Raw genomic sequence first — 142,778 nt, 5'->3', positions numbered from 1 at the left:
ACCCCAGTATATCACATTATTCCAGATTACCACAGTATATCACATTATTCCAGAGTACCCCAGTATATCACATTATTCCGGAGTACCCCAGTATATCACATTATTCCGGAGTACCCCAGTATATCACATTATTCCGGAGTACCCCAGTATATCACATTATTCCGGAGTACCCCAGTATATCACATTATTCCAGAGTACCCCAGTATATCACATTATTCCGGAGTACCCCAGTATATCACATTATTCCAGAGTACCACAGTATATCACATTATTCCAGAGTACCCCAGTATATCACATTATTCCAGAGTACCACAGTATATCACATTATTCCAGAGTACCCCAGTATATCACATTATTCCGGAGTACCCCAGTATATCACATTATTCCGGAGTACCCCAGTATATCACATTATTCCGGAGTACCCCAGTATATCACATTATTCCGGAGTACCCCAGTATATCACATTATTCCAGAGTACCCCAGTATATCACATTATTCCGGAGTACCCCAGTATATCACATTATTCCAGAGTACCACAGTATATCACATTATTCCAGAGTACCCCAGTATATCACATTATTCCAGAGTACCACAGTATATCACATTATTCCAGAGTACCCCAGTATATCACATTATTCCGGAGTACCCCAGTATATCACATTATTCCAGAGTACCCCAGTATATCACATTATTCCGGAGTACCCCAGTATATCACATTATTCCAGAGTACCCCAGTATATCACATTATTCCAGAGTACCCCAGTATATCACATTATTCCGGAGTACCCCAGTATATCACATTATTCCAGAGTACCCCAGTATATCACATTATTCCAGAGTACCCCAGTATATCACATTATTCCGGAGTACCCCAGTATATCACATTATTCCAGAGTACCCCAGTATATCACATTATTCCGGAGTACCCCAGTATATCACATTATTCCAGAGTACCCCAGTATATCACATTATTCCGGAGTACCCCAGTATATCACATTATTCCAGAGTACCCCAGTATATCACATTATTCCGGAGTACCCCAGTATATCACATTATTCCAGAGTACCCCAGTATATCACATTATTCCAGAGTACCCCAGCATATCACATTATTCCAGAGTACCCCAGTATATCACATTATTCCAGAGTACCACAGTATATCACATTATTCCAGAGTACCCCAGTATATCACATTATTCCAGAGTACCACAGTATATCACATTATTCCAGAGTACCCCAGTATATCACATTATTCCGGAGTACCCCAGTATATCACATTATTCCGGAGTACCCCAGTATATCACATTATTCCGGAGTACCCCAGTATATCACATTATTCCAGAGTACCCCAGTATATCACATTATTCCAGAGTACCCCAGTATATCACATTATTCCGGAGTACCCCAGTATATCACATTATTCCAGAGTACCCCAGTATATCACATTATTCCAGAGTACCCCAGTATATCACATTATTCCGGAGTACCCCAGTATATCACATTATTCCAGAGTACCCCAGTATATCACATTATTCCGGAGTACCCCAGTATATCACATTATTCCAGAGTACCCCAGTATATCACATTATTCCGGAGTACCCCAGTATATCACATTATTCCAGAGTACCCCAGTATATCACATTATTCCAGAGTACCCCAGCATATCACATTATTCCAGAGTACCCCAGTATATCACATTATTCCAGAGTACCACAGTATATCACATTATTCCAGAGTACCCCAGTATATCACATTATTCCAGAGTACCACAGTATATCACATTATTCCAGAGTACCCCAGTATATCACATTATTCCGGAGTACCCCAGTATATCACATTATTCCGGAGTACCCCAGTATATCACATTATTCCGGAGTACCCCAGTATATCACATTATTCCAGAGTACCCCAGTATATCACATTATTCCAGAGTACCCCAGTATATCACATTATTCCGGAGTACCCCAGTATATCACATTATTCCAGAGTACCCCAGTATATCACATTATTCCAGAGTACCCCAGTATATCACATTATTCCGGAGTACCCCAGTATATCACATTATTCCGGAGTACCCCAGTATATCACATTATTCCAGAGTACCCCAGTATATCACATTATTCCAGAGTACCCCAGTATATCACATTATTCCAGAGTACCCCAGTATATCACATTATTCCAGAGTACCCCAGTATATCACATTATTCCAGAGTACCCCAGTATATCACATTATTCCAGAGTACCCCAGTATATCACATTATTCCGGAGTACCCCAGTATATCACATTATTCCGGAGTACCCCAGTATATCACATTATTCCAGAGTACCCCAGTATATCACATTATTCCAGAGTACCCCAGTATATCACATTATTCCGGAGTACCCCAGTATATCACATTATTCCGGAGTACCCCAGTATATCACATTATTCCAGAGTACCCCAGTATATCACATTATTCCGGAGTACCCCAGTATATCACATTATTCCGGAGTACCCCAGTATATCACATTATTCCAGAGTACCCCAGTATATCACATTATTCCAGAGTACCACAGTATATCACATTATTCCGGAGTACCCCAGTATATCACATTATTCCGGAGTACCCCAGTATATCACATTATTCCGGAGTACCCCAGTATATCACATTATTCCGGAGTACCCCAGTATATCACATTATTCCGGAGTACCCCAGTATATCACATTATTCCGGAGTACCCCAGTATATCACATTATTTCGGAGTACCCCAGTATATCACATTATTCCGGAGTACCCCAGTATATCACATTATTCCAGAGTACCCCAGTATATCACATTATTCCAGAGTACCCCAGTATATCACATTATTCCAGAGTACCCCAGTATATCACATTATTCCAGAGTACCCCAGTATATCACATTATTCCAGAGTACCGCAGTATATCACATTATTCCAGAGTACCCCAGTATATCACATTATTCCAGAGTACCCCAGTATATCACATTATTCCGGAGTATCCCAGTATATCACATTATTTCAGATTACCACAGTATATCACATTATTCCGGAGTACCCCAGTATATCACATTATTCCAGAGTACCCCAGTATATCACATTATTCCGGAGTACCCCAGTATATCACATTATTTCAGATTACCACAGTATATCACATTATTCCGGAGTACCCCAGTATATCACATTATTCCAGAGTACCCCAGTATATCACATTATTCCAGAGTACCCCAGTATATCACATTATTCCAGAGTACCCCAGTATATCACATTATTCCAGAGTACCCCAGTATATCACATTATTTCTTTAATAAATGTATTAGAAAATGTTTGTAGTCACTCTTGTCTTGAGTCTTAATCATTTAAAATGTGGAAGAGGGTTCTTCAGCTTTACTATTTGGCGAAGTAAGGAAAGCTTGAAGCTGGTTATAAAAAAAAAAGGCTTTCCACAAAGTCAAAATTGGATACGAAATGTTGCTTCTTGGTCTTAATTTAAGGTTAAGGTTAGTAGTGTGGTTATGGTTAGGCATAAGGTTAGCAGTGTGGTTATGGTTAGGCATAAGGTTAGCAGTGTGGTTAGGGTTAGGCATAAGGTTAGCAGTGTGGTTAAGGTTAGGCATAAGGTTAGCAGTGTGGTTAAGTTTAGCAGTGTGGTTGTGGTTAGGGTTAGGCATAAGGTTAGCGGTGTGGTTAAGGTTAGCAGTGTGGTTAAGGTTAGGCATAAGGTTAGCAGTGTGGTTAGGGTTAGGCATAAGGTTAGGGTTAAGCATAAGGTTAGCAGTGTGGTTAAGGTTAGGCATAAGGTTAGCAGTGTGGTTAGGGTTAGGCATAAGGTAAGCAGCGTGGTTAAGGTTAGGCACAAGGTTAGCAGTGTGGTTAGGGTTAGGCATAAGGTTAGCAGTGTGGTTAGGGTTAGGCATAAGGTTAGCAGTGTGGTTAAGGTTAGGCATACGGTTAGCAGTGTGGTTAGGGTTAGCAGTGTGGTTGTGGTTAGGGTTAGGCATAAGGTAAGCAGTGTGGTTAGGGTTAGGCAGAAGGTTAGCAGTGTGGTTAAGGTTAGGCATAAAGTTAGGGTTAGGCATAAGGTTAGCAGTGTGGTTAGAGTTAGGCATAAGGTTAGCAGTGTGGTTATGGTTAGGCATAAGTTTAGCAGTGTGGTTAGGGTTAGGCATAAGGTTAGCGGTGTGGTTAAGGTTAGGCATAAGGTTAGCAGTGTGGTTAGGGTTAGCAGTGTGGTTATGGTTAGGGTTAGGCATAAGGTTAGCAGTGTGGTTAAGGTTAGGCATAAGGTTAGCAGTGTGGTTAAGGTTAGGCATAAGGTTAGCAGTGTGGTTAGGGTTAAGGTTAGGCATAAGGTTAGCAGTGTGGTTAGGGTTAAGGTTAGGCATAAGGTTAGCAGTGTGGTTAAGGTTAGGCATAAGGTTAGCAGTGTGGTTAGGGTTAAAATCTAAATGTAAGAAGATCAATTGTAGAAATTTGCAGGGTTTATTAATTTGTGAGTATAAAGAAGCTAGTGACGACCTAAAATCTTAAGGCTATCCAGAATGTTTGGGACATCTCTACCCTAACCCCTAACCCTAACTCCTAACCTTAACCCTTACCCTAACCCCTAACCTTAACCCTTACCCTAACCCTAACCCTTAACCCTTACAGTTTTTAACGTAATCTTCGATGCGGTGACGTCAGAGTTGGGATGTCCCAAGGATCCCATTTAGACTTTTCCAATCCTAAAAGGAGAACACCAGGAACGGGAAGTTACTTGTAGGTTTTCTTATTGTTTGTTTCGTTAATCATTTAGGCCTTTGATCAATTACATTTCATCACCTCCTGCATCCTCTCTCCTCGGTCCTCTCTTGCCTTCTTTTCAAAAAAGGTCAAAGGTAATCAAGGAGAGTCTGCAAGGTGAATGAATGTGAACCTTCTTCTCCTTCCGTGGGGTTTATCGGCTGTTGGCATCTAACGTTCTGGTGTATTACCACCAACTCTTGTACTGGAGTGAGGGCCAGAGACAGGAAGGAACTAAATCCTACCTGCCAGCCCTGTTTCTCTTGAAAAAGAAAATATCTGTGACTGTATCGAACAATGTTCTACCCAGTATGCTCTTTAAACTCATCCCCTTTCTCCCTCATACTGGATCTCAGCCTCTCTCTTTCCCTCTCACACTGCCCACGCTGCATCAGGACATGCTGCACTGTCTCTGTTTCCCTCTCACACTGTCCACACTGCATGAGGACATGCTGCACTGTCTCTGTTTCCTGGCAGTATTCAGAACTTCCTGTTGGATGCTTTCCTATCACATTTAATTACATATATTCAATCGGCTGTGTCCCACCCTTAGCCTTGTAAAGATGGCATCCTCTCTTTGGTCTCTTCCTACCGTCCTTCCCTCCCTGACTTTACTCTGCATCTAGAAGAGATGCCTGTCTTTAGTGTCGCTGTTCCACTGCTCCTACCATCTCCTACCATCTCCGCTACTGTCCATATCATTCCCTTAGCCTCTGATTTGCTCATTGGCACCTCCACCTCCTCTCTCCTAAGGGTCTATTTAGCTAGCATATCTACTTCCTCATTCCTTTCCACCTCACACATGGGCTAGGAGGACCCAAGCGAAACTTATCTGGACACCCATCTGTCTCACCTGGGCATACATTTGGAGTGTCTCATATAACTTGACTGCAATGTGAGCTAAATGTTTGCAGACTCACCAACACAGCACGTGAGTCCGAGCATATAACCAGTGGTGGAAAAAGTACCCAATTGCCATACTTGAGTAAAAGTAAAGATACCTAAATAGAAAATGACTCAAGTAAAAGTCACTTCCTCCAGCCACTGCAGGGCCAACAGTACGGCCCTCAGCTCTGCCGTGTCTACAGTCAGGTGGTCTGTCATACGTTTCCTGTCTGCCACCCCACTTTCCTGTACAACGGAGGCTGACCCAGTCTGACCTGTTCGTGAGTGTATAAAACATTAAGAACACTTTCCTAATATTGAGTTGCACCCTCCACCTCCATTTGCCCTCAGAACAGCCTCAATTCGTCAGGGGTAAAGACTCTAGAAGGTGTCAAAAGCATACCACGGGGATGCTGGCCCATGTTGACTCTACAAGGTGTCAAAAGCATTCCACAGGGGATGCTGGCCCATGTTGACTCTACAAGGTGTCAAAAGCATTCCACAGGGGATGCTGGCCCATGTTGACTCTAGAAGGTGTCAAAAGCATTCCACAGGGGATGCTGGCCCATGTTGACTCTACAAGGTTTCAAAAGCATTCCACAGGGATGATGGCCCATGTTGACTCTAGAAGGTGTCAAAAGCATTCCACAGGGGATGCTGGCCCATGTTGACTCTACAAGGTGTCAAAAGCATTCCACGGGGATGCTGGCCCATGTTGACTCTAGAAGGTGTCAAAAGCATTCCGCAGGGGATGCTGGCCCATGTTGACTCTAGAAGGTGTCAAAAGCATTCCACAGGGATTCTGGACCATGTTGACTCTAGAAGGTGTCAAAAGCATTCCACTGGGATGATGGCCCATGTTGACTCCAATGCTTCCCACCACTGGATGTCATTTGGGTGGTGGAACATTCTTCATACACACCGGAAACTGCCGAGCGTGAAAAATCCAGCAGCGTTGCAGTTCTTGACACAAAGTGGTGCACCTGGCACCTACTATCATACCTTGTTCAAAGGCACTTGAATATTTTGTCTTGCCCATTCACCCTCTGAATGGCACACACACACATACGATCCATGTTTCAATTGTCTGAAGGCTTAAAAATCCTTCTTTAACCCGTCTCCTCGCCTTCATCTACACGGATTCAAGTGGATTTAACAAGTGACATCAATAAGGGATCATAGCTTTCACCTGCATTTACCTGGTCAGTCTATGTCATGGAAAGACCAAGTGTTATTAATATTTTGTACACTCAGTGTATATATGGGCATAAAATCCTGATATACAGTATCCAGTTGTCTTTTAAAATAACTTGGATGGATCAACTCCCTCCCTGTCTTTCCGTACTCTCTCCAACACTTGTAAATTAAGTACTGTAGGTGGGTGTAGCCATGGTGGACTCACAGGGATAGGTACCGTGGGGTTAAACTCTCTGCCATACAATCCCATTTTCCTCTCCTGGTTATAACCCACACATCCAAAGCTTTAATTCTGTCAACGTTGCCAACATGCCTCGTGGGGTGAGACCTGTATGTTATTGCCAGCTGTTTCCTTCTGTAATGGATAACATCTCCCCATCTCCACCTGTAGAGCTGACACTGGAGATGTCTGAAAGGCCCCACTACATCAACATGCATGATGGATGCGTCTTCCTGTCAGGAATGCCATACTTCGGTTGCCCTTAGTTTTGATGATGTAATCCGGAGACAGGTGTTTTCTCCATCTCTCTAGCTCTCTAGCTATCATAATTCCACTGATTTTAAAACGTGATCCTCCAGAAAGTGGAGAGCAACACTTACAGTATACAGCTCCATTACACAATACATGTAGAAAATTATACAAGTGGTTGAAATTCGTGTCATAATGTAAAAAACGTTAGCAGACCAATTATTTGGTTTAACAATATGAAAAAAGGGAAAAAGTGAATGACCTTCATAGCACAAATAATATAACGGTGACGTTATTGTTAACTGCATTAAGTAATGATTACTAGATAGTTATCATGGTAACAACAGTAATAAAAATATAAAAACATTATTTTTAATGCTACTATTAATATTATTAACAATAATAATCATATTATTATAATAATCAACTTAAAAATTAAAAATACAACTTTTAAATCCCATTATTCAGCCCATTCCCATTATTCAGCCCATTCCCATTATTCAGCCCATTCGTATTGCCCTCTGCAAGGGCCGTGGCTTTTGTGGAGCGATGGGTAACGATGCTTCGTGGGTGACTGTTGTCTGTGTGCAGAGCGTCCCTGGTTCGCGCCCAGGTCGGGGCGAGGGGACGGACGTAAAGTCTATACTGTTACATAGGCACCCCCATTTTAATCCGTTTGATCACTGTAAAAGTCCAGCAACACTTCCTATGACCTAGATTGTTCAAGCTGATCTGTTTTGTACAGATAACTGTGTACTGTGATATATGTAAGTCCAATATGAAAATCAGATTGTATTTAAGCTGGAAACGCCACTCTTTAAGGGCCTCAGATGATGGTCCTCTGCGTATAAACTCTGTGAATGTGGAAACTATAGGGGCTCAAGAGTAAAATGGACCCCCATTTTACATCCGACACAAAGTACAGAAAATTGTGTACAGTGCAGTAAATGATGAGTACACACACACCAAAAATATTGTTGACCATTTTGGCGTGAACACATTTAAAATAAAACAATCACATAATATGTCACATATTATTAAATTGTGATTTGTATAATAGATAGTATACAATATATCGATAATTGTGCAAAGTTTCCGTCATTTTCACCCTAATTATTGATTTTAAAGGTAAACCAAATGGAACTCTTATTCTGAAGGATTGCAAAAATACTTGACCCGGAATTACAAAATTATTCTTGCCTGCCTCACAGCGGTGCACTGGTGACCCTTATTCTGAAGGATTGCAAAAATACTTGATCCGGAAGTACTACGTTTTTCTGCACTGGCAACACGTGTGTAGGTTTTTTTCCCCCACTTGCAACGTAGCACGCTGCAAACTAACTAAAACGGTAAGTAACTTCTGCGTTATCTCTCAGAAACATGACCAAGGTAAAGAAGGAAAAAGGCACTAAGGAGGAAGAGGCTGGAGCGACGGAGACTGTAGGGACAGAGAAGTCGTATCAAGAGTTGATTGCAAACATCAACCCAATTGCTAATCCACTGGCCACTAAGAAGCTAAGCAAGAAGCTCTACAAATGTGTCAAAAAAGGTAAACTATACATTATATTTTCATATTGACAAATAAATGCCAAGAATATGGTCGACATTTTCAAATAGTATCCAGCAAGGTAACGTTAGTCAGCCTGTTAATATTAGCTTGGTGAACTGTTAGTTAACTAGGACATTTGCCAACGTTAGTAGTTGACAAGTGAGCTGAGTGGTGTTAGCTACTTCAGCTAACTTTCCGTCTTTATTTACATGCAACTCTGTCCTTTTCAGCATCTAAGCTCAAACAAATTCGCCGTGGAGTGAAAGAAGTTCAGAAGTTCATTAACAAAGGAGAAACTGGGTAAGTTTGTTAACTAGTTAATTAATTTAGCCTGTACTGTTTGAATATTTTGCTAACGTTCTGCAAATGGTTATGAGATCATACGCATGCTTCTCTATCTATATACAATTATATATTTTTTGCAGGATTGTGGTGTTGGCTGGAGATACTCTTCCAATCGATGTTTACTGCCATCTACCCGTCATGTGTGAGGACAGGAGTCTGCCATATGCCTATATTCCCTCAAAAGTGGTGAGTTCTCCAAACCAAAAGGCCTAACTGCGGAAGTGCATAGAAATGTCGGAATTCGTATATCACGTCATTGTCCACAGAGTTATGAAACTACAGAGCGCTACATGGTTCAAAGCACCTAACATCACAATTAAGCTTTTCATATCGCCACCATCTTGGAGCTGAAATTGATCATGTGTACTGTACTAAAAATACAAAAAGAGGAATGCACAATAATGACAAACCTCTGGCTTTCCTTATCAATTAGTTTTGCGAAGGATGTGACGAGTAAGCAATTGAGGTTCTCCCATGAAATCAATGAGGCGAATACCTTTTAAAGTAACCCTGCCATGTCTATCTCCTCAGGACCTTGGTTCGTCTGCAGGCTCAAAGCGGCCCACCTGCGTCATCATGATCAAATCTCACGAGGACTATAAGGAGGCCTATGATGAGTGTTTCGAGGAGGTCTCTGCCCTCCCCAAACCCCTCTGAACCTGTTTTCTGGCTATCAGACTCAAATTGTATCTTGAGAAATGTCTGGCTGTAGGCAGAATCAATTGGGGGGGTGAAATGAACTGACACTACTAGAGCCAAGCTGCAGCGTGGTGTGATATTTCAGTCTCAGTATACATCGATACCCCAGCAGCCCCCCCCCCCCCCCCCCCATCTTTGTTTGTTTTGGTTATTAAATTTGGTTGACAGCATTCTTTGGTGTTTTAAATAGGTGCTGACTTGAAACAGGACTTTATTTTCCTCGTTTTGGTGGCATCCATGTGTTGTCTACAGCCAGATATGAATATGTCTACCAAGTACATTCAGTTTTTACATTGTATTTAGGTGCTTTCGTAACTTGTGTTATTTCAATGTCACACCTGCTATCGGTTGCACTGCTATGTAACATACATTTTGGTATGAATAATACATCTGCATGCTGATTTTGAGTTGATGAGCCTTGTGTTTGAAGGGTCAGGACTTGGGTTAGGTAACAGAGCATGTGCTTAGCGTATCTTGTTTGTTTTTGTTGGCCGGTTCTAATTGAGGGACCATAGGGGACTACATGACTCCTGCGCAATTAAACAATAAATCATTTTCTGCAATCTCATTCTGATGGGTTTGATCATTGCAATTGTAAACGAATGTATCACATATGTGGCGGAAGCTAGCCTAGTGGTTAGAGCGTTGGACTAGTAACCGAAAGGTTGCAAGATCAAATCCCTGAGCTGACAAGGTACAAATCTGTCATTCTGCCCCTGAACAAGGCAGTTAACCCCACTGTTCCTAGGATGACATTGAAAATAAGATTTTGTTCTTAACTGACTTGCCTTGTTAAATAAAGGTTAAATTTAAAAATGTAGCCCATACATTTACATTTAGCAGGTAAATCCCCCCCCCCCCCCGATTCATCGTTTTGTCTTAGTTCTATCTTTTCTCATTTATTTTGTCACAGGCATATTGACATTCCACTTTGCATAGGTTCTTCACACTCTGTTGCTTTGAGGAAGGTGTGTTGCCAGGTGATACGATGCTGTATTGATGCAATAAATGCACCTGTTTTTTTTTATTTTTTTAAGGTACATCTCAACACAACGTCTGCTTCTTTACATTAGGAGAGGGGAGATACATTTACATCATGAAGGCACAAAATGGACGTCCTTATAGTTGGTTTTGTAAAAGCCTGGGTGGGCGTTGGAGATCATTATTACGAATGTGAACATTATGGTGGAAACATTAACTTAGCAGGCCATGCTTGGAAGCAGCAAACTGAGCAGGCGTTCACCTTTATACAGATACACTTTTGATGCATTTTACAAACTAATTTCTTAACAAATGACACACCTGCTATCGGTTGCACTGAAAGAACAAGTTGAGCTGAATATTATTTTTTTTGTATGTGTAAAGCACTTGCTCTTGGAGCAGGTTTTGGCCAAGATTATCCTATGAAACTGAGTAGCATTTCGCTACACTTGCAATAACATCGGCTAAAGCGTGTGTTATGTGACCAATAGGATTTGATTTTTACTAACAACCACAAGGTGTCAGTAGTGTCACGTTTTAATGTAGACCAGGGATGGGCAACTGGTGCACCCTCTTGTGTGGGCCTGCAGATAAATCAATCCCCCCATCTCAACATTAGGGGGCTCAACCTAATGTTGAGAGTTAAAAGAGCAGATTACACAAGATGAAACTTGCAGCTTTTCTGTTCGGTCACTCACTGGCAGTCACTCAATTAGCCCATGTCAGCAAAAAAAACAAGTTCTGTTAAATTAGTCTAGCCAGCTAAACTTGTAATCATGGTCAAATTATAGACCACAGGGCCCCCATTGATTTTGTTAGTCACTCTCACTCAGAGATATTAAAATTGAAATTTTCTCTGCCCCATGGGATAATTTGTATGATTGTTTGAAATTAGTTACACAATTGCAAAATCTTATCTCCGCCCCATGGCAAAATGGGTAGGAATGCAGCAAATGAACTCCCTTAACTTCAATTTATTCTCTCCACTGTCAAGAGGGGGGCTGCTAAAATATTTTGCTTGCAAGGTACGGGCGCCTCCCAACAAAATGTAACTTAGGCTAGGTCCGGCTCACTGCATATATGGGTACACAGACCCATGAGCCACTGCGGCCCCTCATAGTGAGTTCTGATTTTATTGTGACCCCCACCCCTATCAAAGTTGCCATTCCCTGATGTAGAAATATCCCTCCACTAGGTGTGAACGTTGTCCTGTTGGTAGCCTCTCTAGACATTGAGTCAAGACTTTCACCTGCTCTTATTCCGGCTTTATTTTAAAACCCATTATTAAACAGTCTGACCTTCAACAGAACATTTCACAAAATATTATGGCCACTTTCCCTCACACATTTATCCCACCATTCTGCGTGCACTGAATAGGGTGAATCAAATGACATTTTATTGGTCACATGCGCCGAAAACAAAAGGTGTAGACTACCTGAAATACTTACTTACGAGCCCTTTCCCAATGATGCGGGGATTAAAAAAAATGATAATCAGGGTAGTGCTGCTCTTTATTTGGTGAGGAAACACCTGGCGTGTTGGCTGTTGAAACAGTCTGTGAACCCCTCTCTCCCCTCAGTCCCCACCAGGCCAACATTTATGTTGCTGTTTTTTCCTGTGTTGACATTTCAAATATTTCTCCCCCCAAAAAAGCCACCAATACTGTGTTTGTTGTGTTTAGCTCTATTTTCCCCAAAATCCTACAAAAGCAGAAGAGCCATGTCTCAGTCCATCAGAGCACAATGGTTTTAACAGGGGAACATCCAAGAAGGAACTTTACCAGAAGATAATCTTTACTACTTTCCAGATATATTTCCTGGAATTATTAACCTCGATGTCTTCATACAAGGATGGAGATAATCCTGACCATTTTTGGATCCTCTCTTCCCCAGTCTGGTGGATATCCACGGATATTACTTTGAATTCATATATATTTTATTTGTGACCAAGGTATTTATTTGAGATGACCTGAAATAGTGTCTGAACAAACAGCTTCAATGATAGGGAGTTGATTAGATATTTACCATTAACGAGATATTTTACCATTGTAAATGACTTAACGTCCTCTAATAATAGTAGTGGTCAAGATTTCTATCTGTGTTATTACTTATTTAAAGATAAATATACTCTCACCTTGGTGCCTGAAACATCTCTGTAGTTTTGGAGGGGTCATTTGGTTTTAGAAAACACTTGATTTTGTATTTACATTTTTGTTTTAATAAACATTGTTGACAGTATTCTTTAAGAGACTAGAGGAGAACTTACTGCAGATTGTTTAATTTTCTATTGGATAGAGAGTAGTTAGAGAACAGAACAATGTTGTGCAGTTGGAGCGATGGAGGCAACAACAAACCAAGGACGTGTGGATGTCCTTGCCTGTGTGACACGTGGCTGGCTGCTGGGGGCCCTGTTTCCACAACAGCACGCCTCGGGGGCAGAGAAGGAGGAGAAGGATGGTGGCACGGGTGGCCTGTGTTCCGGAGCAAGGTGACAGGCACAGAACTGTGTGCTGCTCTCTCTGTTTACCAAACAAGCCTCATAGGTCAGCTCTGTTTTAGTAAACAGCATGGTGGGTGGATGGAGTTGGACCCTCAGGTTTGGCATGAGGGCTGCTCTCTGATACAACCTGTCTTCTTCAGAATGACCTTCATTCTGTGTGTGTGTATTAAGAAATCCAGACATTTTTTTTCTTCATATTTGTCCGTTTGTCCCATCTGTCCTCCACACATCCCTCATAGCCCTCCCTTCCCAGTCATGACCAGCCTAGCTGAACCTCTGTGGCACGTTACAACCGTAGTTGGTTGGACAAAGACTCAAGAGTATTTGACATGACCGTTGTCTTGTTTTGCACACTTTGTACAAAATAATACAATGCAGTACTACAGGATATTTCTTAACGTAGCTCTTTATTAGCTAGCTATAACTGGCATGTTCACGTATCGCCAACCAGGATCAAACTGCCGATCACCTAACCATTTGGGTGGTCTCAACCAATCATAGCACAGTATGATATGGCGGTAAAATTCCTCCAATTACAATTCAGTATGTTTACACATATGAATATTACAATCGTGTCTTAAATAACAGTCATAATTTGCTTACATTTGTCCTGTTACACACTTGTACAAGTGTCCAATGGAAATGTGTTTCTGCATATCCCAACTCCCACTGAGACACCCGCAGGGACTGGGGTCACGGCCAGGGTCACCATATCCCAACTCCCACTGAGACACCCGCAGGGACTGGGGTCACGGCCAGGGTCACCATATCCCAACTCCCACTGAGACACCCGCAGGGACTGGGGTCACGGCCAGGGTCACCATATCCCAACTGCCACTGAGACACCCGCAGGGACTGGGGTCACGACCAGGGTCACCATATCCCAACTCCCACTGAGACACCCACAGGGACTGGGGTCACGGCCAGGGTCACCATATCCCAACTCCCACTGAGACACCCGCAGGGACTGGGGTCACGACCAGGGTCACCATATCCCAACTCCCACTGAGACACCCGCAGGGAGTTGGGTCCTGCCCAGGGTCACCATATCCCAACTCCCACTGAGACACCCACAGGGAGTTGGGTCCTTCCCAGGGTCACCATATCCCAACTCCCACTGAGACACCCACAGGGAGTGGGGTCACGACCAGGGTCCTGTCTGGTTGTGACGGTGATGCGGATTAGGATGTTGTTGTCCAAAACAAGACAGACGAACCCAAAGTAGTGACACAATGTACCTGTAGGTCTACAGTTAATGGGTAAATTGTGACTGACTGACTGATCAACAAATAGTGATGATTCGTTGTTTATGATGCAAGGTTCTTTGTAGATCAGTTGGTCAGCAATCGCTCGTACTGTCGGCTGTACTGTCGGCTGTACTGTCGCTCTTACTGTCGGCTGTACTGTCGGCTGTACTGTCGCTCGTACTGTCGGCTGTACTGTCGGCTGTACTGTCGCTCTTACTGTCGGCTGTACTGTCGGCTGTACTGTCTCTCGTACTGTCACTCGTACTGTCGGCTGTACTGTCGGCTGTACTGTCGCTCGTACTGTCGCTCGTACTGTCGGCTGTACTGTCGGCTGTACTGTCGCTCGTACTGTCGCTCGTACTGTCGGCTGTACTGTCGCTCGTACTGTCGGCTGTACTGTCGCTCGTACTGTCGGCTGTACTGTCGCTCGTACTGTCGGCTGTACTGTCGCTCGTACTGTCGGCTGTACTGTCGGCTGTACTGTCACTCTTACTGTCGCTCGTACTGTCGGCTGTACTGTCGCTCGTACTGTCGGCTGTACTGTCGGCTGTACTGTCGGCTGTACTGTCGCTCGTACTGTCGGCTGTACTGTCGGCTGTACTGTCGCTCTTACTGTCGCTCGTACTGTCGGCTGTACTGTCGGCTGTACTGTCGCTCTTACTGTCGCTCGTACTGTCGCTCGTACTGTCGGCTGTACTGTCGCTCGTACTGTCGGCTGTACTGTCGCTCATACTGTCGCTCGTACTGTCGCTCATACTGTCGGCTGTACTGTCGCTCTTACTGTCGGCTGTACTGTCGGCTGTACTGTCGGCTGTGCTGTCGGCTGTACTGTCGGCTGTACTGTCGGCTGTACTGTCGCTCTTACTGTCGCTCGTACTGTCGCTCGTACTGTCGGCTGTACTGTCGGCTGTACTGTCGGCTGTAATGTCGCTCGTACTGTCGGCTGTACTGTCGGCTGTACTGTCGCTCGTACTGTCGCTCGTACTGTCGCTCGTACTGTCGGCTGTACTGTCGGCTGTACTGTCGGCTGTACTGTCGCTCGTACTGTCGCTCGTACTGTCGCTCGTACTGTCGGCTGTACTGTCGCTCATACTGTCGCTCGTACTGTCGCTCTTACTGTCGGCTGTACTGTCGCTCGTACTGTCGCTCGTACTGTCGGCTGTACTGTCACTCGTACTGTCGCTCGTACTGTCGACTGTACTGTCGGCTGTACTGTCGGCTGTACTGTTGCTCTTACTGTCGACTGTACTGTCGCTCGTACTGTCGGCTGTACTGTCGGCTGTACTGTCGGCTGTACTGTCGGCTGTACTGTCGCTCTTACTGTCGGCTGTACTGTCGCTCTTACTGTCGGCTGTACTGTCGGCTGTACTGTCGCTCGTACTGTCGGCTGTACTGTCGGCTGTACTGTCGGCTGTACTGTCGGCTGTACTGTCGCTCTTACTGTCGACTGTACTGTCGCTCGTACTGTCGGCTGTACTGTCGGCTGTACTGTCGGCTGTACTGTCGCTCGTACTGTCGGCTGTACTGTCGCTCGTACTGTCGGCTGTACTGTCGGCTGTACTGTCGGCTGTACTGTCGGCTGTACTGTCGGCTGTACTGTCGGCTGTACTGTCGCTCGTACTGTCGGCTGTACTGTCGCTCGTACTGTCGGCTGTACTGTCGCTCGTACTGTCGGCTGTACTGTCGGATGTACTGTCGGCTGTACTGTCGGCTGTACTGCCGGCTGTACTGTTGCTCGTACTGTCGGCTGTACTGTCGGCTGTACTGTCGGCTGTAGTGTCGGCTGTACTGTCGGCTGTACTGTCGCTCTTACTGTCGACTGTACTGTCGCTCGTACTGTCGGCTGTACTGTCGCTCGTACTGTCGGCTGTACTGTCGGCTGTACTGTCGGCTGTACTGTCGGCTGTACTGTCGCTCGTACTGTCGGCTGTACTGTCGCTCGTACTGTCGGCTGTACTGTCGCTCGTACTGTCGCTCGTACTGTCGCTCGTACTGTCGGCTGTACTGTCGGCTGTACTGTCGCTCTTACTGTCGGCTGTACTGTCGCTCGTACTGTCGGCTGTACTGTCGCTCGTACTGTCGGCTGTACTGTCGCTCGTATTTTCGGCTGTACTGTCGGCTGTACTGTCGCTCGTACTGTCGGCTGTACTGTCGCTCGTACTGTCGGCTGTACTGTCGGCTGTACTGTCGCTCTTACTGTCGGCTGTACTGTCGGCTGTACTGTCGCTCGTACTGTCGGCTGTACTGTCGGCTGTACTGTCGGCTGTACTGTCGCTCGTACTGTCGGCTGTACTGTCGCTCGTACTGTCGGCTGTACTGTCGCTCGTACTGTCGCTCGTACTGTCGCTCGTACTGTCGGCTGTACTGTCGGCTGTACTGTCGCTCTTACTGTCGGCTGTACTGTCGCTCGTACTGTCGGCTGTACTGTCGCTCGTACTGTCGGCTGTACTGTCGGCTGTACTGTCGCTCGTACTGTCGGCTGTACTGTCGCTCGTACTGTCGGCTGTACTGTCGCTCGTACTGTCGCTCGTACTGTCGGCTGCCATGTCGAACTAGCTGCTTGACTCTCTCTTTCTCTGTCATTTCTTATCGCTCTTTATCTCATCCTATTTCCTCTCCCTGTTCCTCTCTGTCCTTTTCTCTCTAACAGTGCTTTATTGACATGTTTAACGTCTAAGCGGGCTGTCAGAGGGATGAACAGCTGAGATGGAAAGACAAAGAGAGGGAAGGCAGGCAGGCAGCGGCACCAAAGGCCACCTCCTCCTGTGGCATGCCTTATGAAACAAATGCAACTGTGTCATTCCCCTGGCCCTCTCCCTCTCCTCCCTGTGCTGCGAGCTGGATGACTAATTTGGCTTTGTCCGTGTGTATGTTTATTGTGTCAACAGTGCACCTGCTGCCTGCCTCCTCCTCCCTAATTCACCGTAGCACGCGCCATAACCTAACACGTGCCGTTTCCTCTAATCTCCTCACTTACTGAGAGTACAACTTTGCCCCAGGTCACACTGCTGGGCACCCCGACATCAACCAACATGTTAACTCTCTGTTTACCACCCGACTCCACACGCCCCCATCTAGCTGACAACCGTTTTTTTACTGATTGATATGACTTTGTTATTGTGTATTTTAAACCTTTTGCTCAAGATGGGGGATCAAGTTTTATATCATTGATCTAGTCTCTTTTCCCCTTTCTAAATCCGTTTCTCTCTCTCGCCATCTCTCTCGATGTCTCTCTCTCTTTGTTTCTCTCCGTCTCTCTCTCTCCAACTCTCTCTCTATATTTCTCTCACTCTCTCTACATATTTATCTCCATCTCTGTCTCACTCTCTCTATATATATTCATCTCCATCTCTCCCTCTCTCCCTGCAGTACAGTCATTTTATCAGGCAGGTGTGTGGATGTCTGCAGTGAGCGATGGAGCAGGTGTAGTGGGAGATTTATTGATTTGAATCACATTCTGTTGAGCAATAGTTCCCAGCCCCAGGCGTAAGGCAGGCATGTCCTCAGACCGCCGGTTCCCATATGAATAAAGGGCGATGGGCAGGCAGGCATAGCACCTCTCTCACTGTCCACAAAGACACAGGATCAGGGGGAGTGTGTGGTTTAATGGAAGGGATCCTGTAAACGACTTAGGTCTTGATTCAATCCGTATCGCTGGAGATCTGTGTCAAAATGTAAAGGGCATTTTCGATTGAGCCGGCAACGTTTACAGTGAATTCAGTCTCCACGAATGCAATCGAGCTACAACGGAAATGGTGTGCGATATGGATTGAATTCAATCCATAGCCCTTTCCTGCAGTCAATTGACTTAGTGGTGGTTTCATGGGTGGAATATTAATATGTTTCATAATTAATACAATTTTATATTTTGCAGAAAATCTGTTGTTTCTATGTCAAAAGGTTTTTGTTAGATTTCCGTCTTCTGTGACGTATATAAAGTGTAATATTGGGATGCAAATTCAAAATGTAATATATTTCAACTCTATATCTGACATGGTACAGGTGTCTTATTTTTTAAACCCTTGTCCATGTGTGTGAGGTCTATACTTTTGTTTTAATGTCAGTCTAAACTGGTTAAACTGTTTTCTTAAACTGCCTCCTGTGCTGTCAGTCATATATTTCAGTCAAATACTAAATCAATTGCATTAGAATTAGCCATTTTTTTCTGTACTTGTGTGCACTTGTGTTCTTGTGCACCTGTGTAGGTGTGTGTACAAGCAGGTTATAGGGGTGTCGGTGTGCCAACAGAACAGCCTTGAGGCGACCTGTTCTTACTATCTCTGGGGGCTTGTGGGGGCTTGTTCTCAGATCCCTCACCGTTCATAAACTCCTGTCAGCTCCAACAGTTGACACCTGAGTGCACCGAAAATGTCCAATCTTGACTTGCGATCTGATAAAAATCTTCTGTTTCAGCAACGGACATGACCACAGAAAGCTAGCGACCAATAAAATGCCAGCCACTGATTGTCTCTGTTTGATGCTTCCTTTACGCCAAATATCCATCAGTCTCAGAGAGAGAAAGAGACAAAAGGTTACAGTTTGACAGTTTGTCTGAGAAATGTAAAAGGTGAAAGGTCAATGGAATCTACAGGTCTTATCTACACCGACCCCCTCTCTATCTACTGGACCTAAGAGCCCAGTAGTGGTTGAGGGGGTTACGTGTGTGTGTGTGTGTGTGTGTGTGTGTGTGTGTGTGTGTGTGTGTGTGTGTGTGTGTGTGTGTGCGTGTGCGTGCGTGCGTGCGTGCGTGCGTGCGTGCGTGTGTGTGCGTGTGTGTAAATAAAATAAAAAAATCAATATATATACCTGGCAGTGTGGCTTACAGTGGGTATGGGTTTTACTCCTACACTTTGTTTGGTTTAACCCACACAGGGCCTGTGTGTTCCCCCTTCCTGGCTCTGAGGCTCGCTCGGTGGGTTTGAGATGTAATGTGATGTAATGTATCATCAACCTTTAGCTCATCTCGTTGTGTGTCACTTCAAGACTGTTTCACAAAGCAGAGCCCCCACTGCACTCAGCGTCTGTATAAACCATGGCAGTTGTAATGGAGGGAGGCTAGCTTTCCTTCATATAAGAGATGATGCCAATGTATTCCCCACATGTCTGGAAACCATAATATTTCCTTCGTCATTGCGGCATGCCACTGACTTAGAGATGTACACATACAGTCTCAGTGGAGTGGAATACCAGTCCTGTTCATCCAAGCTTCACTGGCTGTTAAGCACCTGCATCTACACCTGTCTGCACCTGCAGAACTGTCGTACACCTGCTCTCCCCGTGCTCCTAAATGATAGCACATATTCTCATTAACATTATGCCTCTCTTATTGATTCCACTACAGTAGTACATAATTCAAAAGGCCTCTTTTCGGTAAAATAATTTGTACCATCATTTGTACAATAATTTGTATAGCTGACAATGGTGAGATGCTGAGATGTGTCTGAGCGTTGGAAGACCCAGACTCACTGGATTATTTAAGGCTTTTAGGCACTGGGCAGCAGGGCTAGTAGACTGCAATTTTTACTAGCCCTGGTCCAAAACTGCACTAGCCGGCCGGGCTAGTTGGACACATTTTCTACTAGCGCGGTCTGAAAAGTACTGGCCACGGGTTAGCTTCATTTCCATCCCTGATTGTTATCATATAAATATAATCACTACAGTCATCCTCAGACCGCAGCAATTTGGTTCTAGTAATCATTTTTCTATGGTTTTAACTTAATGACCTTATAGCAGCATTTTCCGAACTTGGTCCTCTGTACCCGAAGGAGTGCACGTTTTGGTTGATGAACTAGCACTACACAGCTGATTCAAATAATGAACTAATCATCAAGCTTTGAATCAGCTGTGTAGTGCTAGGGGGGAACAACCAAAAACGCGGACCACTTGGGGTCCCCAGGACCGGGTTTGGGAAACGCTGTCTTATATTATGTTGAGGTGTATCTGTCAGGAGGTCAAATCCTCTGTGGTTTGATATGGTGGATGACTGTGTTGATGTGTTTGGGTGCGATGGAAGATGTGAGAGACAGTGGGTATCAATGGATCTGAGCGTCGTCACACAGTCTGTCAGCAGAGACTCTCATCAGACACCTAATCCTCTCCTCAGACGGCTGGACGAAAGTCGCCGACCTCTCTGTTTCTCTGTGTGCTAATGTCTGTGTTTGTTTGCTCCCTGTGGGCGCCCATCCCATTGAATGAAACCCGTGGGACGGGTGGAGGGGTATAGGGGCGAGGAAGTTCATATAGGGGCTCACAGAGCGGCCCGCCAGGATGACAAATGATGCAGGCTGGAACAGGACCACAGGCAGACATACCATATTTTGAAGAAGAAAAAAACCCACCAGGATATATCTTAGATGGAAACTCGACAGAAGTGTCTCTAATGCTAATGAAAGCGTTCCTATCATCATGTCATCTGTTCTTTCAAGTTCTACATCAGTGCCTTCTTGCAATATCTTCAGGTGATCTGCCAAATAGAAATTTGATGGTATGCATAAGCTGACAAGCATGGTTGCTCAGGGATGTCCTCAGGTTTGCACCATTCAAATACCATCCATCTATGTTTTGTGATCCATTACCTTCCTCTAAGTCATGTTTTCAGACACTATTTGACCTAATGCCAATTTACAGTTTATAACTTGACCCCAAAAACGTCACTATGAGTGGGGATATACGGCACATGACCAGAATATTGGAAATAAAATCGTTGTAAACAATTCCAAAGTATTGTCTTTGGATGTGTTGTGTTTGAAATGGTTCAGCATGGACAGAGTTCAAGAGCCTTGAGTGACAAGAGGTGGTACATGCCAGTGTTCAAGAGATTATTGTCATGTAATCTGGACGTGTGAAGTGGGCCATAGAAACCCACAGAGCCCTCTGGTTTAATCAGAGGCTACACCGTAGAATAAGGCTTCTGGGGAAGTGGAGATGAACCGTTGTGAACCCCAAATAAATGCACCCTTTTAACTAAGTTAATGAAGTTCAGTTAAATCAGTAGTCAGTGGAGGAAAAAGTACCCAATTGTCATACTTGAGTAAATGTAAAGATTCCTTCATAGAAAATGACTCAAATAAAAGTGAGTCACCCAGAAAAATAATACTTGAGTAAAAGTCTAAAAGTATTTGGTTTTAAATATACTTAAGTATCAAAAAGAAATGTAATTGCAAAAATATACTTAAAAAGTATAAATCATTTTAAATGGCTTATAATAAGCAAATCGGACAGCACTATTTTTTAAATTTTTATTATTATTTTTTTTACAGATAGCCAGGCACTCTACAACACACAGACAGCATTTACAAACGAAGCATTTGTGTTTAGTGAGTCCTCCAGATCAGAGGCAGTAGGGATGTTCTCTATTTAATGAGTCCTCCAGATCAGAGGCAGTAGGGATGACCAGGGATGTTCTTTGTTCAGTGAGTCCACCAGATCAGAGGCTGTAGGGATGACCAGGGATGTTCTCTGTTCAGTGAGTCCACCAGATCAGAGGCAGTAGGGATGACCAGGTATGTTCTCTGTTTAGTGAGTCCACCAGATCAGAGGCTGTAGGGATGACCAGGTATGTTCTCTGTTTAGTGAGTCCTCCAGATCAGAGGCAGTAGGGATGACCAGGGATGTTCTCTGTTTAGTGAGTCCTCCAGATCAGAGGCAGTAGGGAGGACCAGTGATGTTCTCTGTTTAGTGAGTCCTCCAGATCAGAGACAGTAGGGATGACCAGGGATGTTCTCTGTTTAGTGAGTCCTCCAGATCAGAGACAGTAGGGATGACCAGGGATGTTCTCTGTTTAGTGAGTCCACCAGATCAGAGGCAGTAGGGATGACCAGGGATGTTCTCTGTTTAGTGAGTCCTCCAGATCAGAGGCAGTAGGGATGACCAGGGATGTTCTCTGTTTAGTGAGTCCTCCAGATCAGAGGCAGTAGGGATGACCAGGGATGTTCTCTGTTTAATGAGTCCTCCAGATCAGAGGCTGTAGGGATGACCAGGGATGTTCTCTGTTCAGTGAGTCCACCAGATCAGAGGCAGTAGGGATGACCAGGGATGTTCTCTGTTTAGTGAGTCCTCCAGATCAGAGGCAGTAGAGATGACCAGGGATGTTCTCTGTTCAGTGAGTCCTCCAGATCAGAGGCAGTAGGGATGACCAGGGATGTTTTCTGTTTAGTGAGTCCACCAGATCAGAGGCAGTATGGATGACCAGGGATGTTTTCTGTTTAGTGAGTCCACCAGATCAGAGGCAGTATGGATGACCAGGGATGTTCTCTGTTCAGTGAGTCCACCAGGTCAGAGGCAGTAGGGATGACCAGGGATGTTTTCTGTTCAGTGAGTCCTCCAGATCAGAGGCAGTATGGATGACCAGGGATGTTTTCTGTTTAGTGAGTCCACCAGATCAGAGGCAGTATGGATGACCAGGGATGTTCTCTGTTCAGTGAGTCCACCAGATCAGATGCAGTAGGGATGACCAGGGATGTTCTCTGTTTAGTGAGTCCACCAGATCAGGGGCAGTAGGGATGACCAGGGATGTTCTCTGTTTAGTGAGTCCACCAGATCAGAGGCAGTATGGATGACCAGGGATGTTGTCTGTTTAGTGAGTCCTCCAGATCAGAGGCAGTAGGGATGAGCAGGGATGTTCTCTGTTTAGTGAGTCCTCCAGATCAGAGGCAGTAGGGATGACCAGGGATGTTCTCTGTTTAGTGAGTCCACCAGATCAGAGGCAGTAGGGATGACCAGGGATGTTCTCTGTTTAGTGAGTCCTCCAGGTCAGATGCAGTATGGATGACCAGGGATGTTCTCTTAATATGTGAGTGAATTGGACAATCTTCCTTTAAAGAGTTACTTTTTAGTGTCAGGGAAAATGTATGGAGTTAAAAGTATTTTCTTCAGGAATGTACTGAAGTAAAAGTAAAAGTAGTCCAAAATGTAAATAATCAAGTAAAGTACAGATACCTAAAGAAACTACTTAAGTAGTACTTTAAAGTATTTTTACTTAGGTACTTTACACCACTGGCAGTAAGACAACATTTTTGGTAGTTAACATAACATCTGTAAACCCAGACAGGAAACTGAGGTCAGGTTTTCTCAATCCAAGTATCACTCTGGTAATGTACTGTACCACCCATATTCCTAAGCAAATTGTCTGGAGCTATAACTGTAGGGACAGCAACAATGGGAACTGGACCAAATTGTCTGGAGCTATAAATGTAGGAATAGCAACAACGGGAACTGGACCAAATTGTCTGGAGCTATAACTGTAGGGACAGCAACAATGGGAACTGGACCAAATTGTCTGGAGCTATAACTGTAGGAATAGCAACAATGGGAACTGGACCAAATTGATCAAGGATTACAGTGCCTTCCAAAACTATTCACCCTCCTTGGTGTTTTTCTCATTTTGTTGCATTACAACCTGTAATTTAAATAGATTTTTATCTGGATTTCATGTACTGGACAAACACAAAATAGTCCAAATCAGTGAAGTGAAAAAAAAAAAAAAAAAACTTGTTTAAAAAAATTCTAAAAGATAAAAAAACAGAAGAGTGGTTTGTGCATATGTCTTCACCCCCTTTACATATGTCTTCACCTCCTTTACATATGTATTCACCTCCTTTACATATGTATTCGCCTCCTTTACATATGTATTCACCCCCTTTACATATGTATTCACCCCCTTTACATATGTATTCACCCCCTTTACATATGTATTCACCCCCTTTACATATGTATTCACCTCCTTTACATATGTATTCACCTCCTTTACATATGTATTCACCCCCTTTACATATGTATTCACCTCCTTTACATATGTATTCACCTCCTTTACATATGTATTCACCTCCTTTACATATGTATTCACCCCCTTTACATATGTCTTCACCCCCTTTACATATGTATTCACCTCCTTTACATATGTATTCACCCCCTTTACATATGTATTCACCTCCTTTACATATGTATTCACCCCCTTTACATATGTATTCACCTCCTTTACATATGTATTCACCTCCTTTACATATGTATTCACCTCCTTTACATATGTATTCACCCCCTTTACATATGTCTTCACCCCCTTTACATATGTATTCACCTCCTTTACATATGTATTCACCCCCTTTACATATGTATTCACCCCCTTTACATATGTATTCACCTCCTTTACATATGTATTCACCTCCTTTACATATGTATTCACCCCCTTTACATATGTATTCACCTCCTTTACATATGTATTCACCCCCTTTACATATGTATTCACCCCCTTTACATATGTATTCACCTCCTTTACATATGTATTCACCTCCTTTACATATGTATTCACCTCCTTTACATATGTATTCACCTCCTTTACATATGTATTCACCTCCTTTACAAATGTATTCACCTCCTTTACATATGTATTCACCTCCTTTACATATGTATTCACCTCCTTTACATATGTCTTCACCTCCTTTACATATGTATTCACCTCCTTTACATATGTATTCACCCCCTTTACATATGTATTCACCTCCTTTACATATGTATTCACCCCCTTTGCATATGTATTCACCCCCTTTACATATGTATTCACCTCCTTTACATATGTATTCACCTCCTTTACATATGTATTCACCCCCTTTACATATGTATTCACCTCCTTTACATATGTATTCACCCCCTTTACATATGTATTCACCCCCTTTACATATGTATTCACCCCCTTTACATATGTATTCACCTCCTTTACATATGTATTCACCTCCTTTACATATGTATTCACCCCCTTTACATATGTATTCACCTCCTTTACATATGTATTCACCCCCTTTACATATGTATTCACCCCCTTTACATATGTATTCACCTCCTTTACATATGTATTCACCTCCTTTACATATGTATTCACCCCCTTTACATATGTATTCACCCCCTTTACATATGTATTCACCTCCTTTACATATGTATTCACCTCCTTTACATATGTATTCACCCCCTTTACATATGTATTCACCCCCTTTACATATGTATTCACCCCCTTTACATATGTATTCACCTCCTTTACATATGTATTCACCCCCTTTACATATGTATTCACCTCCTTTACATATGTATTCACCTCCTTTACATATGTATTCACCCCCTTTACATATGTATTCACCCCCTTTACATATGTATTCACCTCCTTTACATATGTATTCACCCCCTTTACATATGTATTCACCCCCTTTACATATGTATTCACCTCCTTTACATATGTATTCACCCCCTTTACATATGTATTCACCTCCTTTACATATGTATTCACCCCCTTTACATATGTATTCACCTCCTTTACATATGTATTCACCTCCTTTACATATGTATTCACCTCCTTTACATATGTATTCACCTCCTTTACATATGTATTCACCCCCTTTACATATGTATTCACCCCCTTTGCTATGAAGCCCCTAAATAAGATATGGTGCAACCAATTATCTTAGGAAGTCACATAATTAGTTAAATAAAGTCCACCTGTGTGCAATCTAAGTGTCACATGATCTGTCACATGATCTCAGTATATATACACCTGTTCTGAAAGGCCGCAGAGTCTGCAACACCACTAAGCAAAGGGCACCACTATGTAAGCGGCACTATGAAGACCAAGGAGCTCTCCAAACAGGTCAGGGACAAAGTTGTGGAGAAGTACAGATCAGGGTAGGGTTATGAAACTTTGAACATCCCACAAAGCACCATTAAATCAATGATTTAAATATTGAAAGAATATGGCACCACAACAAACCTGCTAAGAGAGGGCCGCCCAGGACCAGGCAATGAGGGCATTAATCAGAGAGGCAACAAAGAGACCAAAGATAACCCTGAAGGAGCTGCAAAGCTCCACAGCGGAGATTGGAGTATCTGTTCATAGGACCACTTTAAGCCGTACACTCCACAGAGCTGGGCTTTATAGAAGAGTGTCCAGAAAAAATAAGCAAACACGTTTGGTGTTCGTCAAAAGGCATGTGGGAGACTCCCCAAGGTACTCCGTTCAGATGAGCCTAAAATGTAGCTTTTTGGCCATCAAGGAAAACGCTATATCTGGCGCAAACCCAACACCTCTCATCACGCTGAGAACACCATCCCGACAGTGAAGGACGGTGGTGGCAGCATCATGCTGTGGGGATGTTTTTCATCAGCAGGGACTGGGAAACTTGTCAGAATTGAAGGAATGATGGATGGCGCTAAATACAGGGAAATTCTTGAGGGAAACCTGTTTCAGTCTTCCAGAGATTTGAGACTGGGACAGAGGTTCACCTTCCAGCAGGACAATGACACTAAGCTTACTGCTAAAGCAGCACTTGAGTGGTTTAAGGGGAAACTTTTAAATGCCTTGGAATGGCCTAGTCAAAGCCCAGACCTCAATCCAATTGAGAATCTGTGGTATGACTTAAAGATTGCTGTACACAAGCGGAACCCATCCAACTTGAAGGAGCTGGAGCAGTTTTGCCTTGAAGAATTGGCAAAAATCCCAGTGGCTAGATGTGCCAAGTTTATAGAAACATACCCCAAGAGACTTGCAGCTGTTGCATCAAAAGGTGGCTCCACAAAGTATTGACTTTTTTTTGGGGGGGGGGGGGGGGGGGGGTGAATAGTCATGCATGCTCAAGTTTTCTGTTTTCGTGGTCTTGTTTGTTTCACAATAAAAAAAAATTGCATCTTCAAAGTGGTAGGCATGTTGTGGAAATCAAATGATGCAAACCCCCCCAAAATCCATTTTAAATCCAGGTTGTAAGGCAACAAAATAGGAAACATGCCAAGTGGGGTGAATACTTTCGCAAGTCACTGTATGTCTGTGTTAAAGAGGAATAGTACCAACAACCCCATTTAAGATCATATTTCCCCAGGCAAACCTGGATTATGTTCTGACATATATCGTATAAACAAACATGTCATTCATTTTGCAATATTTTAGAGACATACAGTGCCTTTGGAAAAGATTCAGACCCCTTGACTTTTTCCACATTTTGTTACGTTACAGTCTTATTCTAAAATGGATTTTAAAAATTAAATTATCAATCTACTCACAATGCCCCATAATGACAAAGCGAAAACAGGTTTTAGAAATGTTTGTACATTTATTCAAAATCAAAAACAGCAATACCTTATTTACATAAATGTTCAGACCCTTTGCTATGAGACTCAAAATTGAGTCGGGCTCTAACCAGAATAGAAAGAGGAGTGGGAAGCCCCGGTGCACAACTGAGCAAGAGGACAAGTACATTAGAGTGTCTAATTTGAGAAACAGAAGCCTCACAAGTCCTCCACTGGCAGCGTCATTAAATAGTATTTGCAAAACACTTTACGTCTCAACATAAAGGGTGAAGAGGCGACTCTGGGATGGTGGCCTTCTAGGCAGAGCTTCAAAGAAAAGGCTGTATCTGAAACTGGCCAATAAAAAGAAAAGATTAAGATGGGCAAAAGAACACAAACACTGGACAGAGAAACTCTGCCTAGAAGGCCAGCCTCCCAGAGTTGCCTCTTCACCCTTTACGTTGAGACTACTATTTAATGACGCTGCCCGTTGAGGACTTCTGAGGCATCTGTTTCTCAAACTAGACTCTCTAATGTACTTGTCCTCTTGCTCAGTTGTGCACCGGGGCCTCCCACTCCTCTTTCTATTCTGGTTAGAGCCAGTTTGCGCTGTTCTGTGAAGGGAGTAGTACACAGCATTGCACGAGATCTTCAGTTTCTTGGCAATCTCTCGCATGGAATAGCCTTCATTTCTCAGAACTCGAATAGACTGATGAGTTTCAGAAGAAAGTCTTTGTTTATGGCCATTTTGAGCCTGTAATCAAACCCACAAATGCTGATGCTTCAGACACTCAACTAGTCTAAAATAGGCCATTTTTATTGCTTCTTTAGCAGCACAACAGTCTTCAGCTGTGCTAACATAATTGCAAAAGGGGTTTCTAATGATCAATTAGTCTTTTAAAATGATAAACTCGGATTAGCTCCTGGAACACAGGAGTGATGGTTGCTGATAATGGGCCTATGTAGATATTCCATAAAATATCAGCCGTTTCCAGCTACAATAGTAATTTACAACATTAACAATGTCTACACTGTATTTCTGATCAAATGTATGTTATTTTAATGGACGAAAAAATTTGCTTTTCTTTCAAAACAAGGACATTTCTAAGTGACCCCAAACGTTTGAACGGTAGTGTGTATAAAGTGTAATATTGGGATGCAAACTCAAAATTGAATACAAATCTGACATGGTACAGGTATATATTTTTTAATAAAGCCCATAAACATGTGTGAGGTGTATACATTTGTTTTTTTAAAGACTACCAAGAAAACACCGATTTCGCCCCAATTAGGCCTTTGTTCTTCTGAGATACCTACAATGTGAGAACACTATCTGGGCCAAAGTCACGATCAATCAACTATCTCAAATGTCTCAATATGTCATTAATATTTTTGACACTCTTACTCAACTCTGATTCATATTTTTGAACTGTGCCAAACAAATAAAAACACAATTTTTTTGTTGGTCGCATGTTTCATGAGCTGAAAAGCTTATTTATCTCAAATTTTGTGCACCAATGTGTTTACATATCTGTTAGTGAGCATTTCTCATTTGCCAAGATAATCCATCCACCTGACAGGTGTGGAATATCAAGAAGCAAATTAAACAGCACGATCCGTACACAGGTGCACCTTGTGCTGGGCACAATAAAATTACACTTTAAAATGTGCAGTTTTGGCACACAACACAACGCCACAGATCTCTCAAGTTTTGAGGGAGGCATGCTGACTGCAGGAATGTCCATTACTCTGTATTACTCTTCCACTTTCTTTGCATTGATCCATCAATTTGTTTCATACCTTTCTGAATGAGCACAAGGGCATAGCGAGGCGCATAGGTGTTCACATCTCTGCCCCCATCAGCACTAGTGTTTACCAAAAATACAGACTTATTGATGCGGAATGCCACAGCAAACATTATTACGTTGTCACGACCTAGTGAGAACGTAACTCTTCGTACCGCTTACTGTACGTAGCTATCTCACGTCACTAGAACCGGAATAGGGACGGACCTATTTTGGTTGGTCGTTACGACGTAATTTACAAACCTTGTCGTTACGCAGTAAAAATCACCAGTCAAGAAATGTTGTCTTCAAGTTTCAAGTTTTAATGTCACATGCAGTGAAATGCCTTTCTAATCCCAGCAATGCAGTAATCCAAATAACAATATAATACTAAACATAACAAGGTAGAACAAAAAAACTAATTATATAAAAATGGTCATATATTTTAAAATATATTATGTTTGAATAACTGCATAAGGCATATACTACTACCATATATTACTTGTTTCTATGGGCTGTTGTAGGAAATTGTCATTTAAAATATTTGACACAGGTCCTCAGATCCTCAAAAAGTTCTACAGCTGCACCATTGAGAGCATCTTGACTGGCTGCATCCCTGCTTGGTACGGCAACTGCTTGACATCCGACCGCAAGGGGCTACAGATGGTAGTGCGGACGGCCCAGTACATCACTGGGGCCGAGCTTCCTGCCATCCAGGGCCTCTATACCAGGCGGTGTCAGAGGAAGGCCCTAAAAATGGTCAAAGACTGCAGTTACCCAAGTCATAGACTGTTCTCTCTGCTACCACACGGCAAGTGGTACCGGAGCGACTATTCTAAGTCTAAAATACTTCTTAACAGCTTCTACCCCCAAGCCATAAGACTCCTGAACAGATAAATAAAGGCCTAATTAGACCCCTCTTTTACGCTGCTGCTACTCTCTGTTTAAAATCTATGCATAGTCACTTAAACTCTACCTACATGTATATATTACCTCAATTACCTCGACTAACCGGCATTGACTCTGTACCGGTACCCCCTGTATATAGCCTCCACATTGACTCTGTACCGGTACCCCCTGTATATAGCCTCCACATTGACTCTGTACCGGTACCCCCTGTATATAGCCTCCACATTGACTCTGTACCGGTACCCCCTGTATATAGCCTCCACATTGACTCTGTACCGGTACCCCCTGTATATAGCCTCCACATTGACTCTGTACCGTAATACCCTGTATATAGCCTCCACATTGACTCTGTACCGTAATACCCTGTATATAGCCTCCACATTGACTCTGTACCGGTACCCCCTGTATATAGCCTCCACATTGACTCTGTACCGGTACCCCCTGTATATAGTCTCCACATTGACTCTGTACCGGTACCCCCTGTATATAGCCTCCACATTGACTCTGTACCGGTACCCCCTGTATATAGCCTCGCTATTGTTATTTTACTGCTGCTGTTTAATTATTTGTTTCCTTTATTTTCCATTTTTATTATTATTTTATTATTTTATTTCACCTTTATTCAACCAGCTAGGCCAGTTGAGAACAAGTTCTCATTTACAACTGAGACCTGGCCAAGATAAAGCAAAGCAATGAAACAAAAACAACACAGAGTTAGACATGGGATAGACAAACGTACAGTCAATAACAAAATAGAAAATGTATATGTACAGTGTGTGCAAAGGTAGTACGATTGTAAGGCAATAAATAGGCCGTAGTGGCGAAATAATTACAATTTAGCAATTAACACTGGAGTGATAGACATGCAGATGATGATGTGCAAATAGAGATACTGGGGTGCAAAAGAGCAACAAAAAATAATAATAGTATGGGGATGAGGTAGTTTGGTGTGCTATTTATAGATGGGCTGTGTACAGGTACAGTGATCGGTAAGCTGCTCTGACAGCTGATGTTTAAAGTTAGTGAGGGAGATATAAGTCTCCAGCTTCAGTGATTTTTGCAATTCCTTCCAGTCATTGGCAGCAGAGAACTGGAAGGAAAGGCGGCCAAAGGAGGTGTTGGCTTTGGGGATGACCAGTGAAATATACCTGCTGCAGGGCGTGCTATGGGTGGGGGTTGCTATGGTGACCAGTGAGCTGAGATAAGACGGGACTTTACCTAGCAAAGACTTGATGACCTGGAGCCAGTGGGTTTGTAGCGAGGGTCAGCCAACGAGAGAATACAGGTCGCAGTGGTGGGTAGTCTATGGGGCTTTGGGGACAAAACGGATGGCACTGTGATAGACTACATCCAATTTGCTGGATGTACAGAAGGTTGGAACCATACAACAGGTTGGAACCATACAACAGGTTGGAACCATACAGAAGGTTGGAACCATACAGCAGGTTGGAACCATACAGCAGACTGGAACCATACAGAAGGTTGGAACCATACAACATGTTGGAACCATACAGCACATGCAGCAGGTTGGAACGATACAGCAGACTGGAACCATACAGAAGGTTGGAACCATACAGCAGGTTGGAACCATACAGCAGGTTGGAACCATACAGCAGGAAACCTGTCAGCAGCAAACCTGTCTCTGTGTCAAAATGGGTTTATTGGTGGTGCCACTGGTTTGGATTGAAAGTGCTCACATGATGAATGGTACCATTACCAATACCATTACTGGTAATTACCATTACCAGTATGTGGGGTATTACAGTACTATACTTCAATTATTACACAGGAACAACTTTCTAACATTATGATTGCACAGAAATTAGGTAGTCATTCAAAAATCATGTTAAACACTATTATTGCATACAGAGTGAGTCCATGGAACTTGTTATGTAACATGTTAAGCACATTTTTATCCTGAACTTATTTAGGCTTGCCCTAACAAAGGGGTTGAATACTTATTATTCAGCGTTTGTTTTTAAAATTAATTTGTAAATATTTCGGAAAACATTTTTCCACTTTGACATTATGGACTTGTATGTAGGCCAGTAACAAACAAAAAGATCGCAATTTTATCAATTTTTAATTTAGGCTGTAACACAACAAAATGTGGAACAAAATCAAGGGGTGTGAATTACTTTCTGAAGTTAGTTCGTTATTTTTCCTAATCTCTCCTCATTTGTCTTTCAAGCATCCACGTGGGTTTGTGTCTTCCTGATATCCAATAAGAAGGGGAGTTGCAGCGTGTCGACCATCTAAATAGAACCAAGTTGTATTTTAGCGCCTGACCGCCCAGACGCTCATTCCCACGAGCGAGCGGTATGAGTAAAATGATTGAATGAATTCATGTCTACATTGCAACGCTCGCGCGGTGAGTTATAAAATAGGGAATCAGGAGAGACGCATTTGAACAGGTAGAGCTGTTTCATCAATTCAGTTTCATCAATACACTATAGACATGACTGAACTTGTGGATAAGCAGAGAGATGTTAACAGCAGGTCGAGGGGGCAGGGTTATTTAAGAAGCTGTTTTGCCCGTTTGGCCTCAGACCAGCCTGGTCTCATAGACTAGACCGGCCAGCCCAGCTTCAGACAGGCCCACACACCTGTGAACTAGAGAAGAACCTCAGGTATATTCTACATGTCACACAGAACAGATTAAAGTCCTCATTTGTACCCATCTGGCAGCTGTTTATCTATTTGACTTGTTAGAGACATTCATTTACATAATTCATTTTACTTAAAAAATGGGTGTAAAATCCTGGAAAATTGGCCTGGTAAAAATTGTATTCATATTTATTGTATTTACCTTAATTAAATTGGCCTGGCTAAGATTTTGATAGGGGGTCTGAGTTGGTTAGAGTAGACAGTATGTGGCATGAGATGAGAGCGGCAGGTAGCCTAGCTGGGCCATTAACCGAGAAGTTGTTGGTTTATGGAATGCTCTGAAGTGACATGGTTTAAAATCTATCAAAGTGTCCTTGAGCATGGCGCTCTACCCTAATTGCTCCTGTAAGTTGCTCTGGATAACAATGTTTGTTAAATGGCAAAAAAAAATGTAAAGGGGGAAAAATTTTTTTAACTACTGTCATGCAGAAAGCTAAAGGCGAAATCTCTAGATTTCCTCATAAGCAACACTGACAGGTACAGTTAAAGAGGCACAAGACCATAAACACAGGGCACACCTACGCTGTCGTTGGTCACCTATCAATCACCTCGACATCTGAAGGGGATGGGCCGTCTCATCATGTCAAGATAGTGGATCCCAGTATTGTGTCAATAAACACATGAGGATGGGGGCCCTGGAGCATGTGGGCGGGGTGGTGGAAGGAATGGGGCTATAGTTCCACATGTGTTGACTGGGTAATGACCTGCTGTGTTCATCCACTGACAGAGGGACTGGACACTTGCCTCTCTGAGGGTTCACTAGGCTAATGAGGCAAGTTGGAGTAATTACTGAATATCACATGACTCCTCCTTACCTTAGGCTATCAAATTGAAATCTATGACTGGACTTTAACTGGACTCACTCTTATATCTTACATTTGAGATACTGCAGAAGTGTGGATTTTGCTCAGCACAAGTTAGAGCAAGGACACATATTTGATGTTTGACACAATTTGGTGTCAAAATCAACCAGTCACAATCACACTCCTTCTCAGAATCAACCAGTCACAATCACACTCCTTCTCAGAATCAACCAGTTACAATCACACTCCTTCTCAAAACTAACCAGTCACAATCACACTCCTTCTCAAAATCAACCAGTCACAATCACACTCTTTCTCAGAATCCACCAGTCACAATCACACTCCTTCTCAGAATCAACCAGTCACAATCACACTCCTTCTCAGAATCAACCAGTCACAATCACACTCCTTCTCAGAATCAACCAGTCACAATCACACTCCTTCTCAAAACTAACCAGTCACAATCACACTCCTTCTCAAAATCAACCAGTCACAATCACACTCTTTCTCAGAATCCACCAGTCACAATCACACTCCTTCTCAGAATCAACCAGTCACAATCACACTCCTTCTCAGAATCAACCAGTCACAATCACACTCCTTCTCAAAACTAACCAGTCACAATCACACTCCTTCTCAAAATCAACCAGTCACAAGCACACTCTTTCTCAGAATCAGTCTTTACTCCTCCCTCTCCCTCCATGTTAGGGGAACAGTCTTTACTCCTCCCTCTCCCTCCATGTTAGGGGATCAGTCTTTACCCCTCCCTCCATGTTAGGGGATCAGTCTTTACCCCTCCCTCCATGTTAGAGGATCAGTCTTTACCCCTCCCTCTCCCTCCATGTTAGAGGATCAGTCTTTACCCCTCCCTCTCCCTCCATGTTAGGGGATCAGTCTTTACCCCTCCCCCTCCCTCCATGTTAGAGGATCAGTCTTTACCCCTCCCTCCATGTTAGAGGATCAGTCTTTACCCCTCCCTCCATGCTATCAGGATATAATATTGATTAAAAAAATCCACACTTTTACAGTGTCAGTTTTATCAGCTGCTGTACAATATGATACAAAACACAGGAAATACATTTTTGACTACACTGGGCCTTTAAAGATTGTATTTGCCAATATGAGAAAAATAACACAATTACAAATAGCCGTCTGTTCATATAGTGTAAAAGGAAATAAATGTGTTAAATAGGTTATTAGGTCTCCAAAAGCATGGCAGACTGATGTTGAGAGGCATGGGCTTGTACCCTGAACACAAGAGGGGCACATAAAGGGAGACAGGTGTGAGGAGAGGGCGCTGTGGCAGTAAGTGGGAGCAAAGGGGAACCTTGAGGAACAAGTTCTGTTGCATTTATCTTTTAGTTCACTGGCTGTCAAACCTGTCTTTTTCCCCCCCTGTTCAGCGTTGTTTAACGGTTTCTTTATCTCCCTCATTTCACAACCTGTCTCTGTGATGTGGATCATTGACTTTAATGGGAGCTTGACTTGTCTTCTCAACCAAAAGCACTGGCAATCACAAATCTTGATCAAACTGTGTTTAAGCACCATGCTAAATAGGAATTTCTGAATTAATCACAACCCAAATAACGTTTTGGGGTTTAAAGTGTGACCATACCCTGTATTTCTCTCTTTTATTCAGTTTTAAATAAATACTCCCAGAAAAATAGCAGTGAGAATGTCTTGTTTATGCTGTTTTTTATTTTACCAATATGAAAAAGCATGAGGACATGACATTTATGTACAGCTCATACACAACCCACACGTTTTCACTAAAGTCAAGAATCCCTCAATAATCATTTGACAGATAGTTCAGTTGATATTATGAAGACAATACGTGGAACCGCAAACAATATACATATGTACAATCAATTAAGAGAGAGAAAAAAAACATTGTAAATCACCCACTGTTTAGTATGAGTTCAGTGCACTTTCATTCTCTGCTGGGGAAGACATTCCAGTGAGTTTGTCGAAGACAAGCTGCCCTACGGTCTACACTACACCGTACGGGTTGTTCCACAAAATGAGTGCCTTTTTTTTGATACTTTAAGTAGAAATTGTGCGCAAATATTTAAAAGCCTGTTATATTAAATGAAGTGCATGGGAAATTCAATACATCTGAATTATAATACGAATAAAGATTTGCTAAAGTGCCAAACTTCAGCATTTTGACAGGTCCCTCTGTGACTTCTAGGAAGATTTTAACCCACTTAACCCCAACATTTCTCCAGGTTTTCACCATCATTGTAAAGCCCTGGTTATTATGTTACTTTGGCAAAGTCATTTCTAAAGATGATTATTTATTTACTGTTATTAGTGATTTATTTTAAGGTCAATCCTGTTATGTGAACTGAAATTAAATTTTAAATATGGTGAAGCTATTCCTTTTAAAATCTTTTTTTCAGAAGACACATTGAACATTTAACAGTCAAATCATAGCGTGAAAGCAGGTGAGCTGGCTCTACAATCTGTTTTGTGGTGGAAAACTAAGCGGGTCGAGCATAATACCTCAATCCTGTTACCCATAGATAGACAGGCTAGAATTATTTTTTTTATCAATAGACACTAATTTGTGAAGCTTTGCTTTCAATTGCCCCTCCCTGTTGCACACAACACGCTTCCATTCCCCCTGTCACAAGGGGATTTATGGCTCATTTAAGATGGTCAACCCTGTTACTTGGCACTTATTATTATTTTTTTTTTAAACATTTTTTTTTAACCTTTATTTAACTAGGCAAGTCAGTTAAGAACAAATTCTTATTTACAATGACGGCCTAGGAACAGTGGGTTAACTGCCTATTCAGATGGGAAAGGGTGTTTTTCATTAAGTTGAACCAGTGCTCTTTATGACAGAATGTTAAAAGTAGGTGAATTTTTTTGTTTTTAAATCTGGCAAATTAAAGTACTCGAAGGCACCTAATTGGTGGAACGACCCAGTAGATGTATCAGTTGTGCTTTACACCTCTGTGCCTTCCCGTGGGTAAAGCATTGAGGCAGAGTCCAGGGCTGGGTATAGTTGGCTGCTGAGCTGGGTGAGGACAGAGTCACTGTAGCCCGCAGGGTAGAGGGGAGGAGAGGAGGAAATGGTAGGCTGCTGTGGATGGGACATACAGACCTCCCACTGAGGCGTCGGAGCATTGGGGGAGTAGGAGCCGTATCTCTGGGCCGGAGAGACCCGTTGGGACAGCTCTGTAGCCAGGCTAGGTCTGTGGAGGGTATCTGACACTACTGTGTTTGATACCGTCCCCACTTCAGCCATCTGAGACAGGAAGCTGTTCAGGCAGAGGGAGGGGGCTGAGGAGATGGGGGAGGGGCCGCGCTCGGAGGAGCTGGAAACGTCATTCATGTTGTTGTGGTGTTTGGGGCTGGACTCTAACGACTCAGAACCTGAGGAGCCCCCCTCACCAGGCAGGGAGTCCGACTTCCTCTTCCTCTTGCGACGGAAGTTGCCGTTGTCAAACATCTTCTCACAGTTGGGATCCAGGGTCCAGTAGTTACCCTTGCCTATAAGGAGACACATAAGTCATTTTTGTTAAGGAGTTGCTCTCACATAGTTAGGCAAGAGTTAATATTTGTCTTTTTTTCAAGGTTATACTGTACGTGTATACACTTCCCAAACATTGAGTAGGCATGGAACACCTTGAAATTAAAAGATACATTTTAAAAACCAAGTTCCAAACGTTCTTACCTGGATCATCCTCATCTCGGGGCACCTTCTTGAAGCAGTCGTTGAGGGAGAGGTTGTGGCGGATAGAGTTCTGCCACCCGGCCTTGCTCTTGTTGTAGAAGGGGAAGTTGTCTGCAACATATTGGTAGATCTGGCTCAGGGTGAGCCGTCTGTCTTGGCCCCCGTGGATCGCCATGGCAATAAGGGCAGAGTAGGAGTAAGGTGGCCTGGCTAGCTTCATCAGCTCCTCCTGAGAGGGCATGGAGAACCAGCTCAGGTCCCCTACACCACCCCTCGGCGCGCCAGCACCCAGATAGGGCCTCTGCATGTTGTAGAGTTGGGGCACATAGGGCCCACAGACTGGCCCTGTGGGCCCACCTAGGTAGGGAACACTGTTGAGCTCTGGGCCGTTGAACCACAAGTAAGGGTTGGAAGGAGGGCTGGTGTAGTCTCCCAGGTCGTAGGAAGTAGGGGTGGCCTGCTGCGGGCTAGGCAGGGTTGGAGTGCTGTAGAAGTTGTTGCTGTACAGGCTGAACTCTGGAGGCTCCTGTTCGAGGCTAGGGTACTGGGTTCCACAAGGAGGTGGGGAGAGGCCCTGTGGCACAAACGACATCATGCTCACCCACAGACTGATCCTTGGATTGGCAGCTGGTCTCTTCAGTCTAATAAATGGCTCTGGTAAAAAATAAATAAATCTGGATCTCGCTTTTCTTCAGTATTATTTGTTCCTCTGTTTCCAGCTGAGAGGTATTTTCCTTTCACTCTGTATTTAGTGTCCAGTGCAGGTGCATCACAACCTGACACCTGTCTCACCTGATCAATTTATAGTACTACAGCAACACCCATGTCTGCTCTCATTGGGTGTTTCTGTGACTATGTCATTTGAGTGAGTTTAGGCGTGGAGAATTCCCTTTGAATAGGAGGTGAAATTCCACCAGTTCTCCACCAGAAGTTAGTCTAAACTCTGTGAAATGTTTAGCTATTTTAATTTGACATCCAACCATTTACTTAAGAACATTTTAAAGTTGGTTATTTTACAGCAGAACGGGATAATGAGTGCAACATTTACAAATGTTACAGTAATTTAATGTATAACAATTTCAAGACTCAAATATAATATATAAATATAACGTAATATGAAAGGATAATTGAATGTCAGTTGAATTTGAAGTTTGTACATTTATTTGTTTTTCCTCTAACATAGTTGTATGTGCAATATGCGACACTGTTTTATTAAAACGATAGGCTCAACATTCCAAGGGGAAACTGCATTTAGGCTTCTTCCTATACATCATTGTATTGCTTGTGAATTATATATTTGTTCTATCCCAAAACTTTTTTCCCCCCTTGTCCATTTCTGAGATGTCACAAACATTTTAGACATCATGCTTGTTGAAATGTAGATTTTTATTCAGAAACAGGTGTTATAAATCCTACAACGAATTGGGTTGGGTGTGAAGCCATTAACACCTTCATCGTCAAAACAGATATGATTGTTAAAACTATTTGTATTATGTATTATTCTCCATCCCGCCATGGATGATTTTAATATAATTTATTTACCCCGCCAAATAATGATTTTAAGAATGCCCTATTCTCCATATTACATTACTGTAAAACATACAATTGTGTTATTTCTCTGCGCATGGACATTTAAAGCTCACAAAATTGACATATCATTAGCAGTTCTGAAATGTCTCTGTTTTGTTTTTCTCGCATAGGAAGCTATACTCGTAGTTGAATTGATAAATGGCCGTGGCCAGGACGCCAGGAATGAATATGCTTCCATTGTAGCGTGCTCTGCAATGCCCATAATAGGATACACAAGAGCGGAGCGCGCTCGGAGATATTTGGTAGTCTGCACACATTGTGCGCGGATTGGTTACCATGGCTTCTTTTTCATGCAGAATAATTCGTTTTTACTGGGGAAGGTAGTATGTACCGCAATGGAATTTTTCGGGGTGGGTGGAAACACAAATATGAGATGAGTGATTCAGGAACGTTATGATTACATGCCTCAGTTCAGTGATCCATGCAGGCTTAGAAGAGTTGATGTACTTTTTTTTTATTTTTTACTGCAAACATTTCTGCACAGTCATGTGTCCTGTAATCCAAGCCTGAATATGGGCAGAGACATGATGGCAGTTTGATTGTTTCTGCTTTTCATCATTTGTGAACTTGGAAGTTCCTTCCAAAGATATATCCTACTTTGTCAGCTTAGAGATGGTGTCTCTCTCAAATTGCCTGCAAGGACTGGGCTAAGTGTTCCATGATTCCTTTCAAAGAAACAAATCTCGGAGGTTACCAAGGATGGCAGTTAGTGTGATTATAGTAATCCTCTTCAGTGGTGCTGACACAGACATAACGGCACATCTGTCCCCCCTGGGGGTTTATATTGTCTGTCTGCTGTTGTATTTTACATACTGGATGCTTAAGATCTTCACACTCCAAATGACAAGGCTTGTGTAAATTACAACAGACAAATAAGAGAGATTAGGGACATAAATCTTGTATACGGTCTGATTTCAATACCGATACCGACGGTGAGGCATTGTATTTTACAACAGGTTAGTAGTGCAGATCCGACACGCTTTCGTATTCACTTGCCTAATATTACAGCGCCAGATCAGCAGTAAGGAGCCTTTGGTAATCGTCCATGCTTCAGAGAAGTTAGAGAAACAATGGACGTCGATGATATAAAGTTGAATGAAAAAAAGAACAGAGGTCAGAGGTTGGAACAGAGGTCAGAGGTTGGAACAGAGGTCAGAGGTTGGAACAGAGGTCAGAGGTTGGAACAGAGGTCAGAGGTTGGAACAGAGGTCAGGGAAGTTTTTCCTAGTGTGACCAATGATTTGTAGAATTTCTGCCACAAGTTTCCAATTTAAAAAAAAAAATGCAAACGTTTATTTGAAACATTGATAATAGCTATGTTATAGAACATACAGTGTGAGAGATTAAAGAATATAGTTTTCATTTAACCAGTAAACAATGCAGGAAATTGAAACAAAATCCATATAATAAAAGCTCAGCAGTTGTGACTCGACCACCCCACCACCCCACTATTTCCTTACTTGGATAATGTATGCTTCTTCTGATTTATTGCAGAGCTAGCTGCTATTCTAGACCTTTCCATTGCACGTAACAGGGAAATAACAGAGAGCAAACACAAGCATTTACGTAACTACTCACATGGACATGTTCAGCGTCTGTGCTTTCAATACACATTGAGACAAAAACTAGGAATATTATTGTGTATATGGACTTCTTTCTGAGGCCCATACAGTGAACAGTTGACAGAGATGTACCGTACCTACCATCTCAATCCAAGAGTCACTTGTCTTTATATGAAATTACCTTACATGTAAAAGACTATGAACTGCAATTCAAAGGTTGCATAAGTCCTTCCACCCATAATGTGAGTGGCAGTCCTTTAAAACCACTGTGAATCTTGACTATTGCTCCATGTTATTGTTATCACTCCCCCAGCTGTCTGTTAAAAGGACGGGTAGAGACTTGCTAGTGCTCCGCCTGCTGGGTAGATCAGGGGACACTGGCTCTGCTGTCTGTTAAAAGGACGGGTAGAGACTTGCTAGTGCTCCACCTGCTGGGTAGATCAGGGGACACTGGCTCTGCTGTCCTGATCCACGGTTCTTAGCATCAATCAGCAGAAGAGGTGACTGTCTGTAATGAGCAATGATGTGTGCCACCATCGGATAGGTCTGGAAGATAAAACATGAACCAATACATTAACAGGGCATCATTGAGCTGTGTCATAACAGAAGTTGAAACATAAAATGTAAGATGGCTTGCTGTACATCTAATTGAATCTCGTAGTTGATGTTTTGGCAAAAAAAAAAATGGCTATATAACAAACTTTCAGATGACAGATTCATGGATCTAATTCACAAAGCTCACTGCTTCATCCTCAGAGTGATTGATAATATGATATAAAATTACACATATTACTCTGACTGGTCATACTTAGGGATATGAGTTCATTCCTGACCATGTGACCTGGTCAGGAACAATTCTTGGCCATAGTCAGAATTGAATGAGGCAGATATTGTGTACCTCTGAGACCTTCAGACCAGTCCCCAGCAGAAACTCATTCTGTTCACAGCGGATCTGGATGTTGTAAACTTTGTCCTGATAGAGTACCATGAGTGTATAGGGCTGAATGGACGACCGTTTCGAGCTGTCCCGTACCAGAAATGCACCGTCCTAAACAGGTAATGAAACAGAAAAACATTGTACATTATAGTGGTGTTTGTGTTGTATTCTATCACCAAAGAGCACTGGTGAACTATCCACATAAAAAAAATATTTTATACTGTATATTGTCATTTTGGACAGTGAATTCGGAAAGTATTCAGACCCCTTGACTTTTTCCACATTTTGTTACATTACAGCCTTATTCTAAAATTGATTAAATAGTTCCCCCCCCTCATCAATCTACACACAATACCCCATAATGACAAAGCAAAAACAGTTTTTTTTTTTCATTTTTTTTTAAACATTTTTTTTTATTTTTACAAAGAATACCAAAATACAAACTGAAATATCACCATTACAGAAGTATTCAGACCCTTTACTCAGGACTGAGTTGAAGCACCTTTGGCAGCGATTACAGCTTAGAGTCTTCTTGGGTATGACACTACAAGCTTGGCACAACTGTATTTGTGGAGTTTCTCCCATTCTTCTCTGCAGATCCTTTCAAGCTCTGTCAGGTTGGATGGAGAGAGTTGCTGCACAGCTATTTCTCCAGAGATGATCAATCGGGTTCAAGTCCGGGCTCTGGCTGGGCCACTCAATGATATTCAGAGATTTGTCCCGAAGCCATTCCTGTCTTGTCTTGGCTGTGTGTGTAACCGATGTGAAATGGCTAGCTAGTTAGCGGTGGTTAGAGTCACTTGCTCTAAGACCGTGAAGTAGTTGTTCCCCTTGCTCTGCAAGGGCCGCGGCTTTTGTGGCGCGATGGGTAACGATGCTTCAAGGGTGGCTGCAGAGGGTTCGGGGCGAGGGATGGAAGCTATACTGTTACATGTGCTTGGGGTGGCTGTCCTGTTGGAAGGTGAACCTTTGCCCCAGTCTGACGTCCTGAGCACTCTGTAGCAGGTTTTCATAAAGTATCTCTCTGTACTTCATCAAGTATTGCTCCGTTCATCTTTCCCTCAATCCTGACTAGTCTTCCAGTCCCTGCAGCTGAAAAACATTTTTGGTACCCTGCCCCAGATCTGTGCCTCAACCCAATACTGTCTCGGAGCTCTACGGACAATTCCTTTGACCCCATGGCTTGGTTTTTGCTCTGATATGCACTGTCAACTGTGGGACCTTATATAGACAGGTGTGTGTGCCTTTCCAAATCATGTCCAATCAATTGAATTGACCACAGGTGGACTCTGATCAAGTTGTAGAAACATCTCAAGGATTATCAATGGAAACAGGATGCACCTGAGCTCATTTTCAAGTATAATAGCAAAGGATCTGAATACTTATGTAAATAAGGTATTTCTGTTTAAAACGTTTGAAACATTTCTAACAATTTCTAAAAACCTGTTTTCGCTTTGTCATTATGGTGTATTGTGATGTCATTATGGTGTATTGTGATGTCATTATGGTGTATTGTGATGTCATTATGGTGTATTGTGATGTCATTATGGTGTATTGCGTGTAGATTGATGAGGACAAATTTATATTTAATCCATTTTAGAATAAGGCTGTAACATACAATTTTGAAAAAGTCAACGGCTCTGAATGCTTTCCAAATGCACTGTATGTGATATTGCATTGTCCCTTCAAAAACCATTGTCACGATTCTTCTGTGAGAACAGAGTGTGAATGTCAGTTTGCCTGTTATTACAGTTAACCAGGTGTGTGAGTGATATTGACAGCAGAAGATGTCTCACCATGTTGACCTGTCTGAGACAGCCCTCCGCTTGACCCCGTGTCACCTGACCAACGTACCACTGAGGGTTCAGGTCCTACATATTCACACAGGAACACAATCACACATCAATCAGATGGGATTTGTGACTTTGTGACCTGTTACTAATTTCTGTGATAGGCTTCAGACCAAAAAAAACACATTAACAAAAATCCTTGAGTTTGCAACATGTTTCCACATTGTTCAATAGAAGTGAGTTGTTAAATGCTCCAAATGACCATTACTTGCACATACTGTACTATATGAGGACCTAGGGAAATATTTGATCTATTCAATAAGAGCTGACTAGTTTTAGAGACAAAGGGCTCTGCTCAACACAGCTGTTGAGATTAGTGGTTGGCAGCCTGAACGTACAATGCTCCCTTAGAATAACAATGCAATGGCGCCACCTACTGAGCTATGCAAGTCATTGCATCACTAGACCACATCCAACATTCATGTACGGTCATATTTGAGAATCAATCTATCTATCTGTCTGTCTGTCTGTCTGTCTGTCTGTCTGTCTGTCTGTCTGTCTGTCTGTCTGTCTGTCTGTCTGCCTGCCTGCCTGCCTGCCTGCCTGCCTGCCTGCCTGCCTGCCTGCCTGCCTGCCTGCCTGCCTGTCTGTCTGTCTGTCTGTCTGTCTGTCTGTCTGTCTGTCTGTCTGTCTGTCTGGTCTGTCTGTCTGTCTGTCTGTCTGTCTGTCTGTCTGTGTGTGTGTGTGTGTTGTGGGGATCACCTGTTCATCCTCTAGGTCTGCCGGTGGGGGGATAGAAGCTTGCATAGGTGGCGGAGGGGGCATAATGTGTCTGTCTGGCACAATCCTAGAACTGCTCCTGGGCGAGATGGCTTAGAAAGAAAGAAAGAAATTAGAATCATACCAGTTATCGAAAGGAGAAGTTGTGACACACATATACACACCGTACAGTATATTTTAAGGATGGGTACTGAAGTGAAAACAAAGCACTCACATGCCTGCAGTGCCTGCAGTTTTGAAGGTAGAGATGCAGTTGAAGCGATATTAGGAGGAAAGCTGGAGAGAGATGGAACAACAGTGTGCAGATTACCATTAAAATGTGCGTATCTCCAGCAAAGTGCTGTCCTCCATGTAAGCCTAGAGGCCATTTGAATTCCTAACTTTGGACAAGACAAAACTGATCTTACCCGTCTGAATGTAAGGATTGTCCGGGGAGCACTGCTCTAGGGTGCCCTGGTCTAGGAAATGTGTTGGAGTTGTATGGTTTGGGCATGGGCACTAAAAGAGAGAAACGCTCATGCAATCACTATGACTGCATAGTCCTTCAATGTAAAACAGGATGAAGATTAAATAGCTACAATGTAAAGTTCCCTTAACAAGTCGAAAAAGGTTTCAGAAAATGTCTTACCATCATCTTGTACCTGTTGATGACATAATATTAAACATTTTATGAGGAGGAACTATAGACTTTTCTCAGTTACGATAAAGACACAGTTTGAAAATCCTTATCAGCCTCTTCCCACCCCATCATGGTGATGTCACCACGTGTACACCAAAATATACCTTTACCTCATTTCTTGCATCAGACACATATCTGCAACACAAATGGAAATGACAGTTGAATTAAGTTGCTATATTCACTTGCATATCGCTTCTTGGTGTTGAACTCAATAAGCGAGCACGAAGATTTAGTCAAATCCTGTATGTGCAACAACCAGCAAATCAAACAAAACGCAGGCGGAAGGCTAATCATAAAATGATACACATCTTGAGATGCAGAGTTCCTTCATTCTATAACAAGTAAAGGTCATACGAAGCTGTGCTCTGTGGCAGTGATTCACCCCAGCTCAATTAGCTCCTGCTGACTAAACAACCGCAATTCCAATCCGTCACCCCATGTATTTCTGATGAAGTGTACTTCCTTATAAACCGGGTGGTTCGAGCCATGAATGCTGATGACAAAATTACATTGATAATCAGTTTATAATAGCATTAAGGCACCTCAGGGTTTGTGGCATAGGGCCAATATACACTGCTCAAAAAAATAAAGGGAACACTTAAACAACACAATGTAACTCCAAGTCAATCACACTTCTGTGAAATCAAACTGTCTGATCCTAGGAAGCAACTCTGATTGACAATAAATTTCACATGCTGTTGTGCAAATGGAATAGACAACAGGTGGAAATTATAGGCAATTTGCAAGACACCCCCAATAAAGGAGTGGTTCTGCAGGTGGTGACCACAGACCACTTCTCAGTTCCTATGCTTCCTGGCTGATGTTTTGGTCACTTTTGAATGCTGGCGGTGCTTTCACTCTAGTGGTAGCATGAGACGGAGTCTACAACCCATACAAGTGGCTCAGGTAGTGCAGCTCATCCAGGATGGCACATCAATGCGAGCTGTGGCAAGAAGGTTTGCTGTGTCTGTCAGCGTAGTGTCCAGAGCATGGAGGCGCTACCAGGAGACAGGCCAGTACACCAGGAGACGTGGAGGAGGCCGTAGGAGGGCAACAACTCAGCAGCAGGACTGCTACCTCCACCTTTGTGCAAGGAGGAGCAGGAGGAGCACTGCCAGAGCCCTGCAAAATGACCTCCAGCAGGCCACAAATGTGCATGTGTCTGTTCAAACGGTCAGAAACAGACTCCATGAGGGTGGTATGAGGGCCCGACGTCTACAGGTGGGGGTTGTGCTTACAGCCCAACACCGTGCAGGACGTTTGGCATTTGCCAGAGAACACCAAGATGGGTGTATTGGGGGGCCGCACAGCCCTCCATGTGCTCGCCAGAGGTAGCCTGACTGCCATTAGGTACCGAGATGAGATCCTCAGACCCCTTGTGAGACCATATGCTGGTGCGGTTGGCCCTGGGTTCCTCCTAATGCAAGACAATGCTAGACCTCATGTGGCTGGAGTGTGTCAGCAGTTCCTGCAAGAGGAAGGCATTGATGTTATGGACTGGCCCGCCCGTTCCCCAGACCTGAATCCAATTGAGCACATCTGGGACATCATGTCTCGCTCCATCCACCACCGCCACGTTGCACCACAGACTGTCCAGGAGTTGGCAGATGCTTTAGTCCAGGTCTGGGAGGAGATCCCTCAGGAGACCATCCGCCACCTCATCAGGAGCATGCCCAGGCGTTGTAGGGAGGTCATACAGGCACGTGGAGGCCACACACACTACTGAGCCTCATTTTGACTTGTTTTAAGGACATTAGATCAAAGTTGGATCAGCCTGTAGTGTGGTTTTCCACATTAATTTTGAGTGTGACTCCAAATCCAGACCTCCATGGGTTGATTAATTTGATTTCCATTGATAATTTTTGTGTGATTTTGTTGTCAGCACATTCAACTATGTAAAGAAAAAAGTATTTAATAAGAATATTTCATTCATTCAGATCTAGGATGTGTTATTTTAGTGTTCCCTTTATTTTTTTGAGCAGTGTACCATGGCTTAACTAACCACTGAATCACAGTGTGTTTATTTAAGGATCAGTTGATGTGTAGTCTATATGTGATGTGTGTCTGGAGCGGTGCCATGTGGAGGATGGAGGGAGGTGCACTGCAGACCTGTTGTTGTTCAGCGGGGCTCTGCCGACCGACGAGCTGCTCCTGCTGACACTACTTGACACAGGGAGGGGAGGTTTGGGCATTCTGGGAGGGTCTGGGCCCCTCTCTTCTGCCTGAGGCCTGGATATAGGAGCAATGTGAAGTCAGAGGTTCCAAAACTGGACAGTGTAGTTACCAATTCAGGAAGTCATAGCTTGGTTAATTTCTTGTAGAAAAGGCACCGTTTTTAGAAACTGAATGTATGTATGTACAACAAATGTGGTGTACAGTGCCTTCAGGAAGTATTCACACCCCTTGACTTTCCCACATTGTTGTTGTCTTACAGTCTGAATTTAAAATGGATTACATTTAGATGTTGTGTCACTGGCCTACACACAATACCCCATTATGTCAAAGAAGAATTGTGTTTTTCCAAAATGTTACAAATTAATAAAAAATGAAAAGCTGAAATGTCTTGAGTCAATAAGTATTCGACCCCTTTGTTATTACAAGCTTAAATAAGTTCAGGAGTAAAAATGTGCTTAACAAGTCACATAATAAGTTGCATGGACTCACGCTTTGTGCAATAATAGTGTTTAACATGATTTTTGAATAACTACCTAATCTCTGTAAACCACACAAAGAAATGGTCTGTAAGGTACCGCAGTCGAGCAGATCATTTCAAACACAGATTCAATCACAAAAACCAGTGAGGTTCTCCCATGCCTCGCAAAAGCGTTCTGTTTTGGGGCAAATCCACAACAACACATCACCGAGTACCACTCTTCATATTTTCAAGCAAGGTAGTGACAATTAAATCCATTTTAATCCCACTTTGTAACACAACACATTTCTGAAAAAGGTCCACGGGGTGTGAATATACTTATGTGCAGTCATCATTCAAACAGAAAACAAGGTGTCAATGACATTGTGAAATAGAATAGCGAGAAGTCACATGACTGGAAAGCAATACAGAACCAAAATAAGTATTCTGTACCTCCATGAATGTGGAGCAGGCTGCGTGTGAGAGACAAAACAAACATGTCATACACTTCATTGTGAAATCTTCATATTTCAAACTATTAGCAAAGTGTCTGGGATGGTCTTTAAACACTCATATGTCAACATTCTTATAGCTATTAGCTATACAGTTATATAGGCCAACTACAACTTTAGCAAGCACATGCAAAGATCTATAGGCATATGTTTGTTCACTTGACATTAGGATGAGAAGAACGTTGTTTGGACACACAGGACTGATCCAAACATAAGCAAAGTTCATTCTCACCATGTTAGTTGTGTTTAACTTCGTTGCTGTGTGGAATAACAGATCAAGTCAGTACGAGGGCATAAAAAAACATGATATTATTGCTTTATGGTGATGATAAATCCAATAAATGTGATTAAGTATGTAAATTGAACATAAATAGAAAGCATCCTCTCTATACTAACATTGACACATACTTATGGAAGAGGAGCTGTTACATGACATGTATCTGTGGGCAGGCAGGTGTAGGAACAGACAACTGCAGTAGTAAACATTTTCTTGCTAGGTTTAGATTGGTGTGAGACACGGGAGGTTGGTGGCACCTTAATTGAGGAGAACGGGCTCGTGGTAATAACGGGAGCGGAATCAGTGGAATGGAATCAAATACATCAAACACATTGTTTCCAGGTGTTTGATGCCATTCCATTTGCTCCATTCCGGACATTATCATGAGCCGTCCTCCCCTCAGCAGCCTCCTGTGGTGTGAGAGTACCTGGTATTGGAGATTCAGCAAGTCTTGTGCGATCCAGTTTGGTGGGCTTTCTTCTGCGGTCAACTGGTGGAGCGGGGGCAACATTTGAGGAAGTAGCAGGCACTTTAAAAGACAATATGAAAAGACAGGGTACAAATCAATACAAGGGAATAAAAAGTGTTCAAATGCTATATTTAAGCAATACGGCACGAGGAGATGTGGTTATGGCCAATATACCACGGCTAAGCGATGTTCTTCTAAATTGTATTTATTTATTTTGAAACATACAATATACTTGCAGTGAAGCCGCTCAACAACTACATCATACCAGTCATCCAACATATTCCCATTCAGAGAGACACACAGAAGCATCCAGGGTCAATGCCCTGCTCAAGGGCATGTTGGCCGATCTACCACCAGGCCAAAAAACGTGAACCTTGAACCCTCCAAGATCCCCCCACAGTTCCCCAATAGCTGTCCCTCAACCATTCAAGACCCCTCCTACAGTCCCCCCCCCCCCCCCACAGTTCCCCAATAGCTGTCCCTCAACCATTCAAGACCCCTCCTACAGTCCCCCCCCCCCCCACAGTTCCCCAATAGCTGTCCCTCAACCATTCAAGACCCCTCCTACAGTCCCCCCCCCCACAGTTCCCCAATAGCTGTCCCTCAACCATTCAAGACCCCTCCTACAGTCCCCCCCCCCCCCCACAGTTCCCCAATAGCTGTCCCTCAACCATTCAAGACCCCTCCTACAGTCCCCCCCCCCACAGTTCCCCAATAGCTGTCCCTCAACCATTCAAGACCCCTCCTACAGTCCCCCCCCCCACAGTTCCCCAATAGCTGTCCCTCAACCATTCAAGACCCCTCCTACAGTCCCCCCCCCACAGTTCCCCAATAGCTGTCCCTCAACCATTCAAGACCCCTCCTACAGTCCCCCCCCCACAGTTCCCCAATAGCTGTCCCTCAACCATTCAAGACCCCTCCTACAGTCCCCCCGCCCCACAGTTCCCCAATAGCTGTCCCTCAACCATTCAAGACCCCTCCTACAGTCCCCCCCCCCCCCCACAGTTCCCCAATAGCTGTCCCTCAACCATTCAAGACCCCTCCTACAGTCCCCCCCCCCACAGTTCCCCAATAGCTGTCCCTCAACCATTCAAGACCCCTCCTACAGTCCCCCCCCCCCCCCACAGTTCCCCAATAGCTGTCCCTCAACCATTCAAGACCCCTCCTACAGTCCCCCCCCCCCCACAGTTCCCCAATAGCTGTCCCTCAACCATTCAAGACCCCTCCTACAGTCCCCCCCCCCCCCACAGTTCCCCAATAGCTGTCCCTCAACCATTCAAGACCCCTCCTACAGTCCCCCCCCCCACAGTTCCCCAATAACTGTCCCTCAACCATTCAAGACCCCTCCTACAGTCCCCCCCCCCACAGTTCCCCAATAGCTGTCCCTCAACCATTCAAGACCCCTCCTACAGTCCCCCCCCCCCACAGTTCCCCAATAGCTGTCCCTCAACCATTCAAGACCCCTCCTACAGTCCCCCCCCCCCACAGTTCCCCAATAGCTGTCCCTCAACCATTCAAGACCCCTCCTACAGTCCCCCCCCCCCCCCCCCCCCCCACAGTTCCCCAATAACTGTCCCTCAACCATTCAAGACCCCTCCTACAGTCGTCCCCCCCACAGTTCCCCAATAGCTGTCCCTCAACCATTCAAGACCCCTCCTACAGTCCCCCCCCCCCACAGTTCCCCAATAGCTGTCCCTCAACCATTCAAGACCCCTCCTACAGTCCCCCCCCCCCCCAAAGAAGAAGAAAAAATAAAATAAAAATACAATTAATTCCAGTCCCCGCCCCCAGGATGCACCCCAGTGCACCAACAACCAAGATAATGAACCCCCACCCCCAAGAACCCCCCCAATGTACCAACAACCAAGAGAATGAACCCCCACCCCCAAGAACCCCCCCAATGTACCAACAACCAAGAGAATGAACCCCCACCCCCAAGAACCCCCCCAATGTACCAACAACCAAGATAATGAACCCCCACCCCCAAGAACCCCCCCAATGTACCAACAACCAAGAGAATCAACTAAAGAGAAAAAAGGAAGACAGAAGAAAACAGAAAACGACAATGCTAAAATAAATAAACAAAATAATATATTTAAAACAAAGGACATCAAGGACAACTGAAATCATAACAGCAATACCAACTGTATATGTTTGTGTGCATGTCTGGCACTACTACATGTATGTTTGTGTTCTTGTATGTGTTTATTTGAATGAGAGTGTGTGTATATGCATGTGTACAAACACCTGCATGGCATCAGCCCCAGGCTGACCGGCATTAACTGTAAAAACACTGCCACTTAGTGTCATTCAAATGTACTTTTTAATAGGTTTTATTTAGACTTTTTATTTTATTTGTAACTTTTATCTTTGACCATCATTCTATCTTCCACACAGCAACTCCACTCCCACTTGTCTCCAATTCCTCAACTTCCCTCATCCCATCTATCTCTGCTGGCCACCCACTTCGGGTTTCTACGCAACACATATCTTTCAACTATGCTGTGATGTTTAACACATTGCGAGTTGAAGATAAATACTTTTACTAAGAGTATTGACTGGCCCGGTCTCTCCAAATCTCTTAACAGTATTATTTCTAGGGTCAATTTTAGATCAATGCTATGCATTTTCAGCCATTCCTGAACATGAGACCAGAAACAGGCTACCTGAGGGCAATACCAAAATAAATGGTCTATTGAGTCTGTATCCTCACAACAAAATCTGCAGAGCTCCAATGATTTTATGCAACAAATATTCAACATTTTGTTGTTGGCAAGAATTCAATATAATAATTTTAGCTGAAAAGAACGAAGTCTTGAATCTTGCGTTGTTTTTATATATCAACTCATACACCCTGTACCATGGAATCGGTACATCAAAAATCTCTTCCCAACTATTTTGCAATCTGTATGGCACAGTTGTCAACATCCTGGTTCTCAAATGAAACTGGTATACTTTCCTATTTATGTTATTTTTATTCCTCCGCCAGTTTTGATCCTTTATATTGGGCAGACAGAACAGTACCATTCCTCCTCCTGCTGCCACCTGCCTCCTGCATTTTTGGGGTAATGCTGTAATCAATTGGTTGTACTCTTGGATTGAGCAGATCTTCCCGTACAATTCTGATAACTCTGTGAAGGACATAACTCTACCATTCCCATTTACAATATAATTTAAGAACAAAATACCCCTTTCAAACATCTTTCCCATAAATACAGGTATTTTATCAAACAGCACATTTGAGTTCAGCCATAATATTTGTTGGAATATTTGTTCTATCTTTTCAGGGGGATGAAATTGAAATTGTAGCCAGCTCTGCAATGCTTGTTTGAAAAAGAGAGATACTTTGAAAAAAGTATCCTATTCAATTAATCGAAAATGAGACACGGCAATCTGCACAAAGGCAAAAAGGCAATTTTTAAACAATGGATGAGCTTTTCTTATTAATCTACTTGAGAACCATTTAGGGGTCAAATAAAACTTTTGAATGAGTGAGGCTAGAGAGAGAGAGAGGTTCAGTGGTTTTATATTTAATAATCTCAACCCACCCAATTCATATTCATTATCTAGATAGGCACGTTTTATTTTGTCTGGTTTAACGTCCCAGATAAAGCTAAATATTTTTTTCTCGTATGATTTGAAAACTAATCATCAGGAGTAGGCAGCGTCATAAGTAAGAGAGTAAACTGAGATATGACTAAGGAGTTAATCAGGGCAATTTTTCCATAAATAGACAGGTATTTACCTCTCCATGGTTACAGGATCTTGTCTATTTTTACAAGTTTTCTATTGAAATTCATTGTGGGGAGCTTATTTACATCTTCTGTGATATGACTACCAAGTATGTCTACTTCACCATCAGCCCATTTCATAGGTAAACTGCAGGATCATTTAAAAAATGTATTTTTTAAAGATCCAATACGTAATATTGTACACTTATCATAATTAGGTGTTAGTTCAGAGTACAGAAAAGTTAGATTTAATGAGACATTTCAGGGATCTAGCTTGCGGACTTAATATAAAACTTGAGTCATCGGCATACATGGACACCTTTGTTTTTAAGCCTTGGATTTCTAATCCTCTAATGTTGTTATTGGATCTGATTTTAATAGCTAGCATTTCGATGGCCATAACGAATAGATATGGTGACAGCGGACACCCTTGTTTAACTCCTCTTGACAATTCAAAACTCTCTGAGAAGTAGCCGTTATTTACTATTTTACACCTGGGGTTGTTATTCATTATTTTTACCCAAGAAAGTTACCAAAATTGAAAAAATCCGGACATTTATAAATAAAATCCAGTCTTACTTTATCAAATGCCTAAGAGCGGCAGGGTAGCCTAGTGGTTAGAGCATTTGACTAGTAACCGGAAGGTTGCAAGTTCAAATCCCCCGAGCTGACAAGATACAAATCTGTTGTTCTGCCCCTGAACAGGCAGTTAACCCACTGTTCCTAGGCCGTCATTGAAAATAACAATTTGTTCTTAACTGACTTGCCTAGTTAAATAAAGGTAAAAAAAAAATAAAGATGTTCTTTATGCACGACACAATGCAGAGTGCCTGGATACAGTCTTTAGCCGTGTTATACCACAAACCCCCAAAGTGTCTTATTGCTATTATAAACTGGTTACCAACGTAATTAGAGCAGTAAAACAATTATTTTGTCATACCCGTGGTATGCGGGCTGTCAGCCAATCAGCATTCAGGCTCGAACCCCACAGTTTATAATTATAGTTAGATAGTAACATTCCAGATTGCACACTTACACTTGCCAGTTATTCTGCCAGGGTGCTGGGGAGATTGCTCTCTTCTGGGTGGGGGAGGTTGCAGTAGCTGCAGATACAAGGAATGAAATGTAATGTTGAATGACTGTGTGGAAGGAGGGAGGGAGAGAGTGGAGGAGTCAGAGGGAAGATACTCACACTAGGGTGACTGGCAGAGGGGATTGGAGGACCAGCCCCAGGGCGTTGAGTTGTTGGAGGAGGATGGCTTCTAGCTGTACTGCGGTGCGGTGTACTATCTAAACACAGAGACAGAGAGACAGAGAGACAGAGAGACAGACAGACAGACAGACAGACAGACAGACAGACACAAAATTGTATCAATGTGGAACAAAACAAATTAAAATGTTGTTAAAATTGAAAATCACAACATATATTCTTTGTGAGAGGAGTTGAGCACGGCAAGGCAATGTTGTATTGATGTCTCCGTACCAATGTATTCTCCGTCAGCCATGGGCTTGGCAGCACGGAGCTGATGGGGAATTTCTTCAGGCGCCTCAGACGGAGGTGACTCATAGCCGTTGTCACTGTCCTCAAGTCCAACATCCTCTGTTGGTGACTCGTAATCTCCCCCACTGCCATCATCTTCCTCAGCATCTGGATTCTCATAGTCTTCGTCACTCCCCTCATCCTGGGAGAGACAGACAACCAAGTTGAATTCTGATGGAGTGATAAATCATCTAGGGAGGAACACTTTAATGGAATAAAACAGGAAGGAATGGTATGCCAAATACAGACTTACAAATTCATCCGGTCCCCAGGGCTGATCCTCTTGTGGCATAGCTGTAGTAGGTAGCAGTACAATGGTAAAATTGGCAATTTATCATGGTCCAATTGCTTCTCTGTTGATCATAATAACTTGATCTAAAGTAAGGTCTGAAATAATCCATACCTGGTTCATATTTTGGTGCTGCAGTTCTAGAGAAAATACAGAGGAGAGCAAAATTGCGCTTGGATATTGCTTTGAATTGAATGACTACAGTTGAATAGCTAAGAATGGCAGTAAGTGCACACCTTTTAGTAAAGAATCTCCTTTTTTCTTCTTTCCTGTTGATTTCACTGCAGATTTTGGAGATGAGTCTGCAGAAAGAGCATGCAACATTGTGGCAGTAAATACGGCTACCATATTTTGGGGCAAACAATGCTTCCATCTTTTGTCACACAGTCGTGTAGCGACACAGTCAAGAACTGCCTTGCAAGTTGTGTTCTAAGCATGTGTCAGATCTTCAATATTGTGAGCAGTGATTGGTGAGTTCTATTTGAGTCTGCCACTGTGACAGGATGTGGTATCTGAAGTATATTTAAGTTTCAATTTCAGTCTTTGTCTCCACATCTTCTTCTCTAAAATACGGCACACTGGTACACTCCTCCCTCTCTGTCTATCTCTCATGGTCTCTCTGCTTACTCAGTTTCCTGCCCTAAAAACACTAATGTAGCTCCATTTTCTTGCTGTTGAATAGTTTCCTTTCCCTGTGCAATTAGCATACTTCCCAACGTATTCATAGTTTAATGTAATTGTTGTAATGTTCAGTTTTCTTAAAATAATGAAAGAGAAAGTAATTCATCACTCACGGCGCATGGATTTTGGGGAATTTCTGATGGTCATTTTCAGTCATGTTCTACAAAATGATAGATTAAGTATTTCCATCAAGTGATACATTTACATGACAGTCAAAAGCATTGTTTGAATATGACATTCATGATCAAAGATGAATAATTATACAAGGAACATACGGGAAAAGGGACACACATCTGCTTCATATCACTTACCAAGAACCTTTGTCCATTTATGCTACATTTCATAATGACTTTATCGCAGCCACTTAAATTCAACTGTAAATGCATAAAACACATGAATTAATATGGATCCTGGGAAACAGCATTGAATATGATGTTGTAAGACAGAGAACTGAAATGTTACAGGTTGTGAACTGTCAACAAAAGGTTCAATAATTTATTCTGAAAATGACTTACCTTCTTCATGTAGTCTGCCAATTGGTGTGGATTCCAGTCCATTACCACTGACTTGGATGGCACTCGGTCAAAACTCATTGTTCCCTTCTCTTCTTCTGAATATAAATGAAATACAAAATCCTTTGAAAGACAATTGACTGCAACACCTCCTCTGTTACGGTGCAGTCATATCCACAGCCATGTTCGACTTCGAGGCCTGTCAGAAAATGGCTCCTTGTATCTTGCTGCTACGCCCTTGGCAATGCTCTGTCTGGCCCTTTGTCGAGGAAGTTTGCAGTCTGACCAGTATTCAGAGAAATAAAATAGGAAGATATTACTCTTTCACCACACAGAAAAGCATTACAACACTCACCACAAGTGCAATCTGAGGACTCCAGAAAGAAAGAAAAAACGTCACTATTTTGTCTCCTTCCTCTTCTGTGAAATCATGTTGGGTGTGTCAATTGTCTGGTAAGTGATGAAAGCTATTCACCAAGAGTTATGTATGATCTGAAGTCCAGACAAGAGCAACAAACATTTAAATGTCAATATCTTAAATGGTAGGCTAGTCAGTTATCTGAGAGCTCTGAGAAAAGAAAGAAAGAAAGAAAGCAAACTTCCTCATGAGTTTCCTGTTGACGATGACAGTGGGGGCAATAGCAAAGAGAAGTTATAGCCCCTTCTAAGAACAACTGCAGTTAACATAGAAGCATAACACTATACACAATAAACCTAATAACACACACACACACACACGCATACACACACGCACACACACACACACAAATCACATAAATTGTTGTTGTTACTATTTTATTTATTTATTATTACATAAGTGTCACAAACAAATGTCATAAGTTTAGAATGGGAACAGTACACAGAAACATTTAAAATGTCAGTTATTCTAAAATAATGATTTATGTGTGACATATTCAGAATGAATCTTATTTGCTTTAATTTGAACCATAAAATGAACACACATTTAATGTTATCTGACAAAGGTTTGGACAACAACAGCAACTTTTTAACTTTAATGACTTGAGACTTCAGCAAGGTCACTAACTTGTAAAAAAAAAAAGAATCCAAGACTAAGGTCAGTAGTGATGGGCATTTGGGCTCTTTAAAAATATATATGTTTTGTATTTTTTCTATTCAAACAGTTTGCGATAGTTTGACTATGATTGGTGTTAAAACAATTCTAATTAAATTATTAAATTGAATCAAACTCTACCTAAACCACAATGTATTTTAAAATGCATTGGTTTGTTATGAAAAATAATGCTATTAAACATTTGCATTTAAAGTATAACTTTTTAATGTATATAAACAAAGTCCATATCAATAACCATTCAAACTAATACAATCTGAACAACATAATAATAGAATATTGCACCATATCAAAGACAAATCAATAACGATGTGCAAAAATGCACACTTAAAACATTAAACTGGTCCCTCATTTCTCTCTCTTCTTTATTGTCATGTTATAGTCAGCAGCACACAGCAATGCTGACCAGATTTTGCTTTAAGAGACATTTGCATTCAGAAATGCAAGCTGCCTCAATTTCGAGGGGCTGATGCGGTTTCTTCTCCCAGTAATTATTTATCCAGTTTTTCCGAGAAGACCCTCTCAGAGGGAACGGATGTGGCCACTATGCAGTCTCTCTGTCATGACTATAGTAAGCCGTGGGTAGACAGAGGCCTTGTTCCTCCACCAGCTCAGAGGATCTGCAGATAGGATCGGACCTCCATTATGGCATCTGCTGAGGGATTCCTTCGTGCTGCATCCCCAGTTGCTCTCTCTTCAAACAGCATCCAAACAGCAGATGTTTGTGGCACTACTGCTGGTGCTTCTGCTCCATCTGCTCCCTCTTCTTCCTGTTGCCCTGGTGCCTGAGCGAGCTGACTGCTGGGGCTGTCCCTCCCTGCTGATGAGGTTATTATTCTTTGAAGAGCCTCACCAATCACTCTGGCATCACTGAAGGATAACTTCTTAAGCCTGTGGTCAAGTGCAGCGGTTTCTGATAGCACGTGATTATATTCCATTCTGTGGAACTTCCTGTCCATTGATGAACATAGGGTGTCCATCAACTCTGTCACATGTCCTGTGGTTACATTTGCTTCTCTCTGGTGTGACTGTGAGTGAGTTGGCTCGGCCCTCCCTCACAGCATCTTTGGTTCATTGATTGACACTGCGTGTCTGATTGACAGGAACAACAGGTGAGGCTGTTAGTCTGAGCAGGCAGTCAACAGTCAGAACGAATGTGTGTGCTCTTGAGCATTTAGGCCTATATTATTTTATTTATTTTTTCGTTCTTTGAATTAGTTAATTCTATTCATTTAAATATTTTGATTATTTATATCTTAATTTTTAAAATATATTTTATAAATAGATTCGGCTCTTCCGATATTCGAATATCCCAACGTTCACCTCGTTCGTGAACGACCCATCACACAGGCATTTCGCGCTCTCTCCGGCATAGGTTTTTGACATGAAATATATAATATGTTACTATTGCAATGATAACAAGACAACTGAAATTATTGTAAAAAATGGTATTCTGGTTGCCAAATACTTCATAGACAAACAAAAATTCCAAAATTCTATACCAAAATTACATTTTTTTTTTTGCACATCTTATTCAAACATTAACCCTAGTGAATAAGAACAAGAATAACATCTTCCTAAATCATTATAATACGATTTTTGTCAGAGTGAATACAATTGCACTAAAATGGTTTCTTTTTTGTATTATTTTATTTATATTATTTTTGTATGTTTGATTATTTTCTTGTTAATAACTGTGTTTGTTTTGTTAGACATGTTTGATGAAGCAATGTAAGTTGATTTTTGTATTATGAATAATAAATAAATAACTAAAATAGATGTATTATTATTAGCTAATCACACAGGTCCTGTGACGTAATAGAAGCACCCGAATTCGAGTTCGGGAAAGAAAATGCAATTTATACTTTGCTAGCTAAGTACTTATCTTCAACCTAGCCTGGATATATGTATGCATCGTGTCTGCCTCCATCACGATCAGTCACTTGCGAGCCTGATACCGTGAACCACACATAGCTAATGTGCTTTATACGTGTAACATTAGCTAGGCTACTTGTTTGTTTTGCCATTTTATAGTTAGCTAACGGCTGCGCTAACGAACCAGATTGCAAGCTAGTAGCTAGTCTATTTATGCTACCAGCTGGCTAACGGCTAACGGCTGCGCTAACGAACCAGATTGCAAGCTAGTAGCTAGCTATTTATGCTACCAGCTGGCTAACGGCTAACGGCTGCGCTAACGAACCAGATTGCAAGCTAGTAGCTAGCTATTTATGCTACCAGCTGGCTAGCTGTACAGTTTTTTGTTTGACATGGCTTTCCCTGATTCGATAGCTGTCCACGATGCGTTCATTCTCCTCGCCAGCTTCTTTGCATTGTGTGAGTATTGTTCATGAATCTGTCTGTCTGACAGGCAGGCTAGGTAATGTAGCTAGCTAGCTAGAGTAGTAAAGTAAGATCTTACTGCTATCTCGTCTCAGTTCCGTGGTTACCATGGGGAAGCTTTAGTAGAGAGCTCTGTAAATGTAGATATTTTTTTGTTATTTTAAGTATTTAAAAAAAATATATATATATTTCTTGTTGTTGTGGGGGTTGATGACCTGTTGAGGGTTGGCCTAAAACATATGTTGGTGACTCATGGAGTTGCAGGACTGAATGTTGTTTACCTTGTCTTGGCTAACTATAGCTAGCTGGCTGATTTAATTTGAATAATGCATTCCAACACCTGATCAACATAGCACCGGATTTTTTTTTTATCACACCTTCCCCTGTTTCTGGAAGGACGTGGACTGTGCGAGTGGATGACAGAGGCTCGCCTCATAGGATAACTGCCGAGGTGTGGTGGTCTCTAAGGCTCTTATAGCTGCCGAAGGATGACCCAGGTGGGGGTTACACTTTCGTGGTGGATGTCCCAGCCTATACAGAGCCATAGCTGTGAACTTCAAAGACAGAAGAGCCTGGTGAAAAGCTCCTGGCCTGTCTGATTGATGTTTCTCCCTCCCTGGCTGTAACATTAACGCCACCTCAGTAAATAATGGACCTGATCGGACAGCTCAGTTTCTTCTCTTTTCTGTCCATAAAAAACAAATCTATTGGTGAAAGAGGCAGGGCAGGCCAGGAGCAAGGAAGGAGGGTGTGGTCAAGGAAGGCATCTCCCGAGGCTAAATGCCCTAAGGTTTTTTTTATCAGAACAGGCGTAAGACACCACTCAAACTACTCCCTTTATTGAACGGGATCATCATCGATCTGTGGAAGACCATCTCCAATGAACTGCCAGCTGCCTGAATTGTTTTGTTTTTATTTTTTTTAAAGCGACTTGGAGATTCTGTATGAAAAAGCGCTAACTATATAAAATAGATATATTATTATTTGATGATAAAAAAAAAATATATGTATTCTAACTTTACTTTCAACTTTGATTGCACAGGCCTCAAGTTTGGGTTTGCGTTTGTGGAGGCAGGCAAAACAGATCCAAAGAACGTCTCCAATGTCATCTTTAAAAATGTAGCAGACACATGTAAGTTGACATTTTTTGGTAGTTTTTTTGCCTAGTTTGAAGATAATCTAGGAGATTATAAAAATAGAAATGTCATGAGATGCAAACACATATGCCAAATTGTTAGAATTGATCAAATTTAACTTGTTCACCCAATGCTGTTTGATGGAAGTGTATTTATTTTACCGGTTTGCTGATATTGAGCTGCACAACTGTAGTTGTAAAAACATTTTTAGGCAACTGCTCTTTTGCGATATCAAAATTATAACTTTGAAGGAGAGCATTGTGTGAGTGTTTAATCTGTGAAGAATCAGGAATCACATCTTAAAATATATATTTTTAAATGTGACTAGAATGAGAGGAGGCTGTATTCTCAGGATACTTACTGTAGCTGTCACATGCTTACAGGCCTCCACCAACACCAACCCATAAACACGTTGCAAGCTTTATGCTTGCATGTTAGTGCAAGAAGTGGCAATAGCATGCATGCTGTTTGTTTCGATAGCACAGTTTCCACTTCCTGGTGACTGATGTGGCAGAGTAGGAGTTTGAACTATAGGCCTACAGGTCAAAGAAGGAAATGAGTAGGTGACTGTTTAGTTCATGAAGATCTTTAATCTGCTGGAAAAAAGTATTCATGTTTTTATGCAATGCAACCGACTTAACAAACAGCCTAATGGGTAAACCTTAGTTCACTACTTATTTTAACCCATTCCATCCCTTGTTTGTTTTCAGTTGTCACCTTGCTGGCTTTCTTTCTCCATGGCTATGCATTTGCCTTTGGGGAGCACAACGCTGTTATCGGAACCCAATTCTTCCTCACACTGAACAAGACAAACATGGTAAACTTCTTCTTCAACTATGTCCGCTGTGCTATAGCCACTACTCTGGCACTAGGGGCTGCCAACGAGAGGACAGAACCAATCGGCTACCTCATATCCGCATACGTTTTCTCAGGTATTCTCACTCACTGATTCTAAAACCACAATTTTTGGGCCACTTTTCCTTCACTCAATACTTTTAAGGTGAGGTTTGTTATATTGCTTGTGTTCAGAGTCTCTCTGTTTCCTCAGGAATAATCTACCCTCTGGCTTGTCACTGGGTCTGGGACCAGCAAGGCATCTTCAGTCCAACCTCCACCTCCTACCCATCACAGGTGTGAACCAGTCACATCACATCACATAATCAAATTCAGGATTTAACTATGTATTACAAGCAGAGAGATTCTCGTATTGACCCACATTTCCGTTCAGGACTATGCAGGCAGCGGTGTGATCTTCTTGCTGGGTGGTGCAGCGGCAGCTGTCTCACTGCGGGTTATAGGATCACGGGCTGGACGCTGGAGTCCCCATTTCAAACGGACAGAGCACAGCCAGCCTGTAAGTCATGGATACAAGTGCAAAGGCCATCTTGAAGACTACAAAAGTAGATGCATTCTTCTGCATCCACCAACTCCTTGTCTCCTTTGTGTGTATGACTGTTCTTAGATGGTGGTGCTGGGAGGATGCCTTCAAATGCTGGGCTTCTTGGGCCTGGTGATAGGCACTCACCCCCGTGTGTTGGATGCTGATGAGGGCCTGTTACTGGGGCTAGGCACTGTAAACTTGCTGCATGCTGCTACAAGCGGAGGACTCTACGGACTAATGATCCAACGCATCGATAAGAACTACTATGATCTCGACAGCATGCTCTCTGGGGCCATTGCTGGCATGGTAATACAGTTCGGGGCTTGGGAGATGTAGGTCCGTTGTGACTGCACATCATCTATGGGGCTTGTGCTGACCTGTGCATAATCAATAACTAAGCATTTGTTTTTACGCTGAGCTCAGAGTCCGGTCTTTCTGTGGTGTTTACAGGTGGCAGTGTGTGCAGGAGTAGACACCTACATGCCTGGTGTGGCAGTCATGTGTGGGGCCACTGGATCTCTCCTCTTTATTGGCTTTCGCCGCTTCCTCTGTGCTGTGAGGGTGGATGACCCCCTTAACATCATCTCCGGTTAGAATCATATTTCTGGTTGAAATACAAAAAAATTATAATTGCCTCCCATCCCCAAAACCCACATGAATCATAATGCGTCTCACTTTCTCTGTCAGGGTACTTAATTCCAGGGGCCTGGGGCTTGATGCTTGCAGGTTTATTCTCTGATCATGGGGCTCTTGGAGGACATATCCAGGTGAGGAATGAAACAGACCACCCTGGAGTGATCTCTGCTGCATAATTGCTGTAGCGCACAACATTTATGGAGTTGGTTCTCCTTTTGTTATTATTTCCAGGTGTTGGGGAACAATTGCATTGTGGCACTGGTGTTATTCTTCTGGGCAGTGGCTATTATGTACCCTCTTCTCTCCATACTCATGTGTTTTGGAGTGCTGCGAGTCCCCCGCTTTATGGAGAAACAAGGTGAGATAATACCGTTGCCCTGCAGTCATTTCAGCACTGGAAGCTAAGAGAAATGGTACATTTGGTATGCATAATGATGCATTCTCCCTGGTGTTATTTTTATTTTTTTTACAGGAATAGACAAAATCAGACACACGCTAAGACACCCTCACGGCACCAGGAAGTCACTGAACTAACCCCAGACAGAAACATCAATCCAGAGGCAATGAAGTTAAACCTGGGGATAATTTTTGAATGTTTTTTTCTAAACAATTTCTTAATGCATAACTAAAACATTTGTTAGCAAGCATATTTGTTCCAGAGTAACCCTCTTTTGTTTGCACCATAGTTTCATATTGAGAAGGATGGCAGTACAAAATATTTACAAAGTCAAACAATTTATTGTATGAATTACAGATGTCTTGAGTAAGGCAAACACTACTACACACAATTGCCCCATGTTTCTAGGTGGAATTTATTAGGGAAGCATTTAGTTGTGAGGTTGTTATTTGGGGGCCGAACAGTTGAAAAGTCAAATAAAATAAAATGCACTGTCCAATAACTGACATCTTTGATAGCAGATAAACATCCACTATATTTGCGTGAAAAAACAGGTAGTGCAACTAGTGGAATGTAGGCAAATGAACACACAAGAATCTTCAAGGTCAATGGGAACCTGTTGTAAGTTATTATTATTTTTTAAACATCTGTGGACATTTACCCTAAATTCAGATATAAAATTCCCAATAAATTACTAATTGTATTACTATGACATGTTATCCCATTCTATCAACCACAAACCTAGCAGTTTCAGGGACTCCTCAGACTGTATGTACAGCATGCGGTTAGTTTTTTTGGGAGGCTGGTTTGGGAATAGAATAGGGGGTTTTGGGGATGAGTCATAGAATACCGACCTGGTGGCAGAACAGTTTGCTCTATAGCCAACCCTTTTGTTGTGCTTATGACAACAAGTAGCTGGCTTTAGCACATCTGGGAACAGGCTGATAGAATACTACAGACAGCAAAGTTTACTTTGATCAGCTGAAAGGGAAAGGTTGTAGAGTGTAAAGAAATGCATAAAGTCTTTAGGTCATTTGCCTTTCTTTGATGAACCAAACCCCGAGAATCCCATCACAGCAGCCATTTCATCATCCTCCTCGAAAAGATCCTCCTCTGCTTTGCGCTTCTTTTCCTTCTGCTTCTCCTTCTTGTAAGCCTTTGCTTTCTCCTCCTTGGAAAAGTGACAGGGATACATGCTTTCACGATTTGTTTTAACATGGCTTAATGGTCATTATACTCACGTTAGACATAACAGCAATGGTATTTATTTCCTGACCTGAACTAATAACACACATTACATCCATTTGGGCTGACAGTATTCTAGCCCCATCACCTACCTCTTCTCGAAGCTCTTTCATGCGCTCTTCAAAATCATACTCCGTCTGCTTCTCCTCAATCTTCTTCTTGTTAACTTCAAATCGTTTCTTCACCTGGTCCAATGAGGATCGCTCTACGCGCATGGACATTCCCAGATTCCTCTGGTCTGTGAGGAGAAAGTAGATGAGAAAACAGATGACCAATTTAGCCATCTACGTTGCACTTTACATTTTTTGGGGTATTTTACACCCTTTTCCGATCTTGTCTCGCCACTGCAACTCCCCAACGGGCTCGGGAGGCAAAGGTCGAGTCATGCATCCTCTGAAACACGACCCGCCAAACTGCGCTTCTTAACACTGTCCGCTTCACCTGGAAGCCAGCCGCACCAATGTGTCAGAGGAAACCCTGTTACCTGACAACCGAGGTCAGCTTGTAAGGTGCCCGGCCCGACACAAGGAGTCCCTAGACCGCGATGAGCCAAGTAAAGCACCACCCCAGCCAAACCATCCCCTAACCCAGACGACGCTGGGCTAATTGTGCACTGCCCTATGGGACTCCAGATCATGGCCGGTTGTGATACAGCCCGGGATCGAACCTGGGTTTGTAGTGACACCGCTAGCACTCCAATGCAGTGCCTTAGACCGCTGCTCCCCTCGGGGAGGCCATACGTTGCACTTGTAATGTAGATGACAATGTTGTGCATACTCACGTTTCTTGCCATTGATGTGGTCCAAGAAGTTGATGGAATCCTTCACAACACAATCACACACATTGCAGTAGTACCTGAACATTAGATAGAAGAGGTTAGCACTCAATGCCTTTATCAGACACCTGTATCACTTGTCAAAAAGACAATGACATCAATTAGGGCTAATCTGTATCCATAAATAATATAATGCATACAGCTCTTAGATAAGGGAGTGACAATAACAGTGTCAACTTCATTTCAGAAGAATCTTTGGATGCCAGCCTCTTACCCGCCCATCTCAGCCTGTGGTGTGGTCTTGGTGATAACAATGGTTTTACCCAGCTTGGACTCGAGGTCCACCTTGTAGTCCCTGTGTCGCAGGAGTTCCCGCTTAACTGGGGGCGCTGGCTTGCCTGAGAGAAGGGGGCATGATAATTATGTATACGTTCATGGTGTGTTCATTCTCTATCCATTACTCACAGGAATTAATGTATTCATGGGAATCAATTTCAATTTGAAGCTTTCACTTAGTTAACTCCCATGTGTTAGTTACAGGGGCGAAAGGATAATTACCATCTTTCTTGTCTCTCTCCTCATCGAGACGTTTTTGAGCCAGTTGTTCATACTCATCTTTGTCCCACTTTCGTCGAAAATCATTCTTGCTGCTATTACCTCCACCACTGGACTTCAGGAACAAAACAAAAACAAACAAAAAAAAGGGGGGGGGGGTTAGTTTAAGAAATGCATGATGACAGTACATTTCAACACAGAACAATTTCTTCAAGCACAATTACTTATATTTTTTACTTTCTACCTATAGTTCCCAAACCTCCTGGGGACCAACAACCGTACCTTCTATTTGATCTATTCCGGAGCTAGCAAATCTGATTCAAATTGTAAACTAATTATCAAGCCCTTGACTAAGTGTATCAGGTGAAGTAGTTCAGGCCTACAACAAAATTGTGAAACATCTGGGGGGGGTCCAGTGGAGAGTTTTGAGAACCGGTGAGTTAGACAAACAAATAGCTATTGGTAACAGCCACAAGCTTTACTAGTTAGTTAGCACGGCTAGCGTACGTCCATAATGGCTGGTAATTTTACAAAGTTAGAATTTATTTCAAACGTTCTACTCTCACACGAATTATGACATATAAAAGTCGTGTTGATTTCACCCTAAAACCGTAAGGATTAATTAGCCTCACGATACATACCCCACTGCCGGACGCCATTTTGTTTGTAACAACGTTATGGAATACGTTACTGTCGCAATATTTGGGGGATGTGAAGTATATTGTCGTGTTTATGTCGAGCGCCTTGTTTTAAGTAGGAAAAATAAATAGCCTATTCATATCAAGTCATTGATTCATCATATAATGGGATTTCTAAACAAAAGCTGACACCTTTCTTAGATTTTTTTATGAAATGGAAAAATCGAATGCATTGCATTATAGTAAATCATTATTATTATTATCTACTGTACATCAAATAATTAGCCCCATCAAATAATTAGCTAGCTATTAAATGAAGTACTTTAAGCGTACTGGGAAGCCGGACCAAAGGGTTGTCACTAGTTACCCCACCACAGCCACAAAGTAAAAATAGGCTATATCGTCAAATTTAATTAATTTAGTTGTGAGGTTGTCATTTGGGGGCCCAATTTAAGTTTAGGGTTAGGCATAACGTCTTAATTTAAGTTTATCGTTAGGCATAAAGTTAGCAGATTTTAAAATGGGGTAACATGGGATGAAAGCCCCCCCCAATGCCTAATAGCTGAAACAAAAAAAGCAAAGCTTGGAGAAACATTTTTGGCCATGCTTAGGGTAGCAAACTATAAAGGAAAATAAATTACTACCGTTTAAATGTTAACATTTATTTTTTAGGAAAGGGACAGCTAATATAAGTTTATGCCATAGGGTTTCACAGAAGTGTCCCTATTAAAAAAAATAATAATAATAATCCAATTTTACCTATTTTGCACATAAATTATCTTTCTTCTTTAACCTTTATACTCCATTGTGAACAGTTAAACTAAACTCATTATCATTTGAATAAGGAAAGATTGTATATCCCAGCAGTCTTTAAAATGAATTCAAGAGCAAAAAGGTTTTCAATAGTTTGTAATATTTATATTTTTCATTTGGAATATAACTGATTAAATGTTGATTAAACACACACACATTAAGCATTTTATAACAATAACTTAACACAATGGCATTTACCCTAGATTTTTTTATTGACACAGAGGTCACAAATGAATCCCATCCCAGTTCAATTTGAGCATAGCTCTTGAGCCCACCTTTGACACTGCTGGCACCGTATCCAGTCCCCACCGGTAACAGAGAAGAGCTCGTTTAGGGTGTTTGTTGTGGTTTTGGAACCTGGAAGAACCTTTTTCAGTGGCACCACAGCTTTCTTCTGTGTCACTGGTTTCCTTTTGCTTTCTTAGTTCTCTCAAAAGTTGTTTTGCCTTGTCCTCCAGGAACCTCTTGTGGGGTGAGGCTGTCAGGACTGTAGCTGACTCAGCCTTTATTTTTCTAGGACTCGCCTCCTGTATTCTTGGCCTGGGGGACAACTCCAATATGACATCTGCCACTGTTTGTTGTTGTAGAACTGGTACTGTTAACAAAAACAAACAAACAACAACAAGAATTCATGAGTATTGGTTCAATAAACATGTATTTCTAATCACTCTATATGCTACTTTATGTTTCCTAAAATGAGTGCAAACATGTATTTTTCTTACCAACATTCAGAACAAGTTCACTGGAGACCTGTGAGTGTTGAGTAGGCTGTGGGGTGGAGGTTGCGGCGGATGTTGATGTTGTGGCAGAGGTTGCTTGTGGGATACGGATGGATAATCCTGTGTGCCGCTTCATAAAACTGTAAAACCAGTCTATCTATGCATGTTAGTCTAACCTGGCCCCTATTCTAACTCTGACCCCTAACCCTAAATAAATGGGTGGATGGGCATCTTGTCCCCAACACACTAACCTAACATATTACTACTTCACTAAAAAACAATCAACATTTTTCTCTCTAAACAAGTGGGAGATTTATCTTAAGGCTTCCTTACAAGTACATTTCAAAAATAATAATGGATCTAACTTCCTTGGATTATATCTATAACTTTTTCTAAATTGCAATTGAAATTATAAACTTTCCTCAAAATCGTGGAATTATGGAACTGAATACATTTGTAGTTGATCAAGGAAGGCTGAGGAACTGTTGATTTTTATTAATTATTGATTTATTTATTTTTTACATCATGTGTTTTTTGTGAGAATTTACAGGGGGTTGGGGGGCATCTTACCCCAGGGGGCATCTCATCCCAAATAACTCTATATTTGGACTTGTATGACATGGCAGCCTTCAATGCAGGTGTCTGCTGACTGATCTATAAAGAACCTTGCATTCTAAATAACTAGCCCTACTCATTATTATTTGTAAATCAGTCAGTCAGTCACAATTTACCAACGATACATTACAGATTTGTTCCTCTCGAACAAGGACAAATTGTAGAAATAAGGGTTTTAGCCATAATTATGGTCTTGTTCCCCTGCTCAGATGTTGCATGCGTCAAAACATTCGACTCTGTCATCGACTGACAGATTTCTATAACATATGGTGCTTTCATGACGCACCAAAGTTATAGCAAACCCCTAAAATAGCAGAACACAGGGAGCAGGGAACAAAATGTTACTCAGTCAATATTCAGTAGTTTTAAACTACACATGATAGAATGACAAAAACATACAGACCTCGGCTCCATAAATGCACCTCGAAACGGGTGTTGGTGTTTTGGGGAAACATGTCGTTCAGAACAAACCGTTATGCAACGTATCAAACGTTCAATCGAACTAAACGCACCCAAGATAGGGCAGGTGCCACACCCCTGCAGCCCCGCCCTGATGGCACCTGGCGTTAATTTAAAACCTTTCCTTGCCGCAATGGGGAATTTACTGCGTGGCTGCAGCCAAATATATCATGTCAACAAGCGTCGAATCCGCATTTCAAGGTCCATTTATGGAGTCGAGGTCTGTATTTTTTTGTTTGTCATTCTATGACGTGTAGTTTACATCGTCTCTACATGATTAGGTTATGTTTCTTATGTGTATGGCCGAAAATCCCATCACCATAAAGTGGCCGAACACCGCTAGATTATTTTTTTATATTTTTTTATCTGATACTAATTACAACAAGGTCACGTAATTGATTCTGAAATTGTTTAGTCTACCCTCAAAGTTAAGTGGTATAATTGAACAAAAACGATTCACTTATATTGAATAATATTTTTCTCCCTGTGTACTGTTATTTTAGGGGTTGGTCAATGCCTCTTTTGTCTGGCGTTCCAGCGCTGCCCCCTGGCTTCAGGTCCAGACCACCTTCTTATCCAAGCAGCCCTGAACCTTGGCTTCTCCCAGGATGTAGCTCTGTGTATGACAGTCTGGTCAGGTACATTTATTTTATTGATTGAGCACGACAACAGTCAACCTAAACTTACCCAGAGAAACTGGTTTGGGCCCAAATGTCTGGTTTACTTTTAGAGAATATTTGACATGCAGAAAATGAAAGGCAGCGCGCTAACCCCAACTAACTTCTATGCCTTTCCCTAATATTTAACACTTACCTGAACCTCACTAAAACTATCTTTAATCTAACCCTTGTTCCCAACCATAATTATGCCTAATATGAAATGTTTGTTCAGCTGTGCAAAAGTCCACCTATTCACTGGTTACTTATATTTGGGTAGCCTAAGGTTAGAGTGTTGGGCCAGTAACCAAAAGGTTGCTGGATCGAATCCCTGAGCTGACAAGGTAAAAAGGTTGTTCTGCCCCTGAGTAAGTCAGTTAACCCACTGTTCCCCTGGTGCTGAAGACGTGGATGTTGATTATGGCTGCCCATGCACTTCTGTTTCTGAGGGGTTGGGTTAAAATCTGAAGACACATTTCAGTTGAATACATTCAGTTGTACAACTGACTAGGTATCCCCCCCCTTCCTTTATTTTCCTGTCCCTTTCAGTAATACAGCCCCAGCCATGCCTCCCTCCCCCATTAATGGAGAAAGAGGACCTGCCCCTGCTATGCAAAAGCTACGCAGGTATTATTCATTACTCTGGCATTCCAGCACCTGCCTTGGACTTCTGCTCTAATAACGGTTGTATTTGTTAGTGCACACTAGAGAATTTTCGCAAAGGAAAACATTTAGCTCAGTTCTTTCTTTCCTGATTTTTTTTTTTACTTTGATTACTCTAACCTGAACTTTTGTCTGATTGCTTTTCCTATCAGGTCCTCCATCCTTGAGCGATGTATCCTTAGGATGTCTACTGCAAGTGTTGCTGTTGGAACGGAAGACATGGATGGCGTCAGGAGGTAGGAATCCACTCATTTCTTTTGTCAGCCTATTGGAGCACAGTTAAGGACTCTTATATGAAGGGCCTCCGTTCCTCAATCAGTTGACTTGAACCCTTTACCAATTTGCTCTTTTGAAATGTATAACATATTCTCTATTTAGATGGGGAATTCCCATGCACTATTTCAAGCAATGTTAGTAGAAATCCTGAAGGCTTGTTTTTCTAGGTCCCAGGCAGGGATGCGTTTGGCCCCACGAAACCTGGATCCAGCTCACATGGAAGGCAATGAATCTGTTCTGAAACGACGGCAGAAACAGGTTCAGTACGGCAAGAACACCGCTGGCTACCAGAATTACCTGGAGCAAGTTCCCAAGTATGACAACTGATTATTCTGTTTATTTTTTTGCTATCAGAACAAGCACAGTAACTAGGTTCTAAAGGGTAACTAATGTCCTGTGAAAAACCCTAAACACTTTTACAGAACTATTTATTGGATGAGACCTTAACTCAAAAGTTGGCTATAAATGTAAGTCCATGAGTAGGTGGAATATTTATTCATTTTTTTTCTCCCCTCTTTCTGATACAAGGCGTTTGAGAATCCCTGGGCTGCACCCATCCACTCCAAACAAATATAGAAAGTACAGCCGCCGATCTTGGGACATGCAGGTTCGCCTTTGGCGGAGAGCTCTGCATGCGTGGGACCCTCTGTCTGAAGCGCATGGAGAAGTGGAGGAACAAGACCCTCTTGACCAACTGTAGGCATTGGGTGTTTTTACATTTGTAATAGTATTTGCTTATCTTAAGTTGAACTGATCAATTCTTGATTATATGCAGGCAGGGGTTGCTTGAGCAGATGAATTGCGAGCTATATGAAGACTATAGTGGTAAAGAGAGGACCAGAGGGATGCTGTCAAACTCCAAAGCCCCCTTCTCCTCTAAGCCTCCAGTAATGTCATTCAACAGTCCCTGGATGTTTCCCCATGGATCTCAGGTGTGTCAGTTTTACTCTCTTCTTAGTAGGTGTTGTCTTGTATTTGGAGATAACTGTACAGACTGTGACTTGCCTCTCTTTAGGTGGATGTGTCGGGTCCTCAGGTGCCATCCTCCCAGCCAGGCTTGGGGTATGCCTTTAGCAGTCATCTAACGGCTGATGAGAATGTGGTGGGATGGCTAAGATTTCTCCTGGAAACTGACCACTCCCGCGATCAACAGGCGCCCCTGCAGGGCGACCGGCTACTGTGGAAGCCGTACTGATCATTGCTGTCAGTCACAGCGGTAGATCTTTTGGGTATATCCTAATAGACTTGCAGGGTTGCACTGGGTGTTGTGCTGACTATGAAAGGGATGATTGCTGTAAAATATTTACCACTTTTGGGTTCACTTTTTACACTTTGGTTATGGTTCTGTAGCGCACATTTTCAAACTGCTTCACTAATCATGTACCTACATTGATGTCTATTTTGGACCACTGTAATGCACTTTTTTTGCACCATTTACCTTTGTCACAATTACATTTAAGTTATGTTAGGTTTTCACTGCCCCATCCTCTAAAACAGGATTCTATTCTGACCTGCCTAAATTCTGTTTTCTCTCTAAAGAGTAAAAATGTATTAGCTTTATGTTGCGTTTTGCACACCAGCCACATCACCATGTTCACCAGTCTGTGACCCAACTGACTGTCAGGCTCTATACGGTCTCATGCACCATCCTCTCCTGCCTACCTAGCTGTTTTTCTAAAAACAATGTCGATGGGGAAAATGCTATCACTTTGTTTAGTAGTTTTTTTTTTATTCATTTTTTTTCTTAATTGTCTTTTTGTACAACCTGAGTACTGATGCAAAACGAAATTAATAAAGATATGTTCCAAATTGAATATGTGGAAAATTGACTGTGGGGAAATGGCTCCAGGATAGAGTTCCAGGATAGAGTTCAGTGTGTCAAATCGGAGGGTCTGTTGTCCGGACCTCTGGCAGTCTCTATGGGGGTGCCACAGGGTTCAATTCTTGGACCGACTCTCTTCTCTGTATACATCAGAGGTCGCTCTTGCTGCTGCTGAGTCTCTGATCCACCTCTACGCAGATGACACCATTCTGTATACTTCTGGCCCTTCTTTGGACACTTAACAACCCTCCAGGCAAGCTTTAATGCCATACAACTCTCCTTCCGTGGCCTCCAATTGCTCTTAAATAAAAGTAAAACTAAATGCATGCTCTTCAACCGATCGCTGCCTGTCCAGCATCACTACTCTGGACGGCTCTGACTTAGAATACGTGGACAACTACAAATACTTAGGTGTCTGGTTAGACTGTAAACTCTCCTTCCAGACCCATATCAAACATCTCCAATCCAAAGTTAAATCTAGAATTGGCTTCCTATTTCGCAACAAAGCATCCTTCACTCATGCTGCCAAACATACCCTTATAAAACTGACCATCCTACCAATCCTCGACTTCGGCGATGTCATTTATAAAATAGCACCCAATACCCTACTCAACAAATTGGATGCAGTCTATCACAGTGCAATCCGTTTTGTCACCAAAGCCTCATACTACCCACCATCGCGACCTGTACGCTCTCGTTGGCTGGCCCTCGCTTCATACTAGTCGCCAAACCCACTGGCTCCATGTCATCTACAAGACCCTGCTAGGTAAAGTTCCCCCTTATCTCAGCTCGCTGGTCACCATAGCATCTCCCACCTGTAGCACACGCTCCAGCAGGTATATCTCTCGTCACCCCCAAAACCAATTCTTTCTTTGGCCGTCTCTCCTTTCAGTTCTCTGCTGCCAATGACTGGAACGAACTACAAAAATCTCTGAAACTGGAAACACTTATCTCCCTCACTAGCTTAAAGCACCAACTGTCAGAGCAGCTCACAGATTACTGCACCTGTACATAGCCCACCTATAATTTAGCCCAAACAACTACCTCTTTCCCTACTGTATTTAATTGATTTATTTTGCTCCTTTGCACCCCATTATTTCTACTTTGCACATTCTTCCACTGCAACTCTACCATTCCAGTGTTTTACTTGCTATATTCTATTTACTTCGCCACCATGGTCTTTATTGCCTTTACCTCCCTTATCTCACCATTTGCTCACATCGTATATAGACTTGTTTATACTGTATTATTGACTGTATGTTTGTTTTACTCCATGTGTAACTCTGTCGTATGTGTCGAACTGCTTTGCTTTATCTTGGCCGGGTTTCAATTGTAAATGAGAACTTGTTCTCAACTAGCCTACCTGGTTAAATAAAGGTGAAATAAAATAAAAGGCTTCAACATACTAACTGCATTACGCCAAGCAGCCACAAGATGACACTATACGCTTAGGGTGAATCTTTAATTTTGTTTTACTTGCCACACCAATACCCGCCAATTTGACGCAAATGTATTGTGGGATGATCAATGCGTCTCAGAAAGCCTATTATCAAAAGTGATCTATTCCAATGTTGGGCCCTGGCATTATCTGTCAGGTCTTATCAATGTGTCACGTAAACAACTGATCCTGATTTAGCGAACTACAAGTCCCAAACATTTTTGTCGGTTCAGTCCAATTTTTGCAATTTCCTAGCATGAATGACATTTATTTTGCGCTTGCTTTTTATTTAAAGCATAAATTCCGAGCTATTTTAATGTTGACATATTTTGTATGCACTATTGAATACTCACTGCTTGCCCCCACCCCACCCCCAACTGTAAATGTTATTTATGAATTCCAATCGCTTACGGGCGTGTGAATGTTTTTTTTTTTTAAATGGACGACTGGATGAATTGCTTGTAGGCGATGTATTTTTCAAAGAGAGATAATATCTTTAGATATTTGGCACGCTGATCATATTACATTTTATGTTCCAGATATTGGAATCGACGAATGGTCTGTTACATGTTATGCTTTTTAATGGGTCAATACATCGGAGACCCATAGCCGAACACTAGCGCGGCTGACTAGTCGGGAACTGCACAGGCTACAAATTAGGTTTATCCTTCATGAGCAGTATTTAACCCGTGTGTGCAAGGCCTAAGGTCCGGTGGGCTTCTTGGTCAAGGTAAGAACGACATTAAATCAAGTAGCTGTTACAAAAAGTTGTTGATACCAGCTCCGTTTAATCAGAAAAATAGCTCACTGCATTATATTCTGCATGGCCGTGTTTTGCTAGCACGCGTCCTAGACTCAGCAGAGGTCCTAGGGTGTAGCAATACATGCATGCAATAGCCTCGATAGCTAGGGATTGAATCAGATGGTGGGGAGGGAGTCATTGTTATTGACTAATTTAAGGCCAAAAGCTTTGTTGATTTTAATGTTTGTGTTTGGCTGCAAATCGGCATAATCAGTTAAATGGACGTACGCTGAGCTAACGTTAGCTTGCTAGCCATAGAAATTACGATTTGCGCTTGCGTTAACTGACCGGCTAGTTAGCTACCATAGCATCAGATTGTCACAGTGCGGGCTGGTTGTGGATCTAACGTTAAATCAACAACTAGCTACCAATGTTAGCGGAATAGCTAACGTTAGTTTTTTTTTATTGATGTAGCGATGAGAATGCTTAATATCACGTGAACGGGTTTAGATCGACCTTCAAAACTACGATATAATAATTGTGAATGAATAGCTACTATTGCACACTGGATATGTTTGTAATGGGCCAGTTAATGTGTTATCTACCAGCTACACCTATGTAGCCGTCATTCTGGTCCCCCCCCTCTCTCAAACTGGCTATATCTCAATCTGCTACATTGGCCATTTGATCATGCAGAAGAGCGTGCCAATTGATAGATTATGACAAGCTTGATAACATACGCACCATACACACACGTACATAATATATATGGCTTTTGTGTTGTCGATATGTGGTTGTAAATCAGTGGCCTTAGGGTACACACTTAAATGTGTTGTGAAATGTAATGTTTTTCATTGTGTATATAAGTTAATTACCTTCATTTCGCTGGACCGCAGGACGAGTAGCTACTGCATTGGTAGCAGCTAATGGGGATCCATAATAAATAGAAAAATAATTAGCGAGATTGGACCTCAGTATGACCCCCTTTCAAATATACATATCCATCATTAAAGGGATACTTACGGACTTTGGTAATGAGGCTCTTTGTTTATCTTCTTCTCCAGAGTCAGGTGGATACCATTTTTATGTTGGTGTCCAGTATGAAGTAAGAGTAAGTTTTGCGAGCCAATGATAACTAGCGTAAGCGCAATGTCTGGAAGTCTATGGGTATCTACTAGTGCAATGACTGGAAGTCTATGGGTATCTACTAGCGCAATGTCTGGAAGTCTATGGGTATCTACTAGTGCAATGACTGGAAGTCTATGGGTATCTACTAGTGCAATGACTGGAAGTCTATGGGTATCTACTAGCGCAATGTCTGGAAGTCTATGGGTATCTACTAGTGCAATGACTAGAAGTCTATGGGTATCTACTAGCGCAATGTCTGGAAGTCTATGGGTATCTACTAGTGCAATGACTGGAAGTCTATGGGTATCTACTAGTGCAATGACTGGAAGTCTATGGGTATCTACTAGCGCAATGTCTGGAAGTCTATGGGTATCTACTAGTGCAATGACTGGAAGTCTATGGGTATCTACTAGTGCAATGACTGGAAGTCTATGGGTATCTACTAGCGCAATGTCTGGAAGTCTATGGGTATCTACTAGCGCAATGACTGGAAGTCTATGGGTATCTACTAGTGCAATGACTGGAAGTCTATGGGTATCTACTAGTGCAATGACTGGAAGTCTATGGGTATCTACTAGTGCAATGACTGGAAGTCTATGGGTATTTACTAGCATGCTAACAGATACCATAGGCTTCCAGTTCATTGAGCTCGTCAGCTTGTAGTCCTAAATAAGGAATGATTTATCTCGGGTTTGTTCAGCCATTCCTATGGGGAAAGAATAGGGTTTTGTAATAACCTCAGACATTATTGTTGTCGTTTACCACCGGTTTATGCGATCTTGTACTGTTTTGTTCTATGAGATATTAGTCAGTTAACATAACCTTCGTGAATTATGAAGCCTTTATGAGCTTTATGTTATGCTTTATTACATACACGCTTACAAAATTCACAGAAAGGCACGTTAGCTGATGAAGATTATATCGTAGAACAAAACGTACAAGATCTCCTAAGCCTGTTTACCACAGACCTTATTTTCAGTGTTTATCAACAACAACAACAACAACAAAAAACAACAACAAAAAGTCTCCATAGACTTTGTTCAACAAACCATGGCGGATTTAGTGCCTACAAAAAGACGCCATTACTATTGCTCTCTATTGCCATATATTTCCAGTTATGGCGCTAGCTGTAGTTAACTTTCTTCAAACTGCACGCAGAGAAATAAAAAAATGGCAGCCACAAGTTTATCTGACTATGGGGAAATAGATACATTTCCTCATTGCCAAAATCCCAAAGTATCCTTTTAAGGTTACTGGTTGATATATTCGTTTTTGGTTAAATGTTCTGGTTGTTGGACATGTGCGTAGTGATAAATGCTATCTGGAATCTAGGGGACGTCCATAACCTTAACCATTTTAATTTCAAATGGGATAGGGACGTCCCAGGGATTACAGATAGCGTGGACTGTTCAAGAAACCCCGAGTGGCTTCAACAGGCAGGTCAGCCCTGAACAGCAGGCACCTTGAGGTTTCATGCTTTCCCCAGGCACCTGTCACCATTCTTTCTGCACTCACATATAGTGTGTGTCTGAACACATGTTAATGTGCATGTTTCCTAAAGGGTTGTTCAGTGGAGGTGGTGACCCTTGTATTGCCTTTTCCTGTTGAGAAGACAAAAGTGGTAACAGGGCTCCTGTTGTGTGTCTGACTTCTCCCTTCAGGTGAGCTGACTACAGTGATGAACATGCCCCAGTGAGACAGGGCAGGGCAACCTGGCCCAGAGGAGTACTGGAGGTGCCAGAATAGCTTGGATACTCACAATCAGACGGACGAACAGACAGAGGGCCACCCCTCCCCCTAACCCTCCACCTCACCCACCTCCCCTACTCCTCGCAACCATGCCATGGTCACACTGATCGCCGAGCGTCTGCGGGAACATATTCTGGACGGCAACACTCACAAAACGGCCCTCAACGTGGTAATGTTTCTTCTCTTCTGTGTTAGCCTATGACTGCTTGCGTGCCTTTGTCTTGACTGTAATATAGTCCTCGTGTTTAGGACCGTTTATTTCCCCTGCTGTCAGTTTGTTTCTGATTGGTATTTTCTGTGCTGTGGCTCCTCTAAATGAACATGTATGTCTTCCAGTCTCTGCTGGACCCCAACCTAGGAATTTGCTGGCCTGCAGATGGATTGATGCCTGGTGAGTATGTACAAGTATAGCCACTTAGCCTGTGATTCAGCATTACGCTTTGTAACTTTGGCTTTGTGCTGTGCGGTGTTGACACGAGCACAGGGTAATGGGGGTGAATTCCAAATTACAGAAGGGAATTGGTTGTTGAAAGGAGTAAATGAAACATTTTAATAGGGCAAACAACTGTTAGAAAACAACTCGACAACCACCCAGTAGCCTATTCACAACCAATAGTAATCTAATTTCACCTTGTTTAAAAAAAAATAAGACTACTTTTTATGTTAATTTGCAGAGACGTTTTGAAAAACAGTTGGTTTCTGTCAATTGCTCTGTGACAGCACTGGGGGAACCACTCGCTAAACTGGTGGCATAGAAATCAATACAACTGAGTGTACTGGCACTGCAAACATTGCGCACATGTTCAGCATTTTAGCTCATGTAGTTATCCTAGGAAATTATTTTGCACCAAAATGTTGTGACACAATAGACCAGTAGCCAAATTACATGTCACAACGTTTTTGATAATTTACAGATGTCCTTGTCCTTCAATAGAGTGGTATATGGATGACGAGGTGATTTGCAAGGTGTATGCCTATTCATCATTGAAATATGCTGATCATAACCACTGTAATATCATAATAATAACACAGTAATTTTGTAATGTAAAATATGAGACGCAGGAATGGATTGATCAGGGGATGTTCATTCATCAAACAACCCTTTAGCTGTCCTTCTCAATGCCTATCCTGGGGAGTAGCGTAGCTCCAAAAGGCTACTGAGAGTGCACAGTCATGCGGTCTGAATGCTAGCTGACATTGTCTCATCTTTAAAAAAAACACGCCATGGTCTCTGCCTAGAAAACTCCTCGGACTCGCCCATTATTCAAGCCATTATGAGAGAGAGAGGCAGCCCCACTAGGCACGGGGGCAAGAGGTGCGTTCATTTTCCACCTCTCAAAAAGTAGGCTACTGCTAATAAAGTTAAATAGACTGAACAACAAGGGTGAAGGGTTTCCTTCTCCACGACCCCTTGTTTTATATACACCCCAAACAGGAAACCACATTATGCGATCTATTGCATGCATGTACTTTAGGCGGATCATGCAAAGGAAATCTTCTAAAAACAGAAACTACAGTTGGCAGAGATGATTCCTCAAAGCCTCTACTTGTCAGCTATCACTATATACACTACATACTTGTATTTGGTATGATTGTCAATGTCATCTTCAAAGCATAGCATAGCTGTCCCCTTCATACAGTACTTTCCTTGTCAATTCATTATCTTAGAGCCTACTTTCAGGAAAGGAAGGTGTTTTAATACCTTATTTTTGGGTCTGACATACGCTGGTGACTTTGATTGGTGCATTTACGGAGGTGTATGTATGTGTGTGAGTTCGCTGATTCTCTCTATCCTATATACTCACCGGACAGTTTATTAGGAACACCATCAAGTACCTGGTCGAACCCCCCCTTTGCCTGAAGAACAGCTTGAATTATTCGGGGCATTCTACAAGGTGTCAAATGTTCCACAGGAATGTTGGTACATGCTGACACGATGGCTGCAGATTGGACGATGCTACATTCATGCTGGGAACAGCCCGTTCCATCTCATCTCAAAGATACTCTATTGGGTTGAGGTCTGGGGACTTCAAAAAAAAAATATATATATATACATATATATATTTCACCTTTATTTAACCAGGTAGGCTAGTTGAGAACACCTTTATTTAACCAGGTAGGCTAGTTGAGAACAAGTTCTCATTTACAACTGTGACTTGGCCAAGACAAAGCAAAGCAGTGCGACAAAAAACAACAACACAGAGTTACACATGGGATAAACAAACGTACAGTCAATAACACAATAGAAAAATCTGTGTACATTGTGTGCACATGAAGTAAGGAGGTAAGGCAATTTTATTGAACCTTTATTTAACCAGGTAGGCTAGTTGAGAACACCTTTATTTAACCAGGTAGGCTAGTTGAGAACAAGTTCTCATTTGCAAATGTGACCTGCAATAAATAGGCCAATAGTGGTGAAGTAATTACAATTTAGCCATTTACACTGGAGTGATAGATGTGCAGATGAGGATGTGCAAGTAGAAATACTGGTGTGCAAAAGAGCAGAAAAATAAAAACATATGGGGAGGAGGTGGTTGGGTGGATGGACTGCGCAGGCCACTCAAGTAAACTGAACTCGCTGTTATGTTCCAGGCAATGTTTTTTCACTCCTCAATTGTACAGTGATCGCGTGCCCACTAGAGCCGCTTCTTCTTGTTTTTAGCTGATAGGAGTGGAACCCGGTGTGGTCGTCTGCTGCAATAGCCCGTTCGTGACAAGGACCAGCGAGTTGTGCGTTCCGAGATGCCGTTCTGCACACCACTGTTTTCACTGCAGTGTTATTGGTCTGTTTGTCTGTTAGCTTTCCCGTTCTCCTACCACCTCATCAACAAGCTGTTTTCCCCCACAGGACTTCCGCTGACTGGATGTGTGTTTGTCACTCCGTTCTCGGTAAACCCTAGACACTGTCCTGTGTGAAAAGCCCAGGAGGCCGTCCGTTTTCTGAGATACTAGATCCGGCGCGCCTGGCACCGACGATCATAACACGCTCAATGTTGCTTAGGTCTCTAGTTTTGCCCATTCTAAGTTCAATCGAATATTAACTGAATTCCTCAAAGCCTGTCTGCCTGCTTTATATAACAAGCCACACTGTCTGTAGGACCGAACCATTTTCTTCAACGGGGTGGTGTACCTAAAAAAAGGGCTGGTATGTCCATTCAGAAAGGCTACTTCAGGAAACTGTCTGGACTCCATCTCTTTAATAAGAATGAAACGCTCCTGTCATTACGTAATCTTGTAAAAGGCGTGTTTTCAGTAGCTTAGGCTACATTACTTCTCTCAACACGGCGTTCTCTCTTTGACGGACATATGCCAATGCCATCGAATGACCGCAGCAGCTGTGTTTGTGACAAATATTTAGGGAAAAGTAAAAAACCCATCATACTTCGTTTGAATGGTTTTGTGCATCGAAATAGGTTCTGTATAAAAAAAAAATATGTACATACAGAAAAGCCAACAGACAAGAACATATCTCTTTATTTTGACTCAGTTAAATGTTGTCAATACGAAAATGCAACCAACCTGGCATTTCTTAATTTGTTGATTAATATTTATAAGTAATAACCTGAATAATAATAATAATAATAATAATGTAATGGCATGATAATAACGAAGTGTAATGGCTTGTTTCAAATAGGTTTTTACTAAGAAGCATATCCTTGTAAACAAGTGAACAAACAGAATTTCTGACACAAGACGAATGTCTGTGCTGCAACGAATTAGATCGCGGACAGTTCTTACTGGAGAGGGTCACTGCAGACCCAATGTGTCTGTGACAAGACCATCGAAGTTTCGTGTCACATATGGATAGAGCTGTGCTGGAGATGTTCTTCAGAACCTCCAAGAACATCTGGTGGCGGCAGCCTAGACCAGCTGGACCAGAAGGGCAAATGACAAACGAGTAAGTTGTTTTGTAGTCGGTAGCTAGCTAGCAATATAAGCTATTTTTTTCAAATGAAGCAGTGTTGTTCAGTTTGTGATCGATTCGGCCATAACGGGGCTTACTAGTACCGCTACAAGCCAAGCGAGGCAAGTTGAGCTTGTCAGCTGTGTTTGCTATACCTAAAATGTACTGTAGTCTGTTATAGCTAGCTAACCTCTTTGTATCTTTTTAGGATCAAAGTTGGAGAAATGTTTTGATGATGACGAAGAGTAAAGGAATTCATTTGGATGGAGAGTAAAAGGAATGATTCGTATTCGTTTTTGAGTAACTATACCTGTGTGTTGTAGCTAGCTAGCTGTGTGGTTGTGAGATTCTGTTATGTTCTGCATCGTGTTGCTACAGTAGGAATACAGACAGAACACAACGATTGCCCATGTAAGGCATTTTTGTTTGTCATAATCTTACAGACAATAGAGTTTGGTGGCCTACAGATTATTTTTGGAGTTCTATGTGGAGAGAAGCTAGGCACAGAACACTGAATATCTTTGCCTGCGTGTGTTGTTGGGGCCATTAAAGCAATTAATCCCTCACACGATGGACAGTATGTTGGATACAAATAAATTAATGTCTTTAGACGAGATGTGTTAAGTCCATAACAACAATCTCCCCTTGTTTCAAAGCGACTCCAAACACCTCATTGCACCCACCAAACACACCATATGCAAATATTCCCTTTTTAAAACTAGTATTTATTGTATTTTTATTCTACGGTGTATATACACTGAGTGTACAAAACTCAGTATTAGGAAGGTGTTCTTTAAAAGTTTTTTTACACTCAGTGTATGTCATACAACTGTCCCTGCATACTGCTGTGTAAACTCACCTCGGTCTCCAGAACAAAATAAACTTTGTTTTGAATACAATCCAAGTCTACTTATTTTGCTACATTGACTAATCTGTGTTATTGAAACGTGTTTCCTTGCCCACAAATTAAAGTGTAAATGATACACCAACTACCTACATAATTTGTTTTCGCATTAAAGATTATTGTAGTTACTTCCAAATACATTACATGAATATCACAATAAATTCATCATGAAGTTGAAGTCAACACTTGCTTGGTTTCTGATGCAGCTGGAATTGTTTAGTCACTTGTCAGTCACACTTGTAAATAAGATTCTAAAAAAACAAAAACATGTTTTCACTCAATTATATACATATGTACAAGAGCTAGCAATATCTAGACCACAATGCAGTTGTGAGCATACTTTTCATTCTGTATTATACTACAACATCAGTCTTACTCAATATGGATGTTGTGTTTGCTGAACGTTCCAGGCAGAGTCCTGAATGTTCATTAACTGGTGAACCTTGTGTTGGGCAATGGCAGTTGGTCTGGCAGAACTTCATGAGCTCCTTGACCTTGGACTCATAGACTGTACACTTTGGCTCTTGCCAGCCCTGCGCACTCTTCTCCTCTTCTGAGTCAGATGTTGAGCTTGAGCTTGTTCCTGGCTGAAAGCTTTCACCCACTGGGTCCAATGTGTTTATTTGCTCATCATGGAGTCATGGAACAAATTTAGCAAAGGTGACTTCCACTAGGTCCTGGTGCTGAGCTTGATATCGATGCCGCTGCAGGTGTTGATGGGATCGGACTCTGTAAATGGAACACATAAGCCAGTGCCTTTAGCCTCAGCAGTAGCTCGTTAGCTAGCAAATGGTTAGATACGGTCCGATAGGCTGTAGCTAACGTAACCTAATGTAGCTAACGTTAGCTTGCAAAGTTTCAAATCACATCGCCAGATAGCAGCTGGCTAATTACATTAGTTTGCTTTGAAAAGTTTAGCCAGCGAATTATGAAACCTAGCTAGATTTTGGTTTAGATAAACAACTGTTCATTGAACAAAAATATAAACGCAACATGCAACAATTTCAAAGATTTTGCTGAGTTACAGTTCATATAAGGAAATCAGTCAATTGAAATAAATTCATTATGCCCTAGTATATGGATTTCACATGACTGGAATACAGATACCCCAGTCTGTAGTGACTCCGCAACACTGCGATGCAGTGCCTCAGACCACTGCGCCACTCGGGAGGCCTGGAAATTCTTGATTTTTAACATATTATTGGACATATACAGTGAAAGACCAGCGGTGAAATGTCCCTTTTAAAGGGCTAAGTCCACTGTGTTTAATGCATAACAGCGCCCTGTAAAAGTTGAATCATGATACCGCTTTGCATTTTTCTCTCTGTTGGTTGTTGTCAAGAGCAAACTGCAACTACATTGCATCAGGAATGAATTGCCTTCTGTCCATTTTCTCACAATTTAATTAAATTAATATTGACAGTAGTTTGTATTAATGGTATCATCTTTCTTTCTCCTCACAGAGAGCAGTTATTGGCAGTTCAGCCCTCCCTCCAAGCCTGGCCTGCAGGGTGTGCTGAGCTCCAGTTTCCCCCCTGGCCCTGTCCCTTTGGTTTCCCCCGAAACCCACCTCCCAGAGGGGGAAGCCCTGCACCGGCCCCTGGTCCCAAGCACCTCAGTAACGGACCTGTCTTTTCCCGGTGCACCCCCTCCCCCCCCGCCACCCCCCAAACGCCACTGTCGCTCACTGTCCGTGCCAGAGGACCTTTCACGCTGCCGTTACACCTGGCGGCCCAGCGCGTCGAGGGTCTGGACACCTGTGAATCGCCAATGCCACAGTGGAGGGGGAGCGGGGGGGCCTTGTCCGCTTCGTGCTCCTAGCTCGTCTCTAAACTCCTCTCTACACTCCTCTTCAAGCCCCACATTCTTTAGCCTTGCTCTCTCCCCTGACTCCCCACTGCCCTGGAATTTCCCATGGGACCCAAGTGACACTGCTGGAGGAGGCGCCTGCTGCTGTTTCTTCCCCTCTCCGTCGTCCTGCTCATCCTCTCCCTCCCCGCTCCACCCTCCCCCTCCTCCGCAGCGACGCTTCTCACTGTCCCCTGTCCTTATCAGAGAAGCTGCTGCTCAGTTCCTGCCCCCGCCTCCAGTTCCACCCCAATGTGCAGCACCCCCTCCAGTTGTGCCTGCTTCGCCCTCCTCTGCCTGCAGCACCCCGTCCTCTCTTCGCCGAGCCATCCCCCCTCAGCTCCCACGCTGCCACTCCCAGCCCTGCGACCTGCTTCTTCTCAAACCGGGCCTGAAGCGACGGCGTGACCCAGACAGACCATTTGCCCGGCCAGTACTGGATTTCACCAAGATGACTCAGGTAAACAAAAGATAACCGCGGGTCAGCAAATGAATAGAAATGGTTGCCGTATGTAGATTGGCCATCTTCTAGCCAGAGGAAGGTTAAGGCTTAAAATGCATCCTTGTTAAGCTTGTCAAACTACACAGTTTAACCGTACTGTAACAAAGAAACGTTCCAATTCATCAGTGAGATGGACCATTCATTTTATAATATCAGTAGGCATACATGAGGCAAAACTGTCACCCAGACCACACCTGCCTATAATTGTTCTTGTTACCCATTGTCCCAGGCCACAGTTGTCTCGTCTTCTACCCCCCATGCCTTAGGCTCAGCCCTTGAGTTTGGGTGATTGGCAGGGTTTCAATGGCCCTGACTGTAGGCAATGGCAGCTCACTGTTGTACTGTACACCAAGACTCATTCTGGAATTTATTTGCATATACTTTGCATGCAGCTGCTGAATGTCTTTGAGAAAGTCTGGCTTCCCTTGATAGTGCTTCCAGTCACCCCCTGACATAAAAAAAATACTAAGAATACTACACTAAGAAGTTGTTAATTTCCTGCTAAACATGTACATGTGGTATATGTAAAACAGTTGTGTTCTAGCTAAGTTTGGAATAGTCTCTTTCAAAAGCCACAGTCATTTGAAGAGTGAGTCGGGCACACGAGACTAGGCTTAGACCTCTACAGTATTTGTCAGTTCAGCCCAATATATTCAATTTGGCGATACTATCACAGTTAATTTTCAGGGATATGTGGTATCATATTACCCTTGTTTCTACAGTTTGTCACATTTTAACTGAAAAACTATCTTTGGCACCCATGTTAAAAGAATTACAGATATTATGTATGATGGTATATTTTTTCCACTTCCTAGCCAGTTATATCAACTTGGTTTCATTTGATATACCTATTTCTTTATTGTAAATAGAGTCCTGAATGTAAACTGCTCTTGTATTTCTAGAGGCATGATAAAATGTGTAAACAAGGCCTTGTTTGATCTCCTATTTGTGTCTTTCCAGACTCGCAGTACCGACCCCTTGAGTTGTATGGAGCGTGGGAGGCTGGCTTCTGGGGGGGACGTTTGCATGGGCCTTGAGCCTTTCTGGGGGGATTTCAGAGGGTCATGTTCACCAGCAGAGGGGCTGGGAAGGACGAGCATTGGACCTCTAAGCGAGAGTGATGAGGAGGGTGAAGAGGGGGAGGAAGAGGAGGACCCTGATCGAGAAGAGTGTCAGCCGAGTGTCTTTGAGAGGGATTGTACAGAACTAGATTTGAGCCTAATTGAAGAAAATTAAAATCTTGTTAATTGGAGACTGTTTTTCCCCTCTAGCCCCAGCATTCAACACTCCACCCCAGCCCTGCTCCGCTTTCATCAGCAGGGCTCTCAGGAACACGACTTCTCTCTCATGGGATGAGCTTGGGTGTATATATATAATCTCATTGACAACAGTCATGAATTGCCTACTACCAATAAGAACAATTCATGCAAGTAGCCATGGATGCGGTCTTTCCATCAGAGTACATTCCAGAACCAGTTGCTGAAACATTCTTGTGAATAATCTGAATGCTGGAGATGCCAGCTATTCCCGTAGTGTGTGTTGAATGGCTTCTTAATGCGCCCTCAAACAGACTAGGATGGAATGTTAGAAGACCAACAACCTTCTGGTCACTTGCTTTCTTTTACATGACTTTTACAATCCTCTTGATTGTCTTTTTCGGTACAGTAGTAAGAATAGACTTTCTTGAATGATGGTGATGAATTGAATATCTGTGTTTTGTTAAGTTTGATGCAGAAGGGCAGTATGTCATTGCAGTTTTATTCCTGCGGTCCTTATATTTCCTGGTAAACAATCCACATGATTCAGCATAAGCCTTAAGAACAACTTTTTTTCTGTAAACAAAAAAAAAAATACTATGAAAATGAAATGAATTGTGTAGCAGTTGATATTAGTCCTTTTGTTATTTATTTTCTGCTGTTTTCTTAATATTTCTTATCTCTAGGACTCGTCCTCTGAATATAGAGATGTATAGACATTGATAATGAATGCACTGTGTTTGACAAGTTAAACAAAAACCTGAAAATGGGAAGCAACCACTGAGGGCACATTGTAATATTGTATTATACAGCGATCATTTTGTTGAAAACAAGTTATGTGTAAAGCTGGTAGCTGACAGACCCGGGGAAGGCCATTGCTGTCTTTTAGAGATGTTTTTTATTGTATGTGTTAAAAAGATGGTGATTTCAAACTCCGTTTGTGTATAAATAAAGTTTATTGGAAATTATTTTACAAGGAAAGGAAACAAAGAGTCTGAGCTTTTTTGAAAAGAGTATGGGGAAGGGCTTTTCAACTGCATGTGATCTAGTCTTTACCATTTTACTTGTACTTATTTTAAGCACATTTATATATCATATTCCCTTTGATCTCAAGCATGTATGTCAGGTATTTGTCCTCATCCACCATAAATGAGTGGCCCCCATCCCACTCGCCACAGTACAGGGAATAGGAAGGCAGGTAGTTTAGCGGGTTGGAGCGTTGGGCTAGTAACTGAAAGGTCGCTGGTTTGAATTCCCTTGCCGACTAGGTGAAACATCTGTGCTGTATATCGTGGATAAGAGCGTATGCTAAATGACTAAAATGCATAATGCTTTAGCACTGTCCACTCGGCCTTGTCATGTGACTGTCCTCCACTCAGATCACTGGTGCTGTAGTTATTATTATTGTACAATAAAGGGAAGTAGTAGTATACCTGTGGTTAAGAATACATTATGACCTTTGCCATCTTGAAAGAAACCTCATCAAGCTCAAATGTGGTCCCTGAGAAATCGGGGGTCGGATGGTCAGTGTGCAGGTCTGGTCTGGTCTGCAATACCTCCTGTGTTACGTGAAGGCGCCACACTCCACTAACAGTGGTTTATCAAGACTTCTCATTATTTTGTGACACCGACTCGTCCGTCACCTGACTCATCTGAACAAACTGTTTGGATTCATGACGATCCGTTAAGTGGGAAGACGTAAACTCATATTGACCCCCACAAGACCGAGATTAACAGAACCTGCAGTACTTGGTAATGAACCAATAACCTTAGCTAGCCACTTTAGTAGTGCTGTGATCTGATCCAACAGCTAACGTTACTGCTCCGTAGTCGTCTTCTTGGTATTATTCTGTTGAAGCAAAAATAGTTTTACGCCGCCTAAACGTGTGTTGATTTGCTTGTAAATTACCATCAGTGGCGTTAGCTATTAGTATTAACTAGCTACAGTAGCTGTGTTAGCTTTGTAAAACAGGCCTCTTTTCGTGCAACTCTGTATCACGTTTGCGTGATTGTAGATAAGCTAACTAGCTAGCCATGTTAGCCACACGAATATTGTCTACCGACTTTGAATTGGCAGACTAGTTTTTTTTTTTTTTTTAGCTAACTAGCAACATTTAGCCAGCTAGCTAGCTAACTACTGTGCACATTGCGTGGGTAATTTAGCTAGCTAGCTATAAACTGGCGCTTCAAATGAATTGTTTATTTTTTATTATTTCTTAACTAAAGTTAACTAAAGTCAGTGCAGTGTGAAAGTTGGGAAAATAAACGAATGTTAGCTAGCTAGCGTGATAACCGGCTGTGGTGTAAACTACAATATTGTCTCTGGCCAGCGGTGCTAGCCTTCAAAGTGACGCTAGCTAGCGTTTAGCTAGATTAAAACTATATGTAATTCCAAGTCAACAACTTTATTATCCACACAACTAGTCGTGTGGCTACACTTTTAGGCATGGTAGCTAGGAAACGTTTAGTAGGTAAACCAGTCATGTAGATATTAAAACGTTAATTTTATTTACAGGTTTTCACCGGGGCATATACTTGTTCCTTGGGAGGTGTTTGACTCTGACATTTGCCTTGTGTGGCTCAGCTTTGGTCTGATTTTGTTTGTGCTTTGGCTGGGGTGAAGAACGCCGATGGCTCTCATGGATAAGCATAAAGTCAAGCGACAGAGGCTTGACCGCATTTGTGAAGGTCAGTATTAACATACTTTCCCCCGATTATCATGTTAGAGACTGACAATGCACGTGTACAAACTTTTGTAGTTAACGGCTTTGCAATCTAAGGATTCTTGGACATTTTCATATTTTCTCCAATATAGAATGGGAAATGACAAACATTGGCCCGATGGACCGTAGACATACATAGGTGATGGACACAATACATCTGTGCTTGACTTCATTATGTCAGACAGTGCCATATAGCGCCGTACGACCAAATATATTTATAACTAATCCCATTCTGTCCCTGATACAATTATGGCTGACCCTGTAAAACAACACATTTCATTGCATTTCACAGTGTATGTGACAATAACATTTCAAAGTGTTATACTCCTGTCTAATCTGTGTTGGGAAGGGTTGTCAAATAACGGAGTCAATAACAGATCTAATTCCATAAACAGCCAAAGAGGGAGGGTGCCTGTGGACCTACTTACTTCCTGTTGCCTTTGTGAAGTTATTACTGGCAGTTTAGATTACACTGATAACAAACAGCAGGCTATATCTTGTATATTTGTATGCAGTGCATTGCACTGTTTTCCTTGCATCACACACCTGCTTCTAGGACAGTCGCGCGCGCGCACACACACTGATGAACCCCTCACTTGCACCATTGGCTTGACTTTGGCTCATGCCACTGTCAAACTTTATGCCTCCATCCCTTCATAATAATAATACAAATAATAATTGATTTAACTTCTATAATGTAGTTGTTATTTCTACGGTTAATGTGCTACCTACAGAATTTCTGCTGATACACCAGTCACTTAAGGGCGCAGTTCAAATACTGCTGTATTAACACTGTATTAACACAATTTTATTCATTTCTATGGCTATCTGTTGGTGTCGGTGTTCTCTCGCCGCTGGATAGGTAGAGTGCAAATGGGCATTTAAAAAAAAGATATATTACCTGTCAGGACTGTCAGGAATGTGATTTCTGAAAGGCACATTTGTTCCAGTTGCACTCTTAGTCATTTGAGTTACATAGATATAATAAAATAATGACCATTTGCTTTGTCCAGTGCCCAGAGGATGCTGACAGGTCTGAAAGATCTGGCAAAGGATTACGATTTTTAGAATTTTCCCATTTAACTTAATTGAACTCTCGGTTTATAATTGCGGAACTCAATGTGAATGGCCATTCAGCTCTTCCTGACAGTGATTTGACTGCAAGTGGATGGCTAAACTTGTATTGCGCAGTGAGGTCACCTTTCTGAGATTGAACTAGTGTTTTTTTATTTATTTATTTTTATTTTTATTTAATTAGGCAAGTCAGTTAAGAACAAATTCTTATTTTCAATGAAGGCCTACTTCTTTGTTAACTTCTTTGTTCAGGGGCAGAACGATAGATTTTTACCTTGTCAGCTCGGGGATTCGATTTTGCAACCTTTCGATTACTAGTCCAACGCTCTAACCACTAGGCTGCCCAACTGTACCGGTAATGATGATGAATGCATTTGTGACGTGTTCGAACCCCAGGTCTGCTGTGGCAGGGATACAGTCTCTGTTACAGTGGTGCAGGTGACTGCTGGGTTTGCTGCGGAGGTCCCACTATAGCCTCATCTTCCATAATGAGCATCCACTGGAATAATATGCACAGAGATATTTTTGGGATAGTAGGATTTTTAGTTGACAGGGATGATTGTAATCCTGTACTCGTGTTTATTTACAATTTATAAAAATCATTCAAGGGGTTTAATTGGCTATGTTTTAAAATATTTTTTTCCCACAATAGTTTTTTGCTATTTATGCATCAGTTAATGTGAATCTAGTATCAAGTAGCAGCCTATACAGTCAGTTCCTTAGCTACTGTTGACCAGTCAAATCAATGTTGCACGTAGTGGCGTTTTGATAATTTTACAATTTCATTAATTTGTTATATTAGTGAATTAGTATGTGCTTTCTGAATTTGATATTCTAAAAATATTTTATTTGAATAGACTGGCCATAATCATTTACCTTTTTAGTTGTTTTTCCAGCGAGCAATGCACCACACTGGCTCACATTTCTCTTTAAAAAACAACATGGAAATTGCCTCTACTGCACACTACCCAACCTAGCCTCTCAATGCTAATAAGCTCAGTTTTGGTTGGCTATGGCTGAATTGTTCCTCCCTCTGATTGGAGCAAGGGGTAGGTTGAAGGAGGAGAGAGTTTGCCTGGGATTGTGCCAAGCGAAAGCATTCTGACAGTAACTGTAAGTGGAGAAGGAGAAGAAGAAAGGCTGGTCAACTGCAGCATGCAAGGTTAGGATGATGAATGTCTTCTCTTTTGTTTTCCTACAGCGCGATAGCGAGAGGGAAGGAAGGAAGGAAGGAAGGAGAGGAGGAGGAGGCGGGGTTAGATCGATAGGACAGAGGAGTACAAATCTGCTATTTTGTTTTGTATGATTTATATAGGTGATTCGCCATCCCGGTGCATTTTTGTCCTTGGTCTTCTATAGTATTGTGTGTGTGTGAGAGTGCTCTGGAGCCTGTGTGGCAGGGGGTAGGGTGGGGTACTGCAGCATTATCCCCCACCCCTCCCTGCGAGCTCGCTTATTTACACCCACAGAGTGGCAGGCGGACGGGGGAGAATGAATGAGCGCTGAATGAATAGCATTGTGTGCATGGCCCTGCTGCTGGTCGGACCAGGCGTTCTACTCACACACACACACACACACACACGGTCACACAGTCACATGGTCATACACTCTGCCAGACCATATGGTGCATGTGTGTTGCCAGCTCCGCTCTCTTTCCTTGTCGAATGTGCCTTTCTTGTCCTTCCTTAGGTTAATTTGAATTCATGTCTTCGTTCTTTTTGTCCAGAAAGATGTAGGTCATTTTTGTAGGTTTGTTGAACACTCCTTTTGCTATGCAGTGTGTTTTCTAATTCTGCTTCTATCCCCTGTGAAGATTTTTGTCATGCTAGCTCCTTGTTACTGCTATGTTTCTCATGTTCTGGATCAGATTAGAAAGAGCCAAAAAGCAATTTCTTTGTCCATAACTTGTCTTTAAAAAAAAAGATGAATGAAGGAATCTTTTGGGCGATAGAGCACTAAGCAGTACTGTGTGTGTGTGTATATAGATATCTATCTCTATCAAAGGAAGCTATTGACAGTCACAATGAGTGGTGTGGTCAGTGTGTGTAGTGCTGTTGCTTTGAGGATCGAATTCTCATGTTGATTTCTTTTAAGTGCCATCAATGTCTCTAGGCTGCTCTATGACTATCCTTAGCTCTGAAGAAATCTTAGGTCCACAAGGCCCCTTGTGTGCCTTTAAAAAAAAAAAAAAAAAAAAAAAATAGTGAGGGTCATGTGACACTCTCTCGCTTTAGTTGCTACACTTTGTATTGTCCGGTTGGGCTACTGTCCATACACTGTTGCCCAATTGTTGGTGTCACTGTCAATACAACACACCATTAAGATTGAAAAAGTCCACACATCAATGTGTTAATTGCTAAACGCATGTAATCTCTCATAGTTCTTGGGGGAGGGTCAACTAACTTGTTTTTTGGGGTGGGGGGGGCTATGGTAATGTTATCTCTTATGAATGAGCTTGTTCGTTTTAGGCTATTTGTGTTTGCAGTTGTCTCTACTGGGGACTTTGGCATCAAGGTTTTAGAATTTCACTATTGGAGTGGGTTGGCATTCTCTGCCCTAATAATAATTTGGTGGGTGCTTGTATTTGTGCTATTTCACATGCAATAGTACAAGTGGCTCAGCGGTCTAAGGCACTGCATCTCAGTGCTAGAGGTGTCACTACAGACCCTGGTTTGATTTCAGGCTGAACTTATGGTGAACTTGCAAAGTCTACTCAGACTGGGCTCTTGGTTATAACAGGCGATGAAATTATACAATTGATCGACATCGCTAGCTCCTCATACGAAAAAAGACTGCAGTTAGAGTGCAGTGTAACTTCAGTATGGTGCAAATAAGTTATTTTTACTGCAGTAAGTTTGCAGAACATTGCAGTTATTCTGAAATTACAGTGTTTAAAATACCACAGTTGATTGCAGTTACTGCATTTTTTTTTACTGCAGTTTCAAACCTGCACTATTTTGTAAGGTTCTGCGCGCTGCTCCAATGTGAACATCTAACATATCTAAGGTTCCCGAGTGGCGCAGTGGTCTAAGGCACTGCATCTCAGTGCTAGAGACGTCACTACAGACTGGTTCAATCCCGGGCTGTTTTTACAACCGCCGGCCGTGATCAGGAGTCCCATAGGGTGGCACACAATTGGCCCAGGGTCGTCCGGGTTAGTAGGGGAGGGTTTGGCTGGGGTAGGCCATTGTAAAAATAAGAATTTGTTCTTAACTGACTTGCCTAGTTTAATCAATAAAATAAACAACAAAAGAGTCATCATGTTCTGCATCCCAGCTCACCATCACGGCTATATATATATATATATATATATATATATATATATATATATATATATATATATATATATATGCGGATGAAGAGAACCAGGTGAGGGCTGATTACAACTTCCACACGTGCTATGGGCATGAAAGCGACGTGGATATCATTGGACCTGCTCATACAAGAGACTAGTGGCTGTTACTTGAATTCAACTACATCTGTAAACAAAACTGACTTTATAAAAATTGTATACTAAAATATTAAGTAGCATGACGTTTTTGTCCCATGGTACTGGTATACCGTGCTACACTACTATGTTTTTGCCTCTGCTTAGCTCTATTCAGTTTCTTTATATCCTAAAAAACGATCTAGCCCTTGCCGATGACAAGCATACCCATAACATGATGCAGCCACCACCATGCTTGATACTCAGTCATGTGTTGTTGGATTTGCCCCAAACATAACACTTTGTATTCAGGACATTAAAGTTCATTTCTTTGCCACATTTTTTTCAGTTGTGCCTAATTGCAAACAAAATGCTTGTTTTGGAATATGTTTATTCCGTACATGCTTCCTTTTCTCTCTGTCATTTAGGTTAGTATTGTGTACAATCTTGTTGATCCATCCTCTATTTTCTCCTATCACAGCCATTAAACTCTTAACTGTTTTAAAGTCACCATTGGCCACATTGTGAAATTTCATGATCGGTTTCCTTCCTCTCCGGCAACTGAGTTGGGAAGGAGGCCTGTATCTATGTAGTGACTGAGTATATTGATACACCATCCAAAGTGTAATTTAATAACTTCACCATGCCCAAAGGGATATTCTACATGAGCTTTAAAAATAAAACAGATCTACCAATGGGTGTCCTTCTTTGTGAGGCATTGGAAAACCTCCCTGATCTTTGTGTTTGAAATTCACTGCTCGAATGAGGGACCTTACAATTATCTGTATATGTGGGGTACAGAGATGAGGTAGTCATTCAAAGATCACTTTAAACACTATTGTTGCACACAGAGTGAGTCTATGCAAGTTGTGATTTGATAAGCAATTATTACTCCTGAACTTATTTAGTCTTGCCATAACAAGGGGGTTGAATACTTATTTTAAATTAATTTGTAAAAAAAAATAATCTAAAAACATAATTCCACATTGACATTATGGGATATTCTGACTCAATCTCAATGTAATTAATTTTAAATTCAGGCTGTAACAAGGGGTGTGAATACTTTCTGAAGGCACTGTATCAATATCACATACATACTGCATTGACAACAGTTAATGCAGTATGTATATCCCAACTATGAGCCATATCTATCTTTGCTTATTTAGGTTTCTCTCTAATTGATGTTTATTTATGAGATGTGTGAGCTTTATGATGATAGGGTAGACTGTGTATCGTTGCAGAAGGGCAGGGGAAATGATGGTTATAATAACTCAAAAGAAGCCTGTGCCTCCAATCCCACCCTTCTGTTGGAGGAGTCTGCCCTGTTATGGGGGTTGGAGGAGTCTGCCCTGTGGTGGGGGCTGGAGGAGTCTGCCCTGTTATGGGGGCTGGAGGAGTCTGCCCTGTTGTGGGGGTTGGAGGAGTCTGCCCTGTTGGTGGGGGGGGCTGGAGGAGTCTGCGCTGTTGGTGGGGGGGGCTGGAGGAGTCTGCCCTGTTGGTGGGGGGGGGGGTGGAGGAGTCTGCCCTGTTGGTGGGGGGGGCTGGAGGAGTCTGCCCTGTTGGTGGGGGGGCTGGAGGAGTCTGCCCTGTAGGTGGGGGGGGCTGGAGGAGTCTGCCCTGTAGGTGGGGGGGCTGTACCTCTCATAAATACAAGAAGTGATGAAGTCTATCTCTCCTCCCACTTTGAGCCAGGAGAGATTGACATGCATATTATTGATATTAGCTCTCTGTCTACATCCAAGGGCCAGCCGTGCTGCCCTGTTCTGAGCCAATTGCAATTTTCCTAAGTCCCTCTTTGTGGCACCTGACCACACGACTGAACAGTAGTCCAGGTGTGACAAAACTAGAGCCTGTAGGACCTGCCTTGTTGATAGTAGTGTTAAGAAGGTAGAAACTAGGGCCTGTAGGACCTGCCTTGTTGATAGTGTTGTTGAGAAGACAGAGCAGTGCTTTATTATGGACAGACGTCTCCCGACTGGGGCAGCGGTGTACAGCACTGCATGTCAGTGCTAGAGGCGTCACTACAGACCCTGGTTCGATCCCGGGCTGTATCACAACCGGCCGTGATCGGGAGTCCCATAGTGCGGCGCACAATTGGCCCAGCGTCGTCCAGGTTAGGGCCGGGGTAGGCCGTCATGAGATTCCTCCAAAGGTCTCCCAGGACCAGTTGAAAAAATGTATGGAAGTATATATGGAGGCTGTTTAGTGCCAAAAATAAAGGGTTAAATAAATACAAAATAAATAAAAAATGTGTTTCCTGTTCGTTCTTATCTCTGTTTATAGGACAGACACTTCAGAACAAACTTCCTTTATTTTTTTTGGAGGGGGGACTGTTCCATGTAGTGAATCTGTTATTCAGTGTATTTGTATAGGCTGTTACCTTAGTCCACAAGAGTCTAAGCCCTGTCTGTCTTTTAATAGGCTATTTGTAATATACTTTTTTTAATGGTTTTATTTTTTATACTGGAAGTTTGATATAAATGGAATTGTGTGACAGATAGATCAATGTGATCATGTAGTAGGCCTAACTGTCATACAATTCAATCAGATAGATCAATGTGAAATGTGATCATGTAGTAGGTCTATCTGATTGAATTGTATGACAGATCAATGTGATCATATAGTAGGTCTATCTGATTGATCCGTTAGAAAGGACACAAGTGATAAACCCTGGATAAAGATCCAAAGAGTGTTTTTAAAAATTTATTTTTAAGTCTTGTCCATTTTATGTTGATCTGTATAGGCATTCGCCCCCCGATTTTGAATGGGCCGATGCACCCGCGCCCCCTAGTGGCACTGTTGGATGGTCGCGACTGCACCGTGGAGATGCCTGTCCTGAAGGACGTGGCCACGGTGGCCTTCTGTGATGCCCAGTCCACCCAGGAGATCCACGAGAAGGTAACCAACCTCTAACTATCTGGTTCTCCTCTAAGTATCCGTTTGCACTTTATAGCGAGGGAAATGTCTGCATCGTGAACACGTCTGCTATTTTTGTGGTGGGCTTTAATTCCAACTCGATAGAGTTAGAGAAAGTCTCTGCTCTTTTATTGCAATGGTAGAATAAGGATATCGATTCAATAGCTTCTTCTGAACACTCACCAGTGATTGGGGGGGGGGAGAGATCGATACAGTCACATATCGGATATTATTTTTTACGATATCGTATCGTTTTGACTATCGCAATATTATTTTTGCGCTAGTTGGCTGTACCTGCACCAACTCTCCAGTATTTTTCCTTCTGTAGCTTGTTCTCCGTCTTTTTAAATAGGGAGCCAATATGTTTTCAGCACTTTTATTTCCATGACTGATCAAAACCTGTTTTCTCATGTGTCTCTCTGGTCCCTCTGCAGCAGACGTATAGTGAGCAATATGTTTGGAACATAAAATCGCAATAAAATCACTATCGAATCACACTACATATAGAATCACATTACACATAGAATCACATTACATATAGAATCACACTACATATAGAATCACACTACATATAGAATCACACTACATATAGAATCACACTATACATATAGAATCACACTACATATAGAATCACACTACATATAGAATCACACTACATATAGAATCACACTATACATATAGAATCACACTACATATAGAATCACACTACATATAGAATCACACTACATATAGAATCACACTATACATATAGAATCACACTATACATATAGAATCACACTATACATATAGAATCACACTACATATAGAATCACACTATACATATAGAATCACACTACATATAGAATCACACTACATATAGAATCACACTACATAGAATCACACTACATATAGAATCACACTATACATATGGAATCACACTATACATATGGAATCACACTACATATGGAATCACACTACATATAGAATCACACTACATATAGAATCACACTACATATAATCACACTACATATAGAATCACACTATACATATAGAATCACACTATACATATAGAATCACACTACATAGAATCACACTACATATAGAATCACACTATACATATAGAATCACACTACATATAGAATCACACTACATAGAATCACACTACATATAGAATCACACTATACATATGGAATCACACTATACATATGGAATCACACTACATATAGAATCACACTACATATAGAATCACACTACATATAGAATCACACTACATATGGAATCACACTACATATAGAATCACACTACATAGAATCACACTACATATAGAATCACACTATACATATAGAATCACACTACATATAGAATCACACTACATATAGAATCACACTACATATGGAATCACACTATACATATGGAATCACACTACATATAGAATCACACTACATATAGAATCACACTACATAGAATCACACTACATATAGAATCACACTACATATAGAATCACACTACATATAGAATCACACTACATATAGAATCACACTACATAGAATCACACTACATAGAATCACTATACATATAGAATCACACTACATATAGAATCACACTATACATATAGAATCACACTACATATAGAATCACACTACATATAGAATCACACTATACATATAGAATCACACTACATATAGAATCACACTACATATAGAATCACACTACATATAGAATCACACTACATATAGAATCACACTATACATATAGAATCACACTACATATAGAATCACACTATACATATGGAATCACACTATACATATGGAATCACTACATATAGAATCACACTATACATATGGAATCACACTACATATAGAATCACACTATACATATGGAATCACACTATACATATGGAATCACTACATATAGAATCACACTATACATATGGAATCACACTACATATAGAATCACACTACATATAGAATCACACTATACATATGGAATCACTACATATAGAATCACACTATACATATGGAATCACACTATACATATGGAATCACTACATATAGAATCACACTATACATATGGAATCACACTACATATAGAATCACACTACATATAGAATGACACTATACATATGGAATCACACTATACATATGGAATCACACTATACATATGGAATCGCACTATGCATATGGAATCACACTATGCATATGGAATCGCGCACTATACATATGGAATCACACTATGCATATGGAATCACACTATGCATATGGAATCGCGCACTATACATATGGAATCACTCTACATAAAGTTGAAGTTGGAAGTTTACATACACTACAATTCACTGTATCACAATTCCAGTGGGTTAGAAGTTTACATGCACTAAGTTGACTGTGCCTTTAAACAGCTTGGAAAATTCCAGAAAATTTTGTGATGGCTTCTTCAGAAGCTTCTAATAGGCTAATTGACATCATTTGAGTCAATTGGAGGTGTACCTGTGGATGTATTTCAAGGCCTACCTTCAAACGCAGTGCCTCATTGCTTGACATCATGGGAAAATCAAAAGATATCAGCCAAGACTTCAGAAATAAACATTGAAGACCTCAGAAATAATTCATCTTTGGGATACATTTCCAAACGCCTGAAGGTACCACGTTCATCTGTACAAACACCATGGGACCATGCAGCCGTCATACCGCCCAGGAAGGAGACTCGTTCTGTCTCCTAGAGATGAACGTATTTTGGTGAGAAAAGTGCAAATCAATCCCAGAACAACAGCAAAGGACCTTGTGAAGATGCTGGAGGAAACGGGTACAAAATTATCTATAACCACAGTAAAACGAGTTCTATATCGACATAACCTGAAAGGCCGCTCAGCAAGGAAGAAGCCACTGCTCCAAAACCACCTGAAAAAAAAAAAGCCATATGGTTTGCAACTGCACATGGGGACAAAGATGGTACTTTTTGGAGAAATGTTCTCTGGTCTGATGAAACAAAAATAGAACTGTTTGGCCATAATGACCATCGTTATGTTTGGAGGAAAAAGGGGGAGGCTTGCATGCCAAAGAACACCATCCCATCCCTGAAGCATGGTGGTGGCAGCATCATGTTGTGGGGGTGCTTTGCTGCAGGAGGGACTGGTGCACTTCACAAAATAGATGGCGTATGAGGAAGGAAAATTACGTGGATATATTGAAGCAACATCTGAAGACATCAGTCAGGAAGTTAAAACTTGGTCGCAAATGGGTCTTCCAAATGGACAATGACCCCAAGCCCACTTCCATAGTTGTGGAAAATGGCTTACGGACAACAAAGTCAAAGTATTGGAGTGCCCTGACCTCAATCCTATAGAACATTTGTGGGCAGGACTGAAAAAGCGTGTGCGAGCAAGGAGGCATACAAACCTGACTCAGTTACAGCAGCTCTGTCAGGAGGAATGGGCCAAAATTCACTCAACTTATTGTGGAAGGCTAACTGAAACGTTTGACCCAAGTTAAACAATTTAAAGGGGCGGCAGGGTAGCCTAGTGGTTAGAGCGTTGGACTAGTAACTGGAAGGTTGCAAGTTCAAACCCCCGAGCTGACAAGGTACAAATCTGTCGTTCTGCCCCTGAACAGGCAGTTAACCCACTGTTCCTAGGCCGTCATTGAAAATAAGAATTTGTTCTTAACTGACTTGCCTGGTTAAATAAAGGTTAAAAAAAAAAAAAAAAAAAAGGCAATGCTACCAAATACTAATTGAGTATATGTAAACTTTTGACCCACTGGGAATGTGATGAAAGGAATAAAAGCTGAAATGAATCATTCTCTCTGCTATTATTCTGACATTTCACATTCTTAAAATCAAGTGGTGATCCTAACTGTAATTTTTACTAGGATTAAATGTCAGGAATTGTGGAAAAACTGAGTTTAAATGTAGTTGGCTAAGGTGTATGTAAACTTCTGACTTCAACTGTATAGAATTGCGCACTCTACATATAGAATCGGCACCAAAGTATTGTGGTAATTCCCCGCCCTACTACTCACCCATTCTCTCCCTGGTGCTTCAGGTGCTGAATGAAGCAGTGGGCGCCCTGATGTACCACACCATCACTCTCTCGCGGGACGACCTCGACAAGTTCAAGGGCCTGCGGATCATCGTGCGAATAGGCAGTGGCTTTGACAATGTGGACATCAAGGCCGCGGCTGAACTAGGTTGGCTACTGGATCATTACTTTGCTTCTCCTACCCCTCCAGTCGACCTATTACACCCCTCCAGTCGACCTATTACACCCCTCCAGTCGACCCATTACACCCCTCCCGTCGACCTATTACACCCCTCCAGTCGACCCATTACACCCCTCCAGTCGACCCATTACACCCCTCCCGTCGACCCATCCATCCACCTTAATATATATGAGAACTAACCACTGTCTCCTTTGTGCTCTGTCCCCCTCAGGTATAGCTGTGTGTAATGTGCCTGCCACGTCAGTGGAGGAGACAGCGGACACCTCCATGTGTCTGATCCTGAACCTTTACCGCCGCGTCACCTGGATGCACCAGGCTATGAGAGAGGGCACCAGGGCTTCCAGCGTGGAGCAGATCAGGGAGGTGGCCAGCGGCGCTGCCCGCATCCGGGGAGAGACGCTGGGTATCATAGGCCTGGGTGAGGACGGAAATGGGTCTTGTCTTAGCATGGGCTCTCTGCAAGTGTAGTCACAAAGGATGTGGTACATAGAAAACATTAAGGACACCTGCTCTTTCCGTGACATAGACGGACCATGTGAATCCAGGTGAAAGCTATGATCCCTTCTCGATGTCACTTGTTAAATTATTTTCAATCAGTGTAGATGAAGGGTGGAGACAGGTTAAAAAATGATTTTTAAGCCTTGAGACAATTGAGACATGGATGATGCCATTCAGATGGGGAATGGGCAAGACAAAAGATTGAAGTGCCTTTGAAAAGGGTACGGCAGTAGGTGCCAGGTGCTCCGGTTTATTTCAAGAATTGCAACGCCGCTGAGTTTTTCACGCTCAACCCTTTTTATAGTAATTATAATGGGTGGCCTCACGGGTCATTTCAGTGTATATTTAATGTAAATCATTTTAGGTTTCTCAGAGTTAGTGAGCGGTTCCTCTCTCCCCTATTCCGTCCTCCAGTCTGAGCATAGAGTGTCTGTGTTTGTTCCGCAGGGCGAGTGGGCCAGGCTGTAGCGCTGCGAGCCAAGGCCTTTGGCTTCAGTGTGATATTCTACGACCCCTACCTGCCAGACGGAGTGGAACGCTCTCTGGGCCTGCAGAGAATGGCCACCCTGCAGGACCTTCTCATTCACTCTGATTGTGTGTCACTGCACTGCAGCCTCAACGAGCACAACCATCACCTCATCAACGACTTCACCATTAAACAGGTATAAGATAGACACACATACACAGGTGTGTGCCACCCACAACACCCCCATTATCATTGATTTCACTTTCAAACTCCATGAACAAGTCACCCCTCATAACCTCGAGTCTTGAGTGTATCTCCGTTCACCCCAATAATGAGACCATGCGTTTTGGTTATTGTTGTCTGCATGGCTTGCTTTGCGATATCTATCCCATTCCCTCTGACTGTGATCTCTGTGCAGATGCGCCAGGGGGCATTTTTGGTGAACACGGCGCGAGGGGGCCTGGTGGATGAGAAGGCCCTGGCCCAGGCACTGAAAGAGGGAAGGATACGGGGTGCGGCCTTGGACGTACATGAGACGGAGCCCTTCAGGTCAGCTTCCTCCCAGCCTCCTCCGACTTATAGCCCAGCCATTTAAGACTTGAAAACAGTAACTGTTTTAAAAGTTGTGATTCTCTGTGTAAACTCCACCTTGTACACTCTCTTAAATCTGTTTCTCTCCAGCTTCTCTCAGGGCCCACTGAAGGACGCTCCCAATCTGATTTGCACCCCCCACACATCCTGGTACAGTGAGCAGGCGTCCCTTGAGGCTCGGGAGGAGGCAGCTAGAGAAGTGCGCCGGGCCATCACAGGTATAGAGTAATGCAAGCCTCAGGGTGTATGACAGAATATTTATAGGCACAAATACACCAGGCGTGCAGAGTGAACAACCGTCTAGCCATGTGATACTTGGCACAGTAGTCTTTACCATTTTAGTGCTATAGTTTGTATTACCGCACAAAGAACCTTTTCAAGAGTTGTCATTGATCATTTGATCAGTTAGCTTCACTGTTGTGATGGTTTTCCTGACAGGCCGCATCCCTGACAGTCTGAAGAACTGTGTGAACAAGGAGTATCTGATGGCAACACCCCAGTGGCCTGGTGTGGACCATGGGGCCGTGCACTCAGAACAGAACGGAGCTGCAGCTTACAGGTACGACTAGACTTAAGCACATGTAGGTTATATATACATTACAGTTAGACAACTCCAGGTATTGATTTGAATCGGGCTTGTGTTCTATGACCTTAGAAAGCTGTTGTAATTCTTCTGACTCCACCCCCTGATCCACAGGTTCCCTACTGGCCTAGTGGGAGTGACAGCAGGAGGCCTGACAGGGGCAGGTGCTGCAGTGGAGGGAATTGTTGCAGGAAACCTGGCTATGGCACATGGGATTGCCCCCATGTCCCGACCCCCCCACACCCCATCGCCGGGGCAACCCTCTAAAGCAGAAACAGACAGAGACATGCCAACGGACCAGTAGCCCCCCAACTATCCCCAATCCCCCTCTTGTCCACAACATTCCGTCGTCACCCTTCATGTTCATTCAAGCTTATAGACAGACACTGGTATTGAGGTCCATTCTGACCTGGCTTTGGTCCCGTCCTACAGAACAGAATCCTTCAGGAGGGACAGAATCCTCGACTCCCTCCACACATCCTGTTTTCTCTCATCCAGAATGCAATAAGTGGATTACTCAAGGATTTTATTTTTCTTCCAGTTTGCTTTTTAAACCCCTCTGTGTCTGACGTTCATGTGGCTCAGTGGTTTTGTAAATTAGTCCTTTGTGGGAGACCTGTTCCAATTTTTTTCCTGTGTTATTTGCTTTTGTTATCTCTTTTGCTGTTTGACATGCTATAAAGTGAGGCATAAGTCTGGAACGGTATTGAAGATGACCCCCCCCCCCCCCCCCCCCCCCCCCCCTCCCACTACTATTTGTTCACAAACCTTACAAAGGATTTTCTAATGTCGGACTCTACATTTTAGTCATCACAATAAAAGTGTGGCTGTGATTTATTTTTATTTTCTAGCTTTATGACATAAATTCAATAATATCACATTATATGCCTCTGCTGATAAAACACAGAAATATGCACAGTATATTTCTGTGTCAAAGACCACCACATTCAGTCGTGGCCAAAAGTTTTGAGAATGACACATTCATTTTCAAAGTTTGCTGCTTCAGTGTCTTCAGATATTTTTGTCAGATGTTACTATGGAATACTGAAGTATAATTACAAGCATTTCAAGTGTCAAAGGCTTCTATTGACAATTACATGAAGTTGATGCAAAGAGTCAATATTTGCAGTGTGGACCCTTCTTTTTCAAGACCTCTGCAATCTGCCCTGGCATTCTGTCAATTAACTTCTGGGCCACATCCTGACCGATGGCAGCCCATTCTTGCATAATCAATGCTTGGAGTTTGTCAGAATTTGTGGGGTTTTGTTTGTCCACCCGCCTCTTGAGGATTGACCACAAGTTTTCAATGGGATTAAGGTGTGGGGAGTTTCCTGGCCATGGACCCAAAATATCGATGTTTTGTTCCCCGAGCCACTTAGTTATCACTTTTGCCTTATGGCAAGGTGCTCCATCATGCTGGAAAGGGCATTGTTCGTCACCAAACTGTTCCTGGATGGTTGGGAGAAGTTGCTCTCGGAGGATGTGTTGATACCATTCTTTATTCATGGCTGTGTTCTTAGGCAAAATTGTGAGTGAGTCCACTCCCTTGGCTGAGAAGCAACCCCACACATGAATGGTATCAGGATGCTTTACTGTTGGCATTATACAGGACTGATGGTAGCTCTCACCTTGTCTTCTCCGGACAAGCTTTTTTCCGGATGCCCCAGCCAATCGGAAAGGGGATTTATCAGAGAAAATGACTTTACCCCAGTCCTCAGCAGTCCAATCCCTGTACCTTTTGCAGAATATCAAATCAAATCAGTCAGAATATCAGTCTGTCCCTGATGTTTTTCCTGGAGAGAAGTGGCTTCTTTGCTGCCCTTCTTGACACCAGGCCATCCTCCAAAAGTCTTCGCCTCACTGTGTGTGCAGATGCACTCACACCTGCCTGCTGCAATTCCTGAGCAAGCGCTGTACTGGTAGTGCCCCAATCCCACAGCTGAAGCAACTTTAAGGGACGGTCCTGGCGCTTGTTGAACTTTCTTGGGTGCCCTGAAGCTTTCTTCACAACAATTGAACCGCTCTCCTTGAAGTTCTTGATGATCCAATAAATGGTTGATTTAGGTGCAGTCTTACTGGCAGCAATATCCTTGCCTGTGAAGCCCTTTTTTTGTGCAACGCAATGATGGTGGCACGTGTTTCCTTGCAGGTAACCATGATTTACAGAGGAAGAACAATTATTCCAAGCACCACTCTCCTTTTGAAGCTTCCAGTCTGTTATTTGAACTCAATCAGCATGACAGAGTGAACTCCAGCCTTGTCCTCGTCAACACTCACACCTGTGTTAACGAGAGAATCGTTGACATGATGTCAGTTGGTCCTTTTGTGGCAGGGCTGAAATGCAGTGGAAATGTTTTTTTGGGGGGGATTCAGTTCAGTTGCATGACAAAGAGGGACTTTGCGATTAATTGCAATTCATCTGATCACTCGTCATAACATTATGGAGTATATGCAAATTGCCATCATACAAACTGAGGCAGCAGACATTGTGAAAATGTATATTTGTGTCATTCTCAACTTTCGGCCACGACTGTACACTAGTTTGCTCTTATAACCGTTTTTTTTCCCCTTGATTAAATGTGTAGATGTTCTGCACATTGTGGTTGCTAAGACTAGCGTGACGACGGTCTTCGTACCTTCCTATTTATTTTTTTATGTTACCTTTTTGATATGAATAGAACATGAAAACAATATCTTTGTCAAGTCCTCAAATTACCTATCCTCTTTAGGTACTCCGGTATCACAATTATCCCCCCCCCCCCCTCCCCCCCACCCCCCAACAGTGTTTGCTGCCATTGACACTCATTTTAGGGTTTCATCTTGTGTTATTACTGCAGGCGTTAAGTTATTTTACCCATATGGATTCCACAGTTGCTGTCAATCTCAAATAGACTAGAGTAATCAGTCTTCAAGGATTTTTTTTATGTCACTCTTAAAGGGAAATTTCTAAAATGTTCAACTTCATATTCATCTCCAGGGTTGGGGAGTAACAGATTACATGTTTTTTTTTTTTTGTAATCACTCACATGTAAACTGTGATCCATTACTAGGGAAAATATTCTAATCAGATTAGATACTTTTGAAGAACTAGATGACCTCGAGGATTACTTTTAAATTTAAAAGTATGTTTGTGATTTTATTTTTTATTTTTTTTGGGGGGGAGACACTTCTGTTGTCTCAATGACATTTAAATCAGCATTGAAAAAAAAGGTACACGTTTAAGTTTGTTCCACCTGAGCAAGTCTGACCACAAGTCAGCGGCCACTATGATGGATCACGGGAAACGAGCAGGAATATACTTTTTTTAGGCTACGGTCCAAGCAATGTCTTCCTGACTGCTGTCGGAATCCAAAGATTATCCAATTTGAGTAAACGCAACCATTCTTTTTGAAACCAGTGGACAGCCAGTGAAAAATGCTCACATGCATAGTGCGGATCCCAGCCTATGGAATAAAAGTGGGTATTTTATAGCGCCATATAATTCATGCTGATAAATTCATAGGTCTAATGGACACATGCTCAAACTCGCACGCATTTGATAGATTTCAAGGGACAATCTGTAGTTGCTACATCAGTTATTTTACTAATACATATATATAAATCTCCATTGATTCTTGAAGAATATAACTTATAAATGCCTCATGGGCTTAGTTCAAATGTCACACCCCATGAGAACCCAAAATATAAGCTGGTCTTTCTCCAATGTTTGTAAACATTGTAAATGTAAACAAACACTTTATAGCCTCATAACATGGTTAAAACAAGTTTGATATCATGGATGGTCAGTCCTTGCATCCATACCTCTGTCTATTAATCTGAGACTGGTTACAATTCTCAAAGCCCATCCCTCAGCTTTTTACCAAAACAGAGACGGGGTGGCCGTTTTGTTATTGTTTCATATGGATTTGCCCTTTAAACAGCTGCATATTGTCAAGATATCAAAATGTCACCAACTAAAAGGTAAACAATAGGCATATAGCAAATGCAGCATATGGCATTTACTTCTCACATGTAAATAACACTTTTCAGTAGTGCTGAAAGCATGCCATTCCATGAGCGCCACATTTATTTTTCAACTCGAATCAATGAGCCCAATCAGTCCTCCATGACAACAAAATCATAAACAAGAGAGTAGGGCTGGCTAATAAGTCCTATTCTTGAAGATCAAGGGGTATAACATTTATTGGAATGACTGGAATTCTGATAGACTTTGGTTTTTAATGTAAATATATAATTGAATCATATATGTAGAAAGCGATGGGTTAGAAGAAGCCTACATAACCAGCCCATAAAGTAAAATTTAACATCCATATATGGCCAGCTATGTACATTTTAACAATGATTTATCCTGCAATAGATCTTGTTTAATTGGTAACATACATTTGTGTCGTCTTCTAATGACTCCTAAGGAAAACATGAAAACAATATCTTTGTCAAGTCCTCAAATGATCTATCCTCTTTAGGTACTCCTAAGGGGAAAGTAATCTAAAAGTAACTGAATGTAATCAGATTAGGTCATCCAGATTTTCGTTACTGATGACGATTTTGGACAGGTAACCGTAACGGATTACATTTAGAAAGTAACCTAATCATCTCCAGACCCACTAAATATAGGTGAAAATTGTGTTTTTTTATGATCTGTAGTAACAAACACCATATAATGGTGGGCTGGTTATGTAGGCTTCTTCTAACCCATCGCTTTCTACATATATGATTCAATTATATATTTACATTAAAAACCAAAGTCTATCAGAATTCCAGTCATTCCAATAAATGTTATACCCCTTGATCTTCAAGAATAGGACTTATTAGCCAGCCCTACTCTCTTGTTTATGATTCCAATGACTGCATCGGTGTCCATTGTGTTATTTTTGAATAATTATGATTAGCATGATCTACTCATTTATTTAACCAGGCAAGTCAGTTAAGAACAAATTCTTATTTACAAAGACAGCCTAGGAACAGCAGGTTAACTGCCTTGTTCAGGAGCAGAACAACAGATTCTTACCTTGTCAGCTTGGGGATTCGATCCAACAACCTTTCGGGTACTGGCCCAACACTCTAACCACTAGGCTACCTGCCACCGCTAATTGGTTTATTATGTTATGGGAAACACTTATTTTACTTTTTAATTATTTTTTTTTTAACTACAAACATAGAAAAGTGCCATTTTCACATATGTTGATGTTGGGGGTGGTGCTGAAGAGGATGAATATGAAGTTGAACATTTTAAATTTAACTTTAAAACACATTTCATCCTAGCAAAACGAGGTCACAATCATAGAAATATTATTAAGATGGTAGGAGCCCAGTTGATGTTGGTTCAGTGCAAGGCCCAGACCACATGTGGAACACACTATTCTGGTTGTTTTCAGCTTTTGAGTGTGAACCTGGGGCTTGCTGCTGTGTGGTGATGTGTGTTTGCATCTGTGAGTTGGTCACATGGGTGTTCACAACCACATTCAGAACATTTGAAGACCGGAGGACAGTGGTTCATTACTAGTATATTAATTAGAAAACTGATTGATTAGATGTGGCTTAATTTCTTCATCTGACAGAATTGATCCTTGGCAGTGAATCCCTGGCAGGGATGTCCAATCTGTTTCCTGACTGTCAAGGTAAGTATAAGAACCGAGGAAGTGGAAAAATCGAGTACACTTTTGGTTGTGTATTTAGCATAGCAGTGTGATGTGGATAAGGAAGTCCCTATGTTGTATAAAGTCAGAGATTAAAATATGCTAGTGGCAAAGCCTTAACACCCCCAACAGTCATTGAAAATCAAGGGAGTTTATAGATATAACACTGAGCCAGGCACAGCTTTAGAGTTGTGCGTGTTACTGGAGAGGGGATGTGTGAGGAGAGTAGGCTACTCAAACACAGGCAATTCTGCCTAAGGTGGGCAGCCTCCTATAATTCCTACTTGTAATCGGTGCATTTACAACCGGAAAAGTAATTGGAACAGAGTTCTGCCATCTTTGGGCACAACGGCTACAGAATTTCACATCAACCCCTGCTCGTTATGGTACACTCTGGCCAAGTATAGGGAAATACCTTAGTTGATCTCAATGCTTTGTGGTGTTTAAGTTGTTGTCTGGTGGTATGTCTTGCTCCTTGTGGGAATTAATTAGTCATTAGAATCCAAAACATTTTATAGAGATGAGAATGTTACTTGCTTTGATGGAACAATAACAAAATAAATAGTTGTCCTTGCCTGTTTCATCAATCAAGTTTTATCATTGATTTACTTGTCTTATTGAGAGAGATATCAAATCTTTAGAAATGGAATCAATGTGGATCAAATGTGATGTGCTCTATGCCTGGATAATTTACATTACAACGTACACAAATGTCATTGTGTGCATTAGGTTATTTTATTTCATGTTTAGATGTCATCTCCATCAGACTGCAAAATGAGGAAAAACCCAATACATTTGTAACTAGGATTTATTCTGAACTTTTTAAATAGAAACACGTATTTGTGATGTTAGCTTCTACAATAAAGTATTTTAATAAAAAAAATCCTGTTCCTCCGAAATGTTACAGGCATGGCAATGCATTTTGATTTTATAATTTATTTTCATTGGTTTGGTTTCAGATGAATCAATGTTTAAAGCTTCACATGCAGTAATTCAAGTTGGTGTGTATCTGGTGTGTATAATTTGAAAAGCTCCTGTCACAGCCATCCTGCACGGTGCACTTGCACATTTCAAAAAGCCTTAGTCGCGCGCTCAAACGACTGTTAGGAATAGCGAGGAGAGCATCGCCAACGGATTTTTTTCGGAAACACGGATTCCGTAACATCTCATAGCTAGCTCGCTAACGTTAGCTACATTTACCCTATTTTTTTCAGAGAAACATTGAAGAAACTGTAGTTATATAGAAGATACAAACGAAAATGTCTTGAATTCAACATCTGGTACGTTTTTATGATGAAGATAGCTAACTAGTTTTCTTTAACTAATGTAATCTAACTAAATTAGCTAACTAGCTAACGTTAGTAAAAACAGATGGATAAATCTTGTTTTTTTCTGGCGGATTTTTACAGATACCATACCAACATTCCCTTGACAATGGGGTTCGAGGAAATGTACAATATCAAGGAGGAATGCCCGACAACTGTTTTGAAAAAAAATGAGGTCAACATAATTTCTCCGAAACAGAACATTGTACGAATATGGAATTTATTAATCGCCCTAACATCGTTGGTGGCTGTGACAGTGTCTTTATTTGAGGTAGGCAAACGTTAGCTATGTTCTTCCTTGTGAAATATTTATGTAGCTATGTTGTCAGTATGCAGCACCTCTGTCACTCCAATATGGTATCCTTCCGCGCGACAGGACACATTTAGAGTGAGTAAGGATTTCAGATCAGTCCAGTGTACGGGGTAGTGCTGCGGCTGACCCCCTTAAATACTTCCACCTCCTTAATTTTTACAGTTTATCCCAGAGAGTATTTGCTTAGTAAGAGCTTTATGTTAAGAGTGTACAAACGCACAAGTATGCCCGCATGGAGCAGCTTCTCCATCAGGGTGCTCTGCTGCCCCCCCCCCCCCCCCTTGGCGATACTCGGCGGCGCTGAGGGGTTGTCTGTGTGACTTGTCTGTTCACTGTTCCCTTGGAAACTCACATCTCAGCTGTATTATACCAAGGGTTTGTGTGTAGCTGTGTGTACTATAGTTCTGTTGCACTACTTTACAGGACAGACAGTAACTCCTTTTCAGATATATACACTGCGGCATTGCACAGTGTGTAGCTGGATTTACTATGTTTTTTCTGTTGCTCTACTTTACAGTACAGACTTAACTATAGTAGTTTCCATTGAGAACTCACATTACAGCTCTATTACACTTCTGTTTTTCACACATTGTGTAGCTGGGTTGGTGCGCAATAGTTTTTCTGTTACACTACTTTACAGTACATACAGTGACTATGCTAGCTAGTTTCACTTGGAAACTCACAGCTCATATCTATTACACTGTTTCAGTGTATATCTGGGTTAGCTGTTATTATCTGATCCTGCTGGTCATCTATGAGAGGACTTGCCACCCCTCAGAGACTGGTTCTTCTCTAGGGTTCTTCTTAGGTTCAAGCCTTTCTAGGGAGTTGTTTTCTATCCACCATGCTTCTTTTTCTGCATTGCTTGCTGTTTGGGGTTTTAGGCTGAATTTCTGTACAGCACTTCGTGACATCGGCTGATGTAAAAATGACTATAAATACATTGATTGATTGAGCTATAGTTCTCTTACACTACTTTACAGTACAGACAGTAACTATCCTAGTTTCCTTTAGAAACTCACATAACCGCTAGATGACACTACTGGTAAATGCAGTGTGTAGCTGGGGTTGCCATATGTTTCTGTTATACTGCAGGGTATACACTACACTTTTCTTCACACAGAGAGAAATGTCAATTTCCAGTATTGCGTTTCGACGTTGAGAAATGCAAGGTGTCCCTGCCCACAGGCAGTGGACTGTGTCTAAGAAAGGTGACAGTCGGCAGTCATCCTGGGGTGCTTGTCGCTGGCATTGGCAGCTTCTCATGGGCCCAAAGGCCAAACTGAGAGCGGCAAGTGGAGTCCAAATCAAATCAAATCAAATTTTATTTGTCACATACACATGGTTACTGAGTCCCCATGGGTATTGAACACAGTAATGGAAGGCTACAAACTCTAATTCTGATGCCGGCCACGGCTATAGTTCTGGTGCCTTTTAATGTCTCAGGGTCTTCTGGTGTTGAAGCCCTCACTTCTGTAGTGAATAAGAGTTCAAAGCTCACGCTGAGGTTGGCTTCGTTCTGTAGTTGTTATCTGAACCATTCTGACATCGGACCGTCGTTCTCACATCCTCGGAACAGGAGGTTACATTTTCGTCAAGGCTTTATATAGTGGAGCGAGAAGAGTGTGTCTGAAAAGTTTTATAACCCATGTCTCTTCACAGGGGCAGGCCACTGATTGAGCAGAGCCCTAACCTTATGAAAACCCAAATCTCTCATTTGGAAGCTAAAATTACATTGCATCTCTTCACCAATAATTTTATATTCAAACATTTAAATTGAACAACAATTACATGTGACTCCGATAACTACAATGTGCAGACTTTCCGCTGTAGAGTTTATGGGGTGAACACATTGCGGAGTGTCATGGCTCCTTCTACCAATGCGTCATATCAAATTTGGTGGGGAATATTCTGTACCTGGTTGTGAGAGTCATATGTGCAAACATTCTGACGGTTTTCACAGTTACTGCTCAATGTGGGCCGAGCGGCATCCACATTGAGAGTGTATCTAGCTGCCATCTTGGCATGCCATGACGACGGCCAAGAGGGAGCCATGGGTGGCTAACCATTGCTCTCCAAATGTATAAAGGGAAATCAACGTCTCTGTCCAGCAATGGCCTGCTCGGGCCCCTCATTCTTGCCGAAGATCCTGTCTGATAGACATGTGAACCGGCCCTTACATTTGTCCGCATATGCCTTTCTGCTGTTGGTGAGCTGGGTGTTTTTCCCCAAGTGTGCTGTGCCCGGTCAGGGCCCCATTACACAGACCCAGGCAATACAGCAGTCTGATTGGCTTTTCGTTTGCTATCGATACAGAGACTCACATTGGATTGTGGAAACTATTACTACAGCATATCGGCTGGCCAACGGACTCTGACCTCTTCTGTAGGGGCGCATTCTACTAAAGGATTAGCTACATCATGGGCCCTGCTCCGAGGAGTTCCTCTCAGTAACATTTGCGCCTTGGCCAGTTGGGCATCGTCTAGCACCTTTTCTAGGTACTATCTAGTCAATGTTGCCCCTGCCAATGAGGTGGGGATGGCTGTGCTGGTTGTTGCCTCCGCTTCACTGATTGGGGACGGAGGGACACTGCAACTATGACTGCCCTGAGCTCAGCTCTACGGGACTTTGCTCTCTGTCTGACCCTTACCTAGTTCACAAATGAATCTGGTATTGTGATACCATATTGGCGTGATCCAATATAGTGCTACATAACGAAGGTTACGTATGTAACCACGGTTATGTGCACTATTGGATCAATCCAATCCTCTTTGTCTGTGATCTACGTAAAAAGACACGAGGTGGATGTAGTGCGGTGGCAGCTATTTAAGGGGGTCAGCCTCAGCACTACCCAGTACATGGGACTAATCTGAAATCCTTACTTGGAATGTATCCTGCCGCACGGAACGATACCATATTGGAGTGATCCAATAGGCAGCATAACTGTGGGTATATACGTATCCTTCATTTAAGTCTACCACAGTACGAGTCATAATAAAAACCTAGTGGTCAAACACGAAAGTGGTTCCAATCGTTTTTCGACCATTCATTTTATCCATAGTGGATTTTTAGAAACACTTCGCATAAGTGCTCTGTTTTGTGTAGGCTTACCCAGGCGTGAAGTTTTGATAAGTGTGTAAATCTCTCTCGGACAAGGTGACTTTTATTATCAATATAATTGCCTGTATTTACCCACCCAAAAAATTTAATTCTAATTAGCTGCTAATGTGGCTATCATACAGAACTACAAATGCCTGTCTCAAGCTTCACGTCACTGACCAGTGCCATGAAGATCAGGATGAGACTGCCAAATCGAGGCAAAGGTAAGAATATCTGGATTAACTATCTAATGTTAGCTACATTTTGTAATTATTAAATTGGTTCAAGTTGTTTAAATTGACAATTCTGTTAACTGTCTTGGGCAATTTTTTAATTGAAAATGCCTGTTATCTAGCTAGCTAGCTCATGGTTAGCAACATTAGCTTGGCTAGATGGCTACATAAACCGTCTATTTTTCCAGCCATTTAAATGCATGAGAAATTAATAAAAACAAGTTTAGCTTTCTTTGGCTTTTATAAACCAACATTCTAGCTTGCTAGTTATCTAGCTAGCTAACTTATATGGTGAAGCTAGGGCTAGGCATTCTTGATCATTCTTGATAATGTTTGATATATATAACGCATGCTCCACTCTCAAGTTGAACTTGTTGACTGATTCCATGGCGGCGGCTGTTAAGAAGAAGGGAGCAGCTGCGAACCAGAAGACTGCAGCCATGGCAGCACTGGTCCACACCTGCCCTGTCTGTCAGGTGAGTAGTATTGGTTGGTACTGTATGTGCCTTTAGGTTCCTCTCCATGTGTAGGCTATTGTACTGGCCTGTGTGGTACAATCTTTCATATGTGTAGTAGTTTGTTCCATCGTATTGTTTAGTTTGTCATTTTTGTCTACTTTGAATTCAAATCTAAGCCATAGATTATTTACTTCCTCCATTTTGTACTTGACCTTTATAGATGCAGACCAGAAGATATTCAAGCAGCACTTTGAGAGTAAGTAACATTCTTTCATCGTTCACACACAGTAGACATTGTAAACCACCATGTTGTCAACAAAATGCTGTCCTCAATGCTTAAGTTGCATTGTCTATGGCTCAATTTGTGGAAATGCTGTGATCAATCATACTTTTTAATGTTGTGACTCACAGACACACGATGACCACGATTTGAATGATGCAACAGACGGACTAACGTCAAGGGACACGCCTGGACCCCGAGCATGACTGGACATGGGCTGGATATTTGTGACATCGACCTAAAAGGGGTGCAGAAAGCACACCAGCACCCTATTTTATTTTGGATTCCATGACCAACCATCTCTAGCTGCCTCTTATTCCACACTATGCCTCTTATGCCCTATGGTCCCTTAACTTCGGACACTATAAACCTCTATAAACCTACCCTACCTTCACCCATTTTGCCTATGCTGCTTCCTTCACTTGTTCTTCTTCTGATTTGATAACATCTAGACTCACTAACAATTTTAAGTGTTGCGGGATACTGTTTTTGCTACCTTTTTCTCACCCGTGTAACGATGTCCTGCTTATTCTGGGGTTCAGACTGAATGCAGTGGTAACTGTGCTGCTTAGAATTGACAGCAGCAACATGGACCTGTTAAATTGACCAGAAGGGTGTTGATATAGCTGAGTTTAGGCATGGCTTCCTTGTTTTCAGTCTGTTAAATGTGTTCCTCATTCTGCTGGAGTTGACCTAGTATTTTATATAAAACATACCTCACGCAACCAGTTTTTCCATTTGTAACTCGCCCACCAAAAACACAATATGCTGTTTTACATGTTGTGTTATTTGTTCTCGTCTAATTCCTAAACTGGAAAAGCAGAAGAATCTGCGCTATTGAATAGTAATAACAGTTCATATGGTGCTCATCAATGTCACAGGTTTGTGGTATTGTTTAATAAATCATTGAATGAATACTTAAATTCAGATGTTTATATGTTATGTCTAAAAGTCATATGTATGCATTGTTTACTATTTATATTTCTTTAAAACAATGTAATTGTTGGAGTACAGGTGTTTGACTTTATTGATGGGTGACTAAGTGCATTCCTGTCAAATAAATATGCTTAATTTATTCATGATTTTGGATACATTCTGCAATGAGTTAATCTGGCTTTGAATCTGCAACAGAACATGTCAACAAGTTAGTTAGTTCTGAATTGCTTTAATACAGTGGTGTGTTCTGACACCATGAATTGAAATAGATTTCACCTGGTTCATATAGTTGCCAGAAATTATAAGGGATTAAATAACGACCTCCACCGGCTAAAGGAGAAGAGGATCTGGTAAAATAAGGGTGTCGCTAATATCATGTAGGTAGGTAGCAAGCTAGCTATATAGCTTCTTTGCAGAAAACTTACCTAGTATTCATGGCACATTTATACATATGTGTCTACCACAGTACGAGACAAGACCAAATGCCTAAAAAAAATATGGGACTGTACATTAGTGTTCAACAAATATTTCATTTTTGCCCTTCTTACATCAACTGATATCTCAAAGTGCTGTACAGAATACCCAGCCTAAAACCCCCAACAGCAAGCAATGCAATTTCAACGATTTTACTGAGTTACAGTTCATATAAGGGGCAGATCCATGGGTGGTCCTCGGAGGGCATAGGCCCACCCACTTGGGAGTCAGGCCCAGCCAATTCGTTTTTCCCCACAAAAGGGCCATATGACAGACATAAATACTCTTTAGTGTCATTAGCTGGCTGGATGTCTGGTCTCAGACGATCCCGCAGGTGAAGAAGCCGCATGTGGAGGTCCTGGGCTGGAGTGGTTACACGTGGTCTGCGGTTGTGAGGCCAGTTGGACTTATCATGTCAAATTCTCTAAAATGACGTTGGAAGCGGCTTATGATAGAGAAATTAACATTCAGTTAACTGGCAACATGTCTGGTGGACATTCCTGCAGTCGGCATGCCAATTGCACGATCCCTCAAAACTTGAGATTTCTGTGACATAGTGTTGTGTAACAAAATTGCACATTTTAGAGTGGCCTTTTATTGTCCCCAGAACAAAGTGCACCTGTGTAATGATCATGCTGTTTAATCAGCTTATTGATATTCCACTCCTATCAGGTGGATGGACTATCTTGGCAATGAAGAAATGCTCACTAACGAATGTAAACAAATGTGTGCACAAAATTTGAGAGAAATATGCTTTTTGTGCGTATGGAAAATGTCTATGATCTTTTATTTCAGCTCATGAGACATGGGACCAACACTTTACATGTTGTGTTGTGTTTATATTTTTGTTCAGTGTATATATATATATATATATATATATATACGGTAATATATACGGTAAGTCACCTTGTCCGAGAGAGATTTACACAGTTATCAAAACCTACACGAAACACTTTCTAAAATCCACAAAGGACAAAATGAATGGTGAAAAAACTATTGGAACTATTTCCGTGTTTGACCGTTAGGTTTTATGGGTATTTTATGACCCGTCCACTGTGGGGCTCAATATTACCTTGCTTTTAATGTGTGTAGCTAGCTAGAATAACGGTAGCTAGAATAACGGTAGCTAGTGATCAGGGCAAGTGCTGTGCTACAACACTACAAAGTCAAGATTTAAAGGGGAAATCTGCAGTTGCTACATCTATTTTTGGGCTTATAAATGAATGATATGTACCCATTGATTCTTGAGGACTATAACTTATGCCTCATTATCTTACTTTAACTGTCGTAACCCATCAGAACCCAAAATAGGCTATAGCTTGTTTTTTTCTCTATTTGTAAACAAAGTACCCTGTGTGGCCTCATCATGGTTAAAACTAGAATTTTGTTGTCATGGATCGTCAGTCCTTGCATTCATAGCGCTGTCTATGAATTTGAGAGTGGTTAAATTTCTCCAGCAAAATATCAATTTAATTCTTATCAAAACATTATTAGACATGTATATAATATTATAAAGAAGTACTGATATTTTAGCACAATTACAGTAAATTAGCATATTCTGTGAAACCAAAATATATTTTTCCCTTAAATAATCATCTGCAACTTTTCTTTTCAAAGGACAACCCACACTAGTACTAAAAAGCTGATTTACGATCATTTGAGTATAGTATAATTTCGTTTTTAGAAATGTTAAGTAAATATAATTGTTATTTATGTGGTAAAAACGACTGCTATTTAAAGGGCCGGTACACCCAGTATTTTAATATACGTAATTTTATCGACAAAAGTGATCCATCCATTCATCCTGAGAGACAATGACAAAAAATACGGTTTTGTTTTCTTTATTTACTTACCTCACATCCAGCATTAGCATCGCTACTAGAGAATCAATAGGTGTGTTAGGGCTTATGGTAGGATACCTAAAGTCTCTTTAAATCAAATGTTATAGCAAACCAAATACCATAATAAATTGTACATGTAGAATATTGGAGAATATAATAGGAATTCTATAATATTTCCTGTAAAATAACATTTATTTCTGAGAATACACACCAATACAGCACTATGTGTACATATAGATGGGTAGCTGGTTTCTGTATTACAGTTCTACCAAGTATTCATTCCAGTGAAATAGTTTTATGAGCTGTTTTGAATGCAACTAAGCATATATGTAAGGTAATATTGATTGTAAATTTTTTTTTTTTTTTAATGCACTGTATATAATTTCTATACTTTTATATATCATATAAGGCCGTTTTTTGCACTAGATTGCAGGAAATGGCATTTATAAGTGTTCAAAGGAGGGTGCCTCCCCACAGCCGTACTCGGAAGCACCACCTTGTTAAAACATCCATTGGCGGATTTTTATATGCGCTAAAATAAGATTATTTTGGTTTTGTACACAGCCATATGATATGTGGTATAGAAAAGTACAATCTTAGGCGAATGCATGGGGAGCTATATCTCTGCAGATGATCTGCCTATCTGGTCAAAATCACTGAGACAGGTCCCCCTCCAGTTAACCTTTTTGTTTTGTTTTTAGCTGTTCTTCAACTCCGCTATCCCTGTCGTTGTCGGGATAAGATACTGCCTGGATGTCATCTTCCTGTTGAACATCATCTCACGCTTTTACATTGGATATGAAAGTAATGGTGTAGTCATAATTGATTCTAAACCAGTGCAGAGAAAATATCTCCGAACATGGTTTATCATGGACCTGTTGGCTGTTCTTCCCTTTGAGACTCTGAGATATGCCTCGCCTGAATTGCATTTTATGCATATCAATCGATGTCTAAGAGTCTTACGGCTGTTTGACATAATATGTAAGTTTCTTGATTTCATTTGATTGTTTTATTGTACAATAGTGATGACATTAATCACTACTGTATTTGTAAACCACCTAAAGCCCTACCTTAAAAAAAATAAATAATGGTACATGTTAATGATTAACATAATGACAACAAGATAAAATTATAGAATTCTATTTGCTGTTCCAAAACTGCCAATTAATCCAATCTTAACCTGTATATACTGTCTCATTGTTTCAATTAAGCGTCCTTTGGAAAAGAACCTGACACCAACAAGATACATGTTGCAGTCCTGAATTCCTTTTCTATTGTTGTCCTCAGTGTTCAAGTCTCTGCGTGTGCCTGGTGAGTTGGTCTTTTAGTCAAAATTACATGGCCCTTCAAACCCCCCACCATTCAAAGGCCCCTTTACAAGTAATACTATGACATGGTTTTTTCCTTCAGTCTCAAGATGAAAGATAAAATACTTGCATTTTAAAGTTGAATTCCTTATTATCTTCTTTATTTTTGCATACTAGGTACAATCAGGTGTGTATAGCTGCTCATGGTGGCCATCCAAGGGAGTGTCCAAAAGAGGAGAACTGGTTACAGCTGTTGCCAGAGTGTAAGTTTTAGAGTTTTCTTCTTTGCAAAATGAGGTAGTTAGCTAGGTACTGTATGTATGTAGAGCAGGGCTCTACAGTGCAACCATTTTACTCACATATGCGCCGAAATATTTTGCTGTGCCACCTGTAATTTTCATCTAGGAGGGGAAAAAAGAGTCAGCATAGAGCCCTGATGTAGAGCAAAACATGCTCTAATGACTGGAAACAGAGATGGGATTTGTTTCCTAAGTGTTGATCAACGATGTAATCCCATCATTGGTGTTGATAAACATGTTGACAACACTAAGATGTTAATAAATGTATCATTGTAGGTGCATGTATGAATGAGTCATTGTTATGTATTGAATTCAATGTTTTTTTCTTGGAAGTTTCAACCAATTTGACAGGAGTAACAGATTTGGAGTTGTATGCCACGTCACTATACTGGTCTGCAATAACTCTATGTTCTGTGGGGTAAGTAAGTTGCTTTTTAATGGGTTTAAATATATATATCATTTTTTACCAGTACCACTTGGATATAGTGAGCGATGTTAGACAAAGGCTATTAAACATCACAAATTAACCATCTGGGCTACCTATAACCAGATGGATGCTTTGTAACGTTCTCCATACATTTGTGTTCCTCTGTATTTGCATTCGTTTGTTTTTGATGGGCACAGGTGTTTTGTATTGAATGCTTTAGAATACTGGTCATTTTTCATAAAGAACTGAAAGTATAATAATATTTAGATTTTCTTAGCTATGGAGACATACATGCTATGAAGATCCCGGAGGTTATGGTTGCCTCACTGGTAATGGTGCTTGGTTTATTTGCCTTCATTGGAGTCATCGCGACTGGAATGAGCTCCATCATTAGCAATCTGGATGCCCGGAGAGGAAGGTTCTGCCATCGAATGGAGTCCATTTGTCTTTATATGGTATATCTCAACAACCATTGACATAATTAAGTGATAATGCCCAAGAAGACGGTGTTTGGAGGATATATTGGCACGTGTGTTGTTAGGGAGAACCCTGTCAATATGTCCTCCAAACACCGGTTTTGAGGGTATTATCACTTTTATACAACAGGTTACCAAAATATTCAAATAATGATCGACATATTTTAATTAAAAATGTTATTTTGATTCATTTATTCATACTATTTTATCCTTCCACAATATATAGTCCCGACACAAATCTAGGGTTGCTACCCAAGCCTGTTGGTCGTTCGTTCTATCGGTTCGGTCGCTAGAGACGCGACCCAGGTGTTCAGTCTTTTTGTTCTGTATCTATGGCAGTCGTTCTAAGTGTTCCATTGCCATACTGGCTGGCACCGTTCTTATCCCTTACTTGCTGGCTAGCCAACTACGTCTAACTTACAGTCACGCCAAAAAGTGCAGCCAGAATAACAGCAAAGTAGATTCATTTTCATTTGTTTAAGCTGTTTTCTAAAGACATTTATTTGGATACATCCATAACAATGAGCTAATGAGGCGTGATTTCACCTGGCATAGAAAATGTGCTCACTCATCAGGACACTGTTGTTCAGAGGAGCTAATCAACAACACAGCTAACACACTTCAAACTCAAGCTGGAATGGCTGCAAACAAGCTGCAATAGATTTTGTTTTATCTTTTTTCAATTGACATTTCTTTGCATATATCCCCCCAAAATTATGCCAGCTTATTAATGATTTCGTCTTGCTGAGAAACGCTGCCTGCTTGTCTGTCTCGTCCCGACACGTTCATTTATATGGGACTGCTGGAGATCGAATTTGGATATTGAAACAATGTTGCAAATGTCGGAGAGACAGACAGGAAGGTTTATACAAATCTCTGCTGTTAAAAACGAAATGTTAGTCTAAAAGACATGTGAGATAATGTCTAGATGCTTTTTATAGTGGAGATCAAGTTAATAAATTGCTTGGCTGGGCTGATTAGACAGTGGATATGTCATGTATTGTCATGTTGTGTCTTGTTTCTGTCCTTTCCCTTCACCCTGTCTCCCTCTGCTGGTCGTTATTAGGTTACCTTTTCTCCCCCTCTTTCCCCCAGCTGTTCCTTGTCTCCTCCTAACTACCTCGTCACCCCTTTTCCCACCTGTTCCCTTTTTCCCTCTGATTAGTCCTCTATATCTCTCTCTGTTTTTGTTCCTGTCTTTGTCGGATTCTTGTTTGTGTTATTCATGCCTGAACCAGACTATCGTCATGTTTGCTGCAACCTTGTCCTGTCCTGTCGGAATCTGCCGGTCCATCTGAGCCTACGTTTGTTTTGTTATTAAAGAAGCTCTGTTTACGTTAATTCGCTTTTGGGTCCTCATTCACGCACCGTAACAGAAGAATCCGACCAAGAATGGACCCAGCGACTTCGGATCCTCTCCACTCAGCCGTCGAGATCCAGGGAGCGATGCTAGGCAGACACGAGCAGGAATTGTCTGCTGCTCGACATGCCGTTGAGACCCTGGCCACCCAAGTCTCCAACCTCACAGAACAGGTTCACCATCTCCGCCTCGATCCACCGGCCACTTCCAGGGCTTTCGAATCTCCGGAGCCCAGAATCAATAACCCGCCGTGTTACTCTGGGGAGCCCACTGAATGCCGCTCGTTCCTCACCCAGTGTGATATTGTGTTTTCTCTCCAGCCCAACACTTACTCCAGGAGCACTGCTCGTGTCGCCTACGTCATATCTCTCCTTATTGGACGGGCTCGTGAGTGGGGCACGGCAATCTGGGAGGCAAGGGCTGAGTGTACTAACCAGTATCAGGACTTTAAGGAGGAGATGATACGGGTTTTTGATCGATCTGTTTTTGGGGAGGAGGCTTCCAGGGTCCTGTCTTCCCTATGTCAAGGTAATCGATCCATAACAGACTACTCTATTGAGTTTCGCACTCTTGCTGCCTCCAGTGGCTGGAACGAGCCGGCTTTGCTCGCTCGTTTTCTGGAGGGTCTCCGCGCAGAGGTAAAGGATGAGATTCTCTCCCGGGAGGTTCCTTCCAGCGTGGATTCCTTGATTGAACTCGCTATTCGCATTGAGCGACGGGTTGATCTTCGTCACCGAGCTCGTGGAAAGGAGCTCGCGTTCTCCGTTGCCCCCCTCTCCGCATCACTACCATCTTCCTCTGCCGGCTCGGGTGCTGAGCCTATGCAGCTGGGAGGTATCCGCATCTCGACTAAGGAGAGGGAACGGAGAATCACCAACCGCCTCTGTCTCTATTGCGGTTCTGCTGGTCATTTTGTCACTTCATGTCCAGTAAAAGCCAGAGCTCATCAGTAAGCGGAGGGCTACTGGTGAGCGCTACTACTCCTGTCTCTCCTTCAAGATCCTGCACTACCTTGTCGGTCCATCTACGCTGGACCGGTTCGTCAGCTTCCTGCAGTGCCTTAATAGACTCTGGGGCGGAGGGCTGTTTTATGGACGAGACCTGGGCTCGGGAACATGACATTCCTCTCAGACAGTTAAGGGAGTCCACGGCCTTGTTCGCCCTGGATGGTAGTCCTCTCCCCAGGATTCAGCGTGAGACGCTACCTTTAACCCTCACTGTTTCTGGTAATCATAGCGAAACCATTTCTTTTTTAATTTTTCGTTCACCTTTTACACCTGTTGTTTTGGGCCATCCCTGGCTAGTTTGTCATAATCCTTCCATTAATTGGTCTAGTAATTCTATCCTCTCCTGGAACGTCTCTTGTCATGTGAAATGTTTAATGTCTGCTATCCCTCCTGTTTCCTCTGTCTCTTCTTCACAGGAGGAGCCTGGTGATTTGACAGGGGTGCCGGAGGAATATCACGATCTGCGCACGGTGTTCAGTCGGTCCAGGGCCACCTCTCTTCCTCCACACCGGTCGTATGATTGTAGTATTGATCTCCTTCCGGGAACCACTCCCCCCCGGGGTAGACTATACTCTCTGTCGGCTCCCGAACGTAAGGCTCTCGAAGATTATTTGTCTGTAGCTCTTGCCGCCGGTACCATAGTCCCCTCCTCCTCTCCCGCCGGAGCGGGGTTTTTTTTTGTTAAGAAGAAGGACGGGTCCCTGCGCCCCTGCATAGATTATCGAGGGCTGAATGACATAACAGTGAAGAATCGTTATCCGCTTCCTCTTATGTCTTCAGCCTTCGAGATCCTGCAGGGAGCCAGGTTTTTCACTAAGTTGGACCTTCGTAACGCTTACCATCTCGTGCGCATCAGGGAGGGGGACGAGTGGAAGACGGCGTTTAACACTCCGTTAGGGCACTTTGAATACTTTGCTCCAGCTGTCTTTCAGGCATTAGTCAATGATGTCCTGAGAGACATGCTGAACATATTTGTTTTCGTTTACCTTGACGATATCCTGATTTTTTCACCGTCACTCCAGATTCATGTTCAGCACGTTCGACGTGTCCTCCAGCGCCTTTTAGAGAATTGTCTTTTTGTGAAGGCTGAGAAGTGCTCTTTTCATGCCTCCTCCGTCACATTTCTCGGTTCTGTTATTTCCGCTGAAGGCATTAAGATGGATCCCGCTAAGGTCCAAGCTGTCATTGATTGGCCCGTCCCTAGGTCACGCGTCGAGCTGCAGCGCTTTCTCGGCTTCGCGAACTTCTATCGTCGTTTCATCCGTAATTTCGGTCAGGTGGCAGCCCCTCTCACAGCCCTTACTTCTGTCAAGACGTGCTTTAAGTGGTCCGTTTCCGCCCAGGGAGCTTTTGATCTCCTCAAGAATCGTTTTACATCCGCACCTATCCTTGTTACACCTGACGTCACTAGACAGTTCGTTGTCGAGGTTGACGCGTCAGAGGTGGGCGTGGGAGCCATTCTTTCTCAGCGCTCCCTCTCTGACGACAAGGTCCACCCTTGCGCGTATTTTTCTCATCGCCTGTCGCCGTCGGAACGTAACTATGATGTGGGAAACCGCGAACTGCTCGCCATCCGCTTAGCCCTAGGCGAATGGCGACAGTGGTTGGAGGGGGCGACCGTTCCTTTTGTCGTTTGGACTGACCATAGGAACCTTGAGTACATCCGTTCTGCCAAACGACTTAATGCGCGTCAGGCGCGCTGGGCGCTGTTTTTCGCTCGTTTCGAGTTCGTGATTTCTTATCGTCCGGGCTCTAAGAACACCAAGCCTGATGCTTTATCTCGTCTCTTCAGTTCTTCAGTAGCCTCCACTGACCCCGAGGGGATTCTCCCTGAGGGGCGTGTTGTCGGGTTGACTGTCTGGGGAATTGAGAGGCAGGTAAAGCAAGCACTCACTCAAACTCCGTCGCCGCGCGCTTGTCCTAGGAACCTTCTTTTCGTTCCCGTTCCTACTCGTCTGGCCGTTCTTCAGTGGGCTCACTCTGCCAAGTTAGCCGGCCACCCTGGCGTTCGGGGTACGCTTGCTTCCATTCGCCAGCGTTTTTGGTGGCCCACCCGGGAGCATGACACGCGTCGCTTCGTGGCTGCTTGTTCGGTCTGCGCGCAGACTAAGTCCGGTAACTCCCCTCCTGCCGGCCGTCTCAGGCCGCTTCCCATTCCCTCTCGACCGTGGTCTCACATCGCCTTAGATTTTGTCACCGGACTGCCTTCGTCAGCGGGGAAGACTGTTATTCTTACGGTTGTCGACAGGTTCTCTAAGGCGGCTCATTTTATTCCCCTTGCTAAGCTTCCTTCTGCTAAAGAGACGGCACAAATCATCATCGAGAATGTTTTCAGAATTCATGGCCTTCCGTCAGACGTCGTTTCGGACAGAGGTCCGCAATTCACGTCTCAATTTTGGAGGGAGTTTTGCCGTTTGATTGGGGCTTCCGTCAGTCTCTCTTCCGGCTTTCACCCCCAGTCTAACGGTCAAGCAGAACGGGCCAATCAGACTATTGGTCGCATCTTACGCAGTCTTTCTTTTCGCAACCCTGCGTCTTGGTCAGAACAGCTCCCCTGGGCAGAATACGCCCACAACTCGCTTCCTTCGTCTGCGACCGGGCTATCTCCTTTTCAGAGTAGCCTCGGGTACCAGCCTCCGCTGTTCTCATCTCAGTTCGCAGAGTCCAGCGTCCCCTCCGCTCAGGCTTTTGTCCAACGTTGCGAGCGCACCTGGAAGAGGGTCAGGTCTGCACTTTGCCGTTATAGGGCGCAGACTGTGAGGGCTGCTAATAAGCGTAGAACTAAGAGTCCTAGATATTGTCACGGTCAGAGAGTTTGGCTCTCCACTCAGAACCTTCCCCTTAAGACCGCTTCTCGCAAGTTGACCCCGCGGTTCATTGGTCCGTTCCGTATTTCTCAGATCATTAATCCTGTCGCAGTTCGACTTCTTCTTCCGCGATATCTTCGTCGCGTCCACCCGGTCTTCCATGTCTCCTGTATCAAGCCCGTTCTTCGCGCCCCCGCTCGTCTCCCCCCCCCCCCCCCCCCCATCCTTGTCGAGGGCGCACCCATCTACAGGGTCCGTAGGATTTTGGACATGCGTCCTCGGGGCCGTGGTCATCAGTACCTAGTCGATTGGGAGGGGTACGGTCCTGAGGAGAGGAGTTGGGTTCCCTCTCGGGACGTGCTGGACCGTGCGCTGATCGAGGATTTCCTCCGTTGCCGCCAGGTTTCCTCCTCGAGTGCGCCAGGAGGCGCTCGGTGAGTGGGGGGGTACTGTCATGTATTGTCATGTTGTGTCTTGTTTCTGTCCTTTCCCTTCACCCTGTCTCCCTCTGCTGGTCGTTATTAGGTTACCTTTTCTCCCCCTCTTTCCCCCAGCTGTTCCTTGTCTCCTCCTAACTACCTCGTCACCCCTTTTCCCACCTGTTCCCTTTTTCCCTCTGATTAGTCCTCTATATCTCTCTCTGTTTTTGTTCCTGTCTTTGTCGGATTCTTGTTTGTGTTATTCATGCCTGAACCAGACTATCGTCATGTTTGCTGCAACCTTGTCCTGTCCTGTCGGAATCTGCCGGTCCATCTGAGCCTACGTTTGTTTTGTTATTAAAGAAGCTCTGTTTACGTTAATTCGCTTTTGGGTCCTCATTCACGCACCGTAACAGGATAGGCATTTTAACGTCATAGATTTAGCCGATGGTAACTTGTGGAATAGACACCGGCTAGAATCCAGTTTGAACCAATCTACATTCAGGATGTATAAAAAATGAATAATCGTGATAAAAACAAACAGCTTTTCTTTGTCTTTTTCCAGAAACAAATGGGATTGCCAGAGGAAGTTCAAACATGGGTGCATAAATATTACTATTATCTGTGGACGCATCGCAAAGGCAGTGTAATCGCTGGCCTACTGGATGACCTTCCTTTTGCGCTACATTCAGAAATATCCTCTGCTTGTTACAAACCTCTGATGAAAAAGGTAAGATTTGTTTTAATGTGTACCTTGGTTTGGTCAGCCATCCTTATAGTACTAAGATAAAGTCAAAGGCTTGAACTGTTGAGACAATGAGTATTCAATGTTTTGTATTCTCTTTCAGACAACACTGTTTCATAATACCGAAGATGGCTTCAAAAGGGCTTTGTCACTTAAATTCAACACCTACACATACAGTCCTGGACAAATTTTGGCAAAGCCTGGAGAAATCAATCAAAATGCATACTACATTGAACATGGAGTGGTGCAGGTACATTTAGTTTTATCTATGAATATCAGCAGTCATCACTTTGATGCCATCATAATGAGTAACAGTTTTTCATTCAACATGATTAAACTAGTTGGTACAAAACTTGAATCGATCATCCAAGTCTTTACAAGACTAAAGTGAAAATGTATAGTCCTATGCTGTAAACATTGAGTGTCCAACCAAATTTAGATTATCATATTTCAAAATGAATTCGTTAGAAAATTGCTTTCGTTTACAAATTATTATGCCCTCCTTACAGGTATTAGGAGATAATCATTGTGACAAAGTTGCCCGTTTGCTACCTGGATCGTTAATTGGAGAGGTATGGCAAAGAGCATCACGTCTGTTTTGATATTTTGGAGTATTTATTAAAAATAAATAATAATAATATGTTTGTAAGCTATTCCATGGGCTTATGCATCATGTGTGTGTAAAATATGATTATTGTCCTTCAAGGCTTATCTGATGTACAGAATTCCGAGAAACACTACGATTTGTGCAGCAACATTGTGTGAAATTTGTGTGTTGGAACGCAGTGATCTTCTTGCATTGTTTGCGGATTACCCAGAAGGTAGGTATAGTTTTTTTTAAAATCACATTTTGATAGAACATATTGTTTAATGAAGTGTACATCCCTTGAAATCTGTTCTTTGAAATCTATATTTTCTGTGACATTACAAATACTGTCATATTGCAAAATAAAATATCTTCAACAGCTGGTTTGAAGATAGCAAGAACAGCTCAAAAACGGCTGCATAATGTTAAGCATCCTATTAGGGAAGCCTTTGCTCTAGGAGTGGCATCGAACCCCCAGAATGTCGTTTTTCAGAAGGATTTAAGTGTAAATCTGTTGGTAAGTATGAGTTCTATCACAAGCCATTTCATCCAGTGTTGATGCTTCAGCGATGAACAGTACCAGTCAAAAGTTTGGACACACCTACTCATTCAAGGGTTTTTCTTTATTTTAACTATTTTCTACATTGTAGAATAAAAGTGAAGATGTCAAAACCATGAAATAACACATATGGAATCATATAGTAATGTTAGCAGTTGATGTTATTCTTTAATTTTACCTTTATTTAACTAGGCAAGTCAGTGAAGAACAAATTCTTATTTTCAATGACCGCCTAGGAACAGTGGGTTAACTGCCTGTTCAGGGGCAGAACGAGAGATTTGTACCTTGTCAGCTCAGGGATTTAATATTGCAACCTTGCTGTTACAAGTCCAACGCTCTAACCACTAGGCTACCTGCCGCCACTTAATAACACAGACCCCAAAGCAAATCAGGGGGAGGTAAATAGGGTTATTCAAAGAGGATAAATCATAGTTATGCTGAGAGGTAGATGGTAGATGGTCGTTCCTTCCCTGTCCTCAGTGATTCTCTCCTGTGATTCTCTCCACAGAACAAAGGGACAGAATGTAGTTTTATAACCCAGCCCTAGCCTGTGATTGACCAATTACAATTCCTTGCAATAAAACTGTGCCAATGGCCAAATAACAAGTATCCAATTTCAGGTTGGACCAATAAGCACGTGCCATATAAGTTCAGGACTGACATTCCTAACAGATGTTGAACTGAAAACCCTATTGACTGTTAGTACTCCATTGACCTCTCGTCCTCTGCGTTGTGTATTTATCGTTGAAATATTCTTACAGTAACCAAAAAAATGTTAAACAAATCAAAATACATTTGACATTTTAGATTCTTCAAAATAGCCATCCTTTGCCTTGATGACAGCTTTGTATGCTCTTGGCATTCTCTCAACCTGCTTCACCTGGAATGGTTTTCCAACGGTCCAACTCATCCCAAACCATCTCAATTGGGTTAAGGTCGGGTTATTGTGGAGGCCAGGTCATCTGATGCAGCACTCCATCACTCTCCTTCTTGGTCAAATAGCCCTTACACAGCCCGGAGGTGTGTTGGGTCATTGTCCTGTTGAAAACAAATGATAGTCCCACTAAGTGCAAACCAGATGGTATGGAGTATCGCTGCAGAATGCTGTGGCAGCCATGCTGGTTAAGTGTGCTTTGAATTCTAAATAAATCACTGACAGTGTCACCAGCAAAGCACCTCTTTGCTTGTTTTAGATGTTCTTGCCATAATATGGACTTGCTCTTTTACCAAATAGGGCTATCTTCTGTATACCACCCCTACCTTGGCACAACACAACTGATTGGCTCAAACGCATTAAGAAGGAAATTCCACAAATTAACTTTTAACAAGGCACACCTGTTAATTGAAATGCATTCCAGGTGACTACCTCGTGAAGGTGGTTGAGAGAATGCCAAGAGTGTGCAAAGCTGTCATCAAGGCATAGGGTGGCTACTTTGAATAATTTCAAATATAAAATATATTTAGATTTGTTTAACACTGGTTGCTACATGATTCCATATGTGTTATTTCATAGTTTTGATGTCTTCACTATTATTCTACAATGTAGAAAATTGTAAAAAATAAAGAAAAACCCTGGAATGAGTAGCTGTGGCCAAACCTTTGACTGGTACTGCACGTCTATTTGACTTGGCGTGATGTCATTGTATTTCATTATTTTCCTTTTCAGCCAAGGGATCAGAAGATTTTTACATTGTTTATGGAATATCTTGCAAACCAGTCCCACAATGTCTCTTCATCAGTTAAAACATCTACAGATGTGAAAAGGGTAAGTTAGATGAACGAAGCAAATTGCTCAGAAATAAGAGAACATTTATTTAATTGTACAGTTGAAGTCGGAAGTTCACATACACTTAGGTTGGAGTCATTAAAACTTGTTTTTTTCAACCACCACTAATTTATTGTTAACAAACTATAGTTTTGGCAAGTTTTGTGGCAAGCTTTGTGCATGACACAAGTAATTTTCCCAACAATTGTTGTATCACAATTCCAGTGGGTCAAAAGTTTACATACACTAAGTTGACTGTGCCTTTAAACAGCTTGGAGAATTCCAGAAAATGATGTCATGGCTTTAGAAGCTTCTGATAGACTAATTGACATCATTTGAGTCAATTGGAGGTGTACCTGTGGATGTATTTCAAGGCCTATCTTCAAACTCAGTGCCTCTTTGCTTGACATCATGGGAAAATCAAAATAAATCAGCCAAGACCTCAGAAATAAAATTGTAGACTTCCATAAGTCTGGTTCATCCTTGGGAGAAATTTCCAAATGCCTGAAGGTACCACATTCATCTGTACAAACAATAGTATGCAAGTATAAACACCATGGGACCATGCAGCCATCATACCGCTCAGAAAGGAGACGCGTTCTGTCTCCTAGAGATGAACATACATAGTTGGTGTGAAAAGTGCAAATCAATCCCAGAACAACAGCAAAGGACCTTGTGAAGATGCTGGAGGAAACGGGTACAAAAGTATCTATATCCATAGTAAAAACGAGTTCTATATCGACATAACCTGAAAGGACGCCCAGCAAGGAAGAAGCCACTGCTCCAAAACCGCCATAAAAAAGCCAGACTGTACTTTTTGGAGAAATGTCCTCTGGTCTGATGAAACAAAAATATAACTGTTTGGCCATAATCTCAACACATCAGTCAGGAAGGTCACAAATGGGTCTTCCAAATGGACAATGACCCCAAGCATACATCCTAAGTTGTGTCAAAATGTATTGAGGACAACAAAGTCAAGGTGTTGGAGTGGCCATCACAAAACCCTGACATCAATCCTACAGAAAATTTGTGGGCAGAACTGAAAAAGCGTGTGCGAGCAAGGAGGCCTACAAACCTGACTCAGTTACACCAGCTCTGTCAGGAGGAATGGGCCAAAATTCACCCAACTTATTGTGGGAAGCTTGTGGAAGGCTACCCAAAACGTTTTACCCAAGTTAAACAATTTAATGGCAATGCTACCAAATACTAATTGAGTGTATGCAAATTATGACCCACTGAGAATATGATGAAATAAATAAAAGCTGAAATAAATCATTCTCTCTAATGTTATTCTGACATTTCAAATTCTTATCTACGACAGGGAATTTTTACTAGGATTAAATGTCAGGAATTGTGAAAAACTGAGTTTAAATGTATTTGGCATAGGTGTATGTAAACTTCTGACCTCAACTGTATATCCTTCAATGAGTGCTTAATGTCTTGATTTTTGTTTTTTTCCCAGTCTGTTTGGATGACAACTATTCGACCAGATGGCATTTTTGCTCAGAAGTGGGAGGTTTTTATGTTTTGGTGTATCACCATTTCAATTTTTATTGAAACATGGGTACTTTTTTTCACCAACAACCTAGACACAAAGGGTGAGTCGTGTTGTAATTTTTCAATGGCCTGATTTTACAGACCACCACTAGAACAACTGTAAACTCTTTTGTTGAAAGAAATGCATCCACCACTAAAGGTTAGCGAGTCCTTAATCTAAAATGAATCAATTACTGAAAATGTTTTTGTGAAGTTTTTTTTAATGGCTTTACAGGCTTTTACAATGAAGGATGGGGTGTGTTCTATCTTACAATCAGCTCATTGGTTGATGTTTTTGCCATTATCGACATATTTGTGAACCTCCGCACAGAAGTTTTTACAAAAGATGGTAATGTGTTGGTCTTCGTTGTTTTATAGAAAAGTGTACTCGCTCACTGTTATTTGACAGGTTTGATACTGATGCCATTTCAGTGAATAGAAACACGCATGTTAATTGTGGTTTATTTTTTCTGTTTACAAAGGCTATCAAGCTGACATAATGGGTATTTTCGGCAACTATCGAAAATCTTGGAATCTATATTATGACGTCCTGGCTGTTGTCCCTTTGGACTTCTTCTCTTTTACAACAAGTGGAGAAGCACATTGGAGAGTTTTAGGCTATGTCCGATGGAATCGTCTTATTTGGATTCGGAAGGTAACAAGTTTAATATCTCCTCGTTTTTTATGACCATGTAGGTCATTGTGAGGTCATTGTCATTCTTACATTCCAGGTGTGTTTGTTTTTCGACAAAAAAGAAAATGACATGGATAAGAACCTGTTTGAACTGAGAACGGCTAAATGTCTTTTCCTCCTGATTTTCTCTGTGCACTGCTGCTCTGGAGTAATGTATCTCACAGGCTGCAAGGACTTCAGGTAATACTCCAATCTTTTAGGGAAAAAAAGACAATGGGTTGGAAGTGTTAATGACTTCTGTTTCAATTGATGTTTAGACAAATATTACATTTTTCCATAGGTGTGATGAAGAGTCATGGGCCTGGAACACAGGACTGAAAGCCAGCCATAGCAACTTGTATCATTATATGATTTCTGTTTATTGGACCACAACAAGCATGACAACCATTGGTAAGATTAAGTCCACCCCGCTCAGTTAATACAACAGTACAGTGCCTTAAACGTTTCATAACTGAATATTTCTCTCTCAGGATATGGTGACATTGTTCCCAGCACTATGAAAGAGCGACTTACTGCTGTGTTTGTTTGCTTCATTGGCTTGTTTGTCTTTAACTACATTATCAGTCAAGTCTATGCCACATTGGCCAGTCAGAATGCTGCCAGGTAAATCTTTTTTACTTTTGTATGTTTTTTTCATCTTAAGTGTGTATTGATGTGCATTGGTTTATAACTCCTAAGCAAGACTATCTTTTCTCCAGGGTTACATTTCAGAATCTCCTCTCAGCTATGACCAACTTCATGGAAAGCCATGACCTTAGTGTATCTCTTCAAACAAGGGTCACTGAGTATATGAGTCTTCTTTGGTCAAAGTACAAGTAAGTTTTTTTTATTTTTTTAAAAAAGTTTTTCAAATATATCTCAGAGGCCATTCCTTTCAATAGACCAAATATGTATTATTATTTTTTATGTTTCAGGGGTCAAGCATACCCAGGAGGCCAATTTTTAATGCATGACTTGCCCATCGAACTTCAACAGATTGTCCTGATGAAAGAGAGAGGGAGGTTCTTGTCAAAGGTATCCATATTTGTTTTGTACAGTATGTACCTGTATGCTGATAAAGACAAGTCATATCACATATTTTGTAGTTAGGAAGAAAAACACATTGCAGACTGTTTATAAAGGAAATCGATTTTTCATACAGCTTTAACTTAATTTACAATCATAACAGGGCACTGTTATGTTTTTGAGTCATTTATGAGCTCATCAGTTATTTCTTCTTTCATCGCAACCATCATCCGTTTTATACAGCATAATCAACCTATGTTTAAATTAAGAGAACCATTTATTTTTATTCAACAGATTCCTTATTTCGAGCAAGCTGGACAAGCGTTCATTCGGGATCTGGCATCAACCTCTGTCATGTATTTCTTTCCCAGAGGGGAGATCATCCAGTACAGTGAAACTATTACCAGAGAACTATTTTGCATTCGAAGAGGGACTTGCCAGGTTTGTATGAAAGAGTTATGCTTGTATGAATGATATGTAATGTGTATTCTCACATTATACAGTTACTCACCCCCCCCCCCACATTTGTTTTTGTTTTTACAAGTAAATCCTTTGATTTGATTTTCAAGATTCTAAGTGATGACTTGTCTGAAATTGTTGGACTCTACGGTGAAGGAATGTATTTCGGGGAGGTAATATTTACAAAGACATTTCCTCAAGCAAAGTTTTGATTGACTACTTTTATTCATATTTGGAATGTTACACTGAATACTCGTTGGATCTCATTTCAGGCTGGATTTTTGTTTGGAAAACAAGCTACAATGACCGTCCGTGCAAAGACTCATTGTGAGATATTAGTGATCGATTTTGACAAAATTAAATCTGTTCTGGAGAGATACCCGGTCATTGAAAGGTACATCTATTTTAACACTTGGAGCTCTCGTTTCAGTTGGTGCCAGTGTCAAACGCACGTTAGTTTGCAATTTCGTCATGTAAAAACTGGAGAAATGCCATTTCCAAGCACTAAAGCCAGGTTCGGGAATTGACCCCGTCTTATATCAGCTCGCTTGCGCTCAGATGGGAGGGTAGACATATTTGAGGTTTGTCCTTAAAATCATGATCCAAAGTGCCAATTTCAGGCAGCGCTGATAGGGATTATAAAACCAACCAAAAGCTGGTTTTAGCGGTTACGCATGTGGTAATGGGATGCATTTGGAAGGCGGAAACAGCCTATCCAGCGGTGACGCACACTGACAATATTGCGCCTGGAACATGAGTAGCCTTTATACTTCGTATTTAGAAACATAAAAAAATACATGTTTCTTCCTATTTCGTTTATTTGGTTAAAAACCAAGCATAACCTCCCCTGCTCTCAATGAAGGCTTTGTTTTGGTCCTGCCCACTGCAATAGCGAAGTAGTCAAGACTCTCGATAAGGGTTTGGCTCCTGAGACTGTTTGGAAATAGCTGTATTAATATATGTATTAATATATCAAGTTTGAGAGGAGTAAAACAGTGAGCTGATATTCCCTTTTTATCTATACATTGTAGGCAGACTCACTTTATTTTAGCCATGCAGGTCCCGTTTTGGACGTGCTTATTAAAACACTCCATGATGTAGGCTAAATGTCCATAAGCCATTTAACAAACTATAACGGACTAACATTGGAGTTGATTCCAAGGCAACACATAAAAGACCGTAAATACAACCTGAAGCAACCACATATTCCGCCATGGAGCATGTTGTGATTGGCCAAGCCTCGACACACCCACAACTTGTTTATTCATCTAACCCCCACAAAACCCATCAAATATTAGCTCACTGTTTTACTCCTCTCAAACTTGATAAATGTGAAAGTTAAAATAGCACAAATATTTCTGACACACCCCTGAACCTATAGCACTACCGCCAGCGCTTAGATTTACCCTTTTGTTAAATAGAGTCCATAATATTCATTGTCATATGAATTGTCAAATGTCATAAGAGATTTCCTGTTAAAATGTGTATGCACAAACGTTATAAATGCCATATACTGGTAGAGAAACAGATTTAGTGAATTATATAATACAAATCATGATTTCTGATTTTGTTTCCTTCTAGCCAAATTACAGAATTGCAATCAACACCAGAGTATTACGACACTTTACTGCGAAGCGTTGAAGAAATTATGAAGTCTGAGGAACAGGATGATGACACACTAAAGAAGAAAGATGCCTCGTTGACATATCAAGGTCGTCGATATGCCAAGAAGTCGAAGTGTTGTAAGTTATCCCTTCACCATGTCTGCATACAATATGTGCCTCTTATTCAATTACTAGGAAAAACTAAACATACAACATACAATGGATTGTAGATATTGAGGACTTTGGAAACTTCCCAATCTATGCTGGAGCAGAGGAAGAAACTGTTGAGGAGAAACTTCTGAAACTGAGCAAAACTAAACGAATACCTCCCACAACAAGGTATGCAGACAACTGCTCAGGCTTGTAAAACTTGTCACTGTCAAACCATCCACATTTCATAATAAAAACCACAATATAACAAGCATTTACATAAACATTTACATCTAGTTAGTTTTTTTTGCTCCAAAAGACAAATTACAGTGCATTCTGAAGGTATTCAGACCCCCTGATTTTTTTCCACATTTTGTTACGTTAAAGCCTTATTCTAAAATGTATTAAATAAATAACAAATCTTCATCAATCTACACACAATACCCCATAATGAAATGGCGAAAACAGGTTTTTAGAAATGTACATAAGTATTCAAACCCTTTGCTATGAAACTCGAAATTGAGCTCAGGTGCATCCTGTTTGCATTGATCATATTTGAGATATTTCTACAACTTGATTGGAGTCCACATGTGGTAAATTCAATTGATAGGACATGATTTGGAAAGGCACACACCTGTCTATATAAGGTCCCACAGTTGACAGTGCATGTCAGAGCAAAAAACAAGCCATGAGGTCGAAGGAATTATCTGTAGAGCTCCGAGACAGGACTGTGTCGAGGCACCGATCTGGGGAATGGTACTTAAACATTTCGGCAGCATTGAAGGTCCCCAAGAACATTGTGGCCTTCTTCATTCTTAAATGGAAGAAGTTTGGAACCACCAAGGCTCTTCCTAGAGCTGGCTGCCCTGCCAAACTGGGCAATCATGGGAGAAGGGCTATGGTCAGGGATGTGACCAAGAACCCAATGGTCACTCTGACAGAGCTCCAGAGTTCCTCTGTGGAGATGGGAGAATCTTACAGAACGACAACCATCTCTGCAGCACTCAACCGATCAGGCCTTTATGATAGAGTGGCCACTCCTCAGTAAAGGGCACATGACAGCACAGTTGGAGTTTGCCGAAAGGCACCTAAAGACTCTCAGACTATGATAAACAATATTCTCTGGTCTGATGAAACTAAGATTGAACACTTTGGCCTAATTGCCAAGCGTCACATCTGGAAGAAACCTGGCACCATCCCTACGGTGAAGCATGGTGGTGGCAGCATCATGCTGTGGGGATGTTTTTCAGCGGCAGGGACTGGGAGACTAGTCAGGATCGAGGGAAAGATGAACGGAGCAAAGTACAGAGAGATCCTTGATGAAAACCTGCTCTCAGACTGGGGCGAAGGTTCACCTTCCAACAGGACCACGACCCTAATCACACAGAAATGGCTTCAGGACAAATTTCTGAATGTCCATGAGTGGCCAAGCCAGAGCTCGTACTTGAAACCGATCAAACATCTCTGGAGAGACCTGAAAATAGCTGTGCAGCTACACTCCCCATCCAACCTGACAGAGCTTGAGAAGATCTGCAGAGATGAACGGGAGAAATTCCTCAAATACCCGTGTGCTAAGCTTGTTGCGTCATACCCAGGAAGACTTGAGGCTGTAATCTCTGCCAGACATACGTAAACAAAGTACTGAGTAAAGGGTCTGAATACTTATGGAGATGTTATGTTTCCGTTTTTTTTTTTATACATTTGCAAAAAAAAATTTAAAAACCTGTCTTTGCTTTGTCATTATGAGATATTGTGTGTAGATTGACGAGGGAAAAAATATTTAATACATTTTGAAGTAAGGCTATAACGTAACTAAATTTGGAAAAAGTCAAGGGGTCTAAATACTTTCCGAATGCACTGAATGTCTGTAACAAATTAATCAAATCAAACTTTATTTGTCACGTGCGCCGAATACAACACGTTTCGACTTTAACGGGAAATGCTTACTTACAAGCCCTTAACCCACAATGCAGTTCAAGAAATATAGGTAATCAAATATTTACTAAATAAACTAAAGTAAATTTTAAAAATAGTGTGAAGTTACAACCTCTTTTTTTAGAACTCGCAAGAGAGATTAGCAGAGTTTTTCTTCAGATCCTGTCCTTCAGTGTATATAATGCTTAATGTTTAATTGAGACAAACTGACAGACAGTGTGTTCTAAATGACTTGAAATAATAAATAATAGTATGTTATGGGACTTGATGACAGTGTATGACACTGCTCTGTAATGAAAATGTTTTCTTTCTTCTTCTAGATATAGGGGTGCCATTTTGCCTAGCAATCCACTGTACATCCGATGGGAATGTTTCCGATTTGTTTTGGCCATAACGGTCAGCATCAATAGCTCTCTTCTTTTTGCTTTTCTCCACTACAAAAAGGAACTCTGGATTTTGTCCTATATTCTGGGCCTTTTTTGCTGGATTGACATGTATATCCGTTTGCATGTTGCTTTTTACAAGGACAATCTCAAAGTGGACACGCTGGAAACGGCAAAACACTATGTGAAGACAAGCTTTCTAATAGATCTCATCAGCTGTTTTCCTTGGGAAGTTATTGGTTGGATGGTGGTTTCCCCTTTCGACGAGAATGGATTTTACTCCAACAGTGAAGCGCTGCACCTATATGCATATCTCAGAGCCCCTCATCTTCTCCAGTTATATCGGATTCCTCTTGCATTTTCATTCTGGCAATCAGGGATTGCAACCGAAAAGACGATTGTCACATTTGCTAAGTTCTTTCTGTATTGCGTCCTTTTTCTTCACTTCAGCACTTGCATCGTTTTTGCAATTGTATGCCCACCAGCAGACTTGTTTGGTGACACAACCAATTACTTATTGCCTATGGTAAAGCACAACTGTTCATCACAGTCCTGGGTGTATCACATGGACTACACGTTTAACGTGGTGTATGGTAGGTTCTAACTCAACTCGTTTGTTTTACTGCTGCTGTTGTTTTACTACTATCTTAACCCTATACAGTACCAGTCAAAAGTTTGGACACAGAATGCCCAGAGTGTGCAAAGCTGTCATCAAGGCCAAGGGTGGCTACTTTGAAGAATCTAAAATATATTTAGATTTGTTTAACACTTTTTTGGTTACTACCTGATTCTATATGTGTTATTTCATAGGTTTGATGTCTTCATTATTATTCTACAATGTAGAAAATAGTACAAATAAAGAAAAACCCTTGAATGAGTTGGTGTGTCCAAACTTTTGACTGGTATTGTATAATATCATTAAATGACAAAAGTTATCAAAAATATTTTTTATAGAAAGTGTGTAACTTACTTGAGAACTTTGTATTGTCATGGAAACTCTTCTTCCCCTCAGAAACGGCTACCTTCACAGAACTGTATTGCATAAGTTTATATTTTGCAACTGCAACTCTCAGTGGTGTAGGCTATGGTGATATACATCCTTATCTAACCTCTATGGTAAGGTTATTCAAATTACAGTTTTAGGATCAATGAAGTAAACAACTCAAGATCACAGCACTATATTTTTTTAAAGCTACTGTAAAAGGTTTATACGGTTGTTATTATTAAATGTACAGTATTCGAAAGGAATTGTATTGTTTGTTTTTTGTGTGTGTCTTTGCAGAAAATTACCATGGTCTTCATAATGGTGTCTGGAGCATTGTATTGTGGTTATGTGGCTGGTACATTTGCTGCTATGTTAGCCAATGCAGATGCTACAAGGGCAGCTTTTACTGAGAAAAAGGAAAGCATACAACTATTCTTGAAGGTAAGGTTTTTATTTTTGTAGATGTGATATCGTTTGTAGCTTCTGTTGCTTACCTGTTGCATGTTTTGAGGTCTCATTATGTGCAATTCTCTGCCTTAGAGTCAGAATATTACAGGGCATCTATATCACAATACTGTGAACTTCTATGCTTTCAAATGGATAAGAACGAAAGGAATAGACCAAGACACACTGTTTGAGTATTTGCCATCATCTCTACTCGGAGATATATCTACCATTATCTACTCTGACCTTATTGCAAAGGTACATTTATCAATAGATTTTTTTATCAGGTTAGAATACCTTGATTTAATGTTGTGACTAAAGTAAATATACCGGTATACACTTATTATTATTATTATTGTTTAATTTTAGGCATTTGGACTTGATATCAAGCGGAAGCAGCGAAGGAACTCAGTGGCACAACATTTATCCCCACTCGAGAGAACATTATCTGGAAAGCTTGATGTAAAAATCATTTTTACTTTTTCCAGCTCATAAATCTTCAAATCTTTTCTACATAATTAATTCTGGAAGCTAAGTTTCTTTTTGTTCTGCCAACTCTACAGGGACCCTTTTTTCACAAAATACTGAGAAAAGAGAGTGTGGACCAATTGGAAACGGATGGAGGATTCATTCGGTTACTAGCTAGACAGATTCGACCGTGCCTTTACAGAGCTAATGACCTGATATGCAAAAGAAATGACTTTGGATCTGAGGTGTGACACACGGCCCTGCTGTGTTAAGGTTTCTATGTTCTATGACAGCAGGGCTCCATCCTAATTACAGAACGGGTGTACATGAGATTGTTGCTGTTGCTCTTCACCATATTTGTTATTACTAGCACATTTTTTTTTCTTAGATGTATTTCATTGAAAAGGGAGAAGTAGAAGTCTTGTCACAGGACGAGTTGACTGTTATCATCAAACTGAATGCCGGACAATACTTTGGAGAAGGAAGCCTTCTGTTTGCAGAACCTCGTGCAACCACAATAAGGCATGATGCTTTTGATGACTTAAAGCATAATTTTCTCTCATTTAAATATAAAATTATGTGTCTCTGATCAATTATACTGTTTTCTTGTGCGTCCCAGGGCTGCCACAAATTGTGATCTGTATGTCCTCTCCAAGAAAAGCCTTGATGAAACTGTCAAATACTATCCGGACATTTGCAAACAGATCAAGAAAGCTGCAGAAACGAAACGTGAACAGCTACTGCAAAGAACAATGGACATGTCAAAAGTTCAGAAGAATGTTTCAGCAACTGACATACTTATGAATGACACCGGATGTAAGTTGGCTGGCATTACTTCAGAAATGTTGCTATATTCATGTGTTGATGAAATAGAAAGTCCGGCAAAAGCAAATCTATGTAACTTTTATAATTATTGTATTTGTACTGAGGCACCCTACCACACATTTTTAAACTGTCCACAAAAATGTTTTGGTGCCAACATTTATTTTATTTTTTTTAATCTTTCAAGGAAAAAGCTTTGCTTAGCTCTTTGGTGTAGTATTGCTGCAGCAAACATATTTATTATAATTGTAGCTTTTATGGGTTGCACCATTTATACATGAGCTATTTGTTTCGTCCATCAGATATAAAGCTTTACAGGACATGCATGGCAGAAGAGGAAAATAAAGCAAAGTTTAAAGACTTCCCATTTCATGTCCGAATTAAGACAAGCATCACTCAATTCTTGATCAGTTTTCTGTTGAACGTCATCAGAATCCACAACACAACAATCAACCCGGAAAGCACAGTACGTGTTGTGTATCAGTACACATCTTGCCTTCTGATCATCATTCTGTTTTGGGCGATAACATATATGGTAGGTGGTACACATTGTTCTCGGAATTAGAATTTGTTGTCGCATAATGGTTTGCTATATCCATTAGCGGAGTTCTGCCTATTGTATTATTGACCTCAAGGTAAAATATCAGTCAAATATAATAATACTCTTTATGAATATTCGTGTTGGGACACTTGAGATCTAAGTAGTATAAGAAAATATGAATAATTGATTTCCCTCAATTTCAGCCATCTGTGTTCAATCTTGACCGAGGCATCTTTTTGTTAACTATGATTATCGAATACATTCAAATGATTGAGGTAAGAGACGCAGCTCACGAATTTGTCAGTAATCTAAATAACCACCTTAGGGTCCTTTCACTCTGTTGAAACATTGTGTTTACATAAATTATAATGTACACTACACCCACCTTGTTGTATTAATTAAGCCTGCCTCAATATGCAAATATCCTTCAGAACGGATTTGTTTTTCAGTCTTTGCGTGTGATTACATAAAACATGTTATTTTTCTTTTAGATCATTTTGAAATTTCATATTTGCTTCTATGATGAAAGTGGATCATACATCTCAGACTACAGATCTGTGTCATTGAGCTACATGACGAGGAAAGTGGGATACATTTATGATGTCATATGCTCATTCCCATATGCATTTACAATTTTGCACCTCATGAATCAAGTGTCACCGGCAACATTTCTGCCCATAATAGTATATGTTCGCACTTTTCATCTACTCCGGATTCTGACTGTACTTGTCTTCATGCACAAGGAGGAGCAATCCATCATAACTAAGTATATGCATTATGTTTTTGTTAAATTTAGCATGTTCTCAATGCTGTTTTTACCAGTATGTGTTTTAACAGTTGTGTAATACAATTTCCCACAGTCAAGTTGTTGATTGGTGTTATCCCAAGTATTTTGCCTCTAATCTATTTTCTCTTCTCTCGTTTTACATTGACAGCTTACTTGCCATACGAATCATCAAGTACTTGGTCCATGCAATCCTGTTTGTCCACTGTACCGCAGTTTTATTTCTTTTATTTGCTTTGCATGGTGGCTTTAATTCGTGGGTTGTCAACACAGGTAAGGTCAGCTAAAATGGATAAAGCATGATGAGTGATTAAATTAGTTGTGGTAATGAAAATAAATAAATTCATATAATTCATGTATTAATTACAATACATTTATTAGACTTTTGACAGAGCTTTTAGTATGACATGCAACATTTCTTGAGTTTCTAAATATGTAGACACTAGATTTATTTGTGTTGTTTTAATGTTTTGTTTTTACAGAAGTGTTTTACCTCCCTGATATTTACACCTACTCCGTATATTGGACTTTAGCAACTTACACAACAACGGGCTATGGTGATATCCGTGCAGTGACATACAGAGAATTGTTATTCTCCGTTTTGATAATGATTCTTTCCAAGATGCAAGTCAGTTATAATATGGGACTTCTCTCATCCACGCAAACAAACAAGCAATCACTTCAAGTGGCGTATGAAGAGAAGCTGCAGGTATTATTAACAAAATACTCAGACTAGAATTTAACTTTTTCAGAGTCAACTTTTGATTTATTGCAATTCAGTTTTCAAAAGCTGAAAATGAGGTACAGTTGCGAGAGACCTATGCATTTGAGTGGCTCATTATCTTTCTTTTAATGCAGGCAGTCCAAAACTACATGATGGATGAAAACATTCCATCGGCGCTGCAAAATCGCGTAATCCGATTCTACAATTACCGATGGACACGCACCAAAGGGATAGATTCAGAAGAATTGTTCAAAGATACACCTCATTGTATGAAAGTTGAAATTTTCTCAAGGTAACTAGCAAGGCATCAATACTAATGTCTGCAACTGCTTAGTGATGAAATGTTAAACTGTTACATACTGTACCAAAACTACTGCTTCATTTGACGAATGATGTGTACAAAAGAAGACCATGTAGCATGGGATTATAAAACACTATTTTCTCACCATTTTAGAATAAGCGTGAATCTACTGAAGAAAAATCAGCTCTTCACTCACCTCTCAGAAACATTCCTGCGACACTTGGCAACGAAAATGTTGCTGAAAAGCTACACCTCTGGTAAACATGAGCATCATGGGCTAAATACTAACTTGACATTCACCTGCATAACTTCACATTTTGCGCTAGTAGTCTGCAGGGTGTAAGGTCGGCCCATTTCACTTTCTTCATTAACTAAGATTCTGCACCTAACCACTTCTGAGGAATAATCTGACAGTGTGTACATTACCACATGAGTTATTCACAACTATTTTGAGTGGGGAACAGTGTATACTTTTCGGTATACATGCTGAAATGCGATCTCTTCTAGGGGAATACATCAATAGAAGGGGAGACTCTGGCCGTGGCATGTTGCTGATCCTGATTGGTAAGGTGAAACTTTGCTCATGGAGAACTGGAAAGGAGGCCATTGAGTATCTTACAACTGGAGCCGCATTGGGAGTTGACTTGCTGCTGAAATCCAAGTTGTGTAGATACACTGCCATTGCTGATAACTATGTGGATATATTTTTCCTGTCGAAAGAGCACTTTGAAGAAGTTGGGTCGTATTACCCAGATGTCATGAATAAGCTGCTAAAGAGAGCCTCAAACGTTATCAACATGTACTAACTAACTGACTTAGGTACCCCCTTTCCCTACTAAGGTATACAGGCTGGAAAGCTCAAATGTAAACTCCTTTGTAATTCTGTTTACATTTTTTTTTTTTTGTGACCAAAGATGACTTGTTGACTGAAAATATATTGTCTCGGTAAATATACTATTATAGAATATATATTTATATCCCTTTAAGTAAATAATCTAGATGTATAGAAATAATTGACGAAATAAATGTCTCAACTGTTTTAAATATGCTTGAACCCAATGTGAATAAAGTGTACTTATTGTTTAACTGGATTGCTTCAATATATATTAATTGAAGTAAATGAATGAACAATGACTTAAGTGTTTTTACCCTTTATGTGCCTGAAAAAAACAGCACTACGAACTATGGCCCTTAGGAAAGAAGGGGATGATGGGAGCATTTGTAGTTCTCTTCTTGAACAGCAGAGGGCCCAATTGATTCATACAAGTTACACTAGCCACGTGTGCCTTTTTGTTTGTCGAGGTCATTTCAATGTTCTGCTCTTAGAACCAAAAGCCAGCACCTAGATTATCTAGTTTTTCATGCATTTTAATAGTGTGAATTCCTGCCAATAATGCCCAGATTCCATTAACATAACATTGCAGTGAATTACTCTTTTTTGGGGGATTTTTGGGCATTTTTAATTTCACATCGCTGGATGAAGTATGGACATTCGAAAATAAATACATATTCTGTACACTTACCATTTGTTTATGTATTGTCAATTATATTGTACTTAACCCATTTAATCCCGATTTTTTTCCCAGTCATGAAAATATCCAAATCAAGTGTCATTAGTAACCATTTGAAGTAATCAATCATTATGTTTTGACATTTTAATGGAAAAGTAGGTGGAAAAGTGTGTTTTATGGTCAGTCACAATTGTGACCGGTGGGATAATGTTACGTATACTGAATTAACATATTTCTCCTATGCAGTTATAAAAGTTCTTATATATCCCAACCCAGTTATTAACACATTTAAAACTCTGTCACTAGCAGTCCCCAGCCCAGTTATTAACACATTTAAAACTCTGTCACTAGCAGTCCCCAGCATTGCCACTAGAATGCCCCGTCACATTCTAGTGTGACTATTTTA

At 41.8% G+C, this 142,778-nt stretch overlaps 9 protein-coding genes across 19 annotated transcripts; 6 read left to right on the top strand and 3 right to left on the bottom strand.

The window, feature by feature from the left end:
* Window positions 1-8,515: 8,515 nt before the first annotated feature.
* On the top strand, window positions 8,516-10,490 carry nhp2 (NHP2 ribonucleoprotein homolog (yeast)). Its single transcript, XM_021617565.2, has 4 exons — window positions 8,516-8,878; window positions 9,109-9,178; window positions 9,304-9,409; window positions 9,755-10,490. Exons 1-4 carry the CDS (start codon window positions 8,710-8,712, stop codon window positions 9,878-9,880), a joined length of 471 nt encoding a protein of 156 aa, XP_021473240.1. The 5' UTR covers window positions 8,516-8,709; the 3' UTR covers window positions 9,881-10,490.
* A 25,038-nt stretch (window positions 10,491-35,528) lies between these two features.
* Window positions 35,529-38,302, bottom strand: foxi3a (forkhead box I3a). The gene is made up of 2 exons (XM_021617551.2): window positions 37,536-38,302; window positions 35,529-37,351 (listed from the first exon to the last, which is right to left on the bottom strand). The coding sequence occupies exons 1-2, from the start codon at window positions 38,128-38,130 to the stop codon at window positions 36,804-36,806; spliced, it is 1,143 nt and encodes a 380-aa protein (XP_021473226.2). The 5' UTR covers window positions 38,131-38,302; the 3' UTR covers window positions 35,529-36,803.
* A 2,085-nt stretch (window positions 38,303-40,387) lies between these two features.
* Window positions 40,388-56,151, bottom strand: lcp2a (lymphocyte cytosolic protein 2a). Of its 2 annotated transcripts, XM_036989649.1 has the most exons (22): window positions 55,872-56,151; window positions 55,520-55,614; window positions 55,316-55,378; window positions 55,118-55,164; window positions 54,560-54,625; window positions 54,438-54,463; window positions 54,288-54,328; window positions 53,978-54,176; window positions 53,687-53,784; window positions 53,531-53,597; window positions 48,722-48,823; window positions 48,250-48,275; window positions 47,959-47,978; window positions 46,983-47,102; window positions 44,984-45,008; window positions 44,823-44,835; window positions 44,602-44,692; window positions 44,409-44,470; window positions 44,177-44,286; window positions 43,421-43,495; window positions 41,586-41,735; window positions 40,388-41,233 (listed from the first exon to the last, which is right to left on the bottom strand). In XM_036989649.1, the coding sequence occupies exons 2-22, from the start codon at window positions 55,595-55,597 to the stop codon at window positions 41,081-41,083; spliced, it is 1,632 nt and encodes a 543-aa protein (XP_036845544.1). In that variant the 5' UTR covers window positions 55,598-55,614; window positions 55,872-56,151; the 3' UTR covers window positions 40,388-41,080. The 2 variants fall into 2 exon arrangements, with proteins under 2 accessions (XP_036845544.1, XP_036845543.1); XM_036989648.1 differs by having other exon boundaries at window positions 55,520-56,151.
* A 2,285-nt stretch (window positions 56,152-58,436) lies between these two features.
* LOC110533396 (putative ammonium transporter 1) lies at window positions 58,437-62,986 on the top strand. The gene is made up of 10 exons (XM_021617550.2): window positions 58,437-58,940; window positions 59,989-60,078; window positions 60,793-61,014; window positions 61,131-61,213; window positions 61,311-61,436; window positions 61,545-61,769; window positions 61,914-62,052; window positions 62,151-62,230; window positions 62,331-62,457; window positions 62,572-62,986. Exons 1-10 carry the CDS (start codon window positions 58,874-58,876, stop codon window positions 62,631-62,633), a joined length of 1,221 nt encoding a protein of 406 aa, XP_021473225.2. The 5' UTR covers window positions 58,437-58,873; the 3' UTR covers window positions 62,634-62,986.
* zmat2 (zinc finger, matrin-type 2) lies at window positions 62,821-67,456 on the bottom strand. Of its 2 annotated transcripts, XM_036989327.1 has the most exons (7): window positions 67,245-67,456; window positions 66,798-67,117; window positions 65,075-65,186; window positions 64,791-64,914; window positions 64,523-64,596; window positions 63,834-63,979; window positions 62,822-63,667 (listed from the first exon to the last, which is right to left on the bottom strand). In XM_036989327.1, exons 1-7 carry the CDS (start codon window positions 67,375-67,377, stop codon window positions 63,527-63,529), a joined length of 1,050 nt encoding a protein of 349 aa, XP_036845222.1. In that variant the 5' UTR covers window positions 67,378-67,456; the 3' UTR covers window positions 62,822-63,526.
* A 925-nt stretch (window positions 67,457-68,381) lies between these two features.
* On the top strand, window positions 68,382-71,724 carry slbp2 (stem-loop binding protein 2). 3 transcript variants are annotated; one of them, XM_021617558.2, is made up of 8 exons: window positions 68,382-68,535; window positions 68,819-68,953; window positions 69,521-69,598; window positions 69,787-69,870; window positions 70,078-70,224; window positions 70,439-70,606; window positions 70,686-70,842; window positions 70,926-71,724. In XM_021617558.2, the coding sequence occupies exons 1-8, from the start codon at window positions 68,486-68,488 to the stop codon at window positions 71,103-71,105; spliced, it is 999 nt and encodes a 332-aa protein (XP_021473233.1). In that variant the 5' UTR covers window positions 68,382-68,485; the 3' UTR covers window positions 71,106-71,724. The 3 variants fall into 3 exon arrangements, with proteins under 3 accessions (XP_021473233.1, XP_021473234.1, XP_036845542.1); XM_036989647.1 differs by lacking the exon at window positions 68,382-68,535 and adding an exon at window positions 68,682-68,701; XM_021617559.2 differs by lacking the exon at window positions 69,521-69,598.
* A 1,721-nt stretch (window positions 71,725-73,445) lies between these two features.
* fam53c (family with sequence similarity 53 member C) lies at window positions 73,446-86,189 on the top strand. Its single transcript, XM_021617543.2, has 5 exons — window positions 73,446-73,900; window positions 76,702-76,958; window positions 77,126-77,180; window positions 83,061-83,905; window positions 84,908-86,189. The coding sequence occupies exons 2-5, from the start codon at window positions 76,884-76,886 to the stop codon at window positions 85,181-85,183; spliced, it is 1,251 nt and encodes a 416-aa protein (XP_021473218.2). The 5' UTR covers window positions 73,446-73,900; window positions 76,702-76,883; the 3' UTR covers window positions 85,184-86,189.
* Window positions 86,190-86,742: 553 nt separating this feature from the next.
* Window positions 86,743-102,704, top strand: LOC110533392 (C-terminal-binding protein 1). Of its 4 annotated transcripts, none has more exons than XM_021617540.2 (10): window positions 86,743-86,955; window positions 87,827-87,891; window positions 95,171-95,325; window positions 99,359-99,503; window positions 99,748-99,954; window positions 100,482-100,696; window positions 100,919-101,049; window positions 101,182-101,309; window positions 101,530-101,650; window positions 101,789-102,704. In XM_021617540.2, the coding sequence occupies exons 2-10, from the start codon at window positions 87,834-87,836 to the stop codon at window positions 101,976-101,978; spliced, it is 1,350 nt and encodes a 449-aa protein (XP_021473215.1). In that variant the 5' UTR covers window positions 86,743-86,955; window positions 87,827-87,833; the 3' UTR covers window positions 101,979-102,704. The 4 variants fall into 4 exon arrangements, with proteins under 4 accessions (XP_021473215.1, XP_021473217.1, XP_021473214.1 ...); XM_021617539.2 differs by having other exon boundaries at window positions 86,745-86,955; window positions 87,719-87,891; XM_021617542.2 differs by lacking the exon at window positions 87,827-87,891 and having other exon boundaries at window positions 86,744-86,955.
* Window positions 102,705-106,508: 3,804 nt separating this feature from the next.
* On the top strand, window positions 106,509-141,995 carry LOC110533386. Of its 4 annotated transcripts, XM_021617527.2 has the most exons (42): window positions 106,509-108,590; window positions 108,720-108,906; window positions 116,971-117,250; window positions 117,481-117,580; window positions 117,754-117,839; window positions 118,209-118,293; window positions 118,580-118,757; window positions 124,937-125,101; window positions 125,220-125,366; window positions 125,626-125,688; window positions 125,823-125,937; window positions 126,083-126,219; window positions 127,928-128,026; window positions 129,489-129,624; window positions 129,798-129,911; window positions 130,045-130,217; window positions 130,294-130,436; window positions 130,537-130,646; window positions 130,727-130,859; window positions 130,955-131,071; window positions 131,171-131,270; window positions 131,556-131,702; window positions 131,831-131,893; window positions 131,993-132,114; window positions 133,302-133,462; window positions 133,555-133,663; window positions 135,730-136,385; window positions 136,805-136,908; window positions 137,075-137,218; window positions 137,318-137,479; window positions 137,591-137,683; window positions 137,785-137,934; window positions 138,078-138,211; window positions 138,309-138,505; window positions 138,814-139,046; window positions 139,256-139,327; window positions 139,544-139,818; window positions 139,988-140,109; window positions 140,319-140,545; window positions 140,695-140,852; window positions 141,015-141,118; window positions 141,369-141,995. In XM_021617527.2, the coding sequence occupies exons 2-42, from the start codon at window positions 108,745-108,747 to the stop codon at window positions 141,665-141,667; spliced, it is 6,375 nt and encodes a 2,124-aa protein (XP_021473202.2). In that variant the 5' UTR covers window positions 106,509-108,590; window positions 108,720-108,744; the 3' UTR covers window positions 141,668-141,995. The 4 variants fall into 4 exon arrangements, with proteins under 4 accessions (XP_021473202.2, XP_036845541.1, XP_021473201.2 ...); XM_036989646.1 differs by having other exon boundaries at window positions 106,509-108,906; window positions 130,821-130,859; window positions 130,939-131,071; XM_021617526.2 differs by having other exon boundaries at window positions 106,509-108,906.
* The last annotated feature ends 783 nt before the right edge of the window (window positions 141,996-142,778 follow it).

This window comes from Oncorhynchus mykiss, chromosome 10 (genome assembly GCF_013265735.2).
Source record: "Oncorhynchus mykiss isolate Arlee chromosome 10, USDA_OmykA_1.1, whole genome shotgun sequence".
Lineage (NCBI taxonomy): Eukaryota > Metazoa > Chordata > Actinopteri > Salmoniformes > Salmonidae > Oncorhynchus > Oncorhynchus mykiss.
Note: the sequence above shows the minus strand (reverse complement) of the source record. Positions and strands in the feature narration are given on the sequence as shown.

Excerpts from the sequence above, each read along its gene's own strand:
- zmat2 (XM_036989327.1), bottom strand. The coding sequence starts at position 67,377 with ATGAAGCGGCACACAGGATTATCCATCCGTATCCCACAAGCAACCTCT. Across the intron at positions 65,187-66,797 it reads CGGTGCCAGCAGTGTCAAAG|TCCAGTGGTGGAGGTAATAG; the intron begins GTGGGCTCAAGA and ends TTGTTCCTGAAG. Across the intron at positions 63,980-64,522 it reads CCACATCAATGGCAAGAAAC|ACCAGAGGAATCTGGGAATG; the intron begins GTGAGTATGCAC and ends TTCTCCTCACAG.
- LOC110533392 (XM_021617540.2), top strand. The coding sequence starts at position 87,834 with ATGGCTCTCATGGATAAGCATAAAGTCAAGCGACAGAGGCTTGACCGC. Across the intron at positions 99,504-99,747 it reads CAAGGCCGCGGCTGAACTAG|GTATAGCTGTGTGTAATGTG; the intron begins GTTGGCTACTGG and ends TGTCCCCCTCAG. Across the intron at positions 100,697-100,918 it reads ACGACTTCACCATTAAACAG|ATGCGCCAGGGGGCATTTTT; the intron begins GTATAAGATAGA and ends ATCTCTGTGCAG.
- nhp2 (XM_021617565.2), top strand. The coding sequence starts at position 8,710 with ATGACCAAGGTAAAGAAGGAAAAAGGCACTAAGGAGGAAGAGGCTGGA. Across the intron at positions 9,179-9,303 it reads ATTAACAAAGGAGAAACTGG|GATTGTGGTGTTGGCTGGAG; the intron begins GTAAGTTTGTTA and ends TATTTTTTGCAG. Across the intron at positions 9,410-9,754 it reads CCTATATTCCCTCAAAAGTG|GACCTTGGTTCGTCTGCAGG; the intron begins GTGAGTTCTCCA and ends CTATCTCCTCAG.
- fam53c (XM_021617543.2), top strand. The coding sequence starts at position 76,884 with ATGGTCACACTGATCGCCGAGCGTCTGCGGGAACATATTCTGGACGGC. Across the intron at positions 76,959-77,125 it reads ACAAAACGGCCCTCAACGTG|TCTCTGCTGGACCCCAACCT; the intron begins GTAATGTTTCTT and ends TATGTCTTCCAG. Across the intron at positions 83,906-84,907 it reads ATTTCACCAAGATGACTCAG|ACTCGCAGTACCGACCCCTT; the intron begins GTAAACAAAAGA and ends GTGTCTTTCCAG.
- LOC110533396 (XM_021617550.2), top strand. The coding sequence starts at position 58,874 with ATGGCTTTCCCTGATTCGATAGCTGTCCACGATGCGTTCATTCTCCTC. Across the intron at positions 60,079-60,792 it reads TAAAAATGTAGCAGACACAT|TTGTCACCTTGCTGGCTTTC; the intron begins GTAAGTTGACAT and ends GTTTGTTTTCAG. Across the intron at positions 61,437-61,544 it reads GGACAGAGCACAGCCAGCCT|ATGGTGGTGCTGGGAGGATG; the intron begins GTAAGTCATGGA and ends GACTGTTCTTAG.
- lcp2a (XM_036989648.1), bottom strand. The coding sequence starts at position 55,597 with ATGAGTTTTGACCGAGTGCCATCCAAGTCAGTGGTAATGGACTGGAAT. Across the intron at positions 53,785-53,977 it reads GGCTGACGGAGAATACATTG|ATAGTACACCGCACCGCAGT; the intron begins GTACGGAGACAT and ends CTCTGTGTTTAG. Across the intron at positions 48,824-53,530 it reads TGGCAGAATAACTGGCAAGT|TGCCTGCTACTTCCTCAAAT; the intron begins GTAAGTGTGCAA and ends TGTCTTTTAAAG.
- slbp2 (XM_021617558.2), top strand. The coding sequence starts at position 68,486 with ATGTCAACAAGCGTCGAATCCGCATTTCAAGGTCCATTTATGGAGTCG. Across the intron at positions 69,599-69,786 it reads GCTATGCAAAAGCTACGCAG|GTCCTCCATCCTTGAGCGAT; the intron begins GTATTATTCATT and ends TTTTCCTATCAG. Across the intron at positions 69,871-70,077 it reads GACATGGATGGCGTCAGGAG|GTCCCAGGCAGGGATGCGTT; the intron begins GTAGGAATCCAC and ends TTGTTTTTCTAG.
- foxi3a (XM_021617551.2), bottom strand. The coding sequence starts at position 38,130 with ATGATGTCGTTTGTGCCACAGGGCCTCTCCCCACCTCCTTGTGGAACC. Across the intron at positions 37,352-37,535 it reads CCGAGATGAGGATGATCCAG|GCAAGGGTAACTACTGGACC; the intron begins GTAAGAACGTTT and ends GTCTCCTTATAG.
- LOC110533386 (XM_021617526.2), top strand. The coding sequence starts at position 108,682 with ATGGATAAATCTTGTTTTTTTCTGGCGGATTTTTACAGATACCATACC. Across the intron at positions 118,758-124,936 it reads AGTCCATTTGTCTTTATATG|AAACAAATGGGATTGCCAGA; the intron begins GTATATCTCAAC and ends GTCTTTTTCCAG. Across the intron at positions 130,218-130,293 it reads GTCTTATTTGGATTCGGAAG|GTGTGTTTGTTTTTCGACAA; the intron begins GTAACAAGTTTA and ends CTTACATTCCAG.